This window comes from Platalea leucorodia (assembly GCF_965183815.1).
Source record: "Platalea leucorodia genome assembly, contig: HAP1_HAP1_SCAFFOLD_24, whole genome shotgun sequence".
In the NCBI taxonomy this organism is placed as follows: domain Eukaryota; kingdom Metazoa; phylum Chordata; class Aves; order Pelecaniformes; family Threskiornithidae; genus Platalea; species Platalea leucorodia.
In genome coordinates this window covers 1,336,282-1,477,098 of record NW_028121458.1, presented here as the reverse complement: position 1 = coordinate 1,477,098, position 140,817 = coordinate 1,336,282, and the positions used below count along the sequence as shown (strand labels likewise).

General features: G+C 52.7%; 4 protein-coding genes and 2 pseudogenes across 6 annotated transcripts; 2 read left to right on the top strand and 4 right to left on the bottom strand.

Annotated features, from left to right (window-relative positions):
• Nucleotides 1–12,692: 12,692 nt before the first annotated feature.
• LOC309603203 (olfactory receptor 14A16-like) lies at nt 12,693–16,681 on the top strand (the record flags this gene model as incomplete). The annotated part of the gene is made up of 3 exons (XM_082338106.1): nt 12,693–12,736; nt 13,168–13,552; nt 16,088–16,681. The coding sequence occupies 3 exons, from the start codon at nt 12,693–12,695 to the stop codon at nt 16,679–16,681; spliced, it is 1,023 nt and encodes a 340-aa protein (XP_082194232.1).
• Nucleotides 16,682–49,593: 32,912 nt separating this feature from the next.
• LOC309603202 (ubiquitin carboxyl-terminal hydrolase 42-like) lies at nt 49,594–50,633 on the bottom strand (the record flags this gene model as incomplete). Its single annotated transcript, XM_082338105.1, has 3 exons — nt 49,594–49,700; nt 49,860–49,970; nt 50,447–50,633. 3 exons carry the CDS (start codon nt 50,631–50,633, stop codon nt 49,594–49,596), a joined length of 405 nt encoding a protein of 134 aa, XP_082194231.1.
• An 8,527-nt stretch (nt 50,634–59,160) lies between these two features.
• Nucleotides 59,161–84,866, bottom strand: LOC309603201 (olfactory receptor 14A16-like; annotated as a pseudogene). The gene is made up of 2 exons: nt 84,108–84,866; nt 59,161–59,332 (listed from the first exon to the last, which is right to left on the bottom strand). The product of its transcript is annotated as an olfactory receptor 14A16-like (transcript).
• LOC309603152 (olfactory receptor 14C36-like) lies at nt 70,251–71,234 on the top strand (the record flags this gene model as incomplete). The annotated part of the gene is made up of 1 exon (XM_082338071.1): nt 70,251–71,234. The coding sequence occupies exon 1, from the start codon at nt 70,275–70,277 to the stop codon at nt 71,232–71,234; it is 960 nt and encodes a 319-aa protein (XP_082194197.1). The 5' UTR covers nt 70,251–70,274.
• A 13,437-nt stretch (nt 84,867–98,303) lies between the features above and the next one.
• LOC309603200 (olfactory receptor 14C36-like) lies at nt 98,304–99,240 on the bottom strand (annotated as a pseudogene). Its single transcript has one exon. The product of its transcript is annotated as an olfactory receptor 14C36-like (transcript).
• A 25,294-nt stretch (nt 99,241–124,534) lies between these two features.
• On the bottom strand, nt 124,535–125,479 carry LOC309603199 (olfactory receptor 14A16-like; the record flags this gene model as incomplete). Its single annotated transcript, XM_082338104.1, has 1 exon — nt 124,535–125,479. Exon 1 carries the CDS (start codon nt 125,468–125,470, stop codon nt 124,535–124,537), a length of 936 nt encoding a protein of 311 aa, XP_082194230.1. The 5' UTR covers nt 125,471–125,479.
• Nucleotides 125,480–140,817: the final 15,338 nt, after the last annotated feature.

Genomic DNA, 140,817 nt, shown 5'->3' with positions numbered 1-140,817 from the left:
AGCTGTATATGAGCTCTTGAAAAATCCCGATGGATACCTTCCTTCCCTATGGAGAGCTGGTCTCACGATCATGAAAGAAACCTTTTGCAGTTCTACCCTTGTGTCCCTTTCCTCCTCAGCTGACGAATGTCCCAACTTGCTTTTGCGACAGTGCCCCAGTTTAGCTGGGGCACCTCATGTGCATGCATAAATACTGACCCTTGTAATTCTAGACTTTGCATCCTAGCCTCTCTCCTCAGTGTGCACGTGGCAGTTGGAAATTTTCCTAACAGAAGCAACTGATGGCCACGACTGCAGTGTTACAAGGCCTGTCCCCTGTCAATCCAGTAGATGTAGGGCAGTCCAGGAACACAAGGCACAGAGCACCGCGGTCTCCACTTGTGTGCCTGCACACTGTCTTATGTGCAGATCTTCAGGGCTGTGCTGAGGATCCTCTCTGAGCAGGGATGGCACAAAGCCTTTTCCACGTGCCTCCCTCACCTGGCTGTTGTCTCCCTGTTCGTTAGCACTGCCATGTCTGCCTACCTGAAGCCCCTCTCCATCGCCTCCCCAGTTCTAAATCTGGTGGTATCATTTTGGTATTCAGTGGTGCCTCCAGCAGTGAACCCCCTCATCTACAGCCTGAGGAACCAGGAGCTCAAGGATGCCCTATGGAAACGGGCCCAGTGGACGTTTTTTTACCAACAGTAACCTGCCTCCCCTTCTCTGCACATTTCCCAGAGTTTACCTTACGGCAGGAGACTATTGTTTTCCCTCATGATAATCATACATCTAGATATTTTTCTGTTTTTTGTTTTTTTGTTTTTTTTTTTAATATAGTGCTTCTCTTGAGGCTTGATCCTGTTGTGCCTTACCCTTGCAAACAAGGTGTCAAATGTGGCCTGTCCAATATCAGCTCTTCAATAAAACAGAACCTCGCAGTTCCAGTGCCTGAAGGCTGAGCTCTTCCTCCAAAGCTGCTGCCAAGAAAATGTGCAATGAATTAGTCTTTTAAAGAGTCTGTTCTTCTTGTGTTCTCAATGTTTTGGGGTTAGGTTCATGGTACTATTGGGTTCCACTGGACCAAATGCTCTGGATTTAAAAGCTCTCTTCTTGGTGTCCAGGCGCAGGGGAGATGGTCCATGAGCTCCCATTCTCTCCTCAGGTTTCTTCATGTATGACAGGAGTGATGGCATATACCAGACTCCCTGGAAATGAATTTGGAGGGGTGAGGAGAGGAGAGGATGGGGACTCACCACATGCCCTGAAGTTGGAATGAATGGAGGCTCAGAAGGTGAAACACCCTCAATGGTGAAGTCCCTCAAAAGCAAAACACTAAACTGAGGTACACACAAACAAGGACTTTGCCATGGAGGTCAGTTGGAACCCAGCAGGCAGAGGGAAGGGAGACAGGACAAGGGGTAATGGTTTTAAAGTAAAGGAGGGTAGATTTAGACTGAACAAAAAGAAAAAAAAAAATCACGATGAGGGTGGTGAAACACTGAAATGGGTTGTCCAGAGTGATTGTAGATACTCCGTCCTTGGAAACATTCAAGGACAGGCAGGATGGGGCTCTGAGCAACTTGATCTGGTTGAAGATGTCCCTGCTCATTGCAGAGGGGTTGGACTAGATGACCACTAAAGGTCCCTTCCCACCCAAACCATTCTATGATTCTATGAATACAATGACAAGGACTAGAGGGGGCCCTGCCTCCAGCCAGGTGGAGGAAAGGGACAAACGGATTTACTTGACCGGTTTACCCCTGGCGCAGCTTGACCGGTGTACCCCTGGCGCAGCTTGAGGCCGTTTCCTCTCGTCCTATCACTCGTTACTAGGGAGAAGAGACCGACCCCCTCGCTACAACCTCCTTTCAGGTAGTTGTAGAGAGCAACAAGGTCTCCTCTCAGCCTCTTCTTCTCCAGACTAAACAACCCCAGTTCCCTCAGCTGCTCCTCGTAAGCCTTGTTCTCCAGACCCTTCACCATCTTCGTTGCCCTCCTCTGGAAACACTCCAGCACCTCGATGTCCTTCTTGTAGTGAGGGACCCAAAACCGAACACAGTACTCGAGGTGCGGCCTCACCAATGCTGAGTACAGGGGCACCATCACCTCCCTGGTCCTGCTGGTCACACTGTTCCTGATACAGGCCAGGATGCCATTGGCCCTCTTGGCCACCTGAGCACACTGCTGGCTCATGTTCAGGCAGCTGTCAACCAAGACCCCCAGGTCCTTTTCTGCCAGACAGCTCTCCAGCCACCCCTCCCCCAGCCTGTAGCATTGCATGGGGTTGTTGTGACCCAAGTGCAGGACTCGGCACTGAGCCTTGTTGAACCTCATGCAGTTGGCCCCGGCCCAACGATCCAGCCTGTCCAGGTCCCTCTGCAGGGCCTTCCTACCCTCCAGCAGATCGACACTTCCACCCAACTTGGTGTCATCTGCAAACTTACTGAAGGTGCACTCGATCCCCTCGTCCAGATCATCAATGAAGACATTGAAAAGGACTGGCCCCAGTACTGAGCCCTGGGGAACACCACTCGTGACAGGCCACCAACTGGATTTGACTCCATTCACCACCACTCTCTGAGCTCGCCCGTCCAGCCAGTTTTTAATCCAGCGTAGAGTGCACCCATCCAAGCCGTGAGCAGCCAGCTTCTCCAGGAGAATGCTGTGGGAGACTGTGTCAAAGGCCTTACTGAAGTCCAAGTAGACAACATCCACAGCCTTCCCCTCATCCACTAAGCGGGTCACCTTGTCATAGAAGGAGACCAGGTTAGTGAAACAGAATCTCCCTTTCATAAACCCATGCTGGCTGGGCCTGATCCCTCGGTTGTCCCGCACTTGCTGCATAATGGCACTCAAGATGACCTGCTCCATGACCTTCCCCGGCACCGAGGTCAGGCTGACAGGCCTGTAGTTCCCCAGATCCTCCTTCCGACCCTTCTTGTAGAGGGGCGTCACGTTTGCTAGCTTCCAGTCATCCAGGACCTCCCTGGTCGACCAGGACTGCTGATAAATGATGGAGAGTGGCTTGGCCAGCTCCACTGCCAGATCCCTCAGTATCCTCGGGTGGATCCCATCTGGCCCCATGGACTTGTGCACATCCAGGTGGAGGAGCAGGTCAGTGATTATCACCTCTTCAACAACTGGGACTTCACTTTGTGTCCTATCTCCATCTCCCAGCTCAGGGGCTGGAAAAACCCGAGGATGACTAGCTTGACTATTAAAGACTGAGGCAAAGAAGGCATTAAGTACCTCTGCCTTCTCCTCATCCTTTGTGGCAAGGTTACCTTCTGTATCCAACAAAGGAGGGAGATTCTCCCTGGCCCTCCTTTTGTCACTAACATATTTATAAAAACTTTTTTTGTTGTCTTTAACGGCAGTGGCCAGTTTAAGTTCCAGCGGCACCTTCGCCTTTCTGATCTTCTCCCTGCATAACCTCACAATATCCTTGTAGTCCCCCTGAGTCACCTGCCCCTTCTTCCAAAGGTGGTAGGCTCTCCTTTTTTTTCTAAGTTCTAGCCAAAGCTCTCTGTCCAGCCAGGCCGGTCTTCTCCCCCGCCTGCTCGACTTGCGGCACATGGGGACGGCCTGCTCCTGCGCCTTTAAGATTTCCTCCTTGAATAACATCCAGCCTTCCTGGACTCCTTTGCCCTTCAGGACTGCCTCCCAAGGGACTCTGTTAACCAGACTCCCGAACAGCCCAAAGTCCGCCCTTCTAAAGTTCAGGGTGGCGGTCTTGCTGACCCCCTTCCTTACCTCTCCTAGAATTGAAAACACTATCATTTCATGGTCGCTGAGCCCAAGACAGCAGACACAGGTCACCTCACATTCCTCTTCCAGTGTCATGCGACTGTTCTGGGACCTCATGATCCCTGCCCTGTTCAAGGGGCCAAACAGAGGAAGTTAGGGTTAGGAGGGGCTGAAGGTGAGGGGGTTGGAGCACAGGAATGAGGGCTTTGGGGCTTAGGTGTTCAGGTTAGGGCTTTGAGATCAGAGCTCACCTTTAGGACGCTGTGACACCTTGGGGTCAGGGACAGGTGAAAGCTGGACACCCAGCTTGAGGCCGGACACTGAACCTGAAGGCAGCTGAAATGAAAGGCTGTGCATTCAGTCTCGGGTGGTTTAGCTGTCTGTGTGTAGTTGTGTTTTAGATACCTTGGTTGTGGCTTTCCTCTTGTTTTTGGGGACTGTGGGCTCTTCACTGCCGCTTGTGAAAGTGCCCAGACCATGGTTGCAAGAGCTTGGGGTTCATTCCACTGTGTGGGGCTGTTACCCTTAGTGTGTGATGGAGTTGGCATGATGGGACGTGCTTCTCCAAAGGGCTCTTTCCCCACCTGAGTTGGCTGCAGCGTCCTCCTGTCCTCTCCGAGGGAAGTAATTTACCGTCATCTTGCAGTTTGCCCAAAATGAACTGAGTGGAATGTGAACAGGAAGATGACCTGCAATCTCCCAGTCTCTCAGCAGGTCAGGTTTTGCCATCTACTGGTAAACTGGAAAGTGTCCAGTGCTTAATTTTTTCCCGTAAATGACACATTGTTTGGACCAGTGATAAGGTGCACCCCCAAATGTCCAGGCTTTGTTTCTGAGTGTAATTAATGTATTTTGCCTCCTGAAGATACCGTGTTCCTGAGGAGGAACGGTTACTTCTACTTAAACTGACCCACTTTCTTTCTAAAGAGATGGACGGTGAGACCGTGGAGAAGGAGGCGCTTGAGGAAGGAGGCAGTCCCTCAGTGCCAGTCTCTGACGGAAAAACGGGGGCAATCCAACCAAGCGGCGTGCCAGGTAATTGCTGTCCCTCGGTCATCCAGTGTCACATCTCAAAATCCCTGGGTGTCTGCAGGCTCTTCCCCTGGTGCCGGCTACTGCGCATGGTGTCAGCAGCCGAACTATTAGTACAGAGCCAGTGTTCTGAAGGGAGCCAGGAGCGGCTCCCTGAGGATGGCTGTTGTCTCGGGGGTGTGGAGGTTCTTGCCAGCAGTGTGCCAGAGAGACACCGGTAACCCTCTGTGGATGTGGTGAAGTGCTCGCCTCCCACCGCCCCCCTTTCCCAGGAATTTCAGAACTCTGCCATTTTGGGAACGAGGCCAGCTGAACCACGTTCAGTAGATGATGGGAAATGTGACTCTTGATCGAATGTGCCTCCCTCAGTACCTGCATCCCAGAGCTTGCCGTGCGTCCCTAGAGGCCCTAGGCCCAACAGAGGGGGAACCCTGCTGTGAGCTGAGGTGCAGGACACGCTAACGTGCAGAATTGTTCCTCCAGGTGTGGATGGCAGGAGAAACTCAAATGCTGTGGATCCCAATGATTTCCAGAAATACTGCATAGAAGGCGCCGTGGCAGTCTTGGGCTCCGTGCTGTTTGGGATGGCATTGTGTGGTGTGATCTGTCTGTGGAGGAAGAGGAAACAGTGAGTTGTTGGCAGGTTTTTTTGCCAAACTTCTGTATGAGATGGCTGCTGTTGGTCATGAAGCATTTAGAGTATTCTGGAGTGCCGAGTTACTTATTGGCTAGACTCGACTGAGGCTTCTGCTGTAAGATGCTTTCACTGGCCTCTCCATTCATGGGCATTCTTTTCTGAAAGCCCTTCTTACTGTGGCAAGTGTTGCTTAAAAGTGACCCTGCCTCAACAAGAGCATGACGTTGCCATAGAAAGTGAGAACTGCAATAGTGACATCTCCCTACCAGTGAACCCCGCAGCAGAAATCACTCTGTTAGGTGATGCCATAAATCCCAGATGTTCACCGCAGCCAAGGTGTCTCAGCAACGCAGACCGTGGTGACGAACCTTCCCAGCTCTGTGCTGTTCTTTGGGGAAAGAGTCAGTCTGTCCCACCTGCAGCCCAACGCTTCCAGCGTGCGCGTTCTCAGCACAGGCAGGGCTTTTGTCTGTGCAGGGTACGTATCCCTTTGGATAGGTGTTGTGAAGAGAGGATGGAGAGCACCTCAGCGAGCAGTGAGCCGAGGCTGTCCCCTTGCCTGGTCAGGGATGGGCATGGAGGCGAGCGCTGGTCCCTGCCAGGCACGCTGAGAAAGGCGACCAGGAGGCTCTGCTGGCCCTGCAGTGCCATGCCCGGCTTTGGTCCCCTTGGCCTGCCGGGGTCAGGTCTCCTTCCCGGCACCTGCAGAGCAGGCAGGTCAGGATGGTCAGGGCCGAGAGGAGACGAGCCATGGGCAGGCGAGCAGAGCCCCAGCCGAGGGGTGCGGGGCGCCCCGTTTTCTGCACAAAGCTCTCCGTGCCCACAGCTGCCACGTGCAGCCAGGTGCCCAAACCCCACAGGGTGCCCAGCGCTGTCCCGCACCCTGGCACCCACGTGGCACCGCAGCTGCAGCGGGGCCTCAGCAGCCTCCTCTCTTCACAGGCGCCTCTCTGCAGCTTCGTGAGCCCGGCCTGACACCAGCAGCCGCCCCACGCGCCCAGAGAGCTGTCCCGCATGCCCCAGAACCCCTGAGAGCCGGACCCGATGCCAGCAGCCACCGCCTGTGCCTGGAAATCCATCCCACCTGCCACGGAGCACCAAGGATCCAGCCCCTGCCAGCCCTCACCAGTGTGTGTCCTGAACAAAGGCTATTGTTAATAAAAGACAGGTTTGGACCCTATAAATCAGGCCTGGGACTCTAAAAATGAGGCTTTGGACCTTCAAAATCAGAACTGGGGACTTAAAAATGACGCTCTGCGCCCTTTAAATGCGTCCATGAACCTTAAAAGCGAGGCTTGGAAATATTGCAAATGAGGGTGTGGACCCTGAAAATGAGGGTTTGGACCTGAAAAAGGAGCGTTTCAACCCTAGAATCAAAGCTTTGTACTCTAAAAATGAAGCTTTGGGCCCTAAAAATGAGGCTGTGAGCCCTAAAAGAGAGGTTTGGACCCTAAAAATGAGGGTTTGTACACTCCAGATGTGGCTTGGACCCTCAAAACGACTGGCTGGATCCTAAAAGTGCCATCTTGGAGCCTGAAATTGAGGCTTCAGAAAGTCAAAATGTGGCTTTGGAGTCTAAAAAAGGAGACTTTGCCATCTGAAACAGAGGCTTTGGACCATCAACATGAGGCTTTGAAGTCTAAAATGATGCTTTGGAAGCAAAACTAAGACTTTAGAAAGTAAAAATGAGGCCTTGGACCCTCTAAATGTCGCTTAGAACCCTGAAAAGAGGCTGGCTGCCCTAAAAGTGAGGGTGTAAACCGTAAAAAGGAAACTGTGGGCCCCCCAAAAAGGCTATGGATAATAAAAGACAGGTTTGGAACAAAAAAAATGAGGATTTTGGCCCTCAAAGGGACTCTTTGGGCAGTAAAAAGAATGGGCCAGATGCTACAAATGACACTCGGGACCCTGCAAACGAGGGGAACATGCTATGTTCCTCTCTGGCCTCAAGAGCTGAAGCTTTGATCCTGAATATAGGGCTTCGGGCACCCCAGTGAAGGCTTTGAGCTGTCAAAGAGGGCTTTGGAGCCTATAAAGGAGAGTTTGGACCCTCCAAAGGAGGATTTGCGCCTTCAAAAGGGGGCTTGGGAAATGAAATGGAGGTTTTGAACCCTGAAATGAGGTTTGGTGCCCTAAAATGATGCTTTGGTACCAAAACCTATGGCTTTGCACCCTAAAAATGGGGTTTTGGAGGCTCAAAATGAGGCTTTGGACATGAAACAAAGGAGGCTTTGTAGCCTAAATGAGGAGTTTGGACCCTCAAATGAGGCTTTGGGCCCACCAAATGAGTATTTGGGCTGTCAAAATGAGGCTTTGGTCCGTCCAAATTGCAGACTGGATCCTACAAATGAGGCTATGGTTCCTGAAAGCGAGGCTTTGGTCCCTGAAAAGGAGGCTTTAGAAGCTAAAACTGAGGGTTTGAGCCCCAAAATGAGCCTTTGGACCCTATAAATAAGGGTTTGGACTCTAAGAATGAGGCTTTGGACCTTCCAAATCAGAACTGGGGACTTGAAAATGACACTGCGGGCCCTTGAAATGCGTCCTTGAATCTTAAAAGTAGGGCTTGGAAATTGTAAGTGAGGGTTTAGACCCTGAAAATGAGGGTTTGGACCATCAAAAGGAGGCTTTCAGCCCTGGAATCAAAGCTTTGTACTCTAAAACTGAATCTTTGAGCCCCAAAACAGGCAGTTGGCCCTAAAAACGAGGGTTTGGAAACTCAAGATGCAACTTGGGCCCTCTAAACAGCTGGTGGCATCCCAAAACTGAGCCTTTGGAGCCTGAAATTGAGGCTTTGGAAAGTCAAAATTCGGCCTTGGAGTCTAAAAAGGAGATTTGCAACTGAAAGGGAGCCTTTGGACCATAAAAATGAGGCTTTGGAGCCTAAAAAGAGACTTTGGACCCTAAAATGAGCCTTTGATCCCTAAAAGTGAGGCTTTGGGCCATAGAAATGAGGCTTTGGATTCTAAGATGAGGGTTTGGACCTTAAAAATGTGGCTTTGGGCCTTAAAATGAGCATTTGGACCATAAATGAGTATTTGGATCCTGAAAAGGAGGCTTTGGGCCCTGAAAAGGAGACTTTGGGCTCTGTAATCAGTTTTGGACCTTAAAACTGTCCCTGCTCATGAAGTTCAGGGCTGTTTATGGAGTTATTCATCTGAATGATTCGACTCATGTGCCTTTGGGAGAACTCTGTCTCTCTCTTCTCCTTCTGCTGTGTTGACGAGATCTCCACTGACGTGGAGATATTGGCCGTTGCCTCATGTCCAGCCCCACGTTGCCTTACAGCATTCAGGGAATCTGCTCACTTTCATGTTCAAATCCAGGCCCACGGAGCTCCATGAGGTGCCAGGGCTACAGGAGGTGCCAGGAAACAACGTTCTTTATCCTTTGTGCAGTCCAACAGAAACAACGTTCTCATGAGAACTTGTTGCTGCGCTGTTAGGTGCAGGCAAAGCCAGGCAGGTGGCCTAATGGCCAGTGGAGAGTGGGAGCTGCCTGCAGGCTCCTCGGTGGCAATGAGCTGCTGAGGTTGTCCTGCGGTGCAGGGACCCGTGCAGCACAGCACAGGCGTGAAGACCACACTGTCCATGCAGCACAGCCCAGCCCAGCAGGAACTGCTCAGGTTCCCCGTGAGAAGGCTGTCCTCCAGCCTGGTGCCCCAGCTGAGGTGCTGCGGCCCACACGTGCACTGCCGGGAAGAGCTGTAGGCCCATGGCTTGTCACACAACTGCCACCCTTTTTGATTAAATGTACCCATAGCATAGCATAGCATAGCATAGCATAAACCAGAGCAGAGCAGAATAGTTTAGTTTGAGGGGACCTACAATGATCATCTAGTCTGATTGCCTGACCAAGTCATAGCAAGTTATTAAGGGCATTGTCCAAATGCCTCTTAAGCACTGACAGGCTTGGGGCATCGACCACCTCTCTAGGAAGCCTGTTGCAGGGTTTGACCACCCTCTCGGTAAAGACATGTTTCCTGATATCCAGTTTACACCTCCTGTGGTGCAGCTTTGAGCCATTCCCATTCATCCTATCACTGGATGCCAGGGAGAAGAGATCAGCACCTCCCTCTCCACGTCCCCTCCTCAGGCAGCTGGAGAGAGCCATGAGGTCACCCCTCAGCCTCCTTCTCTCCAAACTAGACAAGCCCAAAGCCCTTAGCTGCTCCTCAGAGGACATGCCTTCCCGCCCTGTCACCAGCTTTGGTGCCCTCCTCTGGATGCATTCCAGGACCTGAACATCCTTCTCCAATGGCGGGGCCCAGCACCGCACACAGTATTCCAGGTGAGGCCGCACCAACGCTGAATACAGCGGGATAATCCCCTCTCCTGACCGGCTGGTTTTGCTGTGTTTGATGCACCCTAGAACACGGTTTGCCCTCCTGGCTGCCAGGGCACACTGCTGACTGCTGTTGAGCCTGCTGTCCACCAGCACCCCCAGATCCCTTTCTGCAGGGCTGCTCTCCAGCCACTCCTCTCCCAATTTATACTCGTGCCCGCTGTTACTCCATCCTGGGTGCAGAATCTGGCATTTTGACTTGTCGAATTTCATCCCATTAATCAGAGCCCAATGCTCCAATCTCTCTAGATCCCTCTGCAAGGCCTCTTGTCCCTCGAGAGAGTCGACAGCACCTCCCAGTTTGGTATCATCAGCAAACTTGGTAACGGTGCATTCGACTCCTGCATGCAAATTATCGATAAGCATATTGAACAGAACTGGCCCTAGAATCCTAGGGATTCTTCCCCAGAGCCCTGAGGAAGACCGCTGGGGACCGGTCGCCAGCCAGATGCAGCCCCATTCACTATGACCCTTTGAGCTCTGCCCTTCAGCCAGTTCTTCACCCAGCGCACCGTGAACCCACTCATCCCACAGTTGGACAACTTGTCCAGAAGGATGCTGTGAGGGACAGTACCAAAAGCCTTACTAAAATGCAGGAAAACTACACCCACCACCTTCCCTTCAACCACTGGGATGGTGACCTTATCCCAGAAGGATATCAAATGAGTTAAGCAGGACTTGTATTTAACATGGGTTCACAAAGGGGAAGGGAAAGTCCAGAGGTCCCTTCCAACCTCAACATTTCTGTGATTCTGTGAGTAGAAAGGAGAAAGGAGAAAACTCCTGTGCATTTGTGGCAGGCATGGGAGGCAGCTGAGGTCCCTTCCAGCCCCAGCACTACAAATCCAGCATGAGATGCCTCCACTGACTCAGCTGATTGCCTTCCCTCAGCATGGCTAAAGGAGATGCCTCCCTGGCAGTGTCCAGGTGTCCTGTCTCATGATGGGCCAAGGAAGGGGGATTCGCAAACCTAACTGTGTCTCAGAGAGCAGCAAGGCCACTGCTGCAAAGAAACGTCTCTGCAGAGGTGAGACAGGCAACAGCGGTGATTCCTTCAGTCTCTTCCCAAGCAGGTTCCTGGAGAGCCCCAGGGACACCTGGAGGGAGCGCCGAGTGGGGTGGGGGGCAGAGACAGTGACGTCTTGGGCAGGTCCCCTCCTCCGGGGCTGAGACAGGCTCCTGGGGTGGAGGGAGCTCCTGGTAAGCAGGCAGCAGTGCAGAGAGACAGCTCTGCCAAGGAGCAACTCCTCTGCCAAGCGCAGCAGGGCTCTGGGCAAAGGAGTAGGGCAGAGCGCGATTAAAGGCAGGCTGGAGTGGGAGGAGAGAGGGGAGCTGCAAGGGAAGAAACCTTTGCAGCCCTTGCCACGGTAAGTCTCTTGGTGCAGGGCAATGCAGCTGCCGTTGCGGGAAGGGTCTCCGAAAGCGTTCATAGGCTCCAGCCTGCAGGGTCTGTGAGGAGGCCTCCCAGCCCAGGGGCTCATGTTAGACCAGGGGGAAGGGGTGAAGGCAGGGGGTGCAGCCAGAGCTGCCCAGGGCATTTCAGAGGGGGCTTTTGCAGAGGAAGAGCAAGGCAGGGGATCCCTTAAAGCTAAAGAGCTTTCCTGAGGCTGTGCTTTCAGTTTCCTGCTGTTTCAGGAAAAGGGGAAAAGGCGCTGCTGCGTTTGGCGAGGGAGCCTGAGAGTCCTGAGCTGCCACCCTGAGAGATCAGGAGGTCTGGTAGGAGCCAAGGCAACTGCTTGCATCCACTCCTCTCCCTCCAGAGAGCACCAGCACCACCTTTGCTGTCCTCAGCAGGGTTTGTCTGACCTGATCCTTCCTGCCTGCAAGCGGGGAGTACCTCTAGAGAGTGCCTGGAACGGGGAGGTTTCTTGAGGTCAGAGCTGAGCAGACAGGAGTGGGTGATGGGGTCTGTGATCCCTGACAGGGAAAAACTGGAGGGCAGAGCAACAGTTCCCGGCAGGGATAGCTCCAGGCAGCAGAGACATGGGCAGAGAGCTCTAGGAACCTCCAACCCCAAATGCCATGGGAGGGAGAAGTTGGGAAGCTCCCTGCCATCCCCTCCAATGCAGACACCTGCCTCTGCGCAAGACCCCTGCTCCCGTCTCCCACCCAGCACAGCCTCTGCCCTCAAGGCTGTGTGGTCCAGGGCAGGAGTTGCCTCCTCTGCAGCCAGAGCTCTGGCACAGCAGAGGGGCATCTCTCCTGACACGTGGCCGCTTCCCTCTGCAGGGCAAAGGGGCTGCGAGCGACTGCCCTGGGCTTTTGCTAACTGGGAGGTGCTGTGCTCTGCTGGGTAAGGAGAAGGCTTTCCTGAGTGCCTGGCCGCCTCTCCTCTCCTTGCTTCCCTTAGGAGGAGAGTCACAGAGTTCTGCTTTGGTCCTCCACCTGCTTGTGCTGCTCTTCTTCCTGCTCGTGGGGTCCCTGGCAGGAACGGTGGTGGTGTGGGGCAAGGGGTGGGGGTGTGGAGTGCCTGCTCTGGCCCTGGCCTGGAGGGCGCTGCCCTGGAGGTGTTTCCATGGGACCAAGGTGCCCAAGCCCTCTCTTCATTTGCCAGGCTCAAGGCACTGCACTCAGGGCTTGGCAATGAGACACTGCTTTCCTTAGCAGACAGCACCTTAAGACACCGGATTCTGCTGGACAGGGAGTCCTGCGGGGCTGTCAGCATCCCTCCAGAAGGGCACAGCTCTCCTGTAGGACCTTGGAGATGTCTGAGAGCACCCGATCTGCCCACGCCAATCAGCATCCTTGCCCTGTCCTCTTCCTCATACTCTGCAGAGCTGTGCTGGAAAGGAGAGGTGTTTTGAACTCTGCACCTGGCACAGCACCCCTCTGCTCCCAGGACAGGACAGTGTCTTTTGCAGAGCAACCTCTGGGTGCAGCCCTCCTCCAGCTGAGAGCGGTGCAAGGCCAGAGCAGCTGGGCACCAGGCTGATGGACAGAGCAGCCCTCCTGGATGGGAGCACTGACGCAGGTTTACAGAGGGAGCAATGGGGGAAGGTAACCCTTTCCAAGAACGTTTCCCAAGTGGGATGGGGGTGTCTGAATACTAAAACACAGTGTAACGGGACCCATTTGCTGAACCTCATCTCCCACCTTCCTCTGGGGAAGAAAGCGTCCTTCTGGGCTTTTTGCCCTCCGCTCTAGTGCAGCACAGGGAACTCCTCCCCAGAAGCCTCCCTCCAAACACCCTGGGCTGTTGCTGCCTCCATGGGTCATTGCTGGAAAGCAGGGCTGACCCTTCAGGAGCCCCTGGGGAGAGGGCACGGCTCTGCACAGCACACTCAGCCAGCACAAACCACAGCTGAAGCCTCCGAGCTGCGTAACAGTCCCCCGGGAAAGAAAAGCACCCTTAGGTATTGCACAATGAATGAATCAAATTTTGCTTAGAGAAGCTTCTCTGAATTTTTCTCTTTTCTCTCCTTTGGCAGTTTCCATGCCCAGAAGCAGCAAACGTCCAATGGCAGCTCCATGAATGAGTTCCTCCTCTTGGCATTGGCAGACACGCGGGAGCTGCAGCTCTTGCACTTCTGGCTCTTCCTGGCCATCTACCTGGCTGCCCTCCTGGGCAATGGCCTCATCATCACTGCCATAGCCTGTGACCACCACCTCCACACCCCCATGTACTTCTTCCTCCTCAACCTCTCCCTCCTCAACCAGGGCTTAATCTCCACCACTCTCCCCAAAGCCATGGCCAATTCCCTGTGGGACACCAGGGCCATCACCTACTTGGGATGTGCTGCCCAAGCCTTTGTGTTTGTATTTTTCATTTCGGCAGAATATTCTCTCCTAACCACCATGGCCTACAACCGCTATGTGGCCATCTGCAAACCTCTGCACTACGGGACCCTCATGGGCAGCAGAGGTTGTGTCCACATGGCAGCAGCTGCCTGGGGCACTGGGTTTCTCTATGCTGTGCTGCACACTGCCAATACATTTTCCCTCCCCCTCTGCCAAGGCAATGTCCTGGACCAGTTCTTCTGTGAAATCCCCCAGATCCTCAAGCTCTCCTGCTCAGATGCCTACCTCAGGGAAGTTGGGCTTCTTGTGGTTAGTGCCTGTTTTGTATTTGGGTGTTTTGTTTTCCTTGTGGTGTCCTATGTGGAGATCTTCAGGGCCGTGCTGAGGATCCCCTCTGAGCAGGGTCGGCACAAAGCCTTTTCCACGTGCCTCCCTCACCTGGCCGTGGTCTCCCTTTATGTCAGTACTGCCGTGTTTGCCTACCTGAAGACTCCCTCCATCTCCTCCCCATAGTAGACTTAGTGGTGGCAGTGCTGTACTCAGTGGTGCCTGCAGCAGTGAACCCCCTCATCTACAGCATGAGGAACCAGGAGCTCAAGGATGCCCTATGGAAAGTGGCCCAATGGACGCTGTTTCACCAACAGTAACCTGCCTCGCCTGCTCTGCACATTTCTCAGAGTTTATCTTAGGCCACGAGTGTTCTTTATTCGCTTGTGATAATCCTGCTTAGAGATAATTATCTGGGTTTATACTACTTATCTTGAGTCTTAAACCTATTGTTTCTGACCCTTGCAGCAAAATGTGTCAGATGTGGCCTGTCACATAGCAGCTGTTCAATAAAACAGAATCTCCCAGGTCCAGTGCATGAAGGCTGGGCTCTTCCTCCAAAGTCTGTTCTCCTTGTGTTCTCAATGTTTTTTGAGTTAAGCTCATGGCACCTTTGGGTTCCATTGGACCAAATGTTCTGGATTTAAAAGCTCTCTTCTTGGTGTCCAATGGGAGGGGAGATGGCCCATGAGTTCCCATTCTCCCCTCAGGTTTCTTCATGTATGACAGGAGTGATGGCATATACCAGACTCCCTGGAAATGAATTTGGAGGGGTGAGGAGAGGGGAGGATGGGGACTCACCACATGCCCTGGGGTTGGAATGAATGGAGGCTCAGAAGGTGTAACACCCTCAATGGTGAAGTCCCCAAAAGCAAAGCACTAAATCATCTTATCCATGAACAAGGACTCTGCAGTGCCATGGGAGTCAGTGGGAACTCAGAAGCCAGAGGGAGGGGAGCCTGGAGAGATTCGGGAGCTGCCTGAGGTGGCCCAGAGCCAGGACTGATGTATTGTTCTGAGGAGTGGGGCTGGTGGAGGCAGAGGAGGGGCCAAATTCAGTCAGGTATGGGCATCACCTACAATATGAATTCAGAGGAGCCAGAGAGTGCCTCGCCTGTTTCCTCATTGCCTTTGGGCCAGCACCGGTCTTGGGGTTGATTGGGAGCCTGAACCCCCATCTCTGCCCTGCAGGAGCTGCTGTGCCCTTCAGAGGGGCTGGGGCTGTGGGGTGAGTGCCCAGAGCTCTGCAGCACCCTGTGGTGGGCGCTGCCGTGGGGCCAGCCCAGGCTGGGCTGCTCTGCTGGGCTGGGGAGGGGGCAGGGGATGTGTGGAGAGCTGGGGAGGGGCTGGGCTGGGCTGGGAAGTGCCTGGGAGAGGAAAGCAGCAGTGTAGAGGCAATCTGTGTGAGTGTGCAGGGTGGGGGCCCCCAGCAGGGTGCTGACAGTGCAGAGTCAGGCATCATGGTGAAGGAAGCAAGGCACCAAAGGTGCAGAAGAGAGGGGCCAGGTCTGTGCCATGTTCCCTGGACATCCTAGGGAAGCCGCCCTGTGAAAACTGTCCCGGATCAGTCCCACACACTGGCCATGTCCATCTCTGGCCGTACACCCCAGCCCTTAGGAGGAACCTTTGCTGCATGGTCACCTCTGTCCTCCTCTGGGGCTCTGTGATACTGAACTCTACCACCAGTAGTAGTAAAAAGGGAACCAGTTTCCTACTCATATTTATTACACACAAGTCCCATAGCTCTTGCCACAGCTGGTCTCTCAGCCAAGCCAGTTCTCAGACAAGTTGCTAGAGCAAGTGCTCATGGCCTTGTCTCAACAAATATTAGAAAAGTCCATTGATTGAAATCCTACCAACTGTCTTGGGTCATTGCTCCAGTGTTTGACTGTGGGGGATTTCTCAAGAACCCAGCCCTGTCAGCCTCTCCTTGTCCAGAATGTTCTCCAGGTCCCAACCATCCTTCTAGCCTCTGCAGGATTCGCTCCAGTCTGTCGGGGTCTTTCTTGTGCTAGGAAGCCCCACACTGTATACAGCAGTCCTCCCAGGCTCAACTTACTCCATTGTTCCCAATTCATCTACCCACCCCAAACCAAAGACGAGCAGGGAGGGTGGTGAGGAGGGGGTTAACAGTCACTACAGAACATCTCTGCTGCTCCTTCCTCTTTACACTTCACACTGGGGCCGGTCCTGTTCAACATCTGTGCCGCACAGGTCTTTTTCTTTCTCTTCTTGGTTGTAGGGGAGTATTGTTTTCTCACTGTCATGGCCTATGACCACTACGTGGCCATCTGCAAACCCCTGCACTATGGGACCCTCCTGGGCAGCAGAGCTTGTGTCCACATGGCAGCAGCTGCCTGGGGCACTGGGTTTCTCTATGCTGTGCTGCACACTGCCAATACATTTTCCCTCCCCCTCTGCCAAGGCAATGTCCTGGACCAGTTCTTCTGTGAAATCCCCCAGATCCTCAAGCTCTCCTGCTCAGATGCCTACCTCAGGGAAATTGGGCTCCTTGTGGTTAGTGCCTGTTTAGTCTTTGGGTGTTTGGTTTTCCTTGTGGTGTCCTATGTGGAGATCTTCAGGGCCGTGCTGAGGATCCCCTCTGAGCAGGGTCGGCACAAAGCCTTTTCCATGTGCCTCCCTCACCTGGCCGTGGTCTCCCTGTTTATCACCACGGCAGTGTTTGCCTACCTGAAGCCGCACTCCTTCTCCTCTCCATCCCTGGATCGGGTGGTGGCAGTGCTGTACTCGGTGGTTCCTCCAGCAGTGAACCCCCTCATCTACAGCATGAGGAACCAGGAGCTCAAGGATGCAGTGTGGAAGCTGATGACTGGATGGTTTTATGCAGCAACAAACTGCCCATCTTCTTCTGTATAGCACTCACAATGTAAAGCACTATAGGCCCAGCCTGACTTTGGTAGTTGGTTTGGTTTGGTTTTTAGCTTTTCTTAGCTGCAATAATGTTGTCCACAACGAAATGCCATTACTCATACCATTCCTAAGTCAGTATCTACCTGTCCTGTGTGACCCAGAGACTGTGTAATGACGAGCTGTGCTCTCTGTGATTTAAAACAAAATAAACGACCCTGCAGTGACTTGTTTGTCCCAGGTCCTTTACTGAGACCTTCTCTGGAGCTGCTGGGGCAGTGCCTGTGTGCAGAGGTGGAGGGGAAAAGAGTCCTGGCACAGCAGCGCTGCCAGGCAGCACCAGCACTTGGTCTTTCCGAGCTGCTCACTTTCCTCTTCCACTCGCTCCTTCTGAGCCCTTCTGTTGGTGTAAGGCCTGAGAGCACTGGCAGCTTGATATAGTCCTGGTGTGTGGCAGTTTGTGCCAGCAGGAGGGGACAAGCAGTGGGTGCTTCTGTGGCAGAGCTGACGTCCATAACAGCATTGCCATCATGAAAGGGCAGTTGCTGAAGGCTTAGGTCTCACCCACTGTGGACAGCTTCATTGCGAATGCTCCATCACGCTTCCTTGGCTTTCTGGCCTGTCCCTTTCATTGCATGCTGTCAAAGGAGGTGGCCTGCAGAGCATCTCCCCTGTGCAGTCAGAAGGGGTTCTGCAAGCATCAGTGACATTGCCCTCGAGAAGAAGGCGGCATTTTTCACCTTTCACAAGGCACAGAGCACATCTTGGGAATGAATGCACTCGGCGGCACACACACACAGCATCCAACTGGCGTTTTGCCCGTCTGTTTGCCTGTCCATCCAGGCTGCAATGGCCTAACTTGAGTAGAAGGCTATTGAGGGAGACCACACCAAGAGCCCTGCTGAAGCCGAGGTAAACGACAGCCACTCTTCTCCCCTCATGCACCAGCACAGTTACTTCACCACGAAGGCAATCAGGCTGGCGAGGCATGATTTACCCTTGGGGAGTCCATGCTGACTGCTTTTGGACATGTCCTTCTCTTTTAGCTGTCCAGAAATGTCAGCCATGAGGAGGCATTCAGTGGCTCCCTCCTCACCAAAGGGAGCTTGTACAGCCTGCGCTTCCCTGCCTTGCACTTTTGGCTGCCTTCAAAGATGGGTGCAACACTTGCTTGGCCTCACTCACATAAGACCTTCACCAGTCCCATGACCTTTCAAAAGGGATACTCAAAGAAATGCCAGTCTCCCCCTGTAACTCCATTACCACTATTCTGCCTGTTAAACAGTGTATTTAGTTTCACTAGTCTTTCATATACTTTCACCTATCCTGATAGAGTGGCCATTTCTAAAATCATCTTTGTGGATGCAGACTGCCTAGGCAAAGGCCCTTGCCGTTTTTCTCCAGTTTTCTCCTCCCCTTAGTCTTTGTTCCTTCAGATACCTCTCACCTATGCAGCTGCTTTAAGCCCCAGGGAGTTCAAAGCTTGCCTGTCTTTCAGTAGTCTAATTGCCTCTTTAACCAACACTTTAGTTGTTTTCCTATCTATCTGTTTGCACCTATCTATCTCTAAGCATTTCTCATAAGGTTATCCCTTGTAGAAAGGCAACCTCCTTAGAGGCAGCTTGGACTGAGCATATGGTTACAGAGTGTGTTTTATTGTTTGTGGAACTTTATCCTGCTTTGCTTTTCTTTAATTGCAAATAGGAGAAATTCTTCTGTGCCTGTGTGCAGCCAGTTCTCGAAGGAGAGCAGGTGGGAGATGGTGCAAAGGACCTGTAGCATCCAGCTACGGAGATCAGTGCAGAAGTCTGATGCAAGGAAAAGTGATGCAAGTCCCAGGGGGCCAATGTCAGAAATGGGGAGGTTTGGGAGGTGAGGAGCAAAGTTGTCCATACAGTGGCAGACCTCAAGGGACCTGTCCAGACCTCCCAAGCAGACGCTCTGGATCATTAACACCTGGAGAATGCGTCTATCACCTCTTCTTTAACCTCAGAATTAATACAAAATATCCTTTAAAACAAAAAATCATTTTTATTAGATGCACTTTGAAATCTTTCTCCTTAACTCCACTATGAAACCTCTCTAATTAGCTGTACAAGTCGTGAAGACTTGGAGAAAATCACAGGAAGAGACAGGGCTCGTTAGGGCTTTTCGTATTTTAATGAGCCCCAGGGTGTATTTGGGGCTGAGGCCTTGAACCTCAGATACGGAGAGGAGACTGAACAAACTGCTCCAGAAGTCCAAGTCAGAAGCAAACCCAAAGTACCCTGAAGCATTAATGGGTCCCATGAGGACCATTACTGACAAAGCCTCCCCAGGGACTCCTTAGAGCAGGTAATTGGAGGCCATGATTGCAGGCAGGCAAAGGCTCTGTGCAGGCAGCTGTAATGCTGAGCAAAGCCTTTGGTTTCTTTTGTGAAGCAGAAAGGCCAAGCCCTTATCCGCAGGCCCCGGGAAGGCAGATCCTGTCCCTCCCGCATGGCTCAGGGCTCTTCCTGGGGGCAGTGGGCTGTGAGGGTGAGCAATGCCAAGTGTAGGAAAACTGTACAACACCTCCCGGCCTCCCCAGGCAGGGCTGAGGAAGAAACAAAGGCCAGAGCCTCAAAACGACTTTTGCCTGGTAGGCCTCGGTGCCAGAGGCAGCTGCCATAGCCAAGAGGACAAAGACCTCAGTCCTCTTGGGCCTTTCAGCCTTGCTAGAGCCCTTGGCCACATCTCCTGCAGGCTGTCCTACGCTGTCCCATGCCTGCACCTCTTTGCCTTCAGGCTCTTGACATCCATCTTGCCTTCCCGCCTAGCTCTCAGCCCAGCATTTCTATATCTTCACTGAGGTCTCTGCACCCTTGCTGGATTTCCCTTGAAACACAAAGCCATGGGCTGATCCAGACTCCCTCTGGGTCACCTCTTGCACCACAAGGCTACCCTTTCAGTGACATTTCTTCTTCCTCACATCCAGTCTGAACCTTCCAAGCTGCACTTTGTGGAGGCTTCCTTCTCTTCCCACTACCAGGAAAAGCTCCATCACCTCTGAGGCCACCCTTCAAGCAGTTGCACGCTACTACTAGAGTGCCCTGAGCCTCCACTTCACCAGGCAAAAGAAGCCCAGGTCCCTCAGCCTCTGCACAGAGACCCAGACCCCCATCCTGAGATGCTGGTGGGCAGAAGTGGTTGGGGGGTGACCCGGAGGGCAGGAGCACCAGGAGGAGCGCAAGCCTGCTGCTGTACCTGCCATGGCAGTTGGGCAGTGTGGGGTTGGGTATGGGGCAAACAGCATTCTGAGTGGTCCGTCCCCATGGCGATCATTCCGCCAGCACCTGCTTCAGCCCGCCTTGCGATGCTTTGATTTTTCATACCACAACAACTTCCCACCTCCATGATTTTCCATCCTGCTGATGATTTCCTGCCCTCAGTGTGGGTTTCCCAGCCCCACCATGGTTCCCCGTCCCAGTGCTGATTTCCCATCCCAATGATGGTTTGCTATCCCAATGGTCTCCCATCCCAAACATGATGTTTTGGGGGAGGTGAATTTCCTGTCCAAGGGGAAGGGATGGGGCCAGCCCCAGTGGCCCTGTGATGCCAACATGCCTGTGCTGCCCCATCCTGCCCTGGTGGTTGGGACTGGGGGGTGGGGGGTGGGGGCACTTCTGGGTTGTTTTCGTCCTCCCCTCTGTGCCCTGGGGGGCAACTGCTGCTCCCAACTGTGGTGGAACCGGTGCCGGTACCGGTACTGTGTGGCCATGATGGGGAGCTGTCCTGAAAATTTGGCAAGTGGGCTATGCTGACCGAGGAGAGAAGCTGGGACGCAGAGTCTAGCATTACAAGAGGAATTCTTGCATTTGTGCGCATGAGATGTCCCATTCAAACTGGGGCACCACAAATGCGGTTTTACACACGCTTCTTATGCCTTTCAAGCATTCAGGTCCAATGCAATTTAACCAGTCCCTGCTGAACACACACACAGGCTGCTGTTCTGCAAAGCAACTCTAATTCTGTGGCGTCGTCATCCATCTGCTTCTTTCTTGATCTTGACGTCCCTGGAGTGGGTCTGGCTGCAGATCCTGGTCTCTGATGGCAGATAAGGGGAGGGTTTCACAGAGGTGTCGGAGGGGCTGGGATGCTGGCGTGAGCTGGGTCGTCCAGGGGCATCCTTTCTTCTTCAGGGTGGGGGCTGTCCTTCTCCTCCTTGCAGTGAGCTGGGGCCCTTTGGTCATGCTGACTGAACCATGACTGTGCAGTATACAATGTCAACGAGATGTTTATCTGTCTATCTTCAGGAACTTGGTCCAATTTCATACTCTCAAGACTAATTGCTGCAATAGTTAGGGCATGAGATTTTCCTGAGAGAGCCCCTGGGGTGTCCCTCTGTGGGGGTCCCCGGGAGGTACTTGTGGGGGTTGCTCGTAGATGGGTGGGAGCTGCAGGTACTGGGGGCGATGGTAGCAGCGTGGGGTGGGGATGCCGTTCCTGGGGATATTGGTTCCAGCCTGTGGTGGGGATGCCGGTGGTGGGGCTGTCAGCAGCAGGACGGGGCAAAGATACCAGGGGTGTTGGTACCAGGCCGGGGAGGGGATGCCGGTTCCGGGGCAGTGGTTCCTGTTGGGAACCGCAAGGTGGTGCCGCCTTTCATAGGGGTGGCCATCTTTCACCAGGGAATGAAACGGAGGGACAAGGAGCACTAGTTCAGAGCCAGCCTGTGGCTGTATCTTGAGGGCAGATAAAATTCATTGGAAATGAACATGTAAGAGACCAGGTGCTTTGCTCCACGAGTCTCACGGACACAGTCCTGTACCTGGGAAGAGTGGAAAAGAAACCCTCAGCAACCCAAATGTGCCAGCCAAAGCTGGGAACAGGCACGCTTACAGCCCTGGGCAGGTTTTTCTTCATCCGGCTGGTGCAGCTCAGGGAGGAGGTGGGAGCTCTGCCGGCAGATGAGCAGCCCTTCGCCAGCAGGGCATGGGGAAGCCCAGGGGCTGATGGCTGGGGGAGGTGCCAGGGCCGTGGCAGCTCTGTGGCCTCCAGGGGACACATCCCCATGCAGGCCCATGTCACAAAGGGGCACTGATGTGGCACCCACCCAGCACTTGTGACCTCACCTGGCCAGGGCTTGGAATCCTGAAGAGCAGGCCAGCGAAAGCCAGTTGGGCTGAGCTGCCCTTCGGGATAACTCGGCTCCTTCCATTGCTACTTGCGTGCCCACTTTTTTCCAGCCCTTTATCGTTTCCTGCCCACTTCTCCTCAACTTCCATCCTCAGTCAAAGGTAATTATGATTTGACTTTCAGGACACATCATAGGGTAGGTAGATATGGGAGAAAAGCATAGGCTGCTCTGTGCCTTCCGAGCTCTAGGCTGCGCTATTACACCTTTCTAGGCCGGCCAGATACGGGCTATCGGTAGAGCTCCTGTTTGCTAATTCTTATATTTCTTTACCATAGCCTAGGATAGGTAAGTAGGGGGGTGGCCGTGTAGTCTGAGGCGTTGGGCTCAGCCTGGAATGACAAGAAGCCCACCCTGACTGATGGGGTAGGAAGGGAGACAGAAAAGGAGGATGGCAAAGGCAGCCGTTAAAGTAGCGGCCAAAAGCCGGTCACTGCTGTGTACAAGGTGGGAAAGTGTGGGCTGGAGACCAGAGGGCTCTGCTGCTAACGCTGGCCACAGGTAAGCAGCAGGTCCCCTTCAGAGAAGGTGACACGCAATGCAGTCTGTCAAAAGGCCTTGGTAATTGCTGTCAGTTGGAGTCCTGTGACAGGGACAGCAGGGCCGTCAGCCTGCAGCTCTGCAGCACTTACAAGTACCACTGAAACACTCCTGATGGCAGACGTTGATCTGTGGGTTTCATTTGGAATTTTGGAATTTTTTTCAATCGTTTTGTTGAACTACAATTATTTGTTTGCAATCAGCCAGGCTCACCCAGGTGTTTTCAATTAGACACGGGAAAACACGTTTTGTCCCTCCTCTGCCACGATGGACAAGACTTTGGAAGAGGATGTTGCTCGTAGAAAGATCTGACATCAGTCGGGTTACCTTCTGGGCTAGGGACTTGCTTGTTTTCATCAAGTTACAATCAGGAAAAGGGAAGACTTGACCTGATAATCCAGTTCAGGAGTCTAGAGGGAAAGGAAGGTAGCCCAAGGCACAGAAATCAGAGTGTGGGTTTCATGGCGTTTTGGCAAAGTAAGCAGGGCAACAGACTCTTTTCCAAAACTGTTTCTTGACCACTCATTGTCAATGGCAGTGTTAGGCTTCCCCCAGTGGTTCTGTGTCGGAGGTTAGAGCTGCTTGTCCTGGGGGCTCCTGTACAGAACTCGACTTTTAAAAGATGCTTTTGTGCAACCACATCGTCTCATCTCTTTTCCAATGTCGTCTCCCTGCAGCCATTGCCGAGGGAATGGCTCTGCCACAGAGGATCCTCTTTCCCCCGGAGAAGCTTTGCATGGCCTGGCAGCAAAGACAGGGAGCTGGAGCAGGACTCCACAACCTGGGCAATACGTGCTACCTCGACTCCGTCCTGCAGTGCCTGACGTACACACCCCCTCTCGCCAACTACCTGCTCTCGCGTGAGCACAGCCGCTCGTGTCAGTACTTTTATGAACAGCTCCTTGCAAATCTGGTGGGCTCTTCCCAAGGATTCCCAGCACCTGGAATTTGACTGAGGACAAAAGCAGCCCTCCTCTGTCAATCCCCCGAGTTGGTGTGCTTTGAACACTCAAGCCTAGAAGCCCCTTGTCCTATCTCGCTGTGTTCATCTTCAGAAAGGCACCTCTTTCGAGGCCCCGCTCTCGGTCCCTATGCCTGCAAGTTAAACTCTCTTTGCTTCTTGCACAGAAAACTTTTGTCAGTTCAGCATCCCTCTGAAGAAAGTTTTCTGTGCACTGAAATGTCCCAGGCTCAGTGGGCCATTGGCACCTTGGGAGAAGAGGGGTGGGGGCTGTTCTTGTAACTTCAAGATCTCCATTAGGTTTCCCACCGCTCTGGATATCTTGCTAACCTGAGAAGCTTCCCTCCCTCCCTTCCTCTTCAGGTCGCCAGCAAGGCTTCTGCATGATGTGCGTAATGGAAGCGCACGTTAACAAGGTCCTGCATTCCTCAGCCAGTGCCATCCAGCCTTGGACTGTAGTCAATGTCCTCCCACGTGAGTCATTCCAGGTGCTTTTACAGGATTTCTTCCCTTCCTGTGGGGGACAACTACTAACTTCTTCTTTCTTAGGAATAGGAGAACATTTCCAGCATGGCAGGCAGGAAGATGCCCACGACTTCTTACGCTGCACTGTCGATGCCATGCAGAGAGCTTGTCTGAGTGGAAGCAGCGAGTAAGCACAAGCAAATTCCCTTTTCAATGCTCCTGAGGCCTTTGGACTCCTTGGTGTACTCCCATCAAGGAAACCCTACAGACGGGCTTTTCAGACAAAGCAAAACTCTTGGAGGAGAAAATTCTCTGCCCTACTTCTGAGCTCCCTGCCTTACCCTTTATTAACAGCTTGGATGTCTCTTCTCAAGCAACTACCATCGTCCACCAAATATTTGGGGGCATGCTGAGATCCAGAGGTACTTTTCTATGACTATTGCTCTCCTTGGAATTGTCTGTGCCCTTCTCTCTGCCTGTGATAAACAGCTGATCGCGTGACTGGCGTAGCAGGTATGGAGGCCGTAAAGCAGCGCAGTCAGTTGACTTCCCCTGTCGCTGAGCATTTTAATTTGCCTTGCAGTCACGTGCTTGAGCTGCAAAGCGGTTTCCGATTCCTACGAGGCCTTCCTGGATATTCCTTTGGATATAAATGTAAGAGGGTTTATTATTGCGATTCAAGACATCCCAAGGCCACTGTAGCTGGTGTAAAAACAAATACTGCAAGCCCAAGAGAAGAGAGCTTGGTGGTGGGTGGGAAGTGGAATGGACTGTGTCCTTCTGGGGAGGCCATGGCAGTGGTCTCCCTCTAGGTGCTGGCTTTAAGCTGGACAAGCAGGCATTATCCTCCCTGCACCCTTGAGGGACTCCCATCCTTCTTCCCTTTGCCCTCCCTCAACACCCGTCTGCCTCCCAGGCGGATGGGTTGTGTTGTTTTCATTACGATGAGCCTGCACCCCATCGGTAGCTGAACTGAGTGGTGCCACAGAGAGGTCACTCTTGATAGCCCTGGGCATTCCTGGGAAATGAGGAAATGTTTAGCTTAATACCCTCTTTCTGCCTCCTTCTGGACACTGCTTGTGGGTTCACAGTGGGTCTCCTCAGCCTCAGCTACCTGGGCCTTCTTGGCAGCTCTTAGCTAAGTGTTTGGGCAAGGGCGTTTCCCCGAGCTCAGTGCTCCCCTTTCTCCCTCCTCCAGGCAGCCTCATCTGTCACCGCAGCTCTGGAGGACTTTGTCAAACCCGAGCAGCTGGATGGTGAAAACTGCTTTAAATGCAGCAAGATGATTACTAACGACATATTGATGCTAGATCCTTCGTGAAGGTGCTGCATGTCATCGTGCCTAAGTCATCTTTTCATGGAGGTTTAATGCACAATAATGGGTCGCAGCTGTTGTTTAATCTGGTACTTACGGTTCTGAATAGCCTTAAAACAGCGTCAGGATGTGTGAGACAGGAAAGCTTGTCTTGCCTTCTGGCGGGGAAAAAGGCTGCCCTTCAGCATCTGGCCCTGTGCTTGGTTTCAAGGTGTGACAAGATGGTTGCCGCATCCAAGAGGTTTACAGTCCATCACGTGCCCAAGGTTCTCACCGTGTGTCTGAAAAGGTTTGAACATTTCACCGGCAGGAAGATCAGCAAGGTGCGTACGCAATTGGGGTGCAACTTTCTCTTCCTGGAGCGGGAGATTTCCCAGAGCAGTATGCTCTTTCACAAGCCGTTCATGTTGGGTTTTTCGTGTTCCCTTCGGGGGAGACGAGAGTGCCCGTGGGAAGACAAGCATGGACTCTGCTCCGACAGAGCTGCTTTGGCCAAGAACAGTTTCCTGCCACCCAAACCGTTACATGTTGCAGGCTATTCCATGTACTATCTCAGGATCATTTCTGAGCCTTCTTGCTCTCTCCGTAGGTGGTGGAGTATCCTGAGTACTTGGATCTTCGGCCATACACGTCCCAGGCAGCAGGAGAACCGCTCCTCTACACCTTATATGCTGTCCTGGTACATAGTGGTGACAGCTGTCATGCAGGACACTATTTCTGCTACACCAAGGTCAAGAGCACCTTCCTTCCTAGCAGGGGAAAAATGTGTGCTGGGGAAGGCAAACTTTCACAGCAGGGTTACTGGCAGCCAAGGTTCTGGGGGAGAAGGTCTCCTTCCCGGCTGCGCTGGATTTCTTTTGGCGTCCTCTTGGTTCTGTAGTTTTCTGCCTGGGTTATCCCTGAGAAACCAGGCAGTTCATCTCCAGCTATCGATGCCTTTCTTTGCAGGCCAGCGATGGACTGTGGTACAAGATGAACGATGCGTCTGTGGATGGCTCTGACATCAGCACAGTTCTCAGGCAGCAAGCCTATCTACTGTTCTATGTCAGGTAATAACCAGTATTCAAATGGGTTCCAAATACGTTTCCTTCTCCTGGCTTTGCTCTTTTTCTTCGCATCCTCCTGGGTGTTTCTCTTTTGGTCCTAGGAGACAGTTCCTACCTGCATCATTCAGTGCTGTCAAGTCTGAACTACCCCACCTCCGTCCTTACCTTTCCCTGCCGGGCTTTCGGCTCCTGCCCTGCTGTAAACTGCTCCTTGTCTGCTCTCTGAAGCTGGCTAATGTAGAGAAGAGTACTTCAAGGGGGCCTGCAGGAAAGATGGGGAGGGACTCTTTATCAGGGAGTGTAGTGATAGGACGAGGGGGAATGGTTTTAAACTGAACGAAGGAAGATGTAAATTAGGCATTAGGGAGAAATGTTTTACGGTGAGGGTGGTGAGACACTGGGAGAGGTTGCCCAGAGAAGCTGTGGATGCCCCCTCCCTGGAAGCATTCAAGGCCAGCTTGGATGGGACATTGAGCAGCCTGATCGAGTGGAAGGTATCCCTGCCCATGGCAGGGGACTTGGAACTAGATGATCTTTAAGGTCCCTTCCAACCCAAACCGTTCTGTGATTCTGTGACTCTATGAAATGGAGGCTGCAGGGGGTATAAAGACGAGGACTTGCTCTGACAGGTGTAGACCTGGTGGGAAGACCCCAATCGAATTTCTCATTTCTAGTCTCGGTTACGTCTTTTCTCTGTTGTGGAAACTGCTCCAAGAAAATGACTGAACCCCAGAGGAGGCTGCAAGAACAGACCTAAATGGAGATCACTCTTTGTTTCCAGGTGCTCTGATTTGAAAACTGGAGAAAGGGCTTCTTCCTCACCAGCACCATCATATGCCTGTTCCTATGTCAGTCAGCTGGGGTCCAACAGCAAACAGGCGTGCTCTGTGGGACCACAGGGTCTGCCTCGTCGGACTAAGGTAACTGTGGGGAGGTGGGTCAGGGCAGCAGGTGGACAGTGGATTTCTTTCTGGGATCTCTTTTCCCTCCCACACTGCAGCTTTCTTCACAGCCCCAACGCTGCTCCCTCTCAAAGCATCCCACCAAGATCCATCCCATTTGTCTGCCTTTGGCCCTTTGGCCTTTGCAGCCCTCCAGGAGAGCCTTTGGGAGGCCCTTAGCTGTCCCCTCCCACAGCTTCTGGGCTTTCCTCACTCTTCTGGTCCTTTCAGGAGGAAAGGGCAGGACCTTTTCACAGCTCTCTTTGCAGGACGTGGCGCTGGGCATGGAGGACTCTCCAGAGGACAGCGGCTCCTCTGCAACAGCCAGCAAGAGCCAGCTCACCTGGGCAGCTGCACGGGAGGCATCTGCAGGCTGGCCGCGCTTCATCTGGCCAGGCAGGCTCAGCATCGCCTCCTACGTTGGCTCCTGCCTGCATCACTTCTTCAGTGGCTGTGTAAGGCTGGTGTCCAGAAGGAAAGCTGCGTGCCCGCTCTGCTCTCAACCATGTGAGCGTGTGCTGCACACCACGCGAGAAGACATCAGCAAAGAGGAGCATGGATTCAGCCCTTGTTCCCACTGCCAGAAGAGTGGTGCCAAGGAGAGGGCGCGGAGCAGATCCCCGCAGTGGGGAAAAGAGCTCCGCAGCTGGTGCGTGGACACCACGGACTATGACCACTCAGCAGGGAGGAGGAGGAGAACTGGTCCTCCGAGGCGTGACTGCACTCCCAGGGATGACGCAGCTGCAGGGCCCTCCAACGGCAGCTCCCAGTCGGCTCCTGCACCCAGTGCTGCTCAGGAGCAAACCCTGCCAATGCAGAGAGAGCGGAGCAGATCCCCCGCAGCGGAGCTATGATCTCCACAGCCGGTTTGTGGAGATGATGGACTACCCCTGCTCAGGAAGGGGGAGGAGGAGGTGGAGAACAAGTCCTCCATGTTGTGTCCGAGCTCCAAGGGATGACACAGGTCCAGGGCCCTCCAATGTCAGCTCCAAGTAGACTCCTGCACCCAGGGCTGCTTGGGAGCAAACCCTGCTGAGGCAGAGAGAGCGGAGCAGATCCCCGCAGCGGGGCTATGATGTCTGCAGCCAGTTTCTGGAAGCCACAGACTATGACCCCTCAGCAGGGAGGAGGCGGGTTTCAGTGCCCCAGAGACGCACAGCAAAGTAACACTCAGGGTGCTGCTGTTGTGACGGGGGCAGATTGCGACCCTGGATAAGGGTGGAGCACAGCATCTGACTTGTGCAATGCCAGAGAGGAGGAGGAGGAAGAACCCAGGAAGCACCAAAACTGCCCCCAGCAGGGACCGAGCTGCACAAAGGGCACCAGCAGCCCACCCTGTCCCCCCTCCCAGTGCTGCCTCTGGCCAGGAAGAGCTCAGAGAGACCTTCCACAGACTCGGACAGCTCTGCCGGCGAGCCCGCCTGCCCACAGGTCCCGCGAGGAAGAGCTTTAAGCCCTGGTCAGCTCTTGGGATCGCCTTGCAAAAACAACACTCACTTGGTACCAACAGTCAGAAAAGCCAAAGCCAGAATTAAAAACACTCGTTGGCCTTGCATATGCAATTCCTGGGGTGTTTTCTTCTCTGTAGGTTTTGGGGCAATTGGAGGAAATGCCCAGTGTGGGAGGTTTATGTCTTGGGATTTTGAAAGCTGTGTGCTTGCATGTGCCCATCTTGCAATCTCTTCTTGTCAAATATGGAGTTCAAGTCACTCAAACAGAAATGGGCTGGCTGCGACGACAGCGAGTGGGACTGAAATGGGCTGAACGGCCGGGCCCTGAGGGTGCTGCTCAGTGGCACCAAGCCTAGTGCGAGGCCAGTAAGCAGGGGTGTCTCCCAGGGATCAAGACTGGGTCTGATCCTGTTTATCATCTTCCTTAATTAATGTTCTGGAGGATGGGGCAGAGCGCACCCTCAGCAAGCTGGCCGATGACACCAGACTGGCAGCAGTGGCGCTTAGGCCAGGGGGTCGTGCTGCCGTCCCGAGGGACCTGGGCAGGCTGCAGAGATGGGCTGACAGGGCCCTCATGCCCAGACCAGAAAGGGGACATGCAAAGGGTGCTGTGCGGGTGACGAGCAGCGGCACAGGCTGCCCAGGGAGACTGTGGAGTCTCCATCCCTGGAGATGTTCCACAGCCCTCTGGACATGGTCATGGGCAAGCGTCTGCAGGAGGCCCTGCTTGAGCAGGGGGGTTGGACCAGGTGACTTTGTCCTCCAGCTGACCTCCCGGCCAGCCTCAAGCAGCCGCTGATTCTGGGAAATGGACGCCTGGAAGAGGACCCAGCCACCAACGCTGTCCCCCTCAGGCGGCCATCGACAGCTCCACCAGCAAGCTGCAGCCGTGGAGAGGAGCCCAGGGCGGAGCAGGCTCCTGGCAGGACCTGCGGCCCCAGGAGAGGAGCCCAGGCAGCAGCAGGTTCTCTGGGTGGAGCTGCGGCCCACGGGGCCCAGGCAGGAGCAGGGGAATGGCGTGAGGAGGAAGGGGCGGCAGAGCCGAGGCGCTGTGGGCTGCCCGCAGCCCCATTCCCCGTCCCCCTGCAGCGCTGGGAGGGGAGAGGGGGCCGAGGAGCCGGGAAGGAGGAGTGAGGCTGAGCCTGGGAAGGGTGGGGCTGGGGGAAGCCGTTTGGGGTGGGGTTTGGTGCTGCTCTCCTGCTCCCTTTTCCCTTGGCCCCAAACCGCATCAGCCTGGCCCCGCTCAGGCCCCGCTCGCCCCTGAGGGGGCGCAGGCGGCTCTGGGAGGAGAGGCCCGGGCTGCTCCCGCCCACCCAGCCAGAGCCGCGCCATTGGCCACAGCTGAGCCAATCGGCAGAGCCGGTGTTGGCCTGTCAGTGCCAGGCGGCCTGGGGCGGGGCCGGAGGGGCCAGAGGCCCAGCGGCCTGAGGAGAATGGGGGCAGAGAGGGGCCGGGGGCAGGCGGGGGGCCCCGCTCAGCAGCCGAAACCAGTTCCCACCAGTGCAGCCCTGGCTGAGGACAGCCCTGGGGAGAGCAGCACAAACCCATTTCCCTTTTCCCAGCCTCCCTGGCTGCCGGCTGCAGCCGAGGCAGAGGCCGCGCAGGGGAGGGCTCCTCCTGCCAGCGCTGCTGATGGCGGCAGAGGAGAGAGCGGCCTGGTCCTGCTGAGCGCAGGGTCGCTCTCCCGCCTGGGCTGCCCCTCGGCCCGGCGCTGCATCTCAGCACCAAGGGTCTGTGTGGTTGTTGGTGTTGTTTTCCGGAAGGGTTGTTCCCCCATCCCATCCTCCCTTCCCCCTCCCTGCCCCGGCCAATATTCACCGGAACCGTGCTGGCAGAAGCTCCCGGTTCCTGTTAAGGTCATTTACAGGGAATAATTTAAAGGCAATTTCATGAGGCTGCAATTCAAACTGCTCCAGACACACAGGAGCTTTTAATGGGCAGCTGCCTGCCAGTGACCTTTCATATGCCTTTCTTCCTAGGTTCATTCATTGCGCTCCCACCAAACCCAAAGCCCCGGCTTACACATGGAAAGGGGCAAAACCCGCCGTGGGAGACAGCTGCTCTCCAGGTCCTCATTGCTGTCTGGAGCCCTCCGTGACCAGGAATGGGCAGTAGGTGCCTGCAGTGTATCCCATCTCTGGATGTGCCAGGGCAAACACCAAGCTCACAGCTGGCCCAAGTGAGTAACAGTTCTCCAGCCGTTCGTGCAGACAAGACAAACAGCCTTTCTTTTTTGCCCCGTGTCAGTGCAGTACAAAACAATCAGCTCCTCGGACTGAGGAGCCTCGGGCTGAGGCAAAGGCGGCATTAAGTACCTCAGCCTTTTCCTCGTCCCTTGTCCCTGTTTCCCCCCACCTCCAATAAAGGATGGAGATTCTCCCTAGCCCTCCTTCTGTTGCTAATGCATTTCCAGAAACAGTTTTTATTGTCTTTGAGGGCAGCAGCCAGATTCAGTTCCAGCTGGGCAGTCTCCTTCTCCCTCCCCTGCAGGAGCCCCTCCCTCCCGAGGTGAGATGTGGGGGCGGGGCGTTCCAGGGGGAGGGGTGAAACCGCGGGGGCGTGGCTGCTGTGGGGAGGCCGGGCTGTGAGGTCACAGACCCCCGCTGTGCGTCACCGTGATGTGCTCTGCTGTGCCGCGGGCACTGCTCTGGCAGTGCCAGCAGCAGCAGCAGCAGCAGCAGCGGCAGCAACAGCATGGTGCAGGTGTGGGGGGCTGTGGCCCCCACACGCATCCTTCTTCTCCTCCTCCTGGTGGCCCTGCAAGCCCGGGATGCACAGGCTGCTCCGTGGCGAGCGCGGGGATTAGGTAGGCAGGCGGGCAAGGGACGGCACCCAGCCCTGGGCAGCGTGGAGCGGAGCCCACCGCACTTCGTGGTGACAGCAGGGCCAGGGCTGTAGTGGGGCAGGGCCGGGAGAGCAGCGGGGCTGGGCTGAGACGGGTGAGCTGTGGCAGCTCCTCGGGCCAGCGGGAGGCAGACGTCCTGCAGGGAGGCACAGGGGCCGCGGCCGCTGCAGGGGGCTTTTGCAGGTGAACGGTGGTGCCAGGAGTGGTGCCTGGCCCTGCCGTACAGCTCTGGCCCTGCCGTGCAGGCCGGGGGAAGGCTGCCCGAGCAGGGCGTCGCAGGGCCAGCTCTCGTGATGGTTGCAGGGGCAACAGACCACAGGAGCACTTCTCTCCCAGGCTGCTCACAGCTGTGCCTGGGGCCGTGGCTCTGCCGCTCCCCAGCTGGGTCCCAGCTTTCAGCCTCGGGGACGTCTGTCCTCAGGAGGTGTCCGCTCAGGAAGACAGGAGCATTCCTGCTCTAGCCCTGCAGTGCTCTCCTTGGGCAAACACAGGTCCCCGACACACAGCCCCAGCCCACAGCCCAGGGGAACAGACAGGGCAGCACTCGTGCAGCCTCTCACTGCCCAGCGGGCTCTTCTCCATGAGATGTGCGAATGATCATTTTTTTCCTCCCGTGCTTTCATGTGGGCTTCTTTTGTGCACAGCAGAGATCTCCCAGTTAGAAATCCCCGAGGGGCCGTATGTTTGTCCAGCCGGTCCTTGAGGGGAGTTGCACACGGCCTGGAGACGGTATTTTGAGAGCTGCCAGGTGCCAGCCAACAGGTCACCCGGGCCCCTCTGCAGCTTTGGAAATCTCCCCCCACCCACGTCTGGGTGCCACGTCATTCCCTGACTCCCCTCCAGTCACTGCAGGTCACTGGGAAAGAAGTAGCTCACAACATCTAATGGAAACGTGCTTGATTACAGCTGTGCCTGTAGGCGACGGCCACCAGACGTCTCAGCCTGATCTTGTCCGGGAGCCTCAGGGCGATCCCACAGGTATGGCACTTGAATGCATCAGCATTTAGGGTTTCTGTTCCTATGAATTTTTACTTAATAATTTCTTGGCCGATGCTCAGACATGCCGAAGAGCAGAGAGGGAATGGGTCGGGCTGAGTGATGTCCCCTGGGGCACTCTGCCTTGGGAAACTGTCTTTGCCAGCCTCTGCCAGCCTGCGCTGCTTCCAGTGCCTGCTGCAAAGCCAGCGGGCTTGTTGGGGTTGAGTTTAGAGCTGGTGGGAGCTCCAGGGAGTCCTTTCTCCCGACAGCTCCGTGCACGGGTTGTTTTGGATCAGCATGCTCCAGGCACCCAGGAACTGTCTGCACGATGCTCTGGAGTGGCAGGGAGAGCGGAGTGCCATGGAGCAATCCCGCGTTTGAACGGCATTCCCTGCTGTTCAGCTCTGAGGAAGTATACGGAACTATTTCACGGGAGCTGCTCTCTTCTGTTTGTTTCCAGACGTGGCGGGAGGCGATGGATATCCAGCTTCCCGGCTGGCTCCCAGGGCTGACGCGCAGGGAGATCGCATGGGTACGTCATGGCTTTTTACTGCCTTTGAGAGCTGCCAGCTGCAAGCCCAAATGCGTGCGGGTGTGAGAATATAGACCTGCGCTGTGTGTGCCGTGACATTCCGTGATCCCCGTGTATGTTCTGCTGTTCAGTTATGATGGTGTATATCACAGTGTAGGATGGAAACGTGTCACGGGTGTTTGGTTGCAGATGTGGCTCCAGCTCCTCGGCTGGATCCTGCGCTGGAGCTCAGCTGGCATCCCAGGGGTGAGCAGTCAGTCTTGGCTGACTTCACAGGCTAAGCACTCCTTTTCGGTATTTTAGTAGTGAGAAATTTAACTGGATCCTTTCTGTTAAGGTCCTCAAAGAGCAAAGTATAAAGCCGGACTAGGGAAATCTTCCCAGCAGCCATCAGAAGTCCTAAAGGAAATCCTGGGACAACTGGAGAAAGCGGCACATGGTGGGTGGATAGCACTCGTAACCAGAAGGCTTGGGAAGCTGAGGTTTTAGACACCTGTATGGACAAGCCATAGGCAGCCCAAGCAGAAAGGGCTCGAGGAGAGCCTCGCTGCACTGACACGCGATTGCACACCTCGCAGGTGCTGGTGAGCTGCAGAGATGGTGCAGAGTCTCTGCTGCCAGTTGTGGTTCCGGCTGAGTCCCAGGCACAGCTGCTGCCCCAGTTATCCCATCGCTGGCCAGAGCTGTTCTGGGCAGACGCTGGTATCCAGCTGGCAGGAACTGGTGGTGCTCACACCTTGCTGCCAGTGGCCGGAGGGGAGAGAGCCCTTGGGCGGCAGAGAGGATGCGCAGGCAGCTTGGGGTCGCTGAGAGCGGCAGACTTTGCCGGGGCTGCAGGCATGCCCTGGCCAGGGTCGGAGCAGCCCCAACTTCACCTCCTGGTCCTGCCCCGTTGTTCACCTTGATGTTTGAGGACTCTGTGACGCCTCGGGGTCAGGGACAGGTGAAAGCCGGACACCCAGCTTGAGGCCGGACACTGAACCTGAAGGCAGCTGAAATGAAAGGCTGTGCATTCAGTCTCGGGTGGTTTAGCTGTCTGTGTGTAGCTGTGTTTTAGATACCTTGGTTGTGGCTTTCCTCTTGTTTTTGGGGACTGTGGGCTCTTCACTGCCGCTTGTGAAAGTGCCCAGACCATGGTTGCAAGAGCTTGGGGTTCATTCCACTGTGTGGGGCTGTTACCCTTAGTGTGTGATGGAGTTGGCATGATGGGACGTGCTTCTCCAAAGGGCTCTTTCCCCACCTGAGTTGGCTGCAGCAACCTCCTGTCCTCTCTGAGGGAAGTAATTTACCGTCATCTTGCAGTTTGCCCAAAATGAACTGAGTGGAAGGAAGATGACCTGCAATCTCCCAGTCTCTCAGCAGGTCAGGTTTTGCCGTCTACTGGTAAACTGGAAAGTGTCCAGTGCTTAATTTTTTTCCGTGACTGACACATTGTTTGGACCAGTGATGAGGTGCACCCCCAAACGCCCAGGCTTTGTTTCTGAGTGTAATTAATGTATTTTGCCTCCTGAAGATACCGTGTTCCTGAGGAGGAACGGTTACTTCTACATAAACTGACCCACTTTCTTTCTAAAGAGATGGACGGTGAGACCGTGGAGAAGGAGGCACTTGAGGAAGGAGGCAGTCCCTCAGTGCCAGATGGAAAAACGGGGGCAATCCAACCAAGCGGCGTGCCAGGTAATTGCTGTCCCTCGGTCATCCAGTGTCACATCTCAAAATCCCTGGGTGTCTGCAGGCTCTTCCCCTGGTGCCGGCTACTGCACATGGTGTCAGCAGCCGAACTATTAGTACAGAGCCAGTGTTCTGAAGGGAGCCAGGAGCGGCTCCCTGAGGATGGCTGTCGTCTCGGGGGTGTGGAGGTTCTTGCCAGCAGTGTGCCAGAGAGACACCGGTAACCCTCTGTGGATGTGGTGAAGTGCTCGCCTCCCACCGCCCCCCTTTCCCAGGAATTTCAGAACTCTGCCATTTTGGGAACCTCGTTCAGTAGATGCAAGTGGTGCCCATGGTGGAGAAAAGGCAAAGGGGGAGAGCGATGTGGAGGTGTCTCGTGAGAGGCCCTGACTCCGTCCCTTTGGGGTGTGGGTGCTGGGCTGGGGAGGGAGAGCTGGGGGTGGCGCTCCCTGATGCAGGGATGGAGAAAGAGAGGCTCCAGAGTGCATTGGTTTGCAATGGCTTTGGGAGTTTCCTTTGTTTCTACTGCAATGCTGCAGCCCCAGGATGGTCACTCCTTCGGAGATGCTAACAAAGTGAGAGAGACCATTTCCTGGCAATGTCAGACCTCCTGTGAGATTGCCAGTCGTGCGCAGGACACACTAACGTGCAGAATTGTTCCTGCAGGTGTGGATGGCAGGAGAAACTCAAATGCTGTGGATCCCAATGATTTCCAGAAATACTGCATAGAAGGCGCCGTGGCAGTCTTGGGCTCCGTGCTGTTTGGGATGGCATTGTGTGGTGTGATCTGTCTGTGGAGGAAGAGGAAACAGTGAGTTGTTGGCAGGTTTTTTTGCCAAACTTCTGTATGAGATGGCTGCTGTTGGTCATGAAGCATTTCGAGTATTCCGGAGTGCTGAGTTACTTATTGGCTAGACTCGACTGAGGCTTCTGCTGTAAGATGCTTTAAGTGGCCTCTCCATTCATGGGCATTCTTTTCTGAAAGCCCTTCTTACTGTGGCAAGTGTTGGTTACAAGTGACCCTGCCTCGACAAGAGCAGACCCAGCGACAGACGTAGGCAGAACAAGGTCAGAAAGTGAAAACAACAGGGGATACCATTGCCATAGAAAGTGAGAACTGCAATAGTGACATCTCCCTACCAGTGAACCCCGCAGCAGAAATCACTCTGTTAGGTGATGCCATAAATCCCAGATGTTCACCGCAGCCAAGGTGTCCCAGCAACGCAGACCGTGGTGACGAACCTTCCCAGCTCTGTGCCTTGCTTTGGAGAAAGAGTCAGTCTGTCCCACCTGCAGCCCAACACCGCCAGCGTGCGCGTTCCCAGCACAGGCAGGGCTTTTGTCTGTGCAGGGTACGTATCCCTTTGGATAGGTCTTGTGAAGAGAGGATGGAGAGCACCTCAGCGAGCAGTGAGCCGAGGCTGTCCCCTTGCCTGGTCAGGGATGGGCATGGAGGCGAGCGCTGGTCCCTGCCAGGCACGCTGAGAAAGGCGACCAGGAGGCTCTGCTGGCCCTGCAGTGCCGTGCCCGGCTTTGGTCCCCTCGGCCTGCCGGGGTCAGGTCTCCTTCCCGGCACCTGCAGAGCAGGCAGGTCAGGATGGTCAGGGCCGAGAGGAGACGAGCCATGGGCAGGCGAGCAGAGCCCCAGCCGAGGGGTGCGGGGCGCCCCGTTTTCTGCACAAAGCTCTCCGTGCCCACAGCTGCCACGTGCAGCCAGGTGCCCAAACCCCACAGGGTGCCCAGCGCTGCCCCGCACCCTGGCACCCACGTGGCACCGCAGCTGTGGAGGGGCCTCAGCAGCCTCCTCTCTTCACAGGCGCCTCTCTGCAGCTTCGTGAGCCCGGCCTGACACCCGCAGCCACCCCACGTGCCCAGACAGCTGTCCTGCATGCCCCAGAACCCCTGAGAGCTGGACCCGATGCCAGCAGCCACCGCCTGTGCGTGGAAATCCATCCCACCTGCCATGGAGCACCAAGGATCCGTCCCCCACCAGCCCGCCAGTGTGTGTCCTGAAAAAAGGCTGTTGTTAATAAAAGACAGGTTTGGACCCTATAAATCAGGCTTTGGACTCTAAAAATAAGGCTTTGGACCTTCAAAATCAGAACTGGGGACTTAAAAATGACACTGTGGGCCCTTGAAATGAGTCCTTGAATCTTAAAAGTGGGGCTTGGAAATATTGCAAATGAGGGTGTGGACCCTCATTCTAGGGTTTTGAGGGCTTGGACCATCAAAAAGAGCATTTCAATCCTAGAATCAAAGCTTTGTACTCTAAAAATGAAGCTTTGGGCCCTAAAAATGTGGCTGTGAGCCTTAAAAGAGGGATTTGGACTCTAAAAATGAGGGTTTGGACACTCCAGATGTGGCTTGGGCCCTCAAAACGACTGGCTGGATCCTAAAAATGCCACTTGGAGCCTGAAATTGAGGCTTTAGAAATTAAAAATGTGGCTTTGGATTCTAAAAAGGAGACTTTGCAAACTGAAACGGAGGCTTTGGACCACTAAAATGAGGCTTTGAATTCTAAAACAATGATTTGGAAGCAAAACTAAGATTTTCGAAAGTAAAAATGAGGCCTTGGACCCTCTAAATGTAGCTTTGGATCCTGAAAAGAGGCTTGCTGCCCTAAAAGTGATGGTGTAAACCATAAAAAGGAAACTGTGGGCCCGCAAAAAGGCTATGGATAATAAAAGACAGGTTTGGAACAAAAAAAATGAGGATTTTGGCCCTCAAAGGGACTCTTTGGGCAGTAAAAAGAATGGGCCAGATGCTACAAATGACACTCGGGCCCCTGCAAACGAGGGGAACACGTTATGTTCCTCTCTGGACCCAAGAGCTGAAGCTTTGATCCTGAATATAGGGCTTTGGGCACCCCAGTGAAGGCTTTGAGCTGTCAAAGGGGGCTTTGGAGCCTATAAATGAGAGTTTGGACCCTCCAAAGGAGGATTTGGGCCTTCAAAAGGGGGCTTGGGAAAGGAAATGGAGGTTTTGAACCCTGAAATGAGGCTTGGTGCCCTAAAATGATGCTTTGGTACCAAAACCTAAGGCTTTGCACCCTAAAGATGGGGTTTTGGAGGCTCAAAATGAGGCTTTGGACATGAAACAAAGGAGGCTTTGTAGCGTAAATGAGGAGTTTGGACCCTCAAATGAGGCTTTGGGCCCACCAAATGAGTATTTGGGCTGTCAAAATGAGGCTTTGGTCCGTCCAAATTGCAGACTGGATCCTACAAATGAGGCTATGGTTCCTGAAAGCGAGGCTTCGGTCCCTGAAAAGGAGGCTTTAGAAGCTAAAACTGAGGGTTTGAGCCCCAAAATGAGCCTTTGGAAGCTATAAATAAGGGTTTGGACTCTAAGAATGAGGCTTTGGACCTTCCAAATCAGAACTGGGGACTTAAAAATGACACTGTGGGCCCTTGAAAGGAGTCCTTGAATCTTAAAAGCGAGGCTTGGAAATATTGCAAATGAGGGTGTGGACCCTGAAAATGAGGGCTTGGACCATCAAAAGGAGGCTTTCAACCCTGGAATCAAAGCTTTGTACTCTAAAACTGAATCTTTGAGCCCTAAACCAGGGGGTTGGCCCTAAAAACGAGGGTTTGGAAACTCAAGATGCAACTTGGGCCTTCAAAACAGCTGGCTGCATCCTAAAACTGAGCCTTTGGAGCCTGAAATTGAGGCTTTGGAAAGTCAAAATGAGGCTTTGGAGTCTAAAAAGGAGATTTGCAAACTGAAAGGGAGCCTTTGGATCATAAAAATGTGGCTTTGAACCCTAAAAGGAGACTTCAGAGCCTAAAATGAGCCTTTGATCCCTAAAAGTGAGTCCTTGGATCCTAAGATGAGGGTTTGGACCTTAAAAATGAGGCTTTGGGCTTTAAAAAGAGCATTTGGACCATAAAAGGAGTGGTTGGATCCTGAAAAGGAGGGTTTGGGCCCTGAAAAGGACACTCTGGGCTCTGTAATCAGTTTTGGACCTCAAAACTGTCCCTGCTCATGAAGTTCAGGGCAGTTTATAGAGTTATTCATCTGAATGATTCGAGTCATGCGCCATAGGGAGAACTCTGTCTCTCTCTTCTCCTTCTGCTGTGTTTACGAGATCTCCACTGACGTGGAGATATTGGCCGTTGCCTCATGTCCAGCCCCACGTTGCCTTGCAGCATTCAGGGAATCTGCTCACTTTCATGTTCAAATCCAGGCCCACGGAGCTCCATGAGGTGCCAGAGCTTGCAGGGTGTAGAGAACCGGTACCAAATGCGGTTTTGTCTCGACATTGCTGCTGTAGCGCCATCCAGCGCAGCGCTTCGAGAAGACCATCTTCTCCACAGCTTTGAGAAAAAACAACCTCGTGCGCCTGCGCAGGGACTAAAGGCGCGAAAAGAGCTGAGGCGGGGACAAAAAGGCGCGAAAAGAGCAGAGGCGGGGGCAGCACGGCCGTGGCGAACTGCACGTACACATTTGTGATCTGCGCATGCGTGGGAGCCCCTATATAAGGAGCGCACGTGCCCCTCGGCGGGGGCGGCAGCGGCGCGCGCGAGACCACTCCTTCTGTTTCTGCACCCTCAAGGCTCACCCCCCCCTGCTTCGGTCCCCGACGGAACCTGAGGCCACCGAAGACCCTGCGGGAGATCACCGGACTCGAAGTGGTGGTGACAAACTCCTCCTTCTCTTTTTCTCTTTCTCTCTCTCTCTCTCTCTCTCTCCTATTCTTTTCCTCTCCTCCCTTGCCCTTGCCCTCCCTCCTCCCTCCGTTCTCTTCTCCCCTCAAATAAAAGTAAAAGGTTGTACGGCACTTGACCTCGTTTGCGTCTTAATCTCGTCCTTGGGATCGTATCGAAACCTCTCCCGATATTGGATCGGGACATTTTAATTGGCGTCACGGACAGGATCCCTTGAGACGAGAGTGCCATACAACCTTACGGTGTGCTGAGCGAGTGTGTGTGAACGAGACGTACAAATAAGTACGAAGCGAGTGCGGAGTTCCGATCCGCGGTTCTGCTCTCCCGCGAGGGAAGCAGCCGGAGACGAACGAAGCGCAAGGAAGGAGTGGGTGTTGAGACCTTTGTACTGAAACGCGCGCAGCAGTTTGTGACTTGAGCTCCTGAGGGCGTATAGGGGAGACTTGAATTTTATAGTGTGACCCCCTCAGGATGATATCCCCTTTGTAGGCTCTGCTCTGTCTTACAGTAGTTTATGGTCTGGCCTCCTGGGGGAGTACAGGGGAAGTTTGGATTGTACGGTGTGACCCCCTCAGGACGATATCCCCTTTGTAGGCTCGTCTTTGTCTTGTAGTAGTGTGCGGATTGGCCTCCTGGGAGCGTATAGGGGAAACGTGTTTTTTTTTTAAGGTTTGACCCTCCCGGGACAAACTCCCCTTTGTAGGATATGGCCGCCCAAAAGGCAGGCGATTTTTGTGAGGAGACAGAGAAATTATATGAGTTTTTAGAAACGTACTGCTCTCGCCCCTCGCCCCCGGGACGAGATTGGGCACGGGACCACTGGTTCCAACTGCAAAGTGTTATGGACCGAATAGCGGTTTTGCATAAAGAAGCTAGAGCGAAGAAGGGCAAAGGGAAGGCTATTGTTTGTGCTGTGTTAGGAGCGTGTCTGGCAGCGGCGGTGGAGGACAAGAAACGAGCGCCCTGCCAATCGGAGGCTGTGGCCGCTGCGTTGCAAGCGGCGATAGTGCCGCTGCGAGAGCAACTATTAGAGACCAAACGGGCGCTAGAGGAGGAGAAGCGCCAAAATATGATTTTGAAGGAGGAGCTGAGGGTTCAGCTCCTGAGGGAGGCACACACCCTCGCTGAGGCGGAGGTAATGCTGGAGGAGAAAGGGGTACGCCAAATCTACCCCCAAAAAGACCTAAAGCAATTAAGGGAGACGGTGGATAACCCCCCCCATGTGTGCCCGCTGGTAAAAACGGAATATATATATGAGGACGATAGCGACAACCGTCCCCAAGTTGTAACGAAAGAAATCCCTTTTACCACCACCGAACTGGCTAAACTCCGAAAGGATTTTGCTAGGACGGCAAGGGAGTCCGAAACCGAATATGTGTGGAGGGTATCCCTGTCGGGGGGGGACGGGATCATGCTATCGGAAAAAGAAGCAGAGGGGTATTGGGGCCCCGGCGTCTTCCTCACCATGGGCGATCGCCGGGCCCCATGGTCTCTGACCCAGAGGGCAGCATATTGGGCGGGGGGGCTGAACCCATTAGAAAGGGGGGATCCCCTAGCTATAACTGGTTCGGTTGAGCAACTACTAGAAAACGTACAAAAGGCAGCATGCCTGCAAATGATGTATGACCGGGAACTTAAACCAAATTTAAGCTCTCCGATGTTGTTACCGGTAGACCCCGAGCGGCTGACACCGCTAATAAGAGGACTCCCCGACTCGTTAAAACCTATTGGGATCCAATTACAGGGGAGAATCCAAAATGTGCCTCACGAAGAGCGAATTGCAGCTGCCCTGGAGGGAACAGTAACACCGGAACAGCAGCAGCGGGGGAGGAAGGTGTGGACCTGGGGGGAGATAGCTCAGGAACTAATAAACTACGGGAGGAAATATGGGCAAGTAGGCAGAACTTACCACAAGGTGGAAACTAGGGCCGTGCGGGCAGCGAGGCCGGCAAATAAATCACTGGCTTTTTCGGGGGGAAGCCCCGCCCTAACACAACGGGAGAAACCCCCATTCCGACAAGGATTGTGGCAAATGGGACTGCAAAAGGGGGTGCCCCGAGACTTGATGGATGGGCTCCCCACCAAAAAGTTGAAGCTCTTGGTGCGGAGGTGGTCCAGGCAAGGACCCCCTCCCAAACCAAACCCACCTTCTGCGCCAGCATTGGACAGGGAGGAAGGGTTTAAGAAGGATGAAGAGAGTGGTGGGAAAGTAAAACCTCCGCCCCCTCAGGGTGAGGAGGGAGGCAGAGGGCGGATGTTTATCAGACAACTCACCTGTAATAATAAGGGAGATCTACTAAACCCCACCAACCGGGATGGGCCAAGCAGGTGGGGGAGGCAGTGGCCAATGTCAATAATCACTGGGGTACAAATGGGTGCCCGAAAATTGCAGCATTTTGTCCACAGGGGCCAGCCATGGTACCCGTCTGTCAAAACCCCAATTGCCCTGGTGCATCATCTTACTCTCCCAGCCAGCCGGTTCTGGTCGAGCTTCCCACCGTGGGAGCTGTGCCTCTCATATTAGATACCCCCCTAAACAAATATACATGGAAAGAAAAGATACCAATGGGAGAACCGACAAAATCTACACCAAATGGATTATTTCCTCCTCCTAACCCAAAGAGCAAGTGTTGTTCCTATTTGTTTTTTAAGGGTGGTGATATGACCATGATGCAGCTGCTGCTTTGGGTCATTTTAACTCAGAGACACTAATCCATTAGAATATTCCACTGTGTATATCAGTTTTTATAATTGGTGGTACATATGTGTGCATACATGTTTGTATCTATGTCAAACAGGCTAAATATTAGATGTTTCAGTGCACTACAGTCTTTATGCAATAGTACAAAGACATCTAATTGTCTGGTGCGTGTCTAAGCATATATATGTGTGTGTGCTTATTTAAGAAAAAATACCCAATAACTTTCCAATGATACCCATTTATGTTGGACATCTCAAGGATTTCAACCTATGATTTACTATATATATAATTCTTACCTTTTTTTGATCTTCCTCTATTTTCATCATTAAATAGTCCTGTGCATGGGAAAACTTAATAGCCAAGTAACATGAAATGTTGTACTCGCTTAGAAAATGTAATTGTTTGTTTAGTTTTCTTTGCAAAAAGTAAATATTGAATGTTCAGTACTTATGGGGCTTGGTATTGTACCGGCCGAATAAGGGATGGGGCAACAACCTTTTTTCAGCCCTCTGGGTGACAAAGACACAACTTATTTTCAATTTCCACCAGGGAAAGATGGGCCATTTTCTCAAGGAAATAAAGCCAGAAAAGGGCATTATTGGATTTGTGGAAACACGGCATACAAATTCTTACCCGCGGGGTGGTTGGGAGTTTGTTATATAGGGATCATAAGACCCCTATTCTTCCTCCTGCCGGAAACTGGTGGACCCCAATTAGGCGTAAAAGTGTATGATAACCTCGGACATAGAAGTATTGCCCGTAAGACGCGATCTACCAAGGTAAATTTAGGTGGGACACAAAAATGGGGGAATGATGAATGGCCCCCTGAGCGAATAATTGAACACTATGGAGCAGCAACCTGGAATCCGAACGAGCCCATTGCAGGGGCAAGAGAACCAATCTATAATCTAAACCGAATAATCAGACTACAAGCGGCCCTAGAAATTATCACCAACAAAACCGCTGACGCCATAGACCTGTTAACTCGGCAGTCTCAACAAATGCGCATGGCAATCCTTCAACACCGTATGGTTTTAGATTATTTACTGGCTGAGGAGGGAGGGGTATGTGGAAAATTAAATATCTCTAACTGCTGCCTAGAAATAGATGATGTGGGAGAAGTGGTTCTCCAACTGACCCAAGGTATCAGGAAAATAGCCCATGTCCCTGTTCAAACCTGGAGTGGTTGGAATGGTGATTTGTGGTCCTGGTTACCAGGGGCACCGTGGGTCAAACAATTAATATTGTATTTGCTATGTGCAACTGCTACCTTACTGTTCCTACCCTGTATAATTCCATGTTTTATTCAATTAATTCGACACGTTGTGTCAAATATGCAATTTGTTCCTAACACCTCACCTGATGGTGTAACGAAAATCTGTACCATCTGTCAGTCACAACCAACCTCAGTTAACTTGTGTTAAGACATTCCTTCATCCGAAACAATGTTATTCCCGTTTCCCTTCCCACAACTTTCCTCCACCCTTATCTCCAACCCTTTCAACTCTGCATTTTCTTTCTTTCTCCTTTGTTTTCTCTTTCTCTCTCTGTCTTATACCACCAAGCTGCAATGTCGAGCCACGGGGTGGTGTAGAGAACCGGTACCAAATGCGGTTTTGTCTCGACATTGCTGCTGTAGCGCCATCCAGCGCAGCGCTTCGAGAAGACCATCTTCTCCACAGCTTTGAGAAAAAACAACCTCGTGCGCCTGCGCAGGGACTAAAGGCGCGAAAAGAGCTGAGGCGGGGACAAAAAGGCGCGAAAAGAGCAGAGGCGGGGGCAGCACGGCCGTGGCGAACTGCACGTACACATTTGTGATCTGCGCATGCGTGGGAGCCCCTATATAAGGAGCGCACGTGCCCCTCGGCGGGGGCGGCAGCGGCGCGCGCGAGACCACTCCTTCTGTTTCTGCACCCTCAAGGCTCACCCCCCCCTGCTTCGGTCCCCGACGGAACCTGAGGCCACCGAAGACCCTGCGGGAGATCACCGGACTCGAAGTGGTGGTGACAAACTCCTCCTTCTCTTTTTCTCTTTCTCTCTCTCTCTCTCTCTCTCTCCTATTCTTTTCCTCTCCTCCCTTGCCCTTGCCCTCCCTCCTCCCTCCGTTCTCTTCTCCCCTCAAATAAAAGTAAAAGGTTGTACGGCACTTGACCTCGTTTGCGTCTTAATCTCGTCCTTGGGATCGTATCGAAACCTCTCCCAACATTGGATCGGGACACAGGGACAGCACAGGACCTCCAGGAAAGCAATTCCCATTGAGGGCGGGTGCATTACAGACACCCCAGACGGCATCGCAGAGAGTGGGCTTTGGTGCCTGTGTGCCACACACTAATGCCATCAGTCAGAGGCATCGGCCATCAGGTGCCATCAGAGAGGCAAGCTCTGTCCCTTCTCTACCCAACAGCTGCAGGCATTGCGTGAACACAAAGCACATCCCACTGGGGTCTTCACTCACGCCCTTGATGATACAGTCAAGGAACAGACCAATCATTTTCACAGTGTGCCTGGGGACATCTTGTCTTCAAGGACGACATCCTACCAGCACAGCAACGGTCCATATCAAAACTGAATTGAAACTTGAAAGGGAATTCAAAGGCACCAAGATGAGCTGCTGGTACTTCAGGAAGAGCTGAAGGCGGCACAGAGATATACTGTGGGACCAGTGCTGAATTTAGAAAGAGTAGGGGTAGGCAGGTCTGAGAGGGGTAGGTATGTCCTCTTTGCCTCAGTTACCACCAGAGAGGCCTCCCAGGCCTTTGTGCTTTGAGGCAGGACTCAGGACGGGAAAAACCAGCGGTGGCTGGGGATGAAGCCAGGGGTTACTTGAGCAAACTACACCCTTCCCAGGCCATGGGGCTGAGGGGCTGCGTCCAAGGGTGCTGAGAGAGGTTTTCAGCAGCAGGGGCTGGTCTGTTATGATCCCAGTAAGAAAGGCACTCAGCCTCTGTGAGGTATTGAAAGGGTTAAAAACCACAAGAGCAAGAAAGATGTTGTAAATACCTTAGTCCCTTCCTTAGATCAGAAGACACCCTGGTGTGATTTAAGGATGTTGTGAATACCTTACGGTATGGTGTGATTTAGGGAGTAGCTAGAAGAACAGTTATAAGATAAGGGGGGCTCCAGGATAATCTCGTTACAGACAACTCAGCCTTGGGAGAACAGATGCACAGAACCATGAAGACAGGAAGAAACGGAAGAATGGCAACAATAGTCTTGAAGGACAACGTCTACGTGATCCTAGGACTGAGTTTGCGCAGAAGCAAGGGTCGATCAGTGAGCACAGTGAAGAAGACTCCGAGCCTTCATCGGAAGACCCCAAAGACCACTTGAAGACCACCATGAGAGATGACTGCGCATGCGAATCGGATATTTACATATGCTAATAAGTTCCTGGAAATCTCATGTTTATGTAAACAAATTCCCGGAAATCCTATGAATATGTATGATTGTATAGTATATCTTCTCTAAAAATTCATGAACTCGTTCCAGCACTTGTGGTGGAGAATCCCCAGTGCTGCCCAGCGCTGCAAGAAAGGATACCTGCTTAATAGTGACTTGGTTGCTGTTGAGTTTCATTTCAGGGACTCTCTGAATACTCTGTTTCTCCCTTGGGGAGATTTGGACGGTGAGGAGAAGCATCCGTGAATTTTTGTATCAAAACTCTCTGCAGAAATCAGAAGCACCACTTAGGAGTGGCTTTGGTCAAGATGGCAATTTTATTGTTCCGATCGGACACGTCAAGTTTGATGGTTGAAAGACCTGCCAAAGAGGTAGGCAACATTTCCTGGTGATGCTGCAAACGTGGCTTACTTGTGAGTCCTCCTCTCCAGAGTTCTCTCTGGATTTCTCTTTCTTCTTCACTTTCTTGCATTCTTTCTGTTTCAATTTTGGATGACCAGAATGCTCGCTTCTGTCTTTTGCCGCCTTCTTTCGGGCACACTTTCACCCGCCTCTGCACAGGACTGTTTCCTCTTCCTGCACGTTCGTTTTCCATTTGCCTGGCAGCAGCCTGCAGACTCTGGGTGGACTGGCGCTGGCGGGAGCGCACGTTGTTCAAGTGAGTATTTCCCCGGCTGCTGCTCGCCTACCGCACCAGGATGCGAGTCTGCTCTGTGGCCGCTCGAGCCGCGCACACCTTCCCCTCCTGAGCTTTTGCCATCACCAGGGCTGTTTCTCTGCCTGTGGGAAGAGCCGCGCAGGTTCCCCCTGCCACGCGCCAGCTGACGGTGAGCGCGCCGCTGCGTTTCCGCGCAGCAAGTGTGCCTCCGCCTGGGAGGCGGGCAGTCTGGCTGGCTTCTGTTCGGCTTCTCCCCCTCCTCAGCGTCAGAGCGCGCTCTCTTCCTGCCGCAGTGCTGAGGGGGAGGTCCTGCAGAGTCCCATGGTTTTCTCTTCCCTCGCATCCTCTGCAGATTTTCTCCACCTTCTTGATTTCTCAGTCCCACGATGCCTCCAGGAAACGGACTCTTCAGCACTTGACCCAGCTTGGCCATGGAAGTGCTCTCTGTCTCTTGGCGTTCAGCGCCTGATCCAGGGGTCAAAGGATGGTGCCTGGAGAAACAACAGGGATCTTAGGCTAGGGTTGTTGTTGCAGCCTCCTCGTGGCTTCAGTCTCCCCCTGTCACATTCCGGCAGCACTTGATATGACACGCAGAAGACTGAACCAGCACTAGAAGCTGGTAATTAGGTCATGCGCTTCCAGCCATGCCTGTCCCTTTCAGAGCAGTGACTCATCTTTGTACCCTCTCGCACCTCCATTTTGCCTCGTTTCGCAGCTAGCCAGTCTCAGGGAGCAGACGGGTAGCAATTTACACAAGCGCAACTGTTTAGAGCCAGACAAGGAGGGAGAAGAAAGGACCTGGCGGACTGCAGAACAGAGAACTCAGCTGGACAAAGAGGCATTCTCTGCTAGGACAGAAAGCAAAACCCACCGGAGGAGACCAGCAACAAGAAGATCAGGAAGAGGAGAGGGAGTGTATTCTGAACACCCTTTCACACTCGATAGTACCTGGCATAGAAGAGTAAATAGGCACGCTGGCAGAGTACCGTCTTGATGTCACAAAGACGTACAGAGGCATCATTCATCTTGTACCAACATCCATCGCTGGCCTGCAAAGAAAGGCAAGGCTGTCTTCAGATGAACTGCAGGGTTTTTAAAACAAAACCACAGACAGGACACCGCTGAAGGACACAATAACCCAATGCACATCACTAAGTTGGCTTTCACCTTTACGAAGCAGTAATAATGTCCTGTCTGACAGCTGGAACCTTCATGTACCAGGACAGCATACAAGGAATAGAGGAGCGGTTCTCCAGGGGCTTGAGACATGTATGCGCCAAGGTCCAAATATTCCGGATACTGCACAACCTAAGGAGAGACCAAGAAGACTCAGAAACTACCTTGAGAGTCTTTAGGAAGCAGCCTGAGAAAACCTTGTCACCAAACACAGGCTGCAAGTATAGAAATCGATCTTCTTGGCCCATCAAAACCAGGTGTTGCCATTTCATCATGGAAGTGGCAGAAAACAGTTTGCGCCCAAACCATCTCTTAAGGAGCACAGGAGGTGCTTATCTTCACATTGGGACTTTCCTCTTACCGCAAGGGAAAGAGCAAGGCACAGCTATTGCCTTGGTTTTTCTTAGGCAACTGCACTCACTCGATAGCCATCAGGCAAGTAGACAGTACCAACTTCCAAAAAAGGGTTCTCCTTCGGGAAAGGTCTCCTTCCAAGCAGACGAAGTTGCAGTGCACTTGTAGCCATACCTTGCTAATCTTTCTGCCAGAGAAAGCATCAAATCTCTTCAAGCACACGGTCAGGACATTGGAGGAACGATGTATTGTAAGGCTCTTGGACGCAGCGGCCAGCTGTTCACACCTGGAAAACAAGCACAGCCCCAGCTGTTGCAACCTGTCTTCTCCCGGCTGCGCCCCCCATCCATGTAGGGTTGAGTTAAGGCTTGTTTTGCCCAACTATCGTATGCACGCTTGCATTTCAGACCCCTGAAGTCCATATGCTCTCCCTGAAGGCAGCTCCAGGCTAGGGCGGCTCCCTTTGGAGAGCAGCAGTCTAGAGCCTTGGCAATACAAGAACTAGGCATGACGCTGTTCAGAGAGCCAGCGGGGGCTGCTGCTGCTCCGAGGACTGAGGTCTCCTGGACAGAGATGCAAGCATCCAAAAAGCCTTGGAAACAAAACTGTTGATGGCTTTCTTGAGGAAGCTGCTGTTGCCAGATCACTGCCCAGGGCTCCCGCCTTGCTTCGGCTCACCACTGCATATGGGACATGTCTTTTCCCTTCTGGCCATAGGGGTAGTTCAGTGGGCAACTTCATAGCTAGAAAGCTTGACCACCTCCAGGGCAGACAATGCCAGCAATAAAATTCTCATCCAAGCTTTCCAAGTATTGAGGCAGAAGGGGAAAGAAACACCCATCTTAGAAACAAATGCATTCTTTTCCAAGTTCTGGATGATTCGGGTGGATTAGTTGTATGGGGAAGAAAAAAAAAAGAAAAACAAAGCCAAGCTGTCTCATGACTGGGTTTCTCAATTCAGTCAAAACATAACTAGTGCTCCCAGACATGCAATACCGTAACCCAGTATCTGCTATGAAGGTGGCATTGGCCGAAATCTTACTTGCTACATTTATAGCCATTTCCACCATCCAGCTGCTCCGGTTTGACAAAGTCTTCCAGAGCTCCAGTGACAGATGAGGCTGCCTGGATGAGGAAGAAAGGAGAGCACTAAGTTCCTGGAAACTCAAAAACCCCAGGAAATAGCTACCCGCGTGGTACCAGCGTTATCCCAATAAACAGCTACCCCTGGGTGGTACCAGAGTTACCTGCGGTACGCGTGGTCCAAAATAGCAAAAGCAATCAAACCCATCCCCCCAGCATCAATCAGACGCGTAGCGAGGGAGTCCCAAGCAGGGTGGTATGACAGTGTCATGATGGCTGTCCATACCATCCTTACTCTTTGCCCAGCTGACACCCAGCACCCAGCCCAGGGAGACCATTTACAGGGCTTCCGCAGAAGGAGCACACAAGCCCAGTTCCCTTCCCATCCACCCCCAAGCTCTTGCCTGGTAACAGCCCACAGCTGGAAGCCAACAGAGTTTACTGGAGATAAACTAGGCCCCCCGCAGGGGCCCTGAAACATTTGGCACCACAATTTCAAAACATCTCACCTTGATATCCAAAGGAATATCAAGGAATGTCTCGTAGGTGTCGGAAACGGCTTTGCAGCTCAAGCACGTTACTGCAAAAGAAGCAAAGAGAAATGCTTCTCAGGTAGGGAAGGAGACTAACTGCCCAATGACCAACACGTACGACTTTAGACACACCGGACCTACTGCTGCGTGCTAGGAGCTGTTTACCACAAAGAGAGGAAGAGCCACGGGTCATTCTAAGGACCAAAATATTTTTAAAAAGTACCTCTGGATCTTAGAAAGCCTCCAAAGACCTGATGAATGAGTGTGCTAGCTTGAGAAGTTGTGTCCCGGCTGGAAAGAAATGGTAATCGGAGCTCAGAAGGTGGAAGGCAGAGAGTTAGCTCTTCCACGAGTTTTCCTTGTTAGGAAGGGCCCAGACAGAGTTTTCACTGGCGGTCGTAAAGGAAGGAGTCAAAAGGGCTAGAGAACGTTTCAATGGTCATGTGCTTATGCTTACTTGCTGCTTGTGCTCAAGCAAGCCCTCTGCATGGCATCCACGGTGTAGTAGAAGAATTCATGTGCGTCTTCCTGGGTGCCAAGCTGGAAATGGTCTCCTATTCCTGAGAAAGAAGAAGGGTTTCCCACTGATCTCAGAGAAAAAGGAAAGAAGACTTACCCTTCTGAAAGCTCTCCTCCTTAACATGAACCCGGCAAAACCAGTTACACACTTCTTCAGAAATCCAAAATACCTCCAAATGAAACCATCTGAAATGACTCACGTGGAAGCTCATTGATCACAGGTGTAGGCTCAATGGCACTGCCCGAGCAAGACAGCACCTCCTCAATGTGCACTTCCATGGTACACATCATGCAGAAGCCTTGCTTCGCACCTAAAGAGGGAGGGAAAGAAGGACGGAAGGGAGGAAGCAAGCAAGCGAGCCTCTCGGTCAGGTAAAATATACACAGCTATGGAAAAGCTTCAAGGGAAAAAACCACCAAACCACCCCACGTTTAAGTTCCAGGTGCAATCTCCACTCTCCCTTCTACATCTGCTTCTCCTCAGATGCCAGTGGCTCAACAGCCCTGTGGCGGTTTATTGTGCAGAGTTGTATAGAAGAAATAGGCATGCCTTTCGAAGGCACTTCATTAAGCACGGGAAGCAAGAAGTGATCTTCCCCGGGAGTAGGAGCACGGTGCATGAAACCAAACTGACGCGCTGCCTATGCTATGCCAAGCCCGCTCTGAAGGCAATATTGGAAGGCAGCTTCCAGAGGAAAATAAAGAGCTGTCTTCCCAGAGTCCCTGTTGTTCTTTCATCCTTCAGAGCTGCCCAAGAGATGTAAAAGAAGGTGTAGCAAGGACTCACAGGACTGGCTGTGCTCACGAGAGAGCAAGTAGTTGGCCAGCGGCGGGGTGTATGTCAAACACTGCAGGACAGAGTTGAGGAAGCAGGTATTGCCCAGGTTGAAGAGGCCGCCTCCGACACTGCGTCTTTGCTGCCAGGCCATGCAAATCTTCTGCGGAGGAAACAGGTCCCTTTCCGGCACAGCCATTCCGACACTCATGCCTGCAAGGAAGTCAGCTTTTAAAGGAGATCCTCCTGGTTTGGTTTTGGAAAGCCCTAGACCGCTCTCCCTAGGCTTGTCCCTCTTAGGATGTGTTACATAAAAGATAACAAGGAATTATGCTGGCAGCCTGCGTCTACCCAAGCTGTAAAAGTAGAGCTCAGCTGGCACCTCAGAAGGTACAGGCCAAGCCACACGTCCACCCTGTCTCGATCTACGCAATCCCCTATCCAAAAGGAAACTAACAATTACCTTTGCCACCAACTGGAATTAGCGGGAAGGGGAGGGAGAAGAAACGGATGAAATTTCCGGGAAGAAAAGGAGAACGTAGAAGGAAATGCAGACAGCGAGGAGCTGAGTGACCCCGCTGGCGAGCTCAGCCCACGCTTGCTCTCTCCAGCACAGGCGCCAGCTCCGGGAGAGAGCACGGCAGGAGCTGCGCGGGGACGCCATTTATGGCCACCCGGCCCTGGGACGCCCTTTGTGACACGCGGCCGTGTGGGGCCACGCGGCGACGGGGCTGTAACCGCCTGGCAACTCCCACAGCTGCGGCCACGGGGCCGCCGCAGTGCCCGCTGCAGGGACGGGGCTCCTTCCCTGGGCAGAGCACATGCCTCTGCCCCGCGCAGAGCCAGCCCTGGGTGGGCACGGGCACGTGGCTGGGGCCACTGCTGGGGACAGCTGGGGCTGGCACAGCCCTGCTGTGGCCCCGGGCTCCTTCCCCACTCTCCACAGTCAAATGCTGCAGAATGGTGCTGAGGAAGCTCCTGTTGCCCAGGTTGTAGAGGCCTGCACTGACCCTGCCTGGTTGCTGCCAGGCCATGCAAAGCTTCTCCGGGGGAAAGAGGATCCTTTGTGGCAGAGCCATTCCCTCGGCAATGGCTGCAGGGAAATGACATTTGAAAAGAGACGAGATGATATTGTTGCACAAAAGCATCTTTTAAAAGTCAAGTTCTGTACAGGAGCCCCCAGGACAAGCAGCTCTAACCTCCAACACAGAACCACTGGGGGAAGCCTAACACTGCCATTGACAATGAGTGGTCAAGAAACAGTTTTGGAAAAGAGTCTGTTGCCCTGCTTACTTTGCCAAAACACCATGAAACCCACACCCTGATTTCTGTGCCTCGGGCTACCTTCCTTTCCCTCTAGACTCCTGAACTGGATTATCAGGTCAAGTCTTCCCTTTTCCTGATTGTAACTTGATGAAAGCAAGCACCTAGTCCAGAAGGTAACCCTGCTGATGTCAGAGCTTTCTACGAGCAGTGTCATCTTTCAAAGTCTTGTCCATAGTGGCAGAGGAGGGACAAAACTCATTTTCCTGTGTCTAATCAAAAACACCTGGGTGAGCCTGGCTGCTACCTGGGAACACCCCAGAATTCACTCTGGGCTGTCAGCACATCCACAGTCAGGGATGGAGCACCAGCCACGTCCGTTGCCTTTGGGGATTCCCAAAGTCCCAGCCTGCTGGTGAAGCCGTTACTCACAGGAGTCGTTCCCCATTGCGGCCATCGCTCCTCTCAGGAACAGAGCAGAAAGCTTTGGATGGCAAAGGATGTGAGGACGTGGTCCAGAAAGAGAAGACCAGCGCCAGGCCCGTCACCTGTTTGCAATGAAATACTTGTAGTTCAACAAAATGATTGAAAACAATTCCAAATGAAACCCACAGATCAACGTCTGCCATCAGGAGTGTTTCAGTGGTACTTGTAAGTGCTGCAGAGCTGCAGGCTGACGGCCCTGCTGTCCCTGTCACAGGACTCCAATTGACAGCAATTACCAAGGCCCTTTTGACAGACTGCATTGCGTGTCACCTTCTCTGAAGGGGACCTGCTGCTTACCTGTGGCCAGCGTTAGCAGCAGAGCCCTCTGGTCTCCAGCCCACACTTTCCCACCTTGTACACAGCAGTGACCGGCTTTTGGCCGCTACTTTAACGGCTGCCTTTGTCGTCCTCCTTTTCTGTCTCCCTTCCTACCCCATCAGTCAGGGTGGGCTTCTTGTCATTCCAGGCTGAGCCCAACACCTCAGACTACACTGCCAACCCCCTACTTACCTATCCTAGGCTATGGTAAAGAAATATAAGAATTAGCAAACAGGAGCTCTACCGATAGCCCATATTTGGCCAGCCTAGAAAGGTGTAATAGCGCAGCCTAGAGCTCGGAAGGCACAGAGCAGCCTATGCTTTTCTCCTGTATCTACCTACCCTATGATGTGTCCTGAAAGTCAAATCATAATTACCTTTGACCGAGGATGGAAGCTGAGGAGAAGTGGGCAGGAAACGATAAAGGGTTGGGAAAAGTGGGCACGTAAGTAGCAATGGAAGGAGCTGAGTTATCCCGAAGGGCAGCTCAGCCCAACTGGCTTTCGCTGGCCTGCTCTTCAGGATTCCAAGCCCTGGCCAGGTGAGGTCACAAGCGCTGGGTGGGTGCCGCATCACCGCCCCTTTGTGACATGGGCCCGCATGGGGATGTGTCCCCTGGAGGCCACAGAGCTGCCATGGCCCAGGCACCTCCTGCAGCCATCAGCCCCTGGGCTTCCCCATGCACTGCTTGTGCAGGTCTGTTTGTCTGCTTACAGAGTTCCCGCCTCTTCCCCAAGCCACACCAGCCGGATGAATAAAAACCTGCCCTGGGCTGTAAGCGTGCCTGTTCCCAGCTTTGGCTGGCACATTTGGGTTGCTGAGGGTTTCTTTTCCACTCTTCCCAGGTACAGGACTGTGTCCGTGAGACTCATGGAGCAAAGCACCTGGTCTCTTACAGGTTCATTTCCAATGAATTTTATCTGCCCCCAAGATACAGCCATGGGCTGGCTCTGAACTAGTGCTCCTTGTCCCTCCGATTCATTCCCTGGTGAAAGGCGGCCACCCCTATGAAAGGTGGCACCACTTTGCAGTTCCCAACGGGAACCACTGCCCGGGAACCGGCATCCCCTCCCCGGCCTGGTACCAACACCCCTGGTATCTCTGCCCTGCCCTGCTGCTGACAGTCCCACCGCCGGCATCTACACGAATGCAAGAATTCCTCTTGTAATGCTATACACTGCGTCCCAGCTGCTCTCCTTGGTCAGCATAGGCTGGTTGCCAAATTTTCGTGACAGCTCCCCATCATGGCCACACAGTACCGGTTCCACCACAGTTGGGAACAGCAGTTGCCCCCCAGGGCACAGAGGGGAGGACAAAAACAATCCAAAAGTGCCCCAAACCCCCCATCCCCACCACCAGGGCAGGATGGGGCAGCACAGGCATGTTGGCATCACAGGGCCACTGGGGCTGGCCCCATCCCTTCCCCTTGGACAGGAAATTCACCTCCCCCAAAACATCATGCTTGGGATGGGAGACCATTGGGATAGCAAACCATCATTGGGATGGGAAATGATCACTGGGACGGGGAACCATGGTGGGGCTGGGAAACCAACACTGAGGGCAGGAAATCATCAGCAGGATGGAAAATCATGGAGGTGGGAAGTTGTTGCGGTATGAAAAATCAAACCATTGCAAGGCTGGCTGAAGCAGGTGCTGGCGGAATGATCGCCATGGGGACGGACCCCTCAGAATGCTGTTTGCCCCATACCCAACCCCACACTGCCCAACTGCCATGGCAGGTACAGCAGCAGGCTTGCGCTCCTCCTGGTGCTCCTGCCCTCCGGGTCACCCCCCAACCACTTCTGCCCACCAGCATCTCACCCTCTCACCCCTCTTTCCCATGCAAAGGGGCTGCCGAGTCCTTTATTCTCAGATTTCCATGTAGAATGTGTCACTGTGCTCTGATGAGGCAACGTGACCTGCGGGCCCTGAAGCCCTGCTGTGGCAGCTCAGGACAGACTGCCCAGCCTGGGTCATTTGGGGCAGTGCTGGGCTGACCAGGTCCAGTTCTCTTCTGCTGACAGGGAACTAACTGCTAAAAAAGCACACGCTCAAGTCGGAAGAGGATTTCCTGTTCTCAAGAACAGCTTTGCAGTAGAAGCAGCGAAGGTAGTTGCTTTGTTGTCTTCTAAATTTCTAGATGAACAGAAGAACAGCAAGCCCTCTCCCTAAGCCTTTGCCCAATCCCCAGCACTGAAAGGTGAGCTCTGATCTCGAAGCCCGAACCTGAACACCTAAGCCCCAAAGCCCTCATTCCTGTGCTCCAACCCCCTCACCTTCAACCTCTCCTAACCCTAACTTCCTCTGTTTGGCCCCTTGAACAGGGCAGGGATCGTGAGGTCCCAGAACAGTCGCACGGCACTGGAAGAGGAATGTGAGGTGACCTGTATCTGATCAGCTCATAGGCCACAAGGAGGAGATGGGTGGGAATGCTATGGTGAGGTCAGCTGTGCTTCAGGATCTCCTGGGCCAGCAGGAGGCACAAGGCTGTGAAGGTGGCTGTGAGGTCACTTCTGTCTCTGGAGTTGATAGGGCAGTAGCAGGAACATGGCTGGGAACGGGACTGTGAGGTCACTTCTTTCTGCAGTAGCTGATAGGTCAGCCCTTGACTCATGGCGGGGACACGTACTTTTAGGCTCTCATTTGCCAGTGTCCCTAGGAGGCCAGCAGAAGGCACGTGGCTGGCAAACTGACTGTGGGAATCACTTTCTCTACGTACCTGGTAGGCCCATGCAGGAAGAGGGCTTGGATAGGGGTTGTCACATCCCTTCCACCCGAGCACCTGATGGGACAGCAGCAGGTACATGGCTTGGTTGTGTCTACTGGAGAAGCTGAAAGGCCAGCAGCAGGCACGTGGCTTGGAAGATCACGGTGAGGTTACTTTTGTCCGGTCAGTTGGTAGGCCAGAAGGCAGCTGATGGGTTGGGCTATTATGATGACATCAGTGATGTCTGAGAAGCTCCTAGGCCAGTAGGAGGCACATGGCCATGAAGGGGAGTGTGAGGACACTGGCATCTCCAGTCTCTTTGGGTCATTGGCCATCAGCAGACACATGGCTGGGCTGTTGACTAGGACATCACTTCTGCCTGAGAACCTGGTAGGCAGCAGCAGGCACATGACTTGGCTGTTGTTTTGTACCTGGAGGATCTGGTTTGTCACGTCCCCCGTAAGAAAGGCACGCAGACTCTGTGAGGTATCATTTCAAATGCCATTTGATAGAGCAACCACTATAAACAGTGACTAAGGGCAGCTGCATACAGGGCTGCATTAGGAGGACTGTGGCCACCCAGACCAGGGTGTTGTCGTCCCCCTTCACTCAGCACTGGTGTGGCCACATCTGGAGTAGTGTGTCCGGGTGTGGGGTTCCCTCGTCTGGAAGAGTGGGAGACCTGGAGCGGCCCCAAGGGACATCTGCCAGGATCGGGGATGGGGCCTGTGTGGAGAGGCTGAAGGACTTGGGCTTCTTTTGCCTGGTGAAGCGGAGGCTCAGGGCACTCTAGTAGTGGCGTGCAACTGCTTGAAGGGTGGCCTCAGAGGTGATGGAGCTTTTCCTGGTAGTGGGAAGAGAAGGAAGCCTCCACAAAGTGCAGCTTGGGAGGTTCAGACTGGATGTGAGGAAGAAGAAATGTCACTGAAAGGGTAGCCTTGTGGTGCAAGAGGTGACCCAGAGGGAGTCTGGATCAGCCCATGGCTTTGTGTTTCAAGGGAAATCCAGCAAGGGTGCAGAGACCTCAGTGAAGATATAGAAATGCTGGGCTGAGAGCTAGGCAGGAAGGCAAGATGGATGTCAAGAGCCTGAAGGGAAAGAGGTGCAGGCATGGGACAGTGTAGGACAGCCTGCAGCAGATGTGGCCAAGGGCTCTAGCAAGGCTGAAAGGCCCAACAGGACTGAGGTCTTTGTCCTCTTGGCTCTGGCAGCTGCCTCCGGCACCGAGGCCTACCAGGCAAAAGTTGTTTTGAGGCTCTGGCCTTTGTTTCTTCCTCAGCCCTGCCTGGGGAGGCCGGGAGGTGTTGTACAGTTTTCCTACACTTGGCATTGCTCACCCTCACAGCCCACTGCCCCCAGGAAGAGCCCTGAGCCATGCGGGAGGGACAGGATCTGCCTTCCCGGGGCCTGCGGATAAGGGCTTGGCCTTTCTGCTTCACAAAAGAAACCAAAGGCTTTGCTCAGCATTACAGCTGCCTGCACAGAGCCTTTGCCTGCCTGCAATCATGGCCTCCAATTACCTGCTCTAAGGAGTCCCTGGGGAGTCTTTGTCAGTAATGGTCCTCATGGGACTCAATTAATGCTTCAGGGTACTTTGGGTTTGCTTCTGACTTGGACTTCTTGAGCAGTTTGTTCAATCTCCTCTCAGTATCTGAGGTTCAAGGCCTCAGCGCCAAATACACCCTGGGGCTCATTAAAATACAGAAAGCCCTAACGAGCCCTGTCTCTTCCTGTGATTTTCTCCAAGTCTTCACAACTTGTACAGCTAATTAGAGAGGTTTCATAGTGGAGTTAAGGAGAAAGATTTCAAAGTGCCTCTAATAAAAATGAATTTTGTTTTAAAGGATATTTTGTATGAATTCTGAGGTTAAAGAAGAGGTGATAGAAGCATTCTCCAGGTGTTAATGATCCAGAGTGTCTGCTCAGGAGGTCTGGACAGGTAGGAAAAGCAGTCCCTTGAGGTCTGAACACTGTATGGACAACTTTGCTCCTCACCTCCCCAACCTCCCCATTTCTGACATTGGCCCCCTGGGACTTGCATCACTGTTCCTTGCATCAGACTTCTGCCCTGGAGTCTGCAGCTGGATGTCACAGCTCCATTGCACCATCTCCCACCTGCTCTCCTTCGAGAACTGGCTGCACACAGGCACAGAAGAATTTTTCCTATTTGCAATTAAAGAAAAGCAAAGCAGGATAAAGTTCCACAAACAATAAAACACACTCTGTAACCATATGCTCAGTCCAAGCTGCCTCTAAGGAGGTTGCCTTTCTACAAGGGATAACCTTATGAGAAATGCTTAGAGATAGATAGGTGCAAACAGATAGATAGGAAAACAACTAAAGTGTTGGTTAAAGAGGCAATTAGACTACTGAAAGACAGGCAAGCTTTGAACTCCCTGGGGCTTAAAGCAGCTGCATAGGTGAGAGGTATCTGAAGGAACAAAGACTAAGGGGAGGAGAAAACTGGAGAAAACTGGCAAGGGCCTTTGCCTAGGCAGTCTGCATCCACAAAGATGATTTTAGAAATGGCCACTCTATCAGGATAGGTGAAAGTATATGAAAGACTAGAGAAACTAAATACACTGTATAACAGGCAGAATAGTGGTAATGGAGTTACAGGGGAAGACTGGCATTTCTTTGAGTATCCCTTTTGAAAGGTCATGGGACTGGTGAAGGTCTTATGCGACTGAGGCCAAGCAAGTGCTGCACCCATCTTGGAAGGCAGCCAAAAGTGCAAGGCAGGGAAGCGCAGGCTGTACAAGCTCCCTTTGGTGAGGAGGGAGCCACTGAATGCCTCCTCATGGCTGACATTTCTGGACAGCTAAAAGAGAAGAACATGTCCAACAGCAGTCAGCATGGACTCCCCAAGGGTAAATCATGCCTCGCCAGCCTGATTGCCTTCGTGGTGAAGTAACGGTGTTGGTGCATGAGGGGAGAAGAGTGGCTGTCGTTTACCTCGGCTTCAGCAGGGCTCTTGGCGTGGTCTCCCTCAATAGCCTTCTACTCAAGTTAGGCCATTGCAGCCTGGATGGACAGACAAACAGACGGGCAAAACGCCAGTTGGATGCTGAGGCTGAGAGAGCAGTGGTGATTGTGAAGGAAGTTGAGAAAGATGAAACTTGGAGGTGTGTGTGCCGCCGAGTGCATTCATGTTCCCAAGATGTGCTCTGTGCCTTGTGAAAGGTGAAAAATGCCGCCTTCTTCTCGAGGGCAATGTCACTGATGCTTGCAGAACCCCTTCTGACTGCACAGGGGAGATGCTCTGCAGGCCACCTCCTTTGATAGCATGCAATGAAAGGGACAGGCCAGAAAGCCAAGGAAGCGTGATGGAGCATTCGCAATGAAGCTGTCCACAGTGGGTGAGACCTAAGCCTTCAGCAACTGCCCTTTCATGATGGCAATGCTGTTATGGACGTCAGCTCTGCCACAGAAGCACCCACTGCTTGTGCCCTCCTGCTGGCACAAACTGCCCCACACCAGGACTATATCAAGCTGCCAGTGCTCTCAGGCCTTACACCAACAGAAGGGCTCAGAAGGAGCGAGTGGAAGAGGAAAGTGAGCAGCTCGGAAAGACCAAGTGCTGGTGCTGCCTGGCAGTGCTGCTGTGCCAGGGCTCTCTTCCCCTCCACCTCTGCACACAGGCACTGCCCCTGCAGCTCCAGAGAAGGTCTCAGTAAAGGACCTGGGACAAACAAGTCACTGCAGGGTCGTTTATTTTGTTTTAAATCACAGAGAGCACGGCTCGTCATTACACAGTCTCTGGGTCACACAGGACAGGTAGATACGGACTGAGGAATGGTATGAGTAATGGCATTGCTTTGTGGACAACATTATTGCAACGAAGAAAAGCTAAAAACCAAACCAAACCAAACCAACTACCAAAGTCAGGCTGGGCCTATAGTGCTTTACACTGTGAGTGATATACAGAAGAAGATGGGCAGTTTATTGCTGCTTAAAGCCATCCAGTCATCAGCTTCCACACTGCACCCTTGAGCTCCTGGTTCCTCAGGCTGTAGATGAGGGGGTTCACTGCTGGAGGCACCACTGAGTACAGAACTGCCACCACCAGATCCAGGGATGGGGAGGAGATGGAGGGGGGCTTCAGGTAGGCAAACACTGCCGTGCTGAGAAACAGGGAGACCACGGCCAGGTGAGGGAGGCACGTGGAAAAGGCTTTGCGCCGACCCTGCTCACAGGGGATCCTCAGCACGGCCCTGAAGATCTGCACATAGGACACCACAAGGAAAACAAAGCAACCAAAGACTAAACAGGCACTAACCACAAGAAGCCCCACTTCCCTGAGGTAGGCATCTGAGCAGGAGAGCTTGAGGATGTGGGGGATTTCACAGAAGAACTGGTCCAGGACATTGCCTTGGCAGAGGGGTAGGGAAAATGTATTGGCAGTGTGCAAGAGAGCATTGAGAAACGCACTGCCCCAGGCAGCTGCTGCCATGTGGACACAAGCTCTGCTGCCCAGGAGGGTCCCGTAGTGCAGGGGTTTGCAGATGGCAACATAGCGGTCATAGGCCATGGTGGTTAGAAGACAAAATTCTCCTCCAATGAAAAAGACAAAGAAGAAGAGCTGTGCAGCACATCCCTGGTAGGAGATGGCCCTGGTGTCCCACAGGGAATTGGCCATGGCTTTGGGGAGAGTGGTGGAGATGGAGGCCAGGTCGAGGAGGGAGAGGTTGAGGAGGAAGAAGTACATGGGGGTGTGGAGGTGGTGGTCACAGGCTACGGCGATGATGATGAGGCCGTTGCCCAGGAGGGCAGCCAGGTAGATGGCCAGGAAGAGCCAGAAGTGCAAGAGCTGCAGCTCCCGTGGGTCTGTGAACACCAGGAGGAGGAACTGGGTGATGGAGCTATCTTTGGGCATTTTTCCCTTTGGGAATGCGAACCTGTCCAAGAAGGAAAGCACAATGACAAGTTAGGGGAGACTTCTTAGAGGTAAAGCCCACGCCATTTCTCATTGCAATCCCCCTCCCTGAGCTGAATGAGGCATGTTTCAGGAAAATTTTCAACACTACCAACTGAATGACATGGTACCTCACAGCTTGGGCACCTAGTTCCCATGAAGACACCTCCAGGGCAGGACCCTGACAGCTGGTGTCAGAACAGAAGCTGACCTGCAGCCCCACCTCAACCCCAGAGAGGAAGAGCACAACAGAAATGTGGGGAAACAGGGAAGAAAACTGCAATGCTCCAAAAAAATGAAGCAAGAAGAGAAAGGCAGATGGGCATGCTGTGGAGCCTTCTCCTTACCCAGCTTTGCTCTCCACCTCACTGACAGTGACACTGTAGGGCATTTGTCTGTGTTGTTCTGTGTTAATTGTAGGACACATGCACTTCTCCCAGACTGGAGGTCCAGCTGCCAAGGATGTGACTCATGCCCTGGATCCCATGGCCTTGGGGGAACAGGCTTTGCTGGGTGGGAGAGGAGACCAGGGGGGTTGTTCCAGAGAAGGTATCTGCACTGCAGGGGATGGCAGGGAGGTGCCCAAATCCCCCCTCCCATGGCGTTTCTGGGAGCAGCTCCTGTCCCTGCCCAAGCCTCTGTCTCTGCTGCCAGAAGCTGTCCCTGCCAGGAGCTGGTTCTCTGTCCTCAGGTCTCTTTGTTGTAATCACTCACAGACCCCATCCCCCCCGCTGTGTGCTCAGCTCTGACCTGCAGAGCCCTCCTGGCATCTCTGTGTCTGCAGCAGCTAAGGAGCAGCTCAGACAAGTGCTAAGGAGAACTGGAGTCTCCATGTCTTTTCCACAAGGGAGACAGAAATGCCCATCTCCCACGGCCCACCCAGTCAACCATGAGGAGAAAACTCAAAGCACAGACTCCTTCCCATTCAGGTCAATGTTGCCTCAATGTTCTTCTTCAAACGGACCCTCTGCAAATGTCCTGGGGGTGATCTGGAGCTGTGAGCAGCCCTCAGCCACACAGCAACCTGGTGACAGCAGGAAGACCCTGACCTACCTTGCCAATGGCTGCTCCTTCCACCCACAGCTTCTCCCCACAGCGCCATGGGCAGCTCCCTGGGCAGGCTGAGTGCTGACCCTGGCAGGCAGAACAGTCCCTGCCCCAGCACACAGCCCCTGGGGTGCAGGGACCCTGCTCTGAAGGACGGCCCTGGGCACCCCTGGCTGCACACCCACCTTCACACCCTGCAGTTGTCCCTGGGAGAAGACAGCCATCATGCCCTGTCCCTCCGATGGTGCAGCAAGGAAGCCCTGCTCTGGAGCACATCCTTCTCCTCCATTCCTGCCATGTTGATGTGCCAGTTCTAGGAGATCCCTCCAGGCTGTGCCCTGCAGCCAAAGACTTACTGTGTTAAGGGCTGGGAAGATTTCTCCTCCTTCACTCTATGCAATTTCCCACTCCTGGCTCTCTTTAACCTCTCTCTGTCTCACTCCTCTCCCCTCGGTGCGTGCAGGCAGTGCCCTCAGCCCTGCTGCGCTTTGCAGAGGAGCTGCTCCTGGGCACAGCTGTCTCTCTGCAGGGCTGCCCACTTGCCAGGAGCTCCCTCCATCCCAGGAGCCCAGCCCAGCTCAGCAGCAGAGGCCCAGCCCAAGGCAGCACTTTCTCTGCCCCTCTGGGCTCCCTCCAGGTGTCCCTGGGGCTCCAGGGCTGACAGCTCCTGAAAGGCAGCAGGGTCCTGCATGGGGAACACAATTTGAAGCAGACTGAAGTAATCGCCAACTGTCCCTCTCCAAACACTGGGCAGACCGATTCCTGCAGTGGGAATTGCTCTGCCGGGGTGCACGGTTCTATGGGAGGTGTCAATGTTCCCCTCTGGACACTTACATCCCTGTCCCATTGTCAGGCAGGAGAGGCTGGCAGTGACGGCAGGGGATCATTTCCACCTGTGTGGGGCAGGGATTCAGCTCAGTGTGCTGGTTTTGGCTGGGGCAGAGTTAGTTTTATTCAGAGTAGCTGGGATGGGGCAATGTTTTGGGTTTGTGCTGGCAACAGCGTTGATAATACAGGGATGTTTTCGTTACTGCTGAGCAGTGCTTACACAGAGTCAAGGCCTTTTCTGCTTCTCAGCCCACCCCACCAGTCAGTAGGCTGGGGGTGCACGAGAATCTGGGAGGGGACACAGCCGGGACAGCTGACCCCAACTGGCCAAAGGGCTCTTCCACACCATATGACATCGTGCTCAGCCTATAAAGCTGGGGGAAGAAGAAGAAATGGGGGGATGTATGGAGTGATGGCGTTTGTCTTCCCAAGTAACCGTTACGTGTGATGGAGCCCTGCTTTCCTGGAGATGGCTGAACACCTGCCTGCCAATGGGAAGGAGTGAATGAATTCCTTGCTTTGCTTTGCTTGCGCGCACAGCTCTTGCTTTCCCTATTCAACTGTCTTTATCTCAACCCACGAGTTTTCTCATTTTTGCTCTTCCAATTCTCTCCCCCATCCTGCTGGGGGGGGAGTGAGTGAGCGGCCGTGTGGTGCTTAGTTGCTGCCTGGGGTTAAACCACGACACGGGGTCAGTGCAGGCATCTCGGCTCTCAGCAGTAGCCCTGAAGCTGGAGGGGCATTCAGCTTGTCCCATGCACCCCACAGACCCACATGAGCTGGGATTCCTCTTGGCTCAGCTCAGAATGGACAAAAGAGGTGGGAGCTCTTTGTTTAAGCTGCCATGCTAGTTAATGGAGATGGAGGCCAGGAGTGGGTTGCTCAGGTGGAGACACCTGGTGCCATTTGAGGTGCCACAGGTGGTCCAAGGCATGTGCAGGTATTTTCTCAGCTGTATTTTCTAGATCTACACTGACTGTAATGTCTTGTGGTCTCCTTTCAGAGCTGCACAGCCCTGCTCTGCTTATCTCTGGCGCTGGGGAGAGCAGGCTTTGCTCACTCTGCAGGCACCTCATGTCAGCTACCTCAGCATCTACATCTGCATCTCCTATCATTATTTCCCATATGATCCATCTAGCATATACTCCAAGCACATCTCTGCTGTGAAGAAAAGCCATCGCGTATATGGGCTCTTGGGACCTCAGAGGGGCAGACTGTGGCCTGTCCTGGGGACCTTCAGGAGGGATCTCATGAGCAGGAGGACGGATAGGCAGCAGAGCTCAGCACAGCTGGTCTTTAAGGACAACCTCCTGCAAGCACAGCAGTGGTCCATGCGGATATTCAGTGGACTCTCATAAGGGACTTCAGTGGCACCAAGATGAGCTGTTACTGCTGAAGTTACAGCTAAAGAGGGAAAACCCGACTCTGTGGGGCCACTGCAGAATTTAGCAAGAGCAGGTGTAGACAGGTCTGAGATACCATATGTGGCCTTTGGCTCAGTCTTCGTCAGCAAGGTCTCCCAGGCCTTTTTGCCTTGAGGCAGGACCCATGGAGAACAAGCAGCAGTGGGTGGGGATCAAGTCGGGGGTCACCTGAGCAAACTCAACTCTTTACCAGTCCATGGGACCTGAGGGACTCCATCCAAGGGTGCTGAGAGAGCAGGCAGAAAGTCACAGTGACACTGCTCTGTGTCACTTTGGGCAGGTCATCAGGGGAACTCCCCGAGGACTTGCAAAAAGCAAACATTGCATGCATCTTTCAAAAAGGCCCCAAGGATGAGCTGGGGAACTACAGGCTGTTCACCCTCCTTTTGGTTGAGGCGTGTGTCCCAGAGCGTGTCCTCTTGGATCCCATTTCTGGGTTTCTGAAAGAGAAGTGACTGGATTTACTCAGGTAGATCATGCCTGACCATCTGCGCTGCTCTCTGAGATGAAAGGGTTGTATTTCTGGGTGAGAGGAGAGCAGTGCATGTCATTTACCTGGACTTAAGCAAGGTTTTTAACACTCTGCCCCACGATATGCTTTCATCTGTGTTATGATATTATGGTCTGTCTGGCTGGGTAAGTAGATGGATCACAAACTGAATGCCTGTTTGGGCTCAGAGGGACGCGGTAAATGGGTGCTACTCTGCCTGAAGGCCTCTCACTGCAGAGTGCTGCAGGGGTCTGTCCTGCAACCTGCCCTCTTTCACATGGTTTTCCTGGTCTGGAGGAGATGAAAGAATGCTTTCTCATAGAGTTTGCAGATGGCAGCAAAGCGAGGGGAGTAGCTGAGACACTGGAGGGCAGGGCTGCCATCCCAAAGGATACAGACAGGCGGGAGGGATGGACCAACGGGAACCTCATGAGGTCCAGCAAGGACAGATCCAAAGGCCTGTCCTGGAGTGGACTAGGCCCCTGCAGCGGCATAGGCGAGGGGCTGCTGGCTGGGTTGCAGCTCTGTGTTCAATGCTCTGGTGGTCCTTGGGTTACATTAGGCCAAAGAAGAGCTATCGGCAAGGAAGGCCAAGAGCCTCCTGGGCTGTATGAGCAGGAGCACAGGCAGGGGAAGTGGTTCTCCGCCTCTGCTCAGCACTTGTTAGGCCACATGCAGAATACTTTCTCAGGGTTTGACCCCACACAATGCAAGAGAGGCATTGCCTATGGTGATCCAGGGATGTTTCCAAGAAGACAGTCAGGCTCGTCACTGGGCTGCAAGACAGGAGGACAAGAGGCAATGGGCTGAGACAAGAGAGAGTCAGGTTAGCTCTGGGGAGAAACTTTTCCAACAGGCGGACAGTCAAGCGCTGGGAGTTGTTTCCCAGGCTGTGCTCTGGCTCCATCCCTGCAACTTCTCAACACCCAAATGGACCAAACCCCTCAGTAACCTGGTGTGACCCTGCTTGGAGCAGCAAGTTAGTCTAGACACCACCCAAATTCCCTTCCAGCCTGAACGATGCTGGTTTTCCTTCTCCTTCATGTTGTCAGTGTTAAGGACTGCACTCAGGGTCTCTCTGACTGTGGAAGTCATTCCCATCCGGGACAGGGCTGCCTCCCAGGTACCCCCAGACAGCCCTGATCCCATCTTTTGCTTCACCTTTCATGTCCTGGTTCCCTCTTGCCCTCCTCTCAAGGTCATCTTTTTTACCATCCTCATACTCCCTGTAAAGAACCGCCTACCCTGTTAGCCCTTTCTGCACTGGCTAGCCTCTTCTGGGTTTGTGCCCTCCTTTGTTGTTTCTGATGTGAGTTTTGTGAGGCTTTCTACCTTGGGCAGCAATTCCAGTAAACAAGTACTGCTTTTTCTTTACCTGTAGTGTCCTGCAATGCCTCGTGCTGTTATCCTGGTAGAAGCACAAATGAGGATGAGCCATCTGCAAACATACCATAAATGCTGGCACAAGAGAGCTCCAGTCCAGAGGGACCCAGGCACACTTGGGGATTTGGCCAAAAAAAACCCCAAACCCTCCCAAAGATCCACAAGGAGAAGGGACAAGCCCTGCACCAGGGATGGAATAACCCTGTGCAGCAGTGTGGGCTGCAACCTGACGGGGTGAGGAGTGGCCCTGAGCGAAAGGGCCTGGGCATGAGCATGGATGCCATACAAGCCAGTGGTCTCCCAGTTCTGGAGGAATGGGCAGAAGCTGGAGAGGATCGAGACAAGGGCAACAGGGATGGTGTTAGGGCCTGATTACATGAGCTGTGTGGAGACAGTGAGGGAACGGAGCCTCTTTAGCCTGCTGCTGAAGGGCGTGCTGAGGAACACCCAGCACCATCCTACGTCTGCCTGGAGAGATGATGGAAAAACCCTCTCTTGTGCTGTCAGAAATGGTATGGCATGGGCAACAGCCCCAAACTGCCTCTTGGGAGATTCACACAGGGCAACAGGAAAAGTAACAAAAACCCTAGGAGTGTGGTGCTGCACTGCAGCAGGACACCCAGAGTGCCTCTGTGATCCCCACCCTGAGAGGTTTTCAGGTCTCAGCTCCCAAAAGTGCCACCAGCCTGACCACGGGGTTGGTGGTAGTTACCCTTTGGGCAGGAGGCCAGGCTGGAGACCCCCAGCAGTCCCTTTCCCACCCACACTTCCACCAGCAGCCTGTGTCTTGCAGTATGCCCTAGAAGAAGGGATTCAGCTGAAGGTGAGGGTGTCTCTATCAGGCTCATGGGAACATTCAGAGAAGAAAGCAGCTCAAGCGATCTCTAGTCCATTGTGCAGCTCAAAGCAAGGCCAGCTCTGAGGTCAGACCAGGTTGCTCCCAAAATGTTGGTATTCATGAAAAGGCTCGAAAGAGGAGCCAGGCATCTAAGCCATGGTTAGAGAACCAGAGACAAGGCATTTGACCAGCTCCCTGGAGACCGGTATTGGGAACACCTCACCTTTTGGTCCTCTGCTGGTTTTGGTTGGGATAGAGTTGATTTTAATCATAGTAGCTCGTATGGTTGTATGTTTTGGATCTGTGACGAAAACAGCCATGATAACACAACGATGTTTTAGCGATCGCTGATCTGTGCTGAAACAGGGTCAAGGCCTTTTCTGTTTCCCAGGCTGCCCTGCCAGTGAGTAGGCTGGGAGTGGGCAAGAAGTTGGGAGGGGACACAGCCAAGACAGCTGGGGGAATCTCCACTTAATTGCTGAAAGGAAGGTTCTCTGCTGCTACAGATTTCAGGCTTCAGAGATAGGATCTGAAGAGAAGAGCTTTGAACTAGCAAAGCTTTTCCATCATTTTGCATGTGTTGCCTCACTTCCCCGCTTTCACTCATTGGCACCCAGAAGCATCACCATCTTCAATTTGCTCTCCTCTGAAATACAGCCAAGTGATGGGAAGAAAGGAAGAAGAAGGAGGGAGGAGGTCTTTTTCAGTCTGTATACGGCTGAATTTCACAGGTATAATTCGGGTTAATTTTGGTACAAACCTTGATTGTTTGAAAGCGTTCAAGGGACTCCCCTCCAGCCGCCCACCTTTGGCCCTGGCCTGGTGAGCACCTCCAGGGCCTGGTTCTACAAGCGCTGCAGTGCCATGGCTGTGCTGGGCCTTTGTGTATCGGCCGGAGCCTGGCACTTGGAGGGACAGGGTGTTGTGCCATTGGGCATCCATAACGGCTCAAGCTGGGAAGTGAGTCTGCGAGTCAGACCCAACGAGGTCCATGGCCAGGCATGGCTGTGCCCATGGCTGTGGCTGGCGAGCAGTATGCCCACAGCGTAGCTCAGGTCAGACTGACACTGGATTTCACATCCCTGATCCACTTTTCCCTGTTTGCAAGTACCAGATCCAGGTGAGCATCACCTCTGTTGGCACATCTGGCAGCTGGGCTAAGAAGCTGGCCCCAGGAACCAGAAGAAACCTGCGGGGCTGTTTGCACCCTGCGGTTTCCCCTTCTCATGAGCATCAGTGTGATTAGAGTCCCCAGGGGTGATGTGGGGTCAAAGGACTTCCTCCCATTGCTTAAATAAGACTGTGTCCTCTTCCTCACCTCATTCCAGGTATTTAGCTCCTACCACAATGTCTCCCTAACTGGTCTCTCCTGTGACCCCCCACCCATAAGAGCTCACCCAATCTGCTGCCCATCCCATAGAGGACCTCCATACATCCAGGCAGCTCCCTCCCCCTGAGGGCATCCCCCTCCTGATGTTCCCCACCTCTCTCCTCTGAACAGCCTGTATCCACGCATCACAGAACCTTAAGGTTTCTGACCTGTCCCACCACACCTCAGCAGGTATTTACATCAATGTCACAGCTCTGTGACAGCACACAGGGCTCCATCCCCTCCTGTCTGTGCCCCAGGCTGAGGCCATTGGTGCCCATTTGGGCTGCAGCCCCTCAGCTTGGTGCCACCAGGGCCAACCTCAGACTTGTCACAGCTCTTGCACCCAAGATCCTGTGCAAGCCAAGGCTTTGCTTCAGAGCGGAGACATGCTGGCGTGGATGGCAGATGGCAATGTGAGGATGAAATGAGGGGCCCACAAGGTGAGCAAACCCTGTGCTTCCCAATGCCTGAGAGAAACAGGTTTGGACTGTGTGGCCCTGGCAGGAGAGGGCTTTGCTGTCTGCAATGTCACTGCAGCCCAGAGAGGCTGTGGTGGAGGTGAAGCTGATCTCCAAGAAGGACAGGTTGCTGCTGAAAATATCCTTGACTGTGGACATCCTGTCATCCAGGCACGCTGTGAAAATCATTCACTTCTTCCTTGATTGTATCATCAAGGAGGTGAATAAAGGATGGGGGGAAGAAGAATCCTTTGAAAGTGTTGGCACATGAGTGGAGACCCTGCTGTGGTGTGCCTCATACTCATGCACTGCCCCATGCATCTAATGGCTGGACGTGGGACAGACACTGCCTCCATGCAGTGGTGGCATTCAGTAACTTGCTCCTAAGCCCCAAACCTGTCTGAGATGCCATTAGAGGTGTCTGAGAGTGACCAGCTCTGAATGGGGATTGCTGTGCGATAGGTCCTAAGACGCCCTCGTCAGATGCCCTTGTGCTGGGCAGCTTTGGCATCTGAGATAGCACTACAGGCCGGTATTTGGCCATTAAATTGAGCAGCTGCCCTGTCCCTGTCTGGGTGACTGGTCTCATACCGGAACAAAAGAAGGCGATTCTTAGACCTAACTCTGACAGAAATGACACAGCTGGAAAGAAGTGTCTCTCCCCAGCTGAGAGGGGGAACATGAGTGATTGCTCCAGCCTGTTTCACAGCAGGTTTCCCTGGAGCCCCAGGGACACCTGGAGGGAGCCCAGAGGGGCAGAGAAAGTGCTGCCTTGGGCTGGGCCTCTGCTGCTGAGCTGGGCTGGGCTCCTGGGATGGAGGGAGCTCCTGGCAAGTGGGCAGCCCTGCAGAGAGACAGCTCTGCCCAGGAGCAGCTCCTCTGCAAAGCGCAGCAGGGCTGAGGGCACTGCCTGCAGGCACCGAGGGGAGAGGAGCAAGGCAGAGAGAGGGTAAAGGCAGACGTGAGTGGGAAGGTGCATAGAGCTCACTGGAGCAGACATCTTCACAGCCCTTGACACGGTAAGGCTCTGGCTGCAGGGCAATGCACTTGAGTATTCTGGAGGGATCTCCTAGAGCTGGCACATCCCATGGTTGGTGCAGTGGAGAGGGGAGTGCTCCAGAGCAGTGGTTCTGTGCTGGGGCAGGGACCCTGCCGTCTGCCAGGGTCAGCTCTCAGCCTGCCCGGGGAGCTCCCCACAGCAATCTAGGGTGAAGCTGTGGGTGGAAGCAGCAACCCTCAGCAGGTTCTGCTGTTGAGAGGGTGCTGCATGGGCCAGGGCTGCTCACAGCTCCAGATCATCCCCAGGACATTTGCAGAGGGTCCTTTTGCAGAAGGCCATTGAGGCAGCATTTACCCGCAGGAGAAGGTGGCTGGGTGGGCAGTGGGAGATGGGAATTTCCTTCTGCCTTGTGGAAAAGGCAGGGAGACCCCAGTTCTCCTTAGCACTTGTCTGAGCTGCTCATCAGTGCCTGCAGACACAGAAATATCCGCGGGCAGTGCCCTGCTGCCAGGAGGGGTCTGCAGGGCAGAGCTGAGCACACAGTGCGGGGGACTGGCTGTTTGAGCAGGGACAGGGAGGAGACCTGGGAACAGAGAACCAGCCCTTGGCAGAGGCAGCTCCAGGCACCAGAGACGTGGGCAGGGAGTGAAAGGGATCTGCTCCCAGAAGCGCCATGGGAAGGTGGGGATTCAGGCACCTCTCTGCCATCCCCTGCACTGCAGATGCCTTCCCTGGAGCAACTCCCTGCTCTCCTCTCCCACCCAGAAGAGCCTCTGTCCCCATGGCCCCAGGGTCCAGGGCATGAGTTACCTCCTGCACAGCTGGACCTCCAGAAAAGAAGCACATGGGTCCTACAATTAATATTTATGTGTGCTTGTGTCTGTGAGGTGGAGAGCACAGCTGCGTATGGAGAAGGCTTCCCTGCATGCCTCTCTGCCTTCCTCTCCTTGCTTCGTTTTTGTTTTTTTTTTTTTTGAGCGTAGCAGTATCCTTTCTTGATTCCCTCCCTGTCAGTGATGCTCTTCGTCTCTGGGGTTGGGGTGGTGGTGCAGGTCAGCTTCTCTCCTAACTATGACTGGGGATCCTTCAATGGAGGTGTCTTCATGGGAACTAGGTGCCGAAGCTGTATTTACAACTGTGAGGCACCATGTCATTCAGCTGACAGGGCTGGCGACTGAGCTGACTCGTTCCTCATTCAGCTCAGGGAGGGGGATTTCAATGAGAAATGGTGTGGGATTTTTGAGAGAAGATTCTCCTAACTTGTCACTTTCTATTCCTTTTTGGACAGTGCCCAATGCCCAGAGGAAGCAAATGTCCAATGGCAGCTCCATCACCCAGTTCCTCCTCCTGACATTCGCAGACACGTGGGACCTGCAGCTCTTGCACTTCTGGCTCTTCCTGGCCATCTACCTGGCTGCCCTCCTGGGCAACGGCCTCATCATCACCGCCGTAGCGTGTGACCACCACCTCCACACCCCCATGTACTTCTTCCTCCTCAGCCTCTCTCTCCTCGACCTGGCCTCCATCTCCACCACTCTCCCCAAAGCCATGGCCAATTCCCTGTGGGACACCAGGGAAATCTCCTACTTGGGATGTGCTGCACAGGTCTTTTTTTTGGTCTTCTTGATCTCAGCAGAATATTCTCTCCTAACCATCATGGCCTATGACCGCTACGTGGCCATCTGCAAACCCCTGCACTACGGGACCCTGCTGGGCAGCAGAGCTTGTGTCCACATGGCAGCAGCTGCCTGGGGCACTGGGTTTCTCAATGCTCTCTTGCACACAGCCAATACATTTTCCCTACCCCTCTGCCAAGGCAATGCTGTGGACCAGTTCTTCTGTGAAATCCCCCAGATCCTCAAGCTCTCCTGCTCAGATGCCTACCTCAGGGAAGTGGGGCTTCTTCTGGTTAGTGCCTGTGTAGTCTTTGGCTGTTTTGTTTTCCTTGTGGTGTCCTATGTGCAGATCTTCAGGGCCGTGCTGAGGATCCCCTGTGAGCAGGGTCGGCACAAAGCCTTTTCCACGTGCCTGCCTCACCTGGCCGTCGTCTCCCTGTTTGTCAGCACTGTAATGTTTGCCCACCTGAAGCCCCCCTCCATCTCCTCCAGATCCCTGGATCTGTTGATGGCAGTTCTGTACTCGGTGGTGCCTCCAGCAGTGAACCCCCTCATCTACAGCATGAGGAACGAGGAGCTCAAAGGCGTCTTGAGGAAAGTGATTTCAAGGGCTTCTTTCAGGAGGCATAAACTTCCCTTCTGTCTCCACAAATAACTCCCATGGTAAACCATTCCAGGTCTTTACTTTGTGAGGTGTTCTATCATCATTAGCATCACTATGTTTATAAGTATAATTATCATCATTATCATTATCACTATCATTATGGCTTCATTGAGCTTTCTCTGTCTTGCCTGTAGCATGTATTTATGTCTGTCTAACACTGGGTCAGTGCTGACTCTCTCATAGCAGCTCTTTAATAAATGGCTTCTCCCCAGTGCAGTGCCCGAAACCTCGACTTGTCTTCCAAAGCTGTTGCCAAGCGTGGTCATGAGCAGCTGCACCCCAAAAGGGCCTGTTGCTCCCTGGACTCAGGAGCAAAGAGCTCAGTGTCATGTTGTGACCTGTTAGAGAGCAAGGTTTGGATTCAAGTTTCTAGTTACAGTGGAGATGGTGAATGGTCACTGAGGCACATATGCAGGGCTGTCCCACATGGGGGACACATCCCAGGGCTTCCAGATATGGCAGGTGATGTCCTTAAGGATGGGAGTCTGGAGTTGCCTGGGGAGCCTGGGGCATCCCCATGGACAGCGTGTGCTTGGGGTGGGCAGTGACATGAGCCCCACAAAGTGAGAGGTCCCCGACAATGGAGTCACCCAAAGGGAAAGTGCTAAACACAGGGATCTGTAGGGAAACGAGGACTCTGCCGTCCCAGGGGAGGCAGTGGGCACCAAGCAGCTACAAAAAAGGAAGACCGGAGAGTGATTCTTGTCACCCTCAGGCCCAAATGAAGACACCTACTGTCCTTGGGAAAGCACCACAGTCCCTTCAAGCACCTGCCACATCCAGAGACCCCCAGGGAGGCGGATTAGTGGTAGTGATCCCCATCCAGGTCAAGGCCCTGCAGGGAGCATGGGGAGGGGGCCAGGAAACCTCCAGCTGCATCAGAGGAGGGGTGGGGAAAATTCAGGTGGCAGCTGATGTGGGCTGGAAATTGCCTGGGGGAGACAAATTCTGGCATTGCGCTCATCAGCAGTAGCGCCCAGACTGTGGTTACCCTAAAGCAGGCTCACGGTGCAGAGCCACAAGTCCTTTCTGTCCTGGTGCTCCCTGAGGTCTGGGAAGTGGATGAAGCAGAATTGGCATCCCTCACTCCCCACCCCTTAGTGCCATGGTTCCTCCTGAAGCGTGGCATTGAAAGGGAGGCTGGGAACCTTTGCCAGGGCCTGCGCTGAAGGAAGCATGACCCCGTGAGTTTGCTGTTGTCCCTCAGTCCCTGTGCCCAGCACATGCCCTTGAGACAGTCTCCCCCAGCCCATATGCTGGCCCCAAAGTCACCCCCAATCCTGACCCTTTGTGTTTTCCAGCCCTGGCCATTCACCATGGTCCAGGTGTGGGCTGATCATTTAAATGTGACCAGCTCCGCCTACACTGGGAGAACATCCAGCCCTTCCCCAACTCCCACATGCCCAGACCCTGGCAGTCCCCTGTCTACGAACCCCTGCCCGGGACACAGCTAAGTCTGGGCAGGGACTGGTGCTGGGGAGGGCTGCCAAAGCAGGAGGGCTGCCGAGGGATGTGGCACTGAGGTCCATTGGGCAGACCGTCCCAGGGGGATGTTTTCCCTCCCCCGAATGCACCCTGCCCCACTGATGCCTGCACAGCTGGGCTGTGTGGCAGCAGAGCTGCGCTGGTGCAGGGATGGGAATGAGAACAAGAGCCATGATGCTCCAGGAAGCTCCCACACTGCCAGGACCCCAAATGACCCTCCAAATGACCCTCAAACAGGCAGGGCTGTCACCCCAGTCATAGTACTGGAGGCGCAGGCTGAGCTCCAACAGCTCCAGCTCTGCCAGCAGGCTCTCTGAAGCCAGAGCAGCTCCCCACAGTCAGGAGAGGACTCACGGCTGCTTGCAGGCTTGGGGGTGCCTTGGGGGTGCAGCTCCTGGCACCGCTTCCAGGAGGCCCAAGACACAGAGGCAAGCATCGGTTCCCTGCACCGCAGCCCCTGGTGCCTCCTTCCCTGCGTCACCATCCTCTCTCAGGAGCACCACTGGGTGCATTACTCCCTGCCTTGGTTGAAGGGGAGCTGCTGGAGGTCGTCTCTGATGTCCTCCATGGCCCCTGGCTCTGCCCCAGCACCAGCTCCTATTCACTACCACAGTCCTTCTGTAGGGCTTGTCTCTGCTTGGATCTGGCCACCCCAGCCTGCCTGCATGGTTCCAGAGGGTCCCAGCGAAGCTGTGCTTGGAGAGGAGGTTGTGATTCTCCTTGGTCTGAGTAGGTGCGATGATCTGGCTAGGGATCATGAAGGGAAGGAAGGGACAAGAGACCATAGAGACAAGCAGCAGTAAGGGGAATTTCTTATCAGGTTAAGCGAAGAAAAAAAAAACATATATATACTCATTCACAGACATAGAGAGAGAGAGTTTTTTAAACATCTATATACACATATATCACCACAATAGTTGATAAAGAGTGGGTAAGGGGCACAGAGGTTTTCAAAACTCGGCTGGAGAAAGCACTGACCTGCCTGATCTAACCATAAACTTCTCCCTGCTCAGAGCAGACCTCCAGATGTCCCTTCCGACTCAGATCCTCAAGGAAGATGGTGCTGGACATGGACTCAGGAGGAGGGGACACTGCTGCATGTTGAGGCATTGCTGCCATTTTTATTCACTGTTTCACCCTGTCCTCAGGGTTACAAGGTGAGGGAGATCACCCTCAGGAGGAGGCTGTGCTCCAAGGGACACCAGGAGTCCAGTTGGTGTGGGGATCTTACAGAAAAGTTCTCAGAAAGCCTGCCAGGCATTACAGACCCAGAGAATCACAAAAGAGTTGGGGTTGGAAAGGATCTCTGGAGGTCACCTAGTCCAACGCCCTTGCTCAAAGCAGGGTCAGCTGGGGCAGGTTGCCAAAAGCCATTGGGTCCAGCTGGGTTGTGAATATTTCCAAGGATGGAGACTCTCTGGGAAACCTGACCCAGTGTTTGACCTCCCTCACATTTAACAAGTGTTGTCTTTTGTTCAGATGGGATTTCATGGGGTTTAATCTTTTTTTCTGTCACTGGGTACCACTGAGAAGAGTCTGGATCCCTCTTCTTCACTCCCTCCCATCAGGTTTTTTTTACACTTTAATGAGATTCCCCCCGAGCCTTCTCTTCTCTAGGCTGAACGGTCCCAGCTCTTTCAGCCTCTCTTCATGTGAAAGATGCTCTGGTCCTCAGTCATCTTCATGGCCCAGAGCCAGCCTCGTGTCTGCAAGTTCTCAATTTCGTTGCACTGAGGAGCCCAGAACTGGACCCAGCACTCCAGGTATTGCCTCACCAGTGCTGAGGAGAGGGGGAAGGATCACCTGCCTCTGCCTGCTGCCCTTCCTAACGCAGCCAGGGATGCTGATTGCCTTCTATACACATTGCTGGCACATTGCTGGCTGATGTTGCACTTGTTGTCCACCGGGACCTGCAGGTCCTATTCTGTAAAGGACCTTGCATTTCCCTTTGTGGAACTTCATGAGGATCTCCTCTGAACCACTTCTCCAGCCTGTTGAGGTCCCTCGGAATCCCAGTGCAACCCTCTGGTTTATCAGCCACTCCTCCCAGTATCCTGTCATCTGTTAACTCCCTGAGGGTGCCCTCGCTCTCATCCTCCAGACCAGTAAGAGATTAAACAGTATCGGCCCTAATATTGGACCCTGGGGAACACCATTAGTGACTTGCCTCCCGCTGGAGTTTGTGTTGCAGGTCACAAAAGCCATGGGCCCAGCAAGTCAGCCAGTTTGCCATTGCCCTCACTTTCCCCTTCTCCAGTCCATTCTTGGTCTAGGAGGGTGTTATGGGAGCCTGGCTGAGCAGCTCCACAGCTCCTCCTGCTCGTCCTCCTTGAAGACAGGACTGACATACGCTTTCTTCCAGTCCTCAGAAGTCTCACCCAAAAGCCATGGGACCTTTCAGAGGTGACCAAGAGTGGCTTCACAATGACATTGGCCAGGTCCCTCAGCCCTCACGAGCACATCTTGTCAGCTCCCGTGGCCTTGTTTATATCTGGTTTGTCTAAAGGTTCCCTAACCTGATCCTCCTCCACCAGACTTGCCCTCTGGTCTCAGGGGCCTGGGATTCCTGAAGGCCGGTCTCACCAAGAAGGCACTGGGTGCCTTGGCCCTTTCTGCATCCTCTGTCATTACAGCCCCAGCCCCATTTAGCAGCAGGCCCGTGTTTTTTCCCAGCCTTCCTTTTGCTGCTGATGTCACTGTAGAAGCTGCTCTTGTTCTTCAAATCCCTCCACAGATGCAACTTCAGGTGCGCTTTGGCTTTCCAAGCCCATTCTCTGCATTCTTGGGAAGTTATCGTTGATGGTCTCCAGAAACCGCCTGGATTGCATGTGTCCTGCCCTGTTGTCCTTCCAGCAAATATCAGGGTGGTTCAAGTCCTCATGAGGACCAGGGCCTGTGAATGTGGGGTTTCTGCCTGTTGCCTGAAGAAGGCCTCCTCTGGTGCTTCCTGCTCAGGTGCTCTGTACCGGGCACCCTCTACAACATCAGCGATGCTGGTCTGCCTGCTAATCCTGACCCATAAGCTCCCAGCTAGCTCATTACCCATCCCAAGGCAGAGCTCCATGCGTTCCTGCTGACCTCTTGGATATAAGGGCAGCTCCCTCTCCTTTCCTTCCCAAAAAGCTTGGATCCTGCCTGCATGTGCTTGAGGTCTTTGTCCCCTTGGCCACGGCAGCTGTCTGTGCTACCGACGTCTATGAGGAGACAGGTTGCTCTCATGGCACTGGGGCCTTATTGTCTCCTTGCAGCCCCTGGGAAGGCCGGCCACTGCCATACTCTTGTCCTTCACTAAGCATTGCCCCAGGAAGAGCCCTGAGCTCTGTGAGGGACAGGATCTCCCTTCCCACAGGCTGCAGGTCAGCACTTGGCCTTTCTGCTTCATAAAGTCAGCCAAGGCTTGACTCACATCAGAGCCACCTGCACAGTGCCTTTGCCTACCTGCAATCACAGCCTCCAGTTATCTGCTCTGACAAGTCCATGAGGAGGCTTTGTCAGTAATGGCCCTCAGGGGGGCCCATTAATGCTTCAAGACAGCTTGGGTTTTGCTTCTGACTTTGACTTCTTGAGAGATTACTTCTGTCTTCTCTCAGTGGAGGACGTTCATGGACTCAGAGCACCAAATACACCATGGGGCTCATTAAAATGAAGAAAGGCCTAAGGAGTCATGTCTCTTCCATCATCTTCATCAAGTCTTCTCCAGCTAATTAGAGGGGTTTCAGGAGTGGAGTTAAAGAGAAAGATTTCAATGACAACTTTGAAGACGTGATAGCAGCATTCTCCAGTTGATATTGATCCAGGGTCTCCTAAGGAGGTCTCGACCAGGACGAAAAGCAGTCCCTTGAGGTCCAACACTGTATGGGCCTCTGTGCTCCTCATCTCCCCAACCCACCGTTTCTCTCCTTCACCGCCTGGGACTTAGGTCACTTTTCCTTACATCAGACTTCTCCAGAAGAGAACTGGCTGCAAACAGGCACAGAAGGGTTTTTCCTAATTGTTAAAAAACCCCCAAACAACCAAAAGTACAACATGATAAACAATAAATCACACCTTCACTGTATGGTACATCCAAGCTGCCTCCAAAGAGGTTTGCTTTTCACAAGGGGTAACCAGACAAGAGATGTTTTAGACAGAGAGGAAATGATAAATAGAATTCAAGAGCTAGCTATAGAGACAGCTAGGCAGACTGCTGAAAGAAAAGTTCAAAGTAGCAGCTGGAATGGTGAGAGGTATTTGAATGGTCACAGAGGCAGAGGAAGGGGAATCTGGAGACCAATGGAAAGTGCATGAGTCCAGTTAGTCTGCTGGAAAGGTGACTTCAGACATGATCGGTTTAGTCAGGCCAGGTGGAAATACCGGAAAGATTAGTGAGATGCAATGCAGAATATAATACAGAGTAGCAGCAAGGCAAGTACAGGGGGAAAGCTATGTGTCTTCTCACACGATTAAGACACATCCTGAAAATTCGCATTTTGGCATGAGAGAAATTACACTGACATTTTATTGAAAGTATTGAACCATTTCAGCTGATTAAAAGGTGCTCTTTTTTTTTTTTAATATTGAAAAATTTTCTTAGGTTTTCAGGCTGAGTTCCTCTGTCTGACCATAAGCACCCAGTGCCACCTCTAGAGGCCCCAGTGCATCTGAGGTGCTTGCCTGGGACTGGCAGTTATCAGAGACCAGAGCCCCTCGGGAGCTGCAGATGGAGCCTGGGCAGAGGATGCCAGGGCATCGACACTGGCACCAGGCATCTGTGTCCCTGGAACGGCATCCTCCCCAGCACATGAAGTCACCAAAGACGAGTAGATTGCTACAAACCAAACCAAATCCAGGAGGAAAAGAACACAAAGAATCTGAGAGGCTTAGCATTTTCTTCATTCTAGATCATTTTCTTATTTTCTCTGTTGGTTTTATTTTTTGGTTTTGTGTGGGGTGGTTTTTTGTTTTGCTTTGGTTTTTTGTTTGTTTGTTTTTTGTTTGTTTGTTTGGGTTTTTTTTCACATTTTCTGATGCTAGTCAGGCCTACAGCATTCAAAGAGATCATTTTCTGTCTTGCAGAAAGCCCAGTGCCCCCCTCAAAAGAGTCCCTGCCCAGGACTGTGCATATCCCTCCTCACTCTTTGCACACAGCAAGTCACATTCAGGTGCCCAGCTTTCTCACCTGCTACAGGGGAGCAGAGTGACCAGTAGCATTGAAACACCTTGGGTTTGCATGACGACATTTGCGCTCGTCTTACATATCTGTTACAGTGGCTTCCTAAAGGAGTTCTTAGACATCAAACCACGTTTCCTTTTCATCCCCTACAAGGTGTGTGATGCGTGACACTGTTTTAGGTGATGAAATAGATGAGAGTGGTCTCACTCGGTATTAAACAATTCAGTGCAGATGTCTATGACTAATCAGGTTGTCTAGACTTCCCTCTGTAGTCAGTGGAGAGCAAGAAGCTATTTCAACTGATATGTCCAGAGGTGCTTTTCTGGCGGTTACCAGCTAATGCTCCGGAAGGGACCCTGGAGGTCCCGTGTCATGTTTCCAAGCTGCCCCAGGGAATCCCAGGCAGCAACAGACTCTCTACATGGCCAAATTATTCAAGACCCAAATGTGGATTTTGTCATGAGTTGAAACCTAGCTCAAAAATAAATCTAGGCAATAACTGAAGAAAAGTCATCTTTCTCTAAACTCCAAATTTTTTTGCCAGCTCTAATGATGTTTTGGTATCAATTCCAATGATTTTCTTCTTTCATTTTACTGACAGCGTCAAGCGTGCACACCACAGTTGTTGCTCTCTCGCTCTAGGAGCATATTTATGTGTAGTCATTCATAAAACCACATTTCCCACCACCACTGCTAGCAGAGAAACTTTGTTCTGAAGAGCCACTCAGTTTACGTAGGTCAGATCAATCTGCTCCTGAACCAGCTGGAATCTGCTTTTGGGCAATTCTGGGCAATGATTCTGCTCTTTCTCTTACTTCTCCACCAGCTCACGGTCATTGCAGCTGTGGCTATCCTCAGCACTGATATACCCATCCAGTTTTGCCTTTGTTATGAGTAACAGAGTCCAGCCCAAGTCAGCTCATTAATGTCTGTGACAACAGATTCTCTTCAGCACCCTCTGGGATGCTCCTGGGCTGCTGGTGCCCAGCCCTACTGGCCGTCCAGTGATTTGGGGCTTATTAAACTACACCATGAGCAGCAAGACTTGTGACCATGGGGCTTCCAGATGCCTGTGTGCATATCAAAGGACAGGAGGGCAGCGGGTGTTAATAAGGATGTCTTGGATAGTACAGGTCCTGAGCATAACGCAAATAGCAGGAATAAGTGGTGGAGATTGTACTGGGGCTGGCTGGGATGGCATTAATTTCCTTCACAGCAGCCAGTGCAGTGCTGTGCGTTGGCCTTGTAACCAAACGAGTGTTGATAACAATCCAGTATTTTGACTGTTGCTGAATATTGCTCACACATCAGCAAGGTTTTTTTCCTTTTCCTGCTCTGTCCCCACAGCCAGTAGGCTGGGGATGAGCAAGAGGCTGGGAGGGGACACAGCCAGGACAGCTGACCTGAGCTGACCAAGGGGATATTGCATACCATATGATGTCATGTTCAGCAATAAAAAATGAGGAAAAGGATGAAGAAGGGGAGGATGTGGGTGCTTATGTCATTTGTCTTCCCAAGTAACTGTTACGTGAGCTGAGGCCCTGGTTTCCTGGAAATGGCTAAACATCTGTGTGCTGATGGGAAGTAGTGAATGAATTCCTTATTTTGCTTTGGTTGCGCGCGCAGCTTTGCTTCACTTAATAGACCAATAAATAGTTTTTTTATCTTGAACCACAAGTTCTCCCACATTTGCTCTTCTGCTTCTCTTTCCCATTCTGCTGGTGGAGTGTGAGCTTGCAATGGGTGGGTTCTTAGTTGCTGCCTGGGGTCAGCCCACCACACCTGCGTACAGTCTAGCAGTGCTGGAGTCAAAATTCTCTTTGCCTTTATTGAGAACTTTCATACTGCCACTTGCTTGACAGATAGAAAATGTTTTCTTCTTGTACGTTGGTCTAGATTGATCAGGGTTGGCCAGAGTGTTGGATATATGTCTCAGACAATATTTATGCACCAGGAAAACTGGCCGTTACTGTGCTAGGTCTGTGTTTTTGAGTATTTGTCTTAACCCTTCCCCTTCTGGTGTCCTCAGGACCCATTCCAAACTGCATTGGCTGGCCTTTGGAAATCCCGGGCCAAGGGTCTGGGTCATTGGCTGTTTTTTAGCTCCCAGATGGATTGCAGCAAAGCAGCAATGTGGCATTCCCCTTTTAAGGTGCCCTACCTGTATAGTATAAAAAAACTGCACTCCTGGACGGAAGGCAGGCCTTACTCCTGCACACAGAATTCCCTCAACAAATAACTCTTTGTTCATTTAATATTGGGTTGGCTGACTTCAGGTATTGTCCCCAACACACCCTTGGCTGGACTCAAAGAGCATTTTGTCTGGGAAGCTCTCCTAAGAAGCAGCCTCATGCCAACTTCATTCTGTAAACTGAGGGACAAGCCCTGCAGCAAAAGTGGAAGGTTCATGGGTGAGGGTGGTAACTGAAATGACGAGCGATACATCTTTTGGTCTGGCTCTCTGGATGCTCGGAACCAAAAGAGCTCTGAAGAAAAGTAAATCTGGAATTGCTGCTTACAGAAAACACATTTAAAACTCCTTATTAGCCAGTTGGAGCAGCAAAATTCTTGTTAGTATTTGTTTGTGTGAAGGCAGCATGGGAAGTGCACAGAATCAAATAGATGACGCAGCTTGAGCTAAAATATATGTTAAGGAGCAGAAGGGTGTTACAAAACTCCATCAGTGGGTGATTAAACAAGGGAAATGCCCTTGGAGGTTCCATTGTTTTAAGGTAGCAGATCCCACCTCTGCAGCCTGCGAAGCACACTTGAGTCACTGCAAACAGGAAAACTTAAAAGGCAGTAAAAAACGAAGCTTGTGCTGTTGGAACCCGGCGGTGTACCTGATGTGATTGACAGGATCTCCTGAGAGAAACAGATGAGAAGGTGAAGAACGTGCAAAAAGACATTCAGAACTTGAAGGAAGAGGAATTTCCCAAATTAAGAGAACCGTCTTAATCAAAAGAGAGGAAGATCTTAGGGTTCACAGACATAGACTCTGGTTACAAATTAAATAGCTGGAGTTAGAATTTGAATGAGTACAAGATTTAGGAACAGACCTAAAAGTTCTGAGCTAGAGAAAGCTGGAACAGCAGCTCTGTTTCTAGCGGAGCAACATATAGTCACTAACATAAGTCACAATCAATGCAATGCAATCACTGCAGTCTGGGAACTCAAGAGTAAGTCTTGGACAAGATGCATAGGTTCTACTGGGAAGGCCCAGGTTCCTGTGGGCTGGCACCATGGATCCTGGTACCCTTGCCAGCAGATTCTTGGGGATGACCCACAGTGAAGTGGCCATTGGGAGCCTGAGAAACCTGGCCCTATTATTAATAGGCACACGAGCATCCCTGAATGCTCCTGGGTCATCTATGGTGAACTCAGGCTGAATAACTCAAGAGCAAGTCACTTCAAGTGGCTGTGACAGAGCCCATCATCTTGACCCAATCTGGGAAAATGTCACCTTCTGACAAGGGACGTTAAAGGGAGTAACGTGAAAAGACCCATCAGGTCAATCCGCATAGTAAGGCAAAGTAATATTTATTGTGCTGTAGATGCAGAAGGCAATAAGCTTTGGATTGTGCCTCAGAATACTCAAGGAGATCTAATCAAGCTCATCCATGAGCTAAGGCAAACACTCTGAGCAGAGTGAAGGACAGTGAGTGGTGGCCTAACATGAAGAAGGGTGTAGATTGTGGGTGTAGGAACTGACTGTCTCATGCCATGACGAATGCAGATTACACTGGAGTAAAAGCCCCAGTCCAGCAACAACGTGTTGAAGGCCCACAGGCACAAGTGCAGATTGACTTTGTGGGACCTCTGCCAGCGACAGCTTGAGCTCTGCCAGAGCTTAAAAAAGCTTAAAAAGCTTTGCCTTCCTAAAAACACTGAAGTTAATATAGAAATACATTTCTCCCTTGTAAACTGTCCTTGCTGTCACGTCCCAGCAGCTGCTTCATGGCCCCTGTCAGAGCCAGCCCTGTCCCTGCACTGACCCGGCCCTGCTGCCCCACCCCTGCTGTATCATCAAGGGAAGACCCATGGTGGAAGGAAATGCACGATCACTCATCCTGGAAGGGACCTTGGGAGGTCTGTCGGCCAAGCAAATCATAGTCAGTGGAAAAAGGGAAACACGGGTTGGGCTGTTTGTATGCTATACGATGTTAGTGTAAAATGTATGCCTATATAGAAACGCAGACAGTACGGATCCCTCCAGGAAGCTGTCTTAGACACTCTGTCTCTCCAGAACCTGGCCCTGGGATCCCCTCGTCCCCCTATGCCCAGACAAGAACACACACATGCAAAGAGTTCTCTCCAGCACACAACCACAGAACTATTGAGTCATCCAGCTTCCACCTTTTCTGTGTTTCCTCTTCATGCTTGGTTCCAGTCAGGAGCTCCTTTCTCATCCAGGCCTTCCTCCTGCCACCTCTGCAGGACCTCCTGCCTGCCAGGGTGGACCATTTTGGAGCTGAAAGAAGAGACCCTTGACCATCAAACAGCTCTCTGCACCCCTCTTCTCTGCAGGGCTGTATCCCATGGGAGTCTTCCAAGCAGGTCAGGCCAAAGCCTGCTCTCCTCAAGTCCTGCTCTTTGCCTTGGTCCCCTCTCTCAGGAGCCTCCACTCTACCTTCTCATCCCTGACCAGCTCTTCATTGTTTGTAAGTAGGAAGTCCTACAGGGTGCCTCACCTCACTGCCTCCTCAGTCACCCTTGTCAGGAAGATCATCAAATCGTAGAAGCATAGAAGCATTGAGGTTGGAAAAGACCTCTAAGATCATCAAGTCCAACCATAAACCTAACACTGCCAAGTCCACCACTAAACCATGTCCCTAAGCACCACATCTACCCGTCTTTTAAATACCTCCAGGATGGGGACTCAACCACTTCCCTGGGCATCTGTTCCAATGCTCGGGAACACATTCAGTGAAGAAATTTTTCTTAATATGCAATCGAAAGCTCCCCTGGCACAAGTTGAGGCTGTTTCCTCTTGTCCTATCACTTGTTACTTGGGAAAAGAGACCGACCCCCACCTCGCTACACCCTCCTTTCAGGTAGTTGTAGAGAGTGAGAAGGTCTCCCCTCAGCCTCCTCTTCTCCATGCTAAACAACCCCAGCTCCCTCAGCCGCTCCTCATAACACTTGTGCTCTAGACCCTTCACCAACTTTGTTGCCCTTCTTTGGACACTCTCAGCACCTCAGTGTCATTCTTGTAATGAGAGGCCCAAAACTGAAGACAGTATTTGAGGTGCAGCCTCACCAGGGCCGAGTACAGGGGCACGATCACTTCCCTGGTCCTGCTGGCCACGCTATTCCTGATGCAAGGCAAGATGCTATTCTTGGCCACCAGGGCACACTGCCAGCTCATTCAGCTGGCTGTCCACCAACATCCCCACGTTCTTTTCCACCAGGCAGCTTTCCAATCACTCTTCCCTGCGTGCCTGTAGTGGTGTGTGGGGTTGACCTAAGTGCAGGACCCAGCACTTGGCCTTCTTGACTCTCATAAAATTGGCCTTGGCCCATCAATCCAGCCTGTCCAGATCCCTCTGTAGAGCCTTCCTACCCTCCAGCAGATCAACACTCCTGTCCAACTTGGTGTCATCTGCAAATTTATTGAGGGTGCAGTGGATCCCCTCCTCCAAATCATTGATAAAGATATTAAACAGAACGGGCCCCAGTACTGAGCCCTGGGGAACACCACTTGTGACCGGCCGCCAACTGAGCGGCACTGACTCAATGAACTCTGTTCATTTTTCTCAGTTCATTGAGTTCCTCAGTGAACTGGCTGCACACGGACACAGCATGTTTAACTTCCTTGCTAACAAACAAATTTAAACATGATGTAATTCAGGAAACCATAAACTGCTCTCCTCAACCTTATGCTAAGTGCAAACTGCATCTGACGCAGTCTGCCTTTCTCAAGGACCCTTCATACAAGAGCTCTTTGAGACCTAGAGATAAAAAAGAATAGACATAAACACAATTGAAGAGTGGGCTAAAGAGCTATTGAGACGTACTCCTGGAAGATAGGAAAGTTTTTAACTCCGTGAAGCTGGAAGCAGCAGCTACATAGTTTCTTCAGCTTCTTCAGTGGGTCTTTGAGCTCCTGGTTCCTCAGGCTGTAGATGAGGGGGTTCACTGCTGGAGGAAACACTGAGTACAGCACTGCCACCACCAGATCCAGGGATGGGGAAGAGATGGAGGGGGGCTTCAGGTAGGCAAAAAACGAGGTGCTGAGAAACAGGGAGACCACGGCCAGGTGAGGGAGGCACGTGGAAAAGGCTTTGTGCCATCCCTGCTCAGAGGGGATCCTCAGCACGGCCCTGAAGATCTGCACATAGGACACCACAAGGAAAACAAAACAACCAAATGTTAAACAAGCACTAATCACAAGGAGCCCAATTTCCCTGAGGTAGGCATGTGAGCAGGAGAGCTTGAGGATCTGGGGGATTTCACAGAAGAACTGGTCCAGGACATCGCCTTGGCAGAGGGGTAGGGAAAATGTATTGGCAGTGTGCAGCACAGCATAGAGAAACCCAGTGCCCCAGGCAGCTGCTGCCATGTGGACACAAGCTCTGCTGCCCAGCAGGGTCCCGTAGTGCAGGGGTTTGCAGATGGCCACGTAGCGGTCATAGGACATGACAGTGAGGAGATAAAACTCTGCTGTAGCACAGAAAAAGAAAAAAAAAGACCTGTGCAGCACATCCCGAGTAGGAGATGGCCCTGGTGTCCCACAGGGAATTGGCCATGGCTTTGGGGAGAGTGGTGGAGGTGGACACCAAGTTGAGAAGGGAGAGGTTGAGGAGGAAGAAGTACATGGGGGTGTGGAGGTGGTGGTCACAGGCTATGGCAGTGATGATGAGGCCGTTGCCCAGGAGGGCAGCCAGGTAGATGGCCAGGAAGAGGCAGAAGTGCAAGAGCTGCAGCTCCCGCGTGTCTGCGAAAACCCGGAGGAGGAACTCGGTAATGAAGCTGGCGTTGGACATCTGCTGCCTCTGGTCATGAGTGACTGTCCAAGGAGGAAAATGCAGTGAGAAGTTAGGGGAGACTTCTCTAAACAAAACAAAAGCCATTTCTCCTAGATGCTCCCCTTTCTACACCCACCCCCTTTTTACTTTTCTATGAGAACTTCCTTCAGCTCCATTTCTGAAACCCTGCTTGGTGCTGGCTGAATGTGCCATGAGAAATACAGGCTCTGCCTGCTGCCTGCCAAGGAGTCAGCCTACTCTGCAGGAGTGGGTTCATGGGAAAGGTGGGGGAAGGACCCAGTCCTGGTGTTGGACTTTGTCAGATGAAACTGCTCCTAACGCAGAAGGGCCTGTCAGCACCTGCACTCCCTGCAGTGAGGAAGCAGAATGGCAGAGGGCAATTTCAGAGTTTATTCTTAAAGTTTCCCTCCGTTTCTCCTGGGGAGTGTTCTTGGATGTCAGAAACCTCAGAATTTCTGCTGCCCTCAGGGAGAACAGAGGGAGTCCTGAGAGGCAGGAGGATTGCCTGTGGCTTAGAGCAGAGTGAAGGGAGCTGGTCTGTCCCTCCGCCTTGTTCCCAGCTGCCCTGGGCTTGCACCTTTCAGAGATGGAGGGTGATCACACTCCCATGGTGCCCTGAAGAGCACCAGACACTGCTGAGAGCAGAGGGATTCACTGCAGACCACTAAATGTCTCACTCGTTCTCAAGGTCTCAGAACCCCACTTCTAGCCAAGGACACACATGCCTCATTTCACCAACCCGACAGCATCTCCTCGGTCGTAGAGTCTCTGTGTTCTCCATGGGGCTTTCAGAGAAAAGAGAGGTGCTATGGGACAGCTTTGCATCCTTGAGGGCAGTTCAAGGCTTGGAAGAACAACTCAAATAGACAGCCAAGTGCCCTAAAGATGGCATCTCAGTAAGAGTCAGCTCATTCCCCAGCCCCACAGACTGTATGGATGAGATCTCCACAGGTGAGAGGAAAGCTGGGACACCTGTTCCCATGGACACACCTGCATGGGATGACACACAAGATCAGAGTGTGACTCTGCAGCTGAAACTCCCATCCCCAGAGAGCCTGACAGCAAGAACAAAATAAAATAAGAATAACCTAGACCAGTGGAGAAACAAGTTAAAATAAGGTGAGGGTCTGGCTGAGAGACGCCAGGGGAGAGGCAGTCAGGCACTCAGGACAGCGTTACCCTTACCCAGCTGTGCACACCACCTCCCAGATACCAACATTGCCGGGCAGCTGCTCTCAGCCCCTGTGCTCTGCAGAGGGAGAAGGGCCCGTGGCTGGAGAGCTGCACCACGGCTCTGCTGGAGCTCTGGCTGCAGAGGAGGTGGTTCACGCCTTGGACCCCGCGGCCCTGAGGGCATGGGGTTTGCTGGGTGGGAGAGGAGGCTTGCTCATTCTCCCTCCCACAACATTTCTGGTTTTAGTTTCCTCTCATTTCCTGATCATATATCTGCTGCCTAGAGATTTTTTTTTTCCCTGGGTGGTGTTTCCCTGTTCCATGTCTTTTCCCTGCTAACAAATCCCATGTGAACCTCTGGGCACTCACCTTGGCCCTACAGAAACCCTTCTGTTTGCAGGGACTGGCTGGGCACATGTTCCTGTTGGGAGTGGCAAAAGTTCAGAGCAACCCTGATGGGTCCAGCAGAGGTGATGCTGGTGCTGTCCATAGGCAGAAGAGCAGTTGAAGGCACTTTAGGAGGCTATTAGCAGACCTACTGGCCACTCCAAGTTGCAGCTCAGGAGTCTCAATGACTTGCTCAAACTTGACAGGTCCTTTTCTCTTTCTCTTTCCCTCCCCCACTGCCCCTCTTCTCTCCCCTGCCCTCACAGTACGAAACTGAAAACACAGACTTGGGAAATCTCCTTATCTTTATTGTAAACCCTGCCTTGAACTTCCCCTTGAAACATCCCCTTGGAAGTTTCGTAGTGGTGATCTGGAGCTGTGAGCGGCCCTGACCCACGCAGCACCCTCTCTGCAGAAGAAGGATCCTGTCCTGCCCTGCCAGAGGTTGCCTTCCACTCACAGCTTCTCCCTGCAGCATTGTGGGCAGCTCCCCGGGCAGGCTGAGTGCTGACCCTGGCAGGCGGCAGAGTCCCTGCCCCAGCACACAGCCCCAGCACACAGACCCTGCTCGGAAGGACGGCCCTGGGCACACCCAGCTTCACACCCCTGCAGTTGTCCCCAGGAGAAGGCAGCGATCGTGCCCTGTCCCTCTGACCGTGCAGCAGGGAAGCCCTGCTCTGGAGCATGTTCCTCTCCTCTCCAACAGGGATACTGTGAGAGTCATCCTGACAGATCCTGTCAACTGTGGGATGTACCAGCTTCAGGAGATTCCTGCAGCCAGAGACTTACCGTGTCAAGGGCTGTGAGGATTTCTCCCTTAGTGAGCTCTCAGCATCCTCCCACTGCTGACTGCCTTTAACACCTCTCTCTGTCTCACTCCTCTCCCCTCGCTGCCTGCAGGCAGCTCCCATGCTAATTACTGGAGATGAAGCCCAGGAGTGAGGTGTTCAGATGCAAACACCTGGTGACATTTGAGGTGCCAGAGCTGGTCCAAGAGACATGGAGGTAACTACATGTTCTAATGTATCTGCTCTGAGAGACAGGGTGGTATCTGGGGCATCATTTCTGAGCAGGAGGATGATTTCCTTTGGACAACTGAGATGACAGCAGATGCACACGTTTAGGACAAGAGAATCTTTCTCTAGTTGTTATTTTCTGGGCAGCCTACACAGGGATTCAGCTGATCAAATGGACTCATGGACCACAGGGAGAGCTAAGTCTCTCGCTTTCTGATCTCCATCAGCTGTACTTCCCAGATCTCTCCTGACTATCATGAGAGCTGTCTCGTTTCATCCCCACATGGCCTAACAGATTTCAGGACAGTTACTCAATGTAATGGCCAAAGAAAGGCCTGTAGTGTTATGTGAGGTGCCAAGGCTTTCACAGACAGCTGCGTGCAGCTGGCAGGGACAGCACTGGTCCTGCACAGGAAAGCTGCCCCCCTTCAAAGCCTGTGTGTGACACACAGCCCAGACAGCACTGCCTTTGTGCAAGCCACCGATTGCCACCACTGCCCTGCAGCAAGGTCCGTCCCTGCTCTAGCCAGTAGATGCAGGACAGTGCAGGAATAGGAAGCACATCACACTGGGGTCTGCACTCGTGTGCCTACACTCTCAAGCTGCTGGTTTTTCTCTCCGCCACCCTTTACTCACCCCCTTGATGATACAGGCAAGGAACAGAGCAGCAATGTTCACAGTGTGCCTGTCAGCAGCACCTTGTTCTTGCTGGAGATCAGCTTCACCTCTGCCAAACAGCCTCAGGAACAGCGTAGACACCACTGACAGCAGTCAGTGGTCCTCAGAGAGGGTCTCCTGGTCATAGAAACTAAACCCCTGTTGCTGGTACTAGCTGTGCAACCAATTGCTGACCCACAGGATCTGTCCAGTCCCCAAGCCTCTCCCCCTCACCAGCAGGACTGAGGAGAACACTGCCTGTGCCACCATGCCCGTCATCCCCAGAGCCATGCAGTCACACTCAATCCTTTGCAGGTTTGGCTGTGTCATTGGTGCCTACAGGGAAGAGCAGCACGGGGTAACAGTCCAAGGTTTGGAAAAACTTTAGCAGCCTCTCAACACTGCACCTTTTGATGAAGGACAGTGGACAGTGTTCGTTAGAAGATGCTCGAGGTTAGTAGCAGCTTGTTGGAGTCAAGGAATCCTGTAGCCGTCCTTACCTGGCAGCAAAAGGCACCCTCAGCTTCCTCAGAGGGTCTCTACGAGTCCACCAAAGATCTTAGACATTTTCAGGACACTCTTGGACAAAAGCCCTTAGGAAGTTAATGGGAATTCATTGCTCATCCCAATGTGAGCAGGAGGTTAGTCTAAAGACCTCCCAAGGTCCCTTCCAACCTGAATGGTTCGGTGATTCTGTTGTCTCTGATGATAGCTACCGCGATTCTTGCAGTCATGAATTCCCTCTCTGCATGCGGGTTAGCACCAAGCATGGCATCCCCAGAGCCAGCCTCTCCTCGTGGTGTGATACTGCCTCTTAGGCCTGAAACATGCTAGGTTCCAAGTTCAATTGTGAATGACGTCATGTTCAGACTGGACCCTCCTCACAGCCTGCAACACCTGCGCATGACAGCATGGTAACTAGTGAGAGTGGCACATGCAGAAAGCCAAGTGGAGGGGGCTGTGAAAGCCCTTGACGTGTTTCATTAAGGAGGATGGCCAAGCCCTGACCCCAGGACCCTAGGAATGGGGATCCTTTCCTTCCTGGGTGTCTCAGGGCTCTTGCTAGGGGCAGAGAGATGTGAGGGTTTGTGATGCTGAGTGCTGGTCAGTGCTAAGACACCTCCCAGGCTCTCTCAGGGGTGAGGAGGCAACAAAGTATGGGGGCTGCAAGGAACTGGTGTCCTCACATAGGCCTCAGCCCAAGAGCCAGCAGCCCTAGCCAAGAGAACAAGGACCTCAGTTCTGGGTCCCAGCCCTACCAAAGCCCTTGGCTTTCCCCACCACAGGCTGTCCTACACTCTCCTCTGTCTGTGCCCGTTTCTCTGCAGATTTTAACCACCACCCCTGCTTCCCCAGCTCACTCTGCCCCCATGATATCCCAAGGCTTACTGATAACTCTGTGTCCTCACTGTTCTTCAAACACAAAGGTGTGGTTTTCTGAGGATTTGCCAATGTCTCTGAGTTCCCCACAACCCATCTGGCTTCTTTCAAAGCCCTGTTCACGTTCCTCTAGCACCCAAGATGTCCTAGCCCCAGACTTGCTTGAATCCTCACATGCTCTGCTCTCTCCCTGCACTACCATGTGTCTCACAAACCCTTCCCTCTTCCCCTGCAGTGGCAGGACCTCAGCCCAGGAGGTCTGTGCATCCTCCACGCTCATCGATGTTTCCTGAGGTCCATCCAAGTGTGGGAAGTGAAGGAGGTAAAGGGAGCATGGTCAACTCATGGTGCATGACTGAGCACAGCCATCCTCAGCAGCGAGCGTTCCCCTTCTCCTAGGGGATGCACATCACATGGAAATGTCTGTCATCCCTGATTTGCAGAAGAGGGGTCTTCCCTCCTGACATCTTCCCAGGACAAACCTCCTCCTCTTCCCCATCCACACACATCAGTTGCTTTCCATTTCTGGGCTCAGATATGCTTAAGGATAAAGGATAAAGCCATCAGCCACCTCCTTGTTTCCTACTGACGACCCTCGACCCTCTCTCTGAGACCTACGCACAGCCAGTCAGTGTTGCTTACAGCCACTCACTCTTCAGAAGTGGCCTTAAGCTTCCTGGATCTTCCTGGTGCTTGTTAACTATCTTCCTGGCTCCCGCCAGAGCCCATGGCAAACTTTGTTGTCTATAACAGGGCTTTTACGACCATCTGCTATGAAATCTTTGTCTTTTTAAGATCTTCTGTGCAGAAAGAGTAGCCACAGAAAAGTACCAGGTACACCAACAGAGATGCCAGTAAGAACCAGGTGAGCAACACCCAAGGCTGGGACTCCCTGGCACGGAGTCTCTCCTGCTTGTCACCTTTTCTCATGAAAGAAACAGGAAAACTGTCCATGCCATGGAGCTCTGCAGCAGGAAAATGGAGCTGTACCTAGCGTCCGGTGACACAAGTGGGATCAGCAGGGAGAGAGGACTTCTGTAGGGAAGGCTTACCGAGGCAGTACCCTGGCTTCGCCCAGATCAAAAATAGAGACCAGGCAGTGTGCTGACGTGATGGGGAGAAGTGTCCTGGGGTAAAAGAGTGTGGAGGAGAGAAGGCTGGAGAGACTTGGTTTGCAGAGAGTTGAGGTAGTACTTTCCAGGTCTGAGCAGCCTGAGCTTTGGAGACGAGGAAAAATAAAGAAGCTCTCAAGGATGTTTTGGAATTAGTGGTACTGTCCCTAATGGCAGTAACAGGACAGTGCTGTAAGGGAACTCCTTCGTATTCGCGATGATGAACTGAAGCTCTTCCATTTCATCTTTACTTGACAAAATAGCTACAAGTTCTCCGTGATTAGCCTCTGGCATGCAATTCTTAGAACAGTGCTTTTTCTCTCACTGCTAACTCTCTGTTATTATTTAATGCTTACAGCTCTTAGACAGAATTGCCCTTAAATCATCTCTGCTCCATCTGTTTCTCACAGTTTTCATCAGGACAGGGAGGTGGAATAGGGGAGTTGTTCTCTTTTTAGCCAAAGGTGGCCAAGGGACAGATCCCAGGTTAGTGAAAAGGCACAAAGGAAGGCAAAACCTTGGTGTGGAGCACACCGCCACGACACCGTTACCTGCCTTTCCAGTCTCTGAAGTCCTAACTGTGCAGCAGGGAGCCTGGAAGCTCTGAGCTCCCTGCATCTGCCCTGCCTGTCAGCATGTAAAATGAGACTAACCTAGTCATCAAGTTGGTTTTGATTGTCTTCAGAGCCTAAAGCACCGCATGGGTCAGGAGATTGGCCAGGACACATGAAGAGGAATCACGCTTCTGTGGACAAAAGCGTAGCTGTTCCCAGGAGTCTCAGGTGGCATGGCATACCGATTCCTGGGTTCAAGGAGCTGGTCAGGTGCCTTGTCTCCATGTCTGCAATGGTGGCCTCCCACCAAAGGGTGGGGTATCACCAACCCCAGGGTCAAGCTGGCTGTGGCTTTGTGGAGCTGAAACCTGAAACCCTCCAAACATGGAAATGAACGATCCTCTCTGGACGTCCTGCTGCAGGGCAGCACCACCTGCCTTGTCAGGGTTTCCTAAGGCCCAGTGTGAAGCTCCCGGGAGGAACTTGGTGGCTGTTGCCTCTGCCATACCATCTGACACCGCAGAAGAGTTTGGCTCCACCACTTCTCCAGGTCGGTGTCACCTGCTTCTAGACTGCCCTGTGCCTCTCCTTCAGCAGACTAAAGAGGCCCAGGTGCCTCCACCTCTCCACACAGCTCATGTGCTTTAGGCCCCAAAGCCCATCATGACCGACTTCCTCTGGACCTTCTCCGGTTTCTCCATCTTCCTTTCAAAATGGGAACCCCACTGGCTCCTATGGCATAAGTTTTATTCAGGTAGAATAATAATTTTGACAGAGTTCAATGAATTCGATGGAATTTAACAAAGTTTAAGAGTGGTTGCTCAAGGTTCAATAAGTTAGATGATGATGTTTACTCTATTAATTACTGCATGGAAGAAACATACAAAGGAAAATTGAGTTACACTCAAGTTCACATGATTCACGGGGAGACCAGGGATACAAAAGGGTAAGGAGGACCCTCCCGTTGAGTCACAAGGTTCAGAGTAGACCTCCTTGCTTTCTAAACTCCTGATGGAGCTTAGGTGTGGCTAGGTCCAATCTTAGTCTCAGACTTGGACAACGATTTATGTCTAAGAGATTATATAGGCAAAATTTGTCAATTCAGCATGCAATCAAAGTTGCCAAGACAAAATCAAAGTTACCATGCTACAACGTTCTGCACGATATCAGTCTCCTACCAAAGATCTGTCGTTGTTAAAAGGTCTCTCTGCCTTGAGGAGCAGCCTTGAGAGGTGTCCCAGCTCAAGGGGGGATCACCGCCAGGCACCCACGCTGCCTAGCAGGGAGAGCTCAAAGAAGGCTCACTGAGGCTGTTGTATTTATAGGATAAAGTGGTTGGCTTGCGGTCAAATTACATGCGATAGGAAAGGTATGCAGGAGGCTCCTTGTACCCCCGAGTTTCTTTGTTCCTTGATAATTGAGTCTTGGAATAGCCACCCACTATTCCCGTGTCAGTCGCATGATTGGTGTTCCAAGCTCATAGACATCATGTACCCCTCGGCTCCTTTGTGGGTTGTCGTGGTTTAACCCCAGCCAGCAACTAAGCACCACACAGCCGCTCGCTCACTCCCCCCCGGTGGGATGGGGGAGAGAATCGGAAGAGTAAAAGTGAGAAAACTCATGGGTTGAGATAAAGACAGTTTAATAGGTAAAGCAAAAGCTGCGCGCACAAGCAAAGCAAAGCAAGGAATTCATTCGCTACTTCCCAGCGGCAGGCAGGTGTTCAGCCATCCCCAGGAAAGCAGGGCTCCATCACGCGTAACGGTTACTTGGGAAGACAAACGCCATCACTCCGAACGTCCCCCCCTTCCTTCTTCTTCCCCCAGCTTATATACTGAGCATGACGTCATATGGTATGGAATAGCCCTTTGGCCAGTCTGGGTCAGCTGTCCTAGCTATGCTCCCTCCCAGCTTCTTATGCACCTGGCAGAGCACAAGAAGCTAAAAAGTCCTTGACTAGTGCAAACTCTACTCAGCAAGAACCAAAACATCAGTGTCTTATCAACATTATTCTCATCCTAAATCCAAAACACAGCACTCTACCAGCTACTAAGAAGAAAATTAACTCTATCCCAGCTGAAACCAGGACAGTATCCACCCCTTATTCCATACCATTTACGTCATGCTCAGGTCCCACATTATCCAATACATCCTCATTAACCACCACCCCACTTATTCTATGGACCACTCCTGTAAAATGTCTGTAAAATGTCCATAAACATCCACAAATGTCCACATAATGTCCATTGAGTTCATTTAGTCCGTGACTTTGGGCTCCATCGGTGATGGTGATCACTCAGGACAGGAGAGGTGGTGTGTTGCGTGGAGTTACTGGGCACCAAAGCCAGCTCAGGTCGGGTCACTGCTGCACTTGCACTGCTTCTTGTAAGGCTTCTCCTCCATTTGTTCAGGTGGTTCCTGCTATGGTAATTCCTATAACATGCAACTCAGATCATGGGTTACAACAATTTAAAGGTATTTCCATTACAATCTCCACCCCTGGCCCCTTTGGACCAGACCATTGGGTTTAACACTGCAATGGACTCCTCCCCTTGCCCCTGCTTCGGCTTGGACTTATCCACAGACTGTAGTCCCTTAGCGGTTTACCTGCTCCAAGCGGAGCCTTGTCTATGAGCCACAGTCTCTCCAGGGGTATACCTGCTGTGGCATGGATTTATCCACAGCCACAGTCACTTAGAGGTGCACCTGTTCCCACATGACCTTCTCCATGGGCCACAATGCTTTCAGAGATATACCTGCTCCAGCGTGGCCTTGCCCGCAGCCACAGTCTCTTCAGAAGTAAACTTGCTCCACCATGGCCTTACCCGCAGCCACATTCTCTTCAGAAGTAAACTTGCTCCACCATGGCCTTACCCATGGCCACACGCTTTGAGGTGCTCCAGCATGACCTCATGCACAGCCACTGATGCTTCAAGGTTTACCTGCTGCAGCACGGACTTATCCACAGCCACAGATGCTTCGAGGTGTACCCTCTCCAGCGTGGACTTATCCTTGGGCCACAATCCCTTCAGAGGTATACCTGCTGTGGCACAGACATAACCATGGCCACAGACTCTTCGAGACATACCTGCTCTGGTATGGGCTTATCCACGTCCACAGGCGCTTTGGGGTGTCCTGCTCCCACATGGACTCATCCACAGGTCACAGTCCCTTTGACTCGAGTTCACACTGGAGTTCCAGCCTGTCCAGTACAGCAGTGCAGAAACAGCAGCGATGCCCTGGCCATCTGCCAGCCCAGGGCATGGCCGTTGTTGTTATCAAAATGTTCCCAGGCACAGCACAGTAAGATGATAAGCAGTTCAGCAAGTAGCAAAAGCAAAAAGCAGCCACTAACGAGCACTATACTCTAATATACAGTAAGGCAAGCAAGCCCCATGGCAAGTACAGAAGCCTGCTGATTAATACCTACACAGCAGTAACAGCTATAAATTCAATCTAGCACATTCCAATTAAATCTGTCATTATCTCGAACCCTTCGAGCCCCACGTTGGGCGCCAAAAAGGACTGTCGTGGTTTAACCCCAGCCAGCAACTAAGCACCACACAGCCGCTCGCTCACTCCCCCAAGGTGGGATGGGGGAGAGAATCGGAAGAGTAAAAGTGAGAAAACTCATGGGTTGAGATAAAGACAGTTTAATAGGTAAAGCAAAAGCTGCGCGCACAAGCAAAGCAAAGCAAGGAATTCATTCGCTACTTCCCAGCGGCAGGCAGGTGTTCAGCCATCCCCAGGAAAGCAGGGCTCCATCACGCGTAACGGTTACTTGGGAAGACAAACGCCATCACTCCGAACGTCCCCCCCTTCCTTCTTCTTCCCCCAGCTTATATACTGAGCATGACGTCATATGGTATGGAATAGCCCTTTGGCCAGTCTGGGTCAGCTGTCCTAGCTATGCTCCCTCCCAGCTTCTTATGCACCTGGCAGAGCACAAGAAGCTAAAAAGTCCTTGACTAGTGTAAACTCTACTCAGCAAGAACCAAAACATCAGTGTCTTATCAACATTATTCTCATCCTAAATCCAAAACACAGCACTCTACCAGCTACTAAGAAGAAAATTAACTCTATCCCAGCTGAAACCAGGACAGGGTTTTCAGAGAACAGATAGAAACTAGAGGAGTTCATGGCCTGGCTACGGCTCACGCCTTTACCTCTTCTGAAGCCTGTACCAAACTACTGCTCGTTTGGTTAAGAGGTCGAGGGCATCCATCGCAACTGGCTGCACACAGGCCACATAAGGATTTTTCCTATTTGCAAGCAAAGCAAAGCAAAACATGATCAGTTTTCACAAACAATAAAACACACTCTGTAACCACAGGCTAAGTACAAGCTGTCTCTAATGAGGTTGCCTTTCTACAAGGGATAATCTTATGAGAAATGTTTTAGATAGATAGGTACAAACAGATAGATTTGAAAACAACTCAAGTGTTGGCTAAAGAGACAATTCGACTACTGAAAGACAGGCAAGCTTTGAACTCTGTGAAGCTCAAAGCAGCAGCTGGGTAGGTGAGACTTATCGAATGAACAAAGAATAATGGAGGAGAAAATTAGAGACTAATGGAACTGGCCTTTGTCTAGACAGTCTGCATCTGCAAAGATGGCGTTAGAAATGGTCATTGTATGGGGACAGGTGAAACTGTTTGAGAGATTAGAGAAACTAAAGACACCATCTAACAGGCAGAGGAGTGATGAAGAAGGTACAGGTGAAGATCAGTATTTCTTTTGAATATCCCTTCTGAAAGGTCATGGGATTGGTAGAGGTCTCTTGTGAGTGAGGACAAGCAAATGGTGCACCCATCTTTGAAAGAGGCCAGAAGTACAAGCCAGGGAATCCCAGGCTGTACAAGCTCACTTTGGTGAGGACTGGGCCATTGAATGGGTGCTCTTGGGTGACATTCCTGGGCACCCAAAAGAGAAGAGCATCGTCATGCACTTCCCAAGGGTGAATCATGCCTCACCAACCTGGTTGCCTTCATGAGGAAGTAGCTTCCTTTGTGCATGAGGGGACATCAGGTGATGTCATTTACCTCCACTTCAGCAAGCCTTTTGGCAAGGTCTCCCTCAATGTTCTTGTACCCAAGTTAGGCCATTACAGTCTGGATGGACAGACAAACAGATGGGCAAAACACCGCTTGGATGATGAGGCTGAGAGAGCAGTGGTGAAGGGGCCAGACTCTACCTGGAGGCCAGGGGCCATACTGGGGTTTGGTGAAGTGGCACAGGGGACTCTCCTGAGCCCTGCACAGTTTAACACCTGTACCCATGACCTGGAGGAGGCAACTCTCACCACATTTTTCAATGTTACTAGCATGGGAGGACCATTCCTGTGCCTTAGGGATGCCTTTCAGGGGAAACCTGAGAGGCAGGAGGACTGTCCTGTGGGGACCTTCATGAAATAGAAGGAGGACAAAGGCCAGATCCTGTGCCTAGGATAGACTGGTTGGGGCCTGGAGCACATTATGGACAAGGAGAGGCTGAGAGAGCTGGGTTTTAGCGAAATCCCTCAGAGTGAAACACTGGAGCAAGGATGCAAGCCAGTTGGTGGGATGTTAATCAGTGGATTTTTCAACATTTGTTGAGACAAGGTCATGGGCACCTGATCTAGCTGGAGCTGTCTGAGAACTGGCTTGGCTGAGAGAGACCAGCTGTGGCAAGAGCTCTGGGACTTGGTGTGTAATAAGTGTCTCTAAGAAACTGGTTCCCTTTTTCTTAATCCCGGTGGTGGAGTTGGATATATCACAGAGCCCCGGAGGAGGAGGGAAGTGACCATGCAGCAAAGATCACTTCTCAGGGTTGGGGTGTATGGCCAGAGATGGAAATGGCCGGTGTGTGGCACTGATCTGGGACAGTTTTCCCAGGGCAGCTTTCCCGAGGTGGCCAGGGGACATGGCAAGGACTGGGCTTCTTACTTATGCACCTTTGGTGCCTTGCTTCCTTCACCACGATGCCTGACTCTGCACTGTGAGCAGTGCTGTGTGCCCCCACCCTGCACACTTAGCTCTACACTGGGGCTTTCCTCTCCCAGGCACTTCCCAGCTCAGCCCAGCCCCTCCCCAGCTCTCCCCACCTCCCCTGCCCTCTCCCCAGCCCAGCAGAGCAGCCCAGCCTGGGCTGGCCCCACGGCAGTGCCCACCGCAGGGTGCTGCAGAGCTCTGGGCACTCACCCCACAGCCCCAGCCCCTCTGAAGGGCACAGCAGCTCCGGGGGGGCAGAGAAGCACTGTTCAGAGTGCAGAGAGGCTCAGTTCAGGCTCATCATGAGCTCCAGGGATGGTGCTGGCCCCAAGGGCATGAGTAAATAGGGGCCAGGAACACTCTGGATCTCCTGAATACATGTTGTAGGTGATGCCCATACCTGATTGCATTTGCCCCCTTCTCTGCCTCCATCAGCCCCACTGCCCAGGACAATGTGACAGTCCTGGCCCTGGGCCTCCTCAGGCAGCTCCTGCATCTCTCCAGGCTCCCCTCCCTGTTCCTCCTGGGTCTCCACTGACTCCCATGGCATTGCAGAGACCTTGTTCATGGATACATTTATTTAGTGCTTTACTTTTCGGGACTTCACCATTGAGGGTATTTCACCTTCTGAGCCTCCATTCATTCCAACCCCAGGGCACATGGTGAGTCCCCATCCTCTCCTCTCCTCACCCCTCCAAACTCATTTCCAGAGAGTCTGGTATATGCCATCACTCCTGTCATACATGAAGAAACCTGAGGAGATAATGGGAGCTCATGGGCCATCTCCTCTCCCATTGGACACCAAAAAGAGAGCTTTTAAATCCAGAGCATTTGGCTCAGTGGAATGAAATAGTAACATGACCTTTAACTCCTAAAACATTGAGAACACGAGGAGAACAGACAGCTTAAAAGACAAATTCCTTGGATATTATCTTGGAAATACCTTTGGAGGAAGAGCCCGGCCTTCAGGCACTGGACCTGGGAGATCCCATTTTACTGAAGAGCTGCTATCTGACAGGCCACATCTGATACAGTATGGTACAAGGGTCAGACACAATAAGATCAAGCCTCAAGATAAGTAGTATAAACCCACAAAATTCTCTATACTTTGGATTATCACAAGAGGAAAAGGCAGACTGGTGGACTAAGATAAACTGTGGGAAATGTGCATAGAAAGGGAGGCAGGTTATTGTCTGTGAGATAGCGCCCATTGGGCCAGTTTAGATAGGGCATCCTTGAGCTCCTCGTTCCTCATGCTGTAGATGAGGGGGTTCACTGCTGGAGGCACCACTGAGTACAGAAATGATACCACCAGATTTAGAACTGGGGAGGAAATGGAGGGGGGGTTTCAGATACGCAAACACTGCCGTGCTGATAAAGAGGGAGACCACGGCCAGGTGAGGGAGGCACGTGGAAAAGGCTTTGTGCTGTCCCTGCTCAGAGGGGATCCTCAGCACGGCCCTGAAGATCTGCACATAGGACACCACAAGGAAAACAAAACAACCAAATCCAAAACAGGCACTAACCACAAGAAGCCCAACTTCCCTGAGGTAGGCATCTGAGCAGGAGAGCTTGAGGATCTGGGGGATTTCACAGAAGAACTGGTCCAGGACATTGCCTCGGCAGAGGGGGAGGGAAAATGTATTGGCAGTGTGCAGCAGAGCATAGAGAAACGCAGTGCCCCAGGCAGCTGCTGCCATGTGGACACAAGCTCTGCTGCCCAGGAGGGTCCCGTAGTGCAGGGGTTTGCAGATGGCCACATAGCGGTCGTAGGCCATAACAGTGAGAAGAAAGTATTCTCCTCCAATGAAGAAGAGAAAGAAAAAGAGCTGTGCAGCACATCCCAAGTAGGAGATGGCCCTGGTGTCTCAGAGGGAACTGGCCATGGCTTTGGGGAGAGTGGTGGAGATGGAGCCCAGGTCCATGAGGGAGAAGTTGAGGAGAAAGAAGTACATGGGGGTGTGGAGGCGGTGGTCACAGGCTACAGCGGTGATGATGAGGCCATTGCCCAGGAAGGCAGCCAGGTAGATGGCCAGGAAGAGCCAGAAGTGCAAGAGCTGCAGCTCCCGCGTGTCTGCCAATGCCAGGAGAAGGAACTCGTTCATGGAGCTGCCATTGGACATCTGCTGCTTCTGGGCATGGAAACTGCCAAAGGAGAGAAAAGAGAAAAATTCAGAGAATCTTCTCTGAGCCACATTTCATTCATTCTTTGTGAACTACCTAAGGGTGCTTTTCTTTCCTGGGGGGGGCTGTTATGCAGCTGGGAGGCTTCAGCTGTGGTTTGTGCTGGCTGAGTGTGCTGTGCAGAGCCGTGCCCTCTCCCCAGGGGCTCCTGAAGGGTCAGCCCTGCTTTCCAGCAATGACCCATGGAGGCAGCAACAGCCCAGGAGGACCGGGAGTGTTACAGGTTGGTCAGCTTCACCTCAGCCCCTGGGAAGGTGACAGGGCAAATGCTCTTGCACTTGAAGGACAAGAAAAGGATTGCTGAACCCATGTGGGAGGGGAAAGAAGGGCATGCTGTGTACCTGGACTTTTGCAAGTCCTTGCATGTGGTTTCCCGTGGTCTCCCTAGAGTGGATTGTTGACATCTGGACTGAAGAAGTGGATGATGCGGTGGGTGGGAAGTTGGCTGGATGATCAGGAACAAATCTGTCAGTGGTACAAAGTCCTCCAAGGAGCCAGATACTAGCAGCATCCCTCGGGGATCAGCAAAATTTCTTAAAAAATCATGAAAAGCTGGAAATTAAGACTTTTTCAGCTATTACATAGATTTCTTTTTCTGAACTCCTTCCAGTACAGACTGGGACCAGTCCCAGTACACACTGGAACCCTCTCAGTACAGACTGACCCCCCTCCAAGCAGAACCTGGGTCCATTTAACCACTCCCAGTAAAGACTGGGCCCTGTCACATTATAAACTGGATCCTGTTAACCCCTCATGGTACAGAATGGACCCTGTCTGAGTCCAAACTGGTTCTCTTTAACCCCTCCCAGTACAGACTGGGCCCTGTCCCAGTACAAACCTGGTCACTTTACCTCTCCCAGTACAGACTGGGCCCCCTCCCAGTACAAAGTGGATCCTTCAAACACCTCCCAGTAGAGAATGGGGCCTCTCCCAGTGCAAACTGGACACATTTAATACCTGCCAGTACAGACTGGGCCCTGTCCCAGTACAAACTGGTTCCTTTTAACCCCTGCCAGTAGAGACTGAGCCCCCTTCCAGTACAAGCTGGATCCATTTAACGCCTCCCATCACAGACTTTCCCTGTCCCAGTATAAACTGGATCCCTTGGTCCCCTTCCCAGCACAGACTGGGCCTCATCCCAGAACAAACTGGATCCCTTTAACATTGCCCAGCTCAGACTGGGCCCTGTCCCAGTACAAACTGCATCCTTTTATCCTTTTCCATTACAGACTGGGCACGTCCTAGTACAAAATGGATCCCATGATCCCTTCCCAGTACAGGCTGTGTCCTGTCACAGTCCAGCCTGGATCCCTTTAACTCCTGCCAGTACAGCCTGGGCCCCATCCCAGTACAAACTGGATCCCCTGGCCCCATCCCAGTAGAGATTGGGCCCCGTCCCCATACAAACTGGATCTCTTTAACCTTATAGACTGGGTCTCATCCCTGTACAGACCCCTAACTGCCCTCCAGACCCCTAAGGGCCCCCCTGGACCCCTAAGTGCAACCTTGGCACCCCTAAGTGCATCCATTGTCCATACCCCTCCCTCCCTTCCCTCCACTATGCCATGCCCCATGTGTCCTCTGGCCCCAGCTGCAGCCCCGCTTCTTGACCTTCACCTTGCTGTGCGCCAGCGCCTTCAGCCCTTGGCTGAGACTCCCCTCACCTCATCCAGCCTTCCTTGGAGGGAAGCCTCTGCCCAGGTCTTCACCAGACCTTGGGTGGGCTCAAGGCTTGTCCTCCTCAGGTAGTGCCAGGTGGCCATTAGATCTTTAGAAGGTCTCAAGCTCAACCTTGGGTGTTGACTGAGAAGACAACCACTCCAATGGAGACATCAGAAATCCTGTGGTAGTTTCAAGGTCAAATCTAAGAGGAAGAAGAGAGGTTGTAGGTGCTGGAGATCATCTAGTCAAAGCCCACCTTGGAGTGGAGACCACCCCTGGAGATAGATACCCAATGCACGAGTGGTGTCCCTCTGGGGTCCATACTGGGACCAGTAGTGTTTAATGTCTTTAGCAAGGACATGAATAGTGCGATCAAGTGAAAGTTTTGAGATGCCACCAAGCTGAGTGGTGCAAGTGACACTCCCGAGGGACAGGATGCCATCCAGAGGGACCTGGACAAGCTTGAGAAGGGGGCCTGTGTGAACCTCATGAGGTTGAAGAAGGCCAAGTGCAAGGTCCTGCTGTCACGTCCCACCTAGGGAGGAGGGGGGAGGAGTGACAAAGATTCGCAAATCCTCTCGGTGTGGATTAAGGTGGGCCAACACTCAAGGTCCATACACAAACACCAGCTTTAATAGAAAGCTTCTATAGAGACAAATATTGAGTACAAATATTCGATACCCGCCAACCCTCACAGTTATATTCACCCCAGCTGTGCGGTTTTACAGAAAATCAAGGTAGGCTATGCAGTACTTGACTTCAATTTAACAACTTTAACAACTTAACCACCTTAGGAAAAGTGAAAAAGAGTGAGAGAGAGAGAGAGAAAGAGAGAGAAAAGAGAATCACCAGTCCTGGATCCAGCATTGGTCCTGCCAACAAGGGTATTCGGTGAGGGAAGAAAAAGAGTGAGGAGAAGTGAGCACGAACGTAAACACGAGTACTGGTACACACACGAGCACCACCACACACACAAACTACAGCACATTTATCAGGCTACATGATTAGTATAAACCCGCCTAAATTTACACTTATTGGTTAGTGATTAACATTTCGTACACTATTGGTTTACTGTATTTAAATTAGCCTCGCTTGCTATGTAAATTAGCACGCATGCTCCTTTCAGGTGGGGGGGGGCAAGTCTTTTCGGTCCTGAATTGAGTCGGTGGTCGTGATCTCCCCTCGCCACATTTACCTTTCGCCTACTTTCTGCAGTTGTATCTTCTCTGGCCGCTGTCCAGTCTTTGGTGCCAAGAGGTTCACTTTTGTCGGCTTGTTAGCTCTTCTTCAAGGTTAGAGCCGTTAGTTTTCCACAGTTTGTTATCTTTTATCTCCCTCCCAAATTCCTTTCCCAAGGCACAAGTGGTTAGTAGTTTTTGCTAATTGGAAGATTACATCAGCGCCCAGTCAAACCAAGAGGAGCGATACCAGGGCTGTCCTCCAGGCAGTAGGGGTGTGGGGGGGAATAAGACGCTTCACAGACCATGGGGAATGGGGCCGAGGCAAGGCCGCCCTGTCTCCACAGGGCTCCCTCCCTCACCCTCACTCCAGGGTACTGTCCGGTCCTGGGTCCTAGCGACCGTTGCTCTGCATTGTGGTTTTAGCACCAGGCTGTTTGAGACATCTTGTTGTTTTACATTAGCAGTTCTCTACACCTGCCCCTGGCTCAGGGCAATCCCCAGTATCAGTACAGGCTGGGGGATGAAGGGATTGAGAGCAGCCCTGAGGAGAAAGACTTGCGGGGACTGGTAGATGAAAAGCTCGACATGAGCTGGCAATGTGCTCTCGCAGCCCAGAAAGCCAACCGTATCCTGGGCTGCATCAAAAGAAGCGTGGCCAGCAGGGCAAGGGAGGGGATTCTGCCCCTCTACTCTGCTCTGGTGAGACCCCACCTGGAGCACTGCGTCCAGCTCTGGAGTCCTCACAGAGGAAGGACATGGACCTGTTGGAGCGGGTCCAGAGGAGGCCACACAAATGATCCGAGGGATGGAACACCTCTGCTATGAGGAAAGGCTGAAAGAGCTGGGGGTGTTCAGCCTGGAGAAGAGAAGGCTGCTGTAGGAGGGTAGATTTAGATGGAACACAAGGAAAAATTTTTCACAATGAGGGGAGTGAAACACTTGAATGGTTTTCCCAGAGTAGTGGTAGATGACCCATCCTTGGAAACATTCAAGGAAAGGCTAGATGGGGCTCTGAGCAACCTGATCTAGTTGTAGAAGTCCCTGCCCATTGCAGGGGGGTTTAACTAGATGACCTTTAAAGGTCCCTTCGCACCAAACCATTCTATGATTCTACGATTCTATGATTCTATGAATGCTATGACCAGGATTAGAGGGGGCCCGGCCTCCAGCCAGATGGAAGAAAGGGAAAACCGGGTTTACTGGACTGTGTGGATTCGATGGCCTGGCACAGGAGACCAGCAGGAGTATAAGGCTCTAATGGACACCAGTACACAGTGTACCCTCATGCCATCAAGCTATAAAGGGGCAGAACCCATCTGTGTTTCGGGAGTGACAGGGGCATGACCATGGGACTGTAGGAAAGGAGTGCAGGTGCCTATTTTTAACAGATGCCACGACTGAAGCAAGAGGATTCCCACCTCCTGGGGGTTTGTGGCAGGCATGGGAGGCAGCTGAGGTCCCTTCCAGCCCCAGCACTACAAATCCAGCATGAGATGCCTCCACTGACTCAGCTGATTGCCTTCCCTCAGCATGGCTAAAGGAGATGCCTCCCTGGCAGTGTCCGGGTGTCCTGTCTCATGATGGGCCAAGGAAGGGGGATTCTCAGACCTAAGTGTGTCTCGGAGAGCAGCAAGGCCACTGCTGCAAAGAAACGTCTCTGCAGAGGTGAGACAGGCAACAGCGGTGATTCCTTCAGTCTCTTCCCAAGCAGGTTCCTGGAGAGCCCCAGGGACACCTGGAGGGAGCGCCGAGTGGGGTGGGGGGCAGAGACAGTGACGTCTTGGGCAGGTCCCCTCCTCCGGGGCTGAGACAGGCTCCTGGGGTGGAGGGAGCTCCTGGTAAGCAGGCAGCAGTGCAGAGAGACAGCTCTGCCAAGGAGCAACTCCTCTGCCAAGCGCAGCAGGGCTCTGGGCAAAGGAGTAGGGCAGAGCGCGATTAAAGGCAGGCTGGAGTGGGAGGAGAGAGGAGAGCTGCAAGGGAAGAAAACTTTGCAGCCCTTGCCACGGTAAGTCTCTTGGTGCAGGGCAATGCAGCTGCCGTTGCGGGAAGGGTCTCCGAAAGCGTTCATAGGCTCCAGGGTCTGTGAGGAGGCCTCCCAGCCCAGGGGCTCATGTCAGACCAGGGGGAAGGGCTGAAGGCAGGGTGTGCAGCCAGAGCTGCCCAGGGCATTTCAGAGGGGACTTTTGCAGAGGAAGAGCAAGGCAGGGGATCCCTTACAGCTAAAGAGCTTTCCTGAGGCTGTGCTTTCAGTTTCCTGCTGTTTCAGGAAAAGGGGAAAAGGCGCTGCTGCGTTTGGCGAGGGAGCCTGAGAGTCCTGAGCTGCCACCCTGAGAGATCAGGAGGTCTGGTAGGAGGCAAGGCAACTGCTTGCATCCACTCCTCTCCCTCCAGAGAGCACCAGCATCACCTTTGCTGTCCTCAGCAGGGTTTCCCTGACCTGCTCCTTCCTGCCTGCAAGCGGGGAGTACCTCTGGAGAGTGCCTGGAACTGGGAGGTTTCTTGAGGTCAGAGCTGAGCAGACAGGAGTGGGTGATGGGGTCTGTGATCCCTGACAGGGAAAAACTGGAGGGCAGAGCAACAGTTCCCGGCAGGGATAGCTCCAGGCAGCAGAGACATGGGCAGAGAGCTCTAGGAACCTCCAACCCCAAATGCCATGGGAGGGAGAAGTTGGGAAGCTCCCTGCCATCCCCTCCAATGCAGACACCTGCCTCTGCGCAAGACCCCTGCTCTCGTCTCCCACCCAGCACAGCCTCTGCCCTCAAGGCCGTGTGGTCCAGGGCAGGAGTTGCCTCCTGTGCAGCCAGAGCTCTGGCACAGCAGAGGGGCATCTCTCCTGACACGTGGCCGCTTCCCTCTGCAGGGCAAAGGGGCTGCGAGCGACTGCCCTGGGCTTTTGCTAACTGGGAGGTGCTGTGCTCTGCTGGGTAAGGAGAAGGCTTTCCTGAGTGCCCGGCCACCTCTCCTCTCTCTGTATCACTAATTGGAGCTGTTTCATAGTGTAGTTAAGGAGGAAGATTTCAAAGTGCACCTAATAATAATTATTTTTTATTTTAAAGGGAATACTTTATTAATTTTATTTTTTAGAGAAGAGGTTGTAGCAGCATTCTCTCTGTGATAATGATCCAGAGTGTCTCCTCAGAAGGTCTGGACAGGTAGAAGAATCAGTTCCTTGAGGTCTGACACTGTATGGACAACCTTGCTCCTTCCCTCCCAAACCTCACCATTTCTGACATTGGCCCCCTGGGACTTGCATCACTGTTCCTTGCATCAGACTTCTGCCCTGACGTCTGCAGCTGGATGCTACAGGTCCTTTGCAGCATCTCCCACCTGCTCTCCTTCGAGAACTGGCTGCACACGTTTTTCCTATTTGCAAGCAAAGAAAAGTAAAGCATGATAATGTTTCATAAACAATAAAACACACTCTACCCGTATGGTCAATTCAAGTTACCTCTAATGAGGTTGCCTTTCTACCAGGGATAATCTTATGAGAAATGTTTTACATAAGTAGATACAAAAAGAGAGATATAACTAAAAAGTTGGCTAAAGAGACAAATCGACTACTGAAAGACAGGCCAAATTTACTCCCTGAAGCTCAAAGCAGCAGCATAGGGTAGGTAGGTGGATACAAAAAGATAGACATAAAGACAATTAAAGAGCTGGCTAGGGAGACAATTAGAGTGTTGAAAGAGAAGTAAGCTTTTACTCCCTGAAGCTCAACCTGTGAGAGGTATCAGAATGAACAAAGAACAAGGGGAGGAGAAAACTGGAGAAAAATGGCAAGGGCCTTTGCCGAGGCAGTCGGCATCTGCAAAGATGACTTCAGAAATGGCCATTGTATCAGGACAGGTGCAAATATATGAAAGATTAGAGAAACTGAATAGACTGTGTCACAGGCAAAATAGTGGTAATGAAGTTGCAGGGGAAGATCGATATTTCTTTTGAATCTCCCTTTTGACTTGGGATGGGCAGAGGTCTCTTGTGAGTGAGGACAAGGCAATGTTGCACCCATCTTTGAAAGGGGCCCAAGGTGCGACCCTGGGAACCCCAGGCTGTACAAGCTCACTGTGGTGAGGAGTCTGCCATCAGTTAGAGTCCTCTTGGGTGACTTCTCTGGGCACCTAAAAGAGATGAGGGTGCCCAAAAGCAGTCAGCATGGACTTACCAAGGGTAAATCCTACTTCAGGAAGGCAGTGGTGACGGTAAGGAAAGCTCTCAGGTTTCCTGTGACCCTGGAAGAAAGTCACATGTCAGTACAGTCAGAGCAGCTGCAGCTTTCTTGTCCTGCTCCAGGCTGTGTGGCTCAGATGCAGGGCTACTTGACAGGTATCCCCAAACAGCCCTGGTCACTTCCTTTGCTTCACCATTCATTTCCTTTTCATTAATTTCCCACCTCTCAAGTGCTACTCTTGAACCAGCCTTAGCCCCGCCCCTGCAAAAAGCCAACCCCTTTTCACCATTTCCCCCCTGGCGCTGCCTTTCCTCACTTTGTACCCACCTTTGTTGTTTCCGAGATGGTTATCACAGTGCTTTCTCCCTTGATTAGCAACTCCATTACACTAGTACTCTTTTCTTATCATCAGTAGTGTCCTGCAGCTGCTTAAGTTATGGTCTTGTTAAAGGCACCATGCCTCAGGATGGGCATCAGCACATGTACTTTCAGTGCTTGACTGCTGGAGGTTCAGTCCAGAGCAACCTCGACACATCTGAGGATTTGGCTGACAGAAACCTGAAGGTTTGGAAGGAAAAGCTGGAGAACAACTGCATGCAGCAGCATGGGCAGTGACCATACCAGCTAGGGAGTGCCCTGAGGAGAAGGGCCTGCGAGTCATGATGGCTGCCATAGGAGCCCGTGGGCTTTGCATTTCAAAAGGAAAATGGAGAGACTGGAGAGGGCCCAGAGGAGGTCTGCCAAGATGGAGTGAGGAGCCTAAAGCAGGAGGTGTGAGGAGAGTCTGAGGGAGCTGGGCCTCTCTAGCCTGCTGAAGTGGAGGCATGGGGCAACCTAATAAGAGCTTACACCCACCTGGAGAGGTGACAGATCCAAGCTCTCTTTTTGCAGTGGCCAATGAAAGAGGCAACAGCCACAAAGTGCCTCTTGGCAGGAAAATAGGAAAGATAAAATGGACTAGGATGAGCATTGCTGTGATCTCCACCTTTGGAAGTCGTCTTTGCTCCACAAAGTCACAGCCAGCCTGGAGGCTGGACTAGAGTCCCCCTGCAGGCTCTTTCCCACCAACTCTTCCAGGAGTCTGGGCACTGACCATGTGCCCTAGGAGAAAAGATTAAGGTGGAGGTGAGGGCCTCTACATCATGTGCTCACAGGACAATTTAGGTTGGAAGGGCGCTCAGGTGATCTGTAGTCCAATGCCCAGCTCCAAGCAGGGCCAGCTCTGAGGTCAGACCAGGTTCCTCAGTAAATGTCAGCATCCAGAGGGAGAGTTTAGACATGAAGCTGGCATCTAGGCCACCATTACAGAAATGGAGACGAGATCTTTGGCCAGCTCCCTGAACAGCTCCCATCAGTACGCCATGCCTCCTGAGATTCCTGGGAACATCCACCTTCTTGTCCAGAGGAGTGGCTTCCTTAGGCAAGTGTCCTGGCATAGCTCCAGAGCATGGGGTGCTTTAGGCTGGAAACAGAATTGAAACAAAGCCTCTGACTTGGGTACTATCAACTTCATTGCTAAGGGAGAGGGAGATGGAGGGATCTCAGCATTTCCAGCTTCCTGCAGAAGATTTAAGGCCTCTGAGAAAGGAGGTGAAGACAACAGTTTTGGACTAGCATAGCCTCTAGATCATTTCACTTGTGAAGGCTCTGCTTCAGTCATTGGCACCCAGAAATCTCACCTACTTTGCCTTCCTCTCCTCCCAAAACCTGACCAAACGACAGGAGGTAAGACAGCAGAAAGGCCCTTAGGCCTCTGTGAATCAGCTGGGGGCTGGCACTTGGAGGGCTACAGTGCCATTCCATTGCACATCTCATAGAGAATCAAGCTGGGAAGTGAGTCTGCAATTCTGTATCAGTAAGGTCCATGGACAGGCAGGGCTGTGTCTATGGCTGTGTCTGGAGACCTGTACACCTCCAGCATAGATCCAGCTAGGGCTGAAACTCAGGCCTGGCTTCAGTGGTCTCCTGGGCCCATGGACAGAGATGCAGGTAGAGGCCCCAGGTGAGGCTGGTCATGGCCATGAAGGCCTATGGATGCTCTCAGGACCCTGACATGGGATCCTATGGGATCCCACCTGCCCGTGCCCTCAACAGAACAAGTTCTCACTCCCTGATGTGCAGGGTCTGCTCTCTGCTCCTCCTTCCCCATTTCCCTGGGGATCTGGGAGACAACCATTTCTTTGTCACTACAGCCAAGGCTGACGCTGCTCTTCACATCCCTGACGAGTCCTTCCTCTTTTGGGCGTATCAGGTCCAGGTGAGCAGAAGACTGGATGGCTCAGTTAGAAGCAGGAGAGGGAGTTGCAAGAAGGACAAAGTGCTGCTGAGAAAGTCCCTGGGGGAGGGCAGCCTGTGACCCAGCCACACTGTGGACATCATGCTGGTGGCGGACCAGCAAGGTACCAGCTCTGCAGAGAAGGACTTTGAGATCCTGGAGGACAACAAGCTGAGCATGAGCTTGCATTGCACCCTTGCAGCAAAGGCCAACAGCCTCCTGGGCTGCATTAGGAAAAGCCTTGCTGGCAGATGGAGGGAGGTGACCCTTCCCCTCCACTCAGCCCTGGGGAGGCCCCATCTGGAGTGCTGTGTCCAGTGCTGGGCTCCTCACTACAATAAAGTTGTTGACCTACGAAAGCAAGTCCAGCAAAGGGCCATAAAGCTGTTTTAAGGGACTGCAGCATCTTTCATAGGAGGAAATGCTGAGAGATGTGGGACTGTTCAGTCTGGAGAAGAAAAGGATCTTGTTAATGTGTATAAATACCTGATGGGAGGGCCTGAAGACCGAGGAGCCAAACTCTTCTCAGTAGTTCCCAGTGACAAGACAAGGGGTGATGGACATTTTCCGTCTGAAATCAAGAAAGCACTTTTAGATTGTGAGGGTGGTCAAACACTAGAGCAGGCTGTGGAGTCTCCATTGATGGAGATATTCCAAACCCAGCTAGAGACGGTGCTGACCAACCTGCTCTGGCTCACCCTGCCTCAGCTGGGGGGTTGGACCAGATGATCTCCAGAGATCCCTTCCAACCTCAGCTATTCTGTAAGTATAAAGGAGAAAAGTAAGAGAGAAAGAAAGGAACAACACCTAGCCTTGACAACAAATACCTTGGAATCCTGTGGAGAGGACCCATGCTGAGAAGGGGGAAACTGTCATCAGGAAGGAGCAGCAGAGATGAACCATTAGGTACTGGCTGTAACCCCCATTTCCCATCCCGCTTGTGCCTCTCAGTGCCGGAGTGAGTGGAAGAATTGGGAATGAAGCAGTAATTTGAGCCTGGTGTCATGGTTTAACCCCAGCCAGCAACTAAGCACAACACAGCCACTTGCTCACTCCCCCCCGCAGTGGGATGGGGGAGAGAATCAGAAGAGTAAAAGGGAGAAAACTCATGGGTTGAGATAAAGACAGTTTAATAATTGAAATAAAATAAAATAAAATAAAATAAAATAAAATAAAATAGTAGTAGTAGTAGTAGTAGTAATAATAATAATAATAATAATAATAATAATAATAATATACAAAGCATGTGTTGCATGATGCAATTGCTCCCCACCCCATCCCTGAGCAGTGGTCCCCCACCCCTGGCCAACTTCCCCCAGCTTCTGTACTGACGATGACGTCAAATGGTATGGAATAGCCCCTTGGCCAGTTTGGATCAGCCCCCCTGGCTGTGCCCCCTCCCATCTTCTTGTGCACCTGGCAGAGCATGGGAAGTTGAAAACTCCTTGACTGGTGTAAGCGCTACTTAGCAACACCTAAACCATCAGTGTGTTATCAACATTATTCTCATAGTAAATCCAAAACACAGCACTGTACCAGCTACTAGGAAGAAAATTATCTCTATCCCAGCCAAAACGAGGACACTGGGAAAAAAGAAGTTGGGTAGGGAATGGTCTTCAATGTTTTTATCATAGTTTCTCACTATCCAAATTTATTTTGACAATAAATTGGAAATTGGTAAGTGATCTCTCTGTCTTTATCTGGACCCATGACCTTTTTAATCTTATTTTCCCATGTCCCCCCGCCCCATCATTTTGAGGAGGGTGGGTGAGTGAGTAGCTGGGTGGGTGTCTGGATGCTGGCCAAAGCTAACCCACCACAGGACCACATCACGAATGCTGTGTCCAGTATGGGGCTCTCCAGCACCAGAAAGAACCTGAGAGACTGGAGGGAGTCCTGCAGAGGCCAGAAGTGTGGTTGGGGCCTGGAGCCCACTCTGGACAAGGAGAGGCTGAGAGAGCTGGGGATTTTTGAGAAATCTCTCCAAGTCAAACACAGGAGCAAGGACCCAGGCCAGGTGGTGGGATCTCAGTCAATGGAGATCTCAACGTTTGCTGAGACAAGGCCATGAGCACCTGAACCAGCTGGAGCTGTTTGAGAAAGGGCTTGGCTGAGAGACCAGCTGTGGCAAGAGCCCTGGGACTTGTGTGTAATAAGTGTCAGTAGGAAACTGCTTCCCTTTTTATTAATAAAGGTGGTGGAGCTGGGTAACCACAGAGCCCCGGAGGAGGACAGAGGTGACCATGAAGCAAAGGTCCCTTCTCAGGATTGAGGTGTATGGCCAGCAATGGAAATGGCCGGTGTGTGGGAGGATTTCCATGAGAGAGCTTCCCTGGGCTGTCCAGGGACCATGGCAGAGACCAAGCCCCTCTTCTGCACCTTCAGTGCCTTGCTTCCTTCACCGTGATGCCTGGCTCTGCACTGAGAGCACCCCGCTGGGTGCCCCCACCCAGCTTAGCTCTACACTGGTGCTTTCCTCTCCCGGGCACTTCCCAGCCCAGCCCAGCCCCTCCCCAGCTCTCCAGAACCTCCCCTGCCCCCTCCCCAGCCCAGCCCAGTCTGGGCTGACCCCACAGTAGCGTCCACCACAGGGTGCTGCAGAGCTCTGGGCACTCACCCCACAGCCACCCCCCTCTGAAGGGCACAGCAGGTCCTGGGGGGCAGAGAGGGTTCTCAGCCTTCCCCATTAGCCCCAGGGCTGAGGTCCAGCCATAGCCTGAGGAGACAGAGGCCAGTGTCTCCTATTGTCTCCAAGAGAACCTTATTGCCAACTGACAGAAGCCCCTCTAAGACAGCCCCTCTCCCCAGCACAAGACTCCTGGCCCAGGGGCTCCTCAGGCTGCTCCTGCTGCCCCATTAACAGTGCAGCTTGCCCAAGTTGGTGCATGCAGAAATCGGTCTCTCTGCCATTTATCCCCCCCTGGAAGCACGGAGTTGCTCCTTTGCTCTTCCATAGGGACGTCCCTGCACCCAGAGTGCCTTATCCCAGGGAACTGTGCCCATGGAGGACCCAAGCACAGCAGCATGAGCTCGTGGGAGTAATCTCTTCAGCCTCTTCCTGACCTCAGGTTTGGAAGAAGAGCCCAACCTCCAGACATCTGCACTGAGGAAATTCCCTTTTATTACAGAGATGTGACACAGGAGGCCACCTGTACAGTTGTGCCAGATGCATGTACAAAGGCCTCTAGGTCAGACAGACTGGTGTCTTGTCTCCGGAGAAGTGGAGTGGCTGCAGACTTTCTTGGACAAACATGGTTATCACAGATAAAATGCCCAAAGCACAGGAGGATCCTGATATGAATTGGAAATCTCTTGTGAAGAGACATGGGTAGCTATTGCTGCAAGACTACTGACTGAATCATCTTCTTCAGTGCGTCCTTGAGCGCCTGGTTCCTCAGGCTGTAGATGAGGGGGTTCACTGCTGGAGGCACCACTGAGTAGACAACGGCAACCACCACATCTAGGAATGGGGAGGAGGTGGCAGGGTGTGGGATATCTGAAAAGCCAAGGACATGTAGTGAGCAACCCAGACTCAGACTATGTGGACTTAATCTGCATTTAACGCAAGAGGAATTCAAGGATGCTGCAAAGGTCGACTGTGGTTTGGAAGACATGAAACAAGCAGATTAAGAGGAAGAAACTATTGGCTTGCAATGTTGAAAACAAGATATGGGAGAAGCGGGCGGTGCGTGTGAACTATTGTTATGAACGAATCAGAATATTGCTAGCAGCGCATGAACAGCATATTGCCAAACATAGTTAACCAATTAGAGATAAGTTTATGCATGATTCGGAAGGCAAGAAACTATATTAACTAAGCTGTGTATGTAATAAAGGGACATTTTGCTTGATCATATTGATCGTGTGCTGTGTCCGTGACTTCCGCGTCAGCAGGTGGCGCCCGAAAAGTGACCCCGTGCCTTTGAACGTCCCCGTGGTGTTGGAACACAGCAGAACGTCCCCGTGGCAGTGGCCCTATGCCTTAGAACCTCCCCGTGGTAGTAGAACCCATCAGAACGTCTCTGTGCTGGTGGCCCTGTGACTTTGAATGTCCCCGTGGTTGTAGAATCCATCAGAACATCACCGTCGCTGTTCCTCTGCGCCTTGAGAACCTCCCCGTGGTGGTGGAACCCATCAGAACATCGCCATGTTGGTGGACCCCTGCCTTCGAACCTCCCCGTGGTGGTGGAACCCATCAGAATGTCCCCGTGGTCGTGAGCCGTTGCGTTCGAACCTCCCTGTGGTGGTGGAACCAATCAGAAGGTCACAATGGCGGTTCCCCTGTGCCTTACAACATCCCGGTGAAGGTGGAACCCAACAGAATGTCCCCATGGTGGTGGCCCAGTGCCTTCGAACCTCCCCGTGGTGGTGGAACACAGCAGAATGTACGCGTGGCGGTGGCCCCATTTCTTAGACCATCTCCGTGGTGGTGGAACGCATCAGCACATCACCGTGGCGGTTCCCCTGCACCTTGAGAACCTCCCCGTAGTGGAGGAACCAATCAGAACATCGCCATGGTGGTGGACCCCTTCCTTCGAACCTCCCCGTGTGGTGGAACCCAGCAGAACGTTACCGTAGTGGAGGTCCCACGCTTCAGAACCTCTCCGTGAAGGTGAAACCCAGCAGAACATACCCCCGCTGGTGGCCCGTTGCCTTAGAACATCCCTGTGGCTGTGGAACTCATCCGAACATCACCGTGGCGATTCCTCTGCGCCTTAGTACCTCCCCGTGGTTGTGGAAGCAGCATAACGTCCCCATGGTGCTGGCCCTGTGCCTTAGAACCTCCCCATGGTGGTGGCACCCATCAGAACATGTCCACGATTGTAGCCCCACGCCTTAGAAACTCCCCGTGGTGGTGGAACCCATCAGAATGTCCCCGTCGTGGTGGCCCCGTGCCTTTAAAGCTCCCCGTGGTGGTGGAACCCATCAGAACATCGCCATGGTAGTGGATCCCTGCCTTCGAACCTCCCCGTGGTGGTGGAACACAGCAGAACGTCCCCTTGGCGATGGCCCTACGCCTTAGAACCTCCCCGTGGTGGTAGAACCCATCAGAACGTCTCCGTGTTGGTGGCCCTGTGCCTTTGAACGTCCTCGTGGTGGTGGAACCCATCAAAACATCACCATCGTGGTTCCCCCTCGCCTTGAGAACCTCCCCGTGGTGGGGGAACCCATCAGAACATGGCCATGGTGGTGGGCCCCTGCCTTCGAACCTCCCCGTGGTGGTGGAACCCATCAGAATGTCCCCGTGGTCGTGACCCGTTGCCTTCGAACCTCCCTGTGGTGGTGGAATCTATCAGAAGGTCACAATGGCGGTTCCCCTGTGCCTTACAACGTCCCGGTGAAGGTGGAACCCAACAGAACGTCCCCATGGTGGTGGCCCACTACCTTCGAACCTCCGCATGGTGGTGGAACCCGTCAGAACATCGCCATGGTGGTGGGCCCCTGCCTTCGAACCTCCCCGTGGTGGTGGAACACAGCAGAATGTCCCCGTGGCGGTGGCCCCATGTCTTAGACCCTCCCCTTGGTGGTGGAACCCATCAGAACGTCCCCGTGGTGATGGCTTTACGCCTTAGAACCTCCCTATGGTGGTGGAACCCATGAGAACGTAACCGTAGCGGTTCTCCTGCACCCTAGAACCTGCCAGAGACAGTGGAACCCATCAGAAGGTGACCATGGTGGTGTCCCCGTGAATATAGAACCTCCCAGTGGTGGTGGAACCCATCAGAACGTCACTGTGGTGGTGGTCCCATTCCTTCGAACCTCCCCGTGGTGGTGGAACCAAGCAGAACGTCCCCATGGTGGTGGCCCCGTGGCTTATAACCTCCCCATGGTGGTGGAACCCATCAGAACGTCCCCATGCTAGTGGCCCCACGCCTTCGAACCTCCCCGTGGCGGTGGAACCCATCAGAACATGTCCACGATTGTAGCCCCACGCCTTGGAAACTCCCCGTGGTGGTAGAACCCATGAGAACGTCTCCGTGATGGTGACCCCGTTACTTAGAACGTCCCGGTGGTGGTGGAACCCATCAGAACGTCACAATGGCGGTTCTCCTGCGCCTTTAGAACCTCCCCGTGGTGGTGGAACTGATCAGAACATCGCCATGGTGATGGGCCCCGGCCTTCGAACCTCCCCGTGGTGGTGGAACCCATCAGAATGTCCCCGTGGTTGTGACCCGTTGCCTTCGAACCTCCCCGTGGTGGTGAAACTCATCAGAACATCGCCATGGTGGTGGGCCCCTGCCTTCAAACCTCCCCATGATGGCGGAACAAAGCAGAATGTCCCCGTGGCGGTGGCCCTACGTCTTAAAACCTCCCCGTGGTGGTAGAACCCATCAGAACGACTCCGTGTTGGTGGCCCTGTGCCTTTGAACGTCCTCATGGTGGTGGAACCCATCAAAACATCACCGTCGCAGTTGCCCTGCGCCTTTAGAACCTCCGCGTGGTGGTGGAACCTATCAGAACATCGCTATGTTTGTGGACCCCTGCCTTCGAACCTCCCCGTGGTGGTGGAACCCATCAGAATGTCCCCGTGGTCGTGACCCGTTGCCTTCGAACCTCCCTGTGGTGGTGGAACCAATCAGAAGGTCACAATGGCGGTTCCCCTGTGCCTTACAACGTCCCGGTGAAGGTGGAACCCAACAGAACGTCCCCATGGTGGTGGCCCAGTGCCTTCGAACCTCCGCATGGTGGTGGAACCCATCAGAACATCGCCATGGTGGTGGGCCCCTGCCTTCGAACCTCCCCGTGGTGGTGGAACACAGCAGAATGTCCCCGTGGCGGTGGCCCCATGTCTTAGACCCTCCCCTTGGTGGTGGAACCCATCAGAACGTCCCCGTGGTGATGGCTCTACGCCTTCGAAAATCCATATGGTGGTGGAACCCATGCGAATGTCACCGTAGAGGTTCTCCTGCACCTTAGAACCGGCCGGAGAAGGTGGAACCCATCAGAACATGACAATGGTAGTGGCCCCGTGACTACAGAACCTCCCCGTGGTGGTGGAACCCATCAGAACGTCCCCGTGGTGGTTCCCCTGCATCTTACAACCTCCCGGTGGTGGTGAAAGCCATCAGAACGTCCCAATCGTGGTAGCCCCGTGCCTTTGAACCTCCCCATGGTGGCGGAACACAGCAGAATGTCCCCGTGGCGGTGGCCCTACGCCTTAGAACCTCCCCGTGGTGGTAGAACCCATCAGAACGTCTCCGTGTTGGTGGCCCTGTGCCTTTGAACGTCCTCGTGGTGGTGGAACCCATCAAAACATCACCTTCGCGGTTCCCCTGCGCATTGAGAACCTCCCCGTTGTGGTGGAACCCATCAGAACATGGCCATGTATGTGAACCCCTGCCTTCGAACCTCCCCGTGGTGGTGGAACCCATCAGAATGTCCCCGTGGTCGTGACCCGTTGCCTTCGAACCTCCCTGTGGTGGTGGAACCTATCAGAAGGTCACAATGGCGGTTTCCCTGTGCCTTACAACGTCCCGGTGAAGGTGGAACCCATCAGAACATCGCCATGGTGGTGGGCCCCTGCCTTCGAACCTCCCCGTAGTGGTGGAACACAGCAGAATGTCCCCGTGGCAGTGGCCCCATGTCTTAGGCCCTCCCCTTGGTGGTGGAACCCATCAGAACGTCCCCATGGTGATGGCTCTACGCCTTAGAACCTCTCTATGGTGTTGGAACCCATGCGAACATCACCGTAGCGGTTCTCCTGCACTTTAGAACCTGCCAGAGAAGGTGGAACCTATCAGAAGGTGACAATGGTAGTGGCCCCGTGACTATAGAACCTCCCAGTGGTGGTGGAACCCATCAGAACATCCCCGTGGTGGTTCCCCTGCATCTTATAACCTCCCGGTGGTGGTGAAACCCATCAGAACGTCCCAATCGTGGTGGCCCCGTGCCTTTGAACCTCCCCATGGTGGCGGAACTCAGCAGAATGGCCGTGTGGCGGTGGCCCTACGCCTTAGAACCTCCCCGTGGTGGTAGAACCTATCAGAACGTCTCTGTGCTGGTGGCCCTGTGCCTTTGAACGTCCTCATGGTGGTGGAACCCATCAAAACATCACCGTCGCGGTTCCCCTGCACCTTGAGAACCTCCCCGTGTTGGTGGAACCCAGCAGAACGTCACAGTGGCAGTGGTCCCACGCCTTCAAAACTCCCCATGGTGGTGGAACCCGTCAGAAAGTCACCGTGGTGTTGGCTCTGCACCTTGGAACCTTCCTGTGGCGGTGGAAGCCATCAGAACGACCCCGTGGTGGTGGCCCCGAGCCTTCAAACCTCCCTCGGACTGTGGAACCAGTAAGAATGTCGCGGTGGTGGTGGCTCTGCGCCTTATAAGCTCCCGGTTGTAGTGGAGCCCATCAGAACGTCACCGTGGTGGTGGTCCCCCATCTTCAAACCTACCCGTGGTGGTGTAAACAAGCAGAAGGTCACCGTGGCGGTCCCCCGCGCTTTTCGGACCTTCCCATGGTGTTGGAACCCATCAAAACATCACCGTGGTGGATGCCTCGTGGCTTCGAAGCTCCCCGTGGCGGTGGAAGCCATCAGAACGTCCCAATGGCGGGTCCTCCGCACCTTAAGAACCTCAACGTGTCCGTGGAATGCATCAGAATGTCCCTGTGGCTCCGCGACGTAGATCCTCCCCGTGGTGGTGGAACCCATCAGAACATCCCCACACTGGTGGCCCCACGCCTTCGAACTTCCCCGTGGGGCTAGAAGCCATCAGAAAATCCTGTGGCAGTGGCCCCACGCCTTAGAACCTCCCCGTGGTGGTGGAACCCATCAGAACGACACCGTGACGGTTTCTCTGTGCCTTAGAACCTCCCCGTGCAGGTGGAACCAGCATAACGTCCCCATGGTTGTGTCCCCACGCCTTTGAACTTCCCGTTGGCAGTGGAACCCATGAGAACGTTCCCGTGGTGGTGGCTCCGCACCTTGGAACCTCCCGGTGGCAGTGGATCCCCGTGGTGGTGGCCTAAAGCATTAGAAACTCCCTGTGGCGGTTCAACCATTGAAACATAACTGTGGTGGTGATCACATGCCTTTGAACCTTCCTGTGATGGTGGAACCCAGCAGAACGTCCCCGTGGCAGTGGCCCCACGCCTTCGAAAATCTCCGTGGTTGTGGAACCCATCAGAACGTACCCATGGTGGTGGCCCAATGCCTTAGAACCTCTCTGTGGCGGTGGAACCCATCAAAACATCACCGTGGTGGTGGCCCCATGCCTTCAAAACTTCCCACAGTGGTGGAACCCATCAGAAAGTCCCCGTGGAGGTGGCTCCTTGCCTTAGAACCTCCCAGCGGTGGTGGAACACATCGGAACATCACCGTGGCAGTCCCCCTGCACCTTAGAACCTCCCCGTGACGGTAGAACCAGCTTAATGTTCCCATGGCTGTGGCCCGTGCCTTAGAATATCCCTGTGAGGTGGAACCCATCAGAATGTCCCCGTGGTGGTGGCCCAAAACCTTAGAACCTCACCGTGGCGGTGGAACCCATGAAAACATCACCGTGGCGGTGGTCCCACGCCTTCGAACCTCCCCGTGATAGTGGAATCCAGCAGAATTTCCAAGTGGCGGCAGCCCCACACCTTAGAACCGCCCCGTAGCAGTAGAACCCATCAGAACATCACCGTGGAAGTTTCCCCACCCCTTGGAACCTCCCCATGGTGGTGGAACACATTGGAACGTCTCCACGGTTGTGGCACAACGCCTTAGAACTTCCTGGTTGTGGTGGAACCCATGAGAACGTTACCGTGGTGGTGGTCCCACGCTTTCGAACTTCCCCGTGGTGGTGAAAACAAGCAGAACGTCACCGTGGCGGTGGCCTCATTCCTTCGAAACTTCCCGTGGTTCTGGAACCCATATGAACGTCCCCATGGTGGTTCCCCCGTGCCTTAAGAACCTCCCCGTAGTGGTGGAACCCATCAGAACATCCCCATCACGGTTCCCCCGCCTCTTGGAACCTCCCCGTGGTGGTGGAACCCATCAGAACGTCACCGTGGTGGTGGCTCCGCGCCTTCGAACCTCCCTGTGGTGGTGGAAGCCATCAGAATGTCCCCGTGGTAAATGTCCCACGCCTTCGAACCTCCCTATGGCGGTGAAACCAACCAGAACGTCCCCATGGCGGTGGCCCAATGCTTTAAGAGATTCCCCGTGGTGGTGGAACCCATCAGAACGTCCCCACAGTGGTGGACCCCTGACTTCGAACCTCCCCGTGATGGCAGAACCCATCAGAATGTGACCATGGTGGAGTCCAAACACCTTAGAATCTCCCCGTGGTTGTGGAAACAAGCAGAACGTCATCGTGTTTGTTGTCCCAGGCCATCTTAACTTCCCGTAGTGGTGGAAGACATTAGAATGTCCCCGTCGCCATGGCCACACGCCTTACGACCTCTCCGTGGTGGTGGAACCCATCAGAACGTCTCTGTGGTGGTGGCCCCATGCCTTTAAAGCCTCCCTGTGGTGGTGGTGCCCATTAGAACATCCCCGTGGTGATTTCCCTGCCCCTTAGAACCTCCCCGTGGTGGTGGAACCCATCAGAACGTCCCCGCGGTGGTGTCCCCGCAACTTATAACCTCCCCATGGTGGTGGAACCTATCAGAACTTCCCTGTGGTGGTGGCCCAGCACCTTAGAACCTCTCCGTGGTGGTGGAAGCCATCAGAACGTCCCCACAGTGGTAGCCCCACGCCTTAGAACCTCCCCGTGGTGGTGGAACACATCAGAACGTCCCCGTGGTTGTGGCCCCACGTCTTAGAACCTCCCCATGGTGGTGGAACCCAGCAGAACGTCCCCGTGGTCGTTGAACACATCAGAATCTCCCCGTGGTGGTGAAACCCATCAGAAGGTCGCCGTGGTCGTGACCCCATGCCTTAGAACCTCCCCGTGGTGGTGGAACCCATCAGAACGGAACCATGGCTGTGATCCCACACCTTCGAACCTCCCCGTGGTGGTGGAACCCATCAGAACGTGACCGTGACGGTGGCCCAGCGCCTTAGAAGTTCCCCATGGTGGTGGAACCAATCAGAACATCTTCGTGGTCATGGCCTTAAAATCTCGCCGTGGTGGTGGAATGTGGCAATGAATCACGGACTCCGCGTATGAGTTTAGGTGAAGACAAGCGAAGACATGTGAAGGTGACGACAATGGCAATGACAATGGCAATGGCAATGGTGATGATAATAACACTTTATTTTTACAATCTATCCCTTTTATAATATGATCTAGTGTTCATGAGGAAGAAAAAGCCATTTCATTGGCTACTGTCTTGCGTCCACGCATCTCTTCAGCGTTACTTATTTGTTCTTCAAGCTGGTGCACACGAATTCCTGTTTCAGGGATGTATCCAATGTCATCCTTATTTTTCTGCCTTTGAGTTTCACAGGCTTGTTTGTAAGAAGCCTCAAGGCCACAGCTGCATTCCTGTGAACCTGTTTGTAACAAGCCTGAAGGGCACAGCTGCATCTCGTCTAAGTAAAACACTATCTCATTTATTCCTACACAACAGCTTTGCTCAAAGCAGGGGCAGCTGGGGCAGGTTGCCAAAAGCCATTGGGTCCAGCTGGGCTGTGAATATTTCCAAGGATGGAGACTCTCTGGGAAACTAGATCCAGTGTTTGACCTCCCTCACATTCAACAAGTGTTGTCTTGTGTTCAGATGGAATTTCATGGGGTTTAATCTTTTTTTTCTGTCACTGGGTACCACTGAGAAGAGTCTGGATCCCTCTTCTTCACTCCCTCCCATCAGGTTTTTTTTTACACTTTAATGAGATTCCCCCCAAGCCTTCTCTTCTCTAGGCTGAACAGTCCCAGCTCTCTCAGCCTGTCTTCATGTGAAAGATGCTCTGGTCCTCAGTCATCTTCATGGCCCAGAGCCAGCCTCGTTTCTGCAAGTTCTCAATTTCGTTGCACTGAGGAGCCCAGAACTGGACCCAGCACTCCAGGTATTGCCTCACCAGTGCTGAGGAGAGGGGGAAGGATCACCTGCCTCTGCCTGCTGCCCCTCCTAATGCAGCCAAGGATGCTGATTGCCTTCTATACACATTGCTGGCACATTGCTGGCTGATGTCACACTTCTTGTCCACCAGGACCTGCAGGTCCTATTCTGTAAAAGACCTTGCATTTCCCTTTGTGGAACTTCATGAGGATCTCCTCTGAACCACTTCTCCAGCCTGTTGAGGTCCCTCGGAATCCCAGTGCAACCCTCTGGTTTATCAGCCACTCCTCCCAGTATCCTGTCATCTGTTAACTCCCTGAGGGTGCCCTCGCTCTCATCCTCCAGACCAGTAAGAGATTAAACAGTATCGGCCCTAATATTGGACCCTGGGGAACACCATTAGTGACTTGCCTCCCGCTGGAGTTTGTGTTGCAGGTCACAAAAGCTGGGAGCCCAGCAAGTCAGCCAGTTTGCCATTGCCCTCACTTTCCCCTTCTCTAGTCCATTCTTGGTCTAGGAGGGTGTTATGGGAGCCTGGCTGAGCAGCTCCACAGCTCCTCCTGCTCGTCCTCCTTGAAGACAGGACTGACACACGCTTTCTTCCAGTCCTCAGAAGTCTCACCCAAAAGCCATGGGACCTTTCAAAGGTGACCAAGAGTGGCTTCACAATGACATTGGCCACATTGCTAAGCCCTCACGAGCACATCTTGTCAGCTCCCATGGCCTTGTTTATATCTGGTTTCTCTAAAGGTTCCCTAACTTGATCCTCCTCCACCAGACTTGCCCTCTGGTCTCAGGGGCCTGGGATTCCTGAAGGCCGGTCTGACCAAGAAGGCACTGGGTGCCTTGGCCCTTTCTGCATCCTCTGTCACTACAGCCCCAGCCCCATTTAGCAGCAGGCCCGTGTTTTTTCCCAGCCTTCCTTTTGCTGCTGATGTCACTGTAGAAGCTGCTCTTGTTCTTCAAATTCCTCCACAGATGCAACTTCAGGTGCGCTTTGGCTTTCCAAGCCCATTCTTGGGAAGTAATCGTTGATGGTCTCCAGAAACCGCCTGGATTGCATGTGTCCTGCCCTGTTGTCCTTCCAGCAAATATCAGGGTGGTTCAAGTCCTCATGAGGACCAGGGCCTGTGAATGTGAGGTTTCTGCCTGTTGCCTGAAGAAGGCCTCCTCTGGTGCTTCCTGCTCAGGTGCTCTGTACCGGGCACCCTCTACAACATCAGCGATGCTGGTCTGCCTGCTAATCCTGACCCATAAGCTCCCAGCTAGCTCATTACCCATCCCAAGGCAGAGCTCCATGCGTTCCTGCTGACCTCTCCGATAAAGGGCAGCTCCCTCTCCTTTCCTTCCCAAAAAGCTTGGATCCTGCCTGCATGTGCTTGAGGTCTTTGTCCCCTTGGCCATGGCAGCTGTTTGTGGTACCGATGTCTACGAGGAGACAGGTTGCTCTCATGGCACTGGGGCCTTATTGTCTCCTTGCAGCCCCTGGGAAGGCCGGCCACTGCCATACTCTTGTCCTTCACTAAGCATTGCACATCCCACATCACCCTGCCCCAGGAAGAGCCCTGTCATGGTTTAACCCCAGCCAGCACCTAAGAACCACACAGCCGCTCGCTCATTCCCCCAAGGTGGGATGGGGTAGAGAATCCGAAGAGTAAAAGGGAGAAAACTCGTGGGTTGAGATAAAGACAGTTTAATAGGGAAAGCAAAAGCCGCACGCACAAGCAGAGCAAAGCAAGGAATTCATTCACTACTTCCCATCGGCCGGCAGGAGTTCAGCCATCCCCAGGAAAGCAGGGCTCCATCACGCGTAACGGATACTAGGGAAGACAAACACCATCACACCGAACACCCCCCCCTTCCTTCTTCTTCCCCTAGCTGTATAGGCTGAGCATGACGTCATACGGTATGGAATAGCCCTTTGGCCAGTCTGTGCCCCCTCCCAGCTTCTTGTGCACCTGGCAGAGCGTGGGAAGCTGAAAAGTCCCTGACTGGTGTAAGCACTACTTGGCAACAAGTTAGCACTCCTTTAGCAACAACTAAAACATCAGTGTGTTATCAACATTATTCTCATCCTAAATCCAAAACACAGCACTCTAGGAGCTACTAGGAAGAAAATTAACTCTATCCCAGCTGAAACCAGGACACAAATACAGGGGAAGGTCAATATTTCTTCTCCCTCAATTAATATACTTCCTAGACATTCCCATTTCACGTCATGGCAGAAAGACACCATCATTTTATTAAAAGTTTTCAATCATTTCAGCTGATGAAAGTTTCAAGCAGTTCTTCCCCTTCCCAGGCAGAGCTCAGCTGTCTGCCCGTGGATCTCGAGTGACTCTTGTAGAGGCCCCGGTGTAGCTGAGGCGTTTCCCTGCGACTGGCCACTGTCACACAGGACAGGAGGTCTCCTGCAGGAGACCAGAGCCCCTCGGGAGCTGCTGAGAGAGGCCAGGCAGAGGACACCTGCACTGGCACCAGGCATCTGTGTCCCTGTAACGTAAGACATCCGTATCCCTGCAGCTACATCCCACCCCGGTTCTGAGAATCATTTATTCTTTCAAAATAGTAATTTAAAACAAAAAAGCTCATGAAATCCCCCAAAGACTGGTACATTACAAGAAAACAAAGCTAAACTAGGAGGAAATGAACACAAAGACTTAAAAAAAAAAAAAAAAAAAAAGCTGAAAATTGTATTAAAACATTTTCTTTGTTTTAGATCTTTCCTCATTTCTTCTTTGTTTCATTTTTATTGGTATTTTCTAAGCCTTTCTATCCTAATCAGGCCTGCAGCATAAAAGAAGATATTTCTATGACTTGCAGAGATCCAAATGTGTTCAAACTCCACCAAGACCCACCAAGGGCAGAGACCAGCCTCCTCTCTCCTGCACCTGCATGTCTCAGTTCCCTGCCAGGAGACAGGGCTCTACACCACACACCCACTGGAGCACGTCCCTGCCGTGCATGGTCACACAGCTCAGCTAACATTGGTGCTGTCCTCTCCTGGGCACCTTCCAGCCCAGCCCAGACCTTTCCCAGCTCTCCCCACCTCCCCTGCCCTCTCCCCAGCCCAGCCCAGCAGAGCAGCCCAGCCTGGGCTGGTCCCACGGCAGTGCCCACCGCAGGGTGCTGCAGAGCTCTGGGCACTCACCCCACAGCCCCAGCCCCTCTGAAGGGCACAGCAGCTCCTGGGGGGCAGAGAAGGGTCAGCCTCCCCATCAGCCCAGGGCTGCAGGCTCACCATGGCATGAGGAAATGGAGGTTAGTGAAGCCAAAGAGCTCCTGGTCTGGGGTCCAGGAGCTCCCCATCACAGACTGCCTCTGCCAGCTCAGTGCCAGCCCTTCTCCCCAGGCCAGAACAAGAGTCCTGGTCAGGGCACAGAGCAGCCTGCCCCGAGTGGGTGCCTGCAGAAAGAGGTTTCTCTTTCTCATGGATTTCTCCCTGCAGGCATGGAAATGCTCCCTTGCTCTTCTCCCTGGACATCCCTTTCCCCAGGTGGGCATGTCCAGGCTGGCCTGGCCAGCCTGTCTTGGTTCCCACCCCGTGCTCTCCACAGCGCCCTGAGCTGGCAGTGCTGCTCTGAAAAGGGCAGATCCTGCTGTGGTCCATGGCCATGGCTCTAGGGAAGCAGCAGCCGTGGTGTGAAGGTGGCAGAAAGGATCTGTCCACTGAGGCAGCAAGGGGCAGCCCCAAGATCCACATGTGCCTGCTCCTCCATGTGGCAGCTGGACCTGTGGCTCCTTGGCCCCTCCTGGATGCTGGGGCTGCACCCCCAGCTCCAGAGGAGATGTAAGAGATGGGAGGAGAGACAAATAATTTGCAGCTGCATTCTTTATTGTGTTTACCTGCACAGGGAGGCTGGTTCCATATGCACATGAAGTCTTTCAGGTCAGAAAACACTGGTAGGGGGGTACAAATAATAATATTTACATGGAAGTCCTATAAGAAGTATAATAAAAAAAGAGAAAACAGGACAGATAAGATCAAAAGAACATCCAAGCTTTTCCTGAGGATGATGAACAATTACTGAAGCTGCGGAAGTCTGTGTTCAAATGGTTTCCACAGGGCCTCCTGGATATCTTTGTTCCTCATGCTGTAGATGACAGGGTTCACTGCTGGAGGCACCACAGTGTACAGCACTGCCACCACCAGATCCAGGGATGAGGAGGAGATGGAGGGGGGCTTCAGGTGGGCAAACATTACAGTGCTGAGGAAAAGGGAAACCACAGCCAGGTGGGGGAGGCACGTGGAAAAGGCTTTGTGCTGTCCCTGCTCAGAAGGGATCCTCAGCACGGCCCTGAAGATCTGCACATAGGACACCACAAGGAAAACAAAACAACCAAAGAATAAAAAGGCACTAACCACAATTAGCCCAACTTCCCTGAGGTAGGCATGTGAGCAGGAGAGCTTGAGGATCTGGGGGATTTCACAGAAGAACTGGTCCAGGACATTGCCTTGGCAGAGGGGTAGGGAAAATGTATTGGCAGTGTGCAGGACAGCATTGAGAAACCCAGTGCCCCAGGCAGCTGCTGCCATGTGGACACAAGCTCTGCTGCCCAGGAGGGTCCCGTAGTGCAGGGGTTTGCAGATGGCCACATAGCGGTCATAGGCCATGACAGTGAGAAGACAGAATTCTCCTCCAATGAAGAAGACAAAGAAAAAGAGCTGTGCAGCACATCCCAAGTAGGAGATGGCCGTGATGTCCCACAGGGAATTGGCCATGGCTGTGGGGACAGTGGTGGAGATGGAGGCCAGGTCTATGAGGGAGAGGTTGAGGAGGAAGAAGTACATGGGGGTGTGGAGGCGGTGGTCACAGGCTACGGCGGTGATGATGAGGCCGTTGCCCAGGAGGGCAGCCAGGTAGATGGCCAGGAAGAGCCAGAAGTGCAAGAGCTGCAGCTCCCGTGTGTCTGCGAATGCCAGGAGGAGGAACTGGGTGATGGAGCTGCTGTTGGACATCTGCTGCTTCTGGGCATGGATACTGCCAAAGGACATAAAACAAAAAAATTTAGAGAAGATTCTCTGAGCAAAATTTCATTCGTTCACTGTGAAATACCTAAAGGTGCTTTTCTTTCCTGGGGGACTCTTACACAGCTCCAAAGCTTCAGCTGTGGTTTGTGCTGGCTGAGTGTGCTGTGCAGAGCCGTGCCCTCTCCCCAGGGGCTCCTGAAGGGTCAGCCCTGCTTTCCAGCAATGACCCATGGAGGCAGCAACAGCCCAGGGTGTTTGGAGGGAGGCTTCCTGGGGAGGAGTTCCCTGTGCTGCACTAGAGCGGAGGGCAAAAAGCCCAGAAGGACGCTTTCTTCCCCAGAGGAAGGTGGGAGATGAGGTGCAGCAAATGGGTCTCGGTACACTGTGTTTTAGTATTCAGATACCCCCATCCCACTCGGGAAATGGTCTTGGAAAGGGTCAAATTCCCCCGTTGCCCCATTGCTCTCAGTGCAAACCTCCGTCAGTGCTCCCATGCAGGAGGGCTGCTCTGTCCATCAGCCTGGTGCCCAGCTGCTCTGGGCTTGCACCGCTCTCAGCTGCAGGACGACTGCACCCAGAGGTTGCTCTGCAAAAGACACTGGCCTGTCCTGGGAGCAGAGGGGTGCTGTGCCAGGTGCAGAGTTCAAAACACCTCTCCTTTCCAGCACAGCTCTGCAGAGTATGAGGAAGAGGACAGGGCAAGGATGCTGATTGGCATGGGCAGATCGGGTGCTCTCAGACATCTCCAGGGTCCTGCAGGAGAGCTGTGCCCTTCTGGAGGGATGCTCACAGCCCCGCAGGACTCCCTGTCCAGCAGAATCCGGTGTCTTAAGGTGCTGTCTGCTGAGGGACGCAGTGCCTCATTGCCCAAGCACTGAGTGCAGTGTCTGGAGCCTGGCAAATGAAGAGAGGGCTTGGGCACCTTGGTCCCATGGAAACACCTCCAGGGCAGCGCCCTCCAGGTCAGGGCCAGAGCAGGCACTCCACACCCCCACCCCTTGCCCCACACCACCACCGTTCCTGCCAGGGACCCCACGAGCAGGAAGAAGAGCAGCACAAGCAGGTGGAGGACCAAAGCAGAACTCTGTGACTCTCCTCCTAAGGGAAGCAAGGAGAGGAGAGGCGGCCGGGCACTCAGGAAAGCCTTCTCCTTACCCAGCAGAGCACAGCACCTCCCAGTTAGCAAAAGCCCCGGGCAGTCACTCGCAGCCCCTTTGCCCTGCAGAGGGAAGCGGCCACGTGTCAGGAGAGATGCCCCTCTGCTGTGCCAGAGCTCTGGCTGCACAGGAGGCAACTCCTGCCCTGGACCACACGGCCTTGAGGGCAGAGGCTGTGCTGGGTGGGAGACGAGAGCAGGGGTCTTGCGCAGAGGCAGGTGTCTGCATTGGAGGGGATGACAGGGAGCTTCCCAACTTCTCCCTCCCATGGCATTTGGGGTTGGAGGTTCCTAGAGCTCTCGGCCCATGTCTCTGCTGCCTGGAGCTATCCCTGCCGGGAACTGTTGCTCTGCCCTCCAGTTTTTCCCTGTCAGGGATCACAGACCCCATCACCCACTCCTGTCTGCTCAGCTCTGACCTGAAGAAACCTCCCCGTTCCAGGCACTCTCTAGAGGTACTCCCCGCTTGCAGGCAGGAAGGAGCAGGTCAGAGAAACCCTGCTGAGGACAGCAAAGGAGATGCTGGTGCTCTCTGGAGGGAGAGGAGTGGATGGAAGCAGTTGCCTTGGCTCCTACCAGACCTCCTGATCTCTCAGGGTGGCAGCTCAGGACTCTCAGGCTCCCTCGCCAAACGCAGCAGCGCCTTTTCCCCTTTTCCTGAAACAGCAGGAAACTGAAAGCACAGCCTCAGGAAAGCTCTTTAGCTGTAAGGGATCCCCTGCCTTGCTCTTCCTCTGCAAAAGTCCCCTCTGAAATGCCCTGGGCAGCTCTGGCTGCACCCCCTGCCTTCACCCCTTCCCCCTGGTCTAACATGAGCCCCTGGGCTGGGAGGCCTCCTCACAGACCCTGCAGGCTGGAGCCTATGAACGCTTTCGGAGACCCTTCCCGCAAGGGCAGCTGCATTGCCCTGCACCAAGAGACTTACCGTGGCAAGGGCTGCAAAGGTTTCTTCCCTTGCAGCTCCCCTCTCTCCTCCCACTCCAGCCTGCCTTTAATCGCGCTCTGCCCTGCTCCTTTGCCCAGAGCCCTGCTGCTTCTCTTGGCAGAGGAGTTGCTCCTTGGCAGAGCTGTCTCTCTGCACTGCTGCCTGCTTACCAGGAGCTCCCTCCACCCCAGGAGCCTGTCTCAGCCCCGGAGGAGGGGACCTGCCCAAGACATCACTTTCTCTGCCCCCCACCCCACTCGGCGCTCCCTCCAGGGGTCCCTGGGGCTCTCCAGGAACCTGCTTGAAGTAATGTCCTTTCTCCTCTACAAGACACAGTTAGGTTTGCGAATCCCCCTTCCTTGGCCCATCATGAGACAGGACACCTGGAGACTGCCAGGGAGGCATCTCCTTTAGCCATGCTGAGGGAAGGCAATCAGCTGAGTCAGTGGAGGCATCTCATGCTGGATTTGTAGTGCTGGGGCTGGAAGGGACCTCAGCTCCCTCCCATGCCTGCCACAAACCCCCAGGAGGTGGGATTTCCCTTGCTTCTGTCATGGCGTCTGTTAGAAATAGGCACCTGCACTCCTTTTCTATGGTCCCATGATCAGAGATGGAGACCAGGAGTTCACATACAAATGCCTGGTGACATTTGAGGTGCCAGATGTAGTCCACGATAATGGAGCAGTACTGAGAGGCTGGGAAAAATTTGGGGGCATCATCCTGCAGCCTGGTGAGGATGCCAGCTGAAATGATGGCAGATGCCCACATTTAGGACATCACCACCCGTCCCTCCTCAGGCTGTTCAGGGCCGCCCATAGAGGTGTTCAGCTGAGCAAATGCAGTTCTGTGCCCAAGGGAGAGTGAAGTCTCTCTCTTTCTCCCCTCCTTTAGCTGTATTTACTAGCTCTGCACTGTCTGTAACAAGAGTTGTCTCACACATCCCCATGGAGCCCAACCTAATGCAGGGCAGCTGCTCACGGAATGGCCAAATACAGGCCTGTAGGGCTCTGTGAGACACCAAGGCTCTCCACCAAACCTGCCTGTGGCTGGAAGGGACAGCACAGCACCTGCAGGAAAGCCATGTCCCCTCAGAGCGGGTGCGTGACAGACACCCCAGGCGGCATCTCCGATTCCTTCGGTGCTTGTGTGCAAGTGACTGATCCCCACCCCTGCAGTGAGGCCAGCTCTGTCCCATCTCTGTCCGGGAGATGCAAGGCACTGCATGAATTGGAAGCACATTGCACTGGGGTCTCCACTTGTGGGCCTATGTTCTCAGCTTCTTCTGATTCTCCTCTCCCCCATCCTTACTCACCCTCAAAGAGTCCAATGAATCTAGAGGTCAACAGGTTGGGTGAGCCCTTGTGGGTGAGGATCAGAGGAGAGGCCAGTTTGGGCGACATCGTGGTGGGGGATGAAGAACCTGCATTCAAGGGGAGGAGGTGGACAAGCTCCTTAAGCAACTCAAGGAAGTCTCCAGATCAGTGACCTGGGGCTCTTTCTGGGGACTTTAATGACCCTGACATTCATTGGAGGGGGAAGACAGCACTGTGAAAACAGACCAATAGGTTTCTGGAGGATGTTGGAGCAATTGCTTAGGAAAGCCACCAGCTGGACCAACATAGACGATGCTCACCTGGCTCAGGTCCTTGCAGACCATGAGGATCTGGTGAGGGATGTGAAAACCAGTGTCATCCTTGGCTGTAGTGACCCTGAAATAGGGGGGTGCAGCTCTTGAGCAGCCTGAGGAAGGAGAGGAGCAGAGTGCAGGTGTCGGACGTCAGAGGGGAAGACTTTGGCCTGTTCAGGGGGCTTTTAGTGGGGATCCTGTGGGCAGCAGTGAAGGGCAGCACAACTCAGTACAGCTGGTCTTCAATGACAGAATCGCCCACAAAGAGCACGGGTGAGTCCATAGCTGACAAGACCAGCTTGGGTCAAGAGGGAGCTCATGAGGAACTCCGTAGGTAAATGGAAGCGGAGAGGAGGTGGATGCAGACGCTCACTTGAAATGGAACAATTTAGAAATAGGCTTTAGGAAACCCACAGCTTCCCTAGAGATGACACTTGCCAGGGAGACCAGGGATACCATAATGAGCTGCTACTACGTCAGTAACAGTTACAGAAGAAACACAGATAATGCGGGCCCACTCCTGAATTCAGCGAGAGCAGATGCAGAGAGGTCTGACATGCTCTGCGTCCTCTTTGTCTCAGTCTTTCCCAGCAAGGTCTTCAAGGCCTTTGTACCTCCAGGCAGCACCCAAGGACATCCCTCATCGTCATCTTTGAAAGGTCAAGGAGATCAGGGAACTCCCTGAAGACTGACAAAAAGCAAATGATGCAAGCATCCTTCAAAAAGTCCCAGCAGATGAGCTGGGGCACTAAAGGCTGCTTAGGCTCACTTTGGTTGAGGAGTGTGTCCCTTGGCATGTCCTCTTGGATCCCAAGTTCGGACAGTGCATACTGCATGGTGGAATAAGTTGACGGGTGAAGAAATGATTGGCTGGTTTGGGTTGGAGGGACATGGTGAACTGCAAACTAAACAAATAGAAAAGTAAAAGAAATATGAAAAAATGAAGCAAAATATAATGCAGTATTGCACTTAACAGTTTTTAAAATTCCCTAGTCCCTTATACTCCCTCTTGATTTTGTTCAAATTATTTTGCCTGTGGTGGGCAGGAGGCCTGGTTTGGTTTGCGTTTGGGTTTGGCTCTGCTGCCCTGTGAGCCCTTGATGTGTTTCATCAAGAAGGACAGGCAAGCTTTGATCGCTGGGCCCCGTAAGGGAGATTCTTTTCCTCATGTTTTGCTCAGGGCTCTTCATGGAGCAGTGTGATGTGGGGGTGTGCGATGACAAGTGCAGGATGGCCCTAGGACTGCCTGAGCTCTGCGGGGGGATGAGGAGGCCTCAAGGCCATGGGGCTGTAAGGACATGGTGTCCCCTTGTGGCTCTTGGTGGCAGTGACAATATTGAGAGCTGAGAGGAGAGAGATCTTGGCTGTGTTGGGGAGGTCCCAGCCCCACCAAGGCCCTCAGTCATCCCCACCACAGGCTCTCCCATGCTGTCTCATACCCGCAGTAGTTCTCCTGCAGACTTTGGCCACCTCCCTGCTTCCCCACCTCACTTTCCAAATGTCTTTTTGTGCTCCCTGACTTTTCCTTCTGTTGTGGTTTAGCCCCAGTTGGCAACCAAGCGCCACAAAGCTGCTTGCTCACTCTTTCCCCTGCCCCGGTGAGATGTGGGAGAGAATCTGAAGAGCAAAAGGAAGAAAACTCATGGGTTGAGATAAGAACAGTTTAATAATTGAAATAAAATCACCTAAAATAATAATAATAGTAGTAATAATAATATCATCATCATCAACAACAACAATAATAATAATAATAAAAATAAATTGTAATGAAAAGGAAAACAACAAAAGAGAGGGAGAGGAAGAAAACCTAGGAAAAACAAGTGATGCAACTGCTTACCACCCACCGACCAACGCCCAGCCAGTCTCCGATCACTACCCCCTGGCCAACTCCCCCGAGCTTATACACTAAGCATGATGTCCTATGGCATGGCATAGCCCTTTGGCCAGTTTGGATCAGCCCCCCTGGCTGTGCCCCCTCCCAGCTTCTTGTGCACCTGACAGAGCAGGGGAAGCTGAAAAGTCCTTGACTGGTGTAAGCACCACATAGGAACAACTAAAACATCAGGGTGTTATCAACATTATTCTCAGACCAAATCCAAACCACAGCACTGTACCAGCTACTAGGAAGAAAATTAACTCTGTCCCAGCCGAAACCAGGCATGCAGTTGGAAGGGGTTCTGCAAGCAGGACTGACATTGCCCTCTAGAAGGAGGCCTTTTTTCACCTGTCACAAGGCACAGAGCACATCTAGGGAACATGAATGCACTCGGTGGCACACGCAGCTCCAAGTTTCGTCTTTCTGAACTTCCTTCACAATGTCTTTAAGCAACTAACAAAGAAACCAATGTTCTAGGTCTCCTAGAGAGAGGGGAGAAGAAGACCTAAAAGCTTCTCTGGAGAAAGGGCAATGAGAAAATCAGACATCACTGATGGAGCTTCCCTTCCTGCAAATGGGGAATGTCCCCAACTCTTAGACAAATCTCTTCCTCCTCTCTCTCTCTCATGACCTGCCCCAGGATTGTGGTTGGGAACACCCTCATCATTATGCTGGGGGTGGAACACTTGAACACTTGCTACAGCTCCTCCACCATGCCCCAGCTGCTGGCCAACTCCCTGACTGAGGACGGCACCATCTCTGCTCTCAGCAGGGTTAGTACTATTTGCTGCACCTTTTGCAGGGACTGATTTTTTCCTGCTGGTGGCCACTTCCTATGATCAGTACTGGGCTGTATGCCACCCACTTCTCTCTTCACAAGACCCATGAATTGGCAGGTCTGTCTCGAGTAGGCAGCTGCATCTTTACTAGGGGGATTTTTGTCATCTACAGTAATCCCTTCATTCTTGTCCCAGACACACTTCTGTGTCCCCAGTGGCATGGACCACTTCTTCTGTGATTTCACTGGAGCTGTCTTGCTGTGACACTGACTCTCGTTCTCTCTGCTTTCATAACCTGCTTTTTAGAGCCAGTCCTCCCCTTCTTGTTCACGCTGGTATCCTGTGTGTGCATCAGAGCTTCCACCCTGGGGCAGCTCTCCCATCTCCCAACGCGGGCAGGCAGGCGGCCTCCTCCACCTGCTCTTCTCCCCTATCTAGTGTCACTGTTTTCTGCAGCAACCTCATTCTTGTCTGTGTGTGCCCAGAACAACCCTCCTGAGATAGTCTGACAAAGCCCTTTTTCTACACCATCCTCAGATCCCCTCATCTATAGCCTGAGGACCAGAAAGTTTGGGGGCAGGGGAACACTGACAAAAATGCTCAGGAAAGCTGTGAGCAGCACAGAGAGCTCCTGGAAGTTTTGTGCCTACAAGAAGAAATCACTTCTGGGTCTCTTCTGAACAGACTCTGAGGAGCTGGACAGGAGTGTGCTGCATGCAAGGCACTCTTCTGGAAGTGTGGGATAGAGAAAAGGCTTTTGGCATGGGAAGGAGTAAAGAGGTGTTGGTGGAGGTGGCCAGTGTCAACACGAGAACTCTCTCAAACATCTCGGAAATGCCAGAGCTATCAGGGAGGTTCCAAGGTCCTTGGAAAAAGAAAATATCAAACCCACCTTCAAGAAGGGCAAGAAGGAGGTCTGGGAGAATTACAGGCTGGTCAGCTTCTCCTCAGTCCCTGGGAAGGTGATGGGGCAAGTCCTCCTGCAGCCATCTCCAGGTACTTGAAGGCAAAGAAAAACATTGCTGAACCTATATGGCAGGGGAAATTAGGCAATGATGTTTTGTCCCTGGACTTTGACAAGGCCTTAGACATGGTCTCCCATGATCTCCTTATAGCCAGATTGGTCATACCTGGACTGAAGAAGTAGATGATGATGTGAGTGGGAGTTATGCTGGACGATTAGGCCCCGATGTCATCAGTGGTACGGAGTCCTCCTGGCAGCCCGTCACTTTTGGCATTGCTCTGTGACCAGCACTTGGGCCAACACTGCTGAATTATCTTTGTTATCTCCCTGTATGGTGGGATGGAGCTCACCTTCAGCTCCTTTGTAGATGAGGGCAAGCTGAGGGGAGCCTTTGAGATATCTCCTCTAGGTCGCCCCATCTCGAGCAGGAGAGTCAGACAAGACAATGTTCAGGTCTCTTCCAACATGAGTTATTCGGTCATTCAACGAGTCTTTCCCTTGAAGAGCTCATTGAAGACAGAATAGGCAGAGGAAGGAGGAAAGACAGAGGGGCAGAATTAGAGAGAGAAAATGTGCCAATATAAACACAGTAGTTCCTCTGAGCAATGTTTCTCCATTTGAACCATTGGGAAGAACATTTATTTTGATAAGTGGCTGCAGAAAACTATTCACATAGCGAGAGAAAGCGTAATTGGCTTGTTAGTACATACCCTTGGTGCTGTTAATACAGAACTGTAAAAAAAATCATGAAAATTCATAAAAATGTATCAACGCTGGAAACGGAGACTTTTTCAGCTCTTCCAAAGAGTTCTTTTCTGCAGAGGTTTCACATTTATCCTAAAATCTATGTTCAGGCCTTGCTGCAGTTATCCACACAGAGGTGGTCACTGCCTCCAGGATGCCCTGGGGTAGCTGAAGCACCCGTGTGGGAAATGCGTCCCGGGAGATATGGGAGCCCTTCTGGAGCATGAGCTGGGATGCAGGCAGAGTACCTCAGGGGTGGGGGAGGGCATCACCTGCCGCCAGCACTGCTGGGGTGGCTGAGCAGGGACCTCTCCAGCACAGCAGCACATTGTGTCCCCTTGGCTGCTGGCTCTGAGGGCACTTCTGGCTGGCCAGCAGTGGGCAGACAGATACTTGAAGGTCTTGAAAGCCCTTACATTACAGTCGCAAACAAGATGAAAGCTTTGGGAAGGTCAGGGGTAGCTGGGACTGGAAGATGGTAGGTTTGGGGGAGGGAAGAGGGGCTTGGCCAAAAGAAATGAAAGATTTTGAAGAGGTAAGATGAGTTCAGGTAATGTTGATGCCTCTGCAACACTGACTGTGAAAATATTCATGTTAGGCCTTTACCCTATTTCTAACCAGCAACCTTAAGTCCTAAGCCTGCCCCTAAATGCTACCCCTCACCCTGCAAGGAATCCACTACTCCAATCCCTCATCTCAAAGTTTACCTCGAAACCAAAGTCCAAACACAGAACCCCTTACCGGTACTCCTACCCTATTGATCACCCTAATCCCTTGCCCATACCTCTAGCATTAAAATGTTGGCTTTATCCCTAGCCCTCAACCCAGCCCTAAACTAAACCCTCATCCACAAAAGTAGCCCCTACCCTAAACACTAATCAGACACCCTCAGCAGAACACCAAACCTACCCTATACACCTTTGCCTAATCCCTAACCATGAAAGGTGAGCTGTAGTCCCTAAACCCTAACCTCAACACCTAAGCTCCAAAGCCCTTATTTCCCGTGCTCTAATCCCCTCATCTTCATCCCTTTCCTAACCCTAACTTAAGCTGTTTGGCCCCTTGGGGCAGGAGGGGGATCGTGAGGTCCCAGAACAGTTGCACGGCACTGGAAGAGGAATCTCAGGTGACCTGTATCTGATCGGCTCATAGGCCACAAGGAGGAGATGGGTGGGAATGCTATGGTGAGGTCAGCTGTGCCTCAGGATCTCCTGGGCCAGCAGGAGGCACAAGGCCCTGAAGGTGGCTGTGAGGTCACTTCTGTCTCTGGAGTTGGTAGGGCAGCAGCAGGAACATGGCTGGGAATGGGACTGTGAGGTCACTTCTTTCTGCAGTAGCTGATAGCTCAGCCCTTGACTCGTGGCTGGGATACGTGCTTTGAGGCTCACATCTGCCAGGGTCTCTGCCAGACCAGCAGAAGGCACGTGGTTGGCAAGTTGATTGTGGGAATCCCTAAGTACCTGGTAGGCCCATGCAGGAAGAGGGCTTGGATAGGGGCTGTCATGTCCTTTCCACCTGAGTACCCGATGGGACAGCAGTGCCCACATGATTTGGTTGTGCCTACTGGAGAAGCTGAAAGGCCAGCAGCAGGCTTGGAAGATCCCGGTGAGGTTCCTTCTGTCCAGTCAGCTGGTGCAGCAAGTCTTGCAGACCCCATCTGTAGAAGGGTTATCCCATTTTGCTTCTGTGATCTCTTTCAGTGTTTTCATAGAAGAAAAAAATACGAGTCCTCCTTTCAGTAGAAAGCCCCAAAAGAGGGGGTTCACATGTGAATTTGTTGTTGCAGTTTTAGATAAAAGGAAGGACAAGCAGCTGGCCTAATCACTGGCACCAGGTGGGAGCTTCCTGCAGACTTCTCATTACAATCAAGTTTATCCTGCAACCCAGCAATATGCTCAGCACAACACAGCCTGAAGGCCAAGCTGTACGTGGAGCACAGCACAGGCCTGGGTCTCCTCAGATTTACCATTACATGGTTTGCTAATTCCTTGATGTACAATGGTTTCTTAGTCAGGATCCCTGAACTGCCTGAGGAAGGCTGGGAAGAGGATGAGGTGTCCTCTAGGCAGCTGGGGGAAGGGACACAATTTTAGGTAGTCACTGGGGACTTTGAAGACCGTGGACCTCTACTAGAAAGCTTTGTTTAGAGAAAAGGTGGAAGGTGATCCCTAACCCAACATGGGGAAATGCTCTCCTGGACTTGTTTTTCACAAGAAGACAAGGCAGGACTGGTGGAAGATGTGGAGGGCAGCTTTGGCTGCAGTGCGAGTGAGATGGTAGGGTAGAAAACCCTGAGGGAAGTCAGCAAGACAAATTGTAGCAGTGCTGAGCAGAGAGGAAGGATCACCTCCACCAACCCTTTGGCAGTGCTCTTCCCAACGCAGCCCAGGATGGCACTGTCAGCCTTTGCTGCAAAGGTGCAAAGCCAGGAGAAGAGAAGAGAAAGCTTTGGGGAGACCTAATAACAGCCTTCCCACATCTTCTTGGGTACCAGCAAGAAAATGGAGCCAGGCTCTTCACTGTTGTGCATGATGGGAGGATGAGGGCCAATGAGCATCAGCTGAAACAAGGGAGGAAAATCCTTCTCCCCATCAAGACACTCAAGCACTGAAGCAGATTTCCCAGAGAGCTTGTGTCATCTCCATCCTTGCAGCTTTTCAAGCCCAAAATGAATAAGCTCCTGAGCAACCTGCTCTGAGCCCATCGCTGACCCTGCTGAGAGCAGGAGGTTGGCCTAGAGATCTCTTGAGGTCCCTTCCAGCAGGAATGATTCTGTGCTTCCATCCACAACAGATCTTTCCTTTATGATGGGAGGGAAAGCACTCAGGTTCCCAGTAAGCATTGAAGTCAGACAGAAAGAGGCTTGGTCAGATGGTCTGTGGCTTTCTTGTCCCACTCCAGGCACTATTGCTCAGATGCGGGGCTGCTTGGCAGGTACCCCTCAAAGACCCTGATTATTTCCTTTGCTTCAACTTCTATTCCCTTTTTCCCTCTTTTCCCACTCACAATTTCTTCCCCTTGACCACCCCAGTACCCTCCCATGCAAGCAGCACATCTCTGTTTTCCCTTTCCTCCCTGGCCCTACTTTGGCTTCCTGTGTACCCTCATTTGGTGATTCTGAGCTTGTCATCATGGGAATTCCTGCCTTGGTCAGCAATGCCATTAAACCAGTACCTCCTTCTATTAGCTGTAGTGTCCTGCAATTCCTCATGCTGTTATCTTGTCAGAGGCACCACTAAGCTGGTGGGCCATCTGCACGTACACAGTAACAGCTGTGCCAACAGAGCTTCACTCCAGAGGCACCTTGAGAAACTCTGGGATTTGGCAACACAAACCTCAGGAAGTTTTACATGGAGAAGTTGCAAGTGCTTTTTTTGGGGCAGAATAAGCCCCAACATGAGGGCAGGCTGGGACGTGAACTGCTGCGGAGTGTCTCTGAGAAGAAGGGCCTGGGCACTAAGAGGAATGCCATAGGAGGCAGTGGTACCTGCTCACCATGAAGAAAGCCAGCTGTGTAGAGGGCTGCATTAGTTGGAGCATGGGCACCCAGAGAAGGGAGCTATCATCATCCCCCTTGTCTCAGCACTGGTGTGGCCACATCTGGAGTAGTGTGTCTGGGTGTGGGGCTCCCTGGTCTGGAGGAATGGGGAGGACCTGGAGGGGTTCTAGAGGAGATCTGGCAGGATGGGGTTTGGGGCCTGTGTGGAGAGGCTGAGGGACCTGGGCTTCTTTAGCCTGGTGAAGTGGAGGCTCAGGGCACTACAGTAGTAGCCTGTAACTGCTTGAAGGGTGTTTTCAGAGATGATGGAGCTTTTGCTTGGTAGTGGGAAGAGAAGGAAACCTCCACAAAGAGCAGCTTGGAAGGTTCAGACTGGATGTGAGAGAAAAGAAATGTCACTCAAAGTGTAGCCTTGTGGTACAAGAGGTGACCCAGAGGGAGTCTGGAGCCGCCCATGGCTTTGTGTTTCAAGGGATGGCCAGTGAGAGTAAAGAGCCATCAGTGAAGGTATAGAAATGCCAGGGTGAGAGGTAGGTGGGAAAGCAAGAAGGATGTCAGCAGCCTGAAGGGAAAGAGGTGCAGGCATGGGACAGTGTAGGACAGCCTGCAGCAGAGATGGCCAAGGGCTCTAGCAAGGCTGAAAGGCCCAACAGGACTGAGGTCTTTGTCGTCTTGCCTATAGCAGTTGCCTCTGCCATCAAGGCTGGTGAGATGGAACTTTAATTTGAGGGTCTCGGGATCTGTCCAGGGCCTGGGGGTCAGGGTTTGGCCTTTCTGCTTCATAAAACAAACCAAAGGGTTTGCTCAGCTTTACAGGCACCTGCACAGTGCCTTTGCCTACCTGCAATCATGGCCTCCAATTATCTGCTCTAACGAGTCCCTGGGGAGGCTTTGTCAGTAATGGTCCTCAGTGGGGCCCATTAATACTGCAAGGTACTTTGGGGTTGGCTTCTGACTTTGACTTCTTGAGCAGTTTGTTCAGTCTCCTCTCAGTATCTGAGGTTCATGGAATGAGCCCCAAATGCCCTAACGAGCTATTTATCTTTCTGTAATTTTCTTCAAGTCTTCAAGACTTGTATCTCTAATTGGAGCTGTTTCATAGTGTAGTTAAGGAGGAAGATTTCAAAGTGCACCTAATAAGAATTATTTTTTCTTTTAAAAGGAATACTGTATTACATTTAGTTTAGAGAGGAGGTTATAGCAGCATTCTCCAGGTGATAATGATCCAGAGGGTCTCCTCAGGAGGTCTGGACAGGTAGCAGAATCAGTCCCTTGAGGTCTGACACTGTATGGACAACCTTGCTCCTTCCCTCCCAAACCTCACCATTTCTGACATTGGCCCCCCGGGACTTGCATCACTGTTCCTTACATCAGACTTCTGCCCTGAAGTCTGCAGCTGGATGCTACAGGTCCTTTGCACCATCTCCCACCTTCTCTCCTTCAAGAACTGGCTGCACACAGGCACAGAAGAATTTTTCCTATTTGCAAGCAAAGTAAAGCATGATTGGGTTTCATAACACACTCTGTAACCATATGCTCAATTCAAGTTACCTCTAATGAGGTTGCCTTTCTACAAGGGATAATCTTATGAGAAATATTTTTATTTTTATTTTTTTATTATTTTTATTTTAGATAGGTAGATACAAAAAGAGAGAGATAACTAAAAAGTTGGCTGAAGAGACAATTAGACTACTGAAAGACAGGCCAAATTTACTCCCTGAAGCTCAAAGCAGCAGCACAGGGTACGTAGGTGGATACAAAAAGATAGACATAAAGACAATTAAAGAGCTGGCTAGGGAGAGAATTAGAGTGTTGAAAGAGAAGTAAACTTTTACTCCCTGAAGCTCAAAGCAGCTGCATAGGTGAGAGGTATCAGAATGAACAAAGAACAAGGGGAGGAGAAAACTGGAGAAAAATGGCAAGGGCCTTTGCCGAGGCAGTCGGCATCTGCAAAGATGTCTTCAGAAATGGCCATTGTATCAGGACAGGTGCAAATATATGAAAGATTAGAGAAACTGAACAGACTGTGTCACAGGCAAAATGGTGGTAATGAAGTTGCAGGGGAAGACTGATATTTCTTTTGAATCTCCCTTTTGACTTGGGATGGGCAGAGGTCTCTTGTGAGTGAGGACAAGGCAATGTTGCACCCATCTTTGAAAGGGGCCCAAGGGGCGACCCTGGGAACCCCAGGCTGTACAAGCTCACTGTGGTGAGGAGTCTGCCATCAGTTAGAGTCCTCTTGGGTGACTTCTCTGGGCACCTAAAAGAGATGAGGGTGCCCAAAAGCAGTCAGCATGGACTTACCAAGGGTAAATCCTACTTCAGGAAGGCAGTGGTGACGGTAAGGAAAGCTCTCAGGTTTCCTGTGACCCTGGAAGAAAGTCACATGTCAGTACAGTCAGAGCAGCTGCAGCTTTCTTGTCCTGCTCCAGGCTGTGTGGCTCAGATGCAGGGCTACTTGACAGGTATCCCCAAACAGCCCTGGTCACTTCCTTTGCTTCACCATTCATTTCCTTTTCATTAATTTCCCACCTCTCAAGTGCTACTCTTGAACCAGCCTTAGCCCCGCCCCTGCAAAAAGCCAACCCCTTTTCACCATTTCCCCCCTGGCGCTGCCTTTCCTCACTTTGTACCCACCTTTGCTGTTTCTGAGATGGTTATCACAGTGCTTTCTCCCTTGATTAGCAACTCCATTACACTAGTACTCTTTTCTTATCATCATTAGTGTCCTGCAGCTGCTTAAGTTATGGTCTTGTTAAAGGCACCATGACTCAGGATGGACATCAGCACATGTACCTTCAGTGCTTGACTGCTGGAGGTTCAGTCCAGAGCAACCTCGACACATCTGAGGATTTGGCTGACAGAAACCTGAAGGTTTGGAAGGAAAAGCTGGAGAACAACTGCATGCAGCAGCATGGGCAGTGACCATACCAGCTAGGGAGTGTCCTGAGGAGAAGGGCCTGCGAGTCACGATGGCTGCCATAGGAGCCCGTGGGCTTTGCATTTCAAAAGGAAAGTGGAGAGACTGGAGAGGGCCCAGAGGAGGTCTGCCAAGATGGAGTGAGGAGCCTAAAGCAGGAGGTGTGAGGAGAGTCTGAGGGAGCTGGGCCTCTCTAGCCTGCTGAAGTGGAGGCATGGGGCAACCTAATAAGAGCCTAAACCTACCTGGAGAGGTGACAGATCCAAGCTCTCTTTTTGCAGTGGCCAATGAAAGAGGCAACAGCCACAAAGTGCCTCTTGGCAGGAAAATAGGAAAGATAAAATGGACTAGGATGAGCATTTCTGTGATCTCCACCTTTGGAAGTCGTCTTTGCTCCACAAAGTCACAGCCAGCCTGGAGGCTGGACTAGAGTCCCCCTGCAGGCTCTTTCCCACCAACTCTTCCAGGAGTCTGGGCACTGACCATGTGCCCTAGGAGAAAAGATTAAGGTGGAGGTGAGGGCCTCTACATCATGTGCTGACAGGACAATTTAGGTTGGAAGGGCGCTCAGGTGGTCTGTAATCCAATTCTCAGCTCCAAGAAGGGCCAGCTCTGAGGTCAGACCAGGTTCTTCAGTAAATAGCATCCAGGGAAAGGTTTACACATCTAGGCCACCATTACAGAAATAGAGACGAGATCTTTGGCCAGCTCCCTGAACAGCTCCCATCAGTACGCCATGCCTCCTGAGATTCCTGGGAACATCCACCTTCTTGTCCAGAGGAGTGGCTTCCTTAGGCAAGTGTCCTGGCATATCTCCAGAGCATGGGGTGCTTTAGGCTGGAAAC